Source organism: Vicugna pacos, chromosome 4, assembly GCF_048564905.1.
Source record: "Vicugna pacos chromosome 4, VicPac4, whole genome shotgun sequence".
NCBI lineage: Eukaryota > Metazoa > Chordata > Mammalia > Artiodactyla > Camelidae > Vicugna > Vicugna pacos.
The window spans coordinates 12344583-12488761 of record NC_132990.1 but is presented as its reverse complement, the minus strand read 5'-3'; positions in this window follow the sequence as shown (position 1 = coordinate 12488761).

The window sequence follows — 144179 nt, the reverse complement described above, 5'->3', positions numbered from 1 at the left end:
GGAGACTCAGCACACTGGGGGGTACGCGGTCAGCTGAGGCCGGAGTCAAAGACAGAGGCCAGAACTAATGTAACAAACACGTGAGCAGGCCCTGTTTGTTGGCCTTGCCGTCTTGCTACCTAGAACCTTTTACTTCTCACTACCTAGCAGAGTCGATATTCAATAAATGCTAGACGCTCCCAGGAAAGAAGGAAAAGAGAAAGGGAAGGAGACAGTGAGTTGTTCTTCCCTCCTGCACACCCTGCTTACACAGGACTATGCTCTCATTCAGTGGTTCCCAAAATCGGCTGCTTTTTAAAATAATCTTGGATTTAAAAAAAAATCCTCATCCCCAAGCTGGAGCCCATACCCAAATTGAACCGCACACCTGATGAATTAGAATCTCCTGGATGGGACCAGACATCCCAGGTATTCCAACGTGCAGCCAAGTTTGCACCAAGGGGTGGTGTTCCCATCAGCCCATGGTCCTGTGTGGCCAGGTGGGGGATGGTTGTGCCCTGACTAATTTTCTACACAGACCTTGCAGTTTTAAGGGTCAGGAAATTAATCTAGGTCCTAATGCAACACGACGTTGGTAAGAAATGGGGAATAACAGACCAGCACTAAGTATCACTAGTTATTACTGAGAATCTGACATCTAATTTAAAAATTATGTCCCCATGCCTCCGTATAAATGAATTATGTAAGCAGACTATGTAGGGGCTATTTACTGAAACATTCACACAGTGGAAAATATTGAATAAAAATGCCAGAAAAAAATGAGCAAATCTAGTTAAATGATTACTATATCATGGACTGTTTGATGAAAAAATATTTTTGATCACAGATCTCAGCACCAGCCCGGCACAAAAATGGAATTTGTGTTCCAACTGATGGCTGCAGATAAATTACAAATTAGTAATGCTGGTTCAATAACTCAGTAACAATTGTGGAAAATGCCCACACACGGTCATACTATTTTCAGTAGTTCACAAAAGATAGTTTTGATGCATATGCCGAGCAATCGTCATCTTTCTCACTCCTTACTGTTGCCTATTCTGAGGTGTCCTATGAAAAGCCATTCTGTCTAACTTCACTAACGTCATGAGGGATGTTTTCATGGAGGATCTGAAATCTAAGAATTTCTCAGCATTTGCCGATGTAGAAATGGATGCTCTGAAGACATGAAAGTGTCTGTCATCTAAAAATAAAATATAACATCACTTTATAGATAATATACCTGTAATATTAGCTCTCTCTTCTATTTTGAGGCCCTGTATTCTAACAAAGAGACCTTTTCATAGAAGGAATGTGGCTGCTGCTTAGAGCTCCAGCACCCCTGGCAAGACAGGCCCTTGACCTTGGCTCATAGACTACACCTTCATTTTCCCTTAATACTGGGAAGCCATGTTTCCTGCATGGTGCTTCATATAGAACCATTTGTCTTCAAATCTGTGTACATTTTAACCTTGAAGTTGTGTCCAATTCCTTGCTACTGACTAGATGTATGCCTATATTCCTCCTCTTGTGTGTCATGAGTTGAAAAGCAGACACTTCCACCACGTGGCCTGCAGTGCCAGCACCTTCCCTGATTACTGGACTCTCCCCAGCATCGTAGTGATGCCCCCTCTCTCCACGTGATCATCACTGTGACCTCCGAGCAGGGGCTATTCCCATGCCACAGCACTGGCTAGGTGCTGACCTGCACTGTTAATTACTTATGACACATCTGTGAGACTGACACTATTATTCTGATTCTAAAAGTGAGGAGATGGACACACAAGGATTCTCACTGACTTGACCAATTCCCTGAGCCAGAAAAGAGCGCAAATATGATGAACCAGAACTCCTAACCATAAGCCCAGGGTTGTTTAACTGCATTCCAGATGGAGGGGATCTGATTTTACTCAGTTAAGAAGACACTGTCTCTAACATTCATTCTAATGGGTTAAATATACGGTTTTGAAAGCCCCCACCACTTGGAACGATGTCATAAATCCCATTCTCATTTCTAGATAGTTTATGTCTTTATCTTAAAAAGAAGTGTGAAACTTCAAACCAAAAATGGACTGCCTTTTTTCCCCTGCTATTCCATTGCTGCTTTATGACAATATTTTTTCTGTAAATTTTCTGAATCGGCTTTTTGTTGGACATTACTAACTCCCTAAAATTATGGACTCAGAAGTCAGGCAGACCAAATTCAAGTTTTGCTGCATCCTGCCTGAGTGACCTCAGTCAAGCTCGTTCACCTCTTGGTGTCTCAATTTTCTCATTTGTAAAACAGTGCTTAAAATAAAGCCCGGAGGCCAGTTTATTGGATGGCAAAGAGAACTAGGTAAGATCATGCATATAAAGAACTTAGCACAGTGCTCCAGAAATGTTCATGCTGACAACAGTGACAGTAACACTTAGAGGGACTGACCTTTCATTGGATGGGCTTTGTCTGGGTCAATCTGTTGTCCGTAAATTGACCTAACACTTTATCTGACTAATTGTACCCCAAAGAGTGTCACACTACAATTACAGCCTCAGTTTCCCCCTCTCCCTCCTTCCCTCCTTCTCCCTCCTTCCCCCCTCTCAGGTACTAAGCCGTGTTATTACCCAGCAGTACAAAGGTTAGCCGACTCTGAAATGAATGAGCCTAAGTGGCATTTTCTTTGTCAGCTTCCACTTTGGTAGATGAATCTCAGAAGAGGATTCTTTACAGCCCCTAACCTTTGATCAGGGGCTAGAGCAAAATGAAAACACAGGGCTCTGTGCTCAAAAAACAGGGAAAAAGTAATGCTAAAGACACTAAATTATAAAATGTTTTCCTCTCCTCTGCAGTCAGTCCCCCTCTCCCTCCTGCTTTCCCTAGAGCAAGAACCACGCTCTTCCCCTCTTTGGATCTACCACTGCCAGGACGGTGCATAAAAGCAGCTGATTAAATGAGGCATGATGGATAAATAACGACATCCCTGAATCTGCGATCTCTCCGTTTCCAGGCCCCCACCTTCAGCTGACAGCATCCTTCCCTCTCACGTCATTAGTAGTTCCCAACCCGGTTGCCCTTTTTTCTAACTTGTTCTCACCTCAGCCCATACCGCCCCACTGCCTAACAGAACTTTCTGAAACATACGTTCTGCTTGTATTAACACTATTAAAAACTCTTTGTGGCATGCCATCAGTTCCCCTAAAAATTACACCCTCCCTATAAAAGCTGTTACTACACTGCTTTTGCAGCAATAATATGCATTTGGTTTGTCTGCTTCTTTGTGTTTATTTACTTATAGATTTGAACTTGTCACTCTTTTTGGAACATTATCTGGGTGCCAACTCCTCCCCTGTTTGATTCCGCTTACCCAACTGATACAATTATTTTATTTTACAGTATAGTTTTCATGAACTTTTCTACCTCTCATTTCAGTTGAGATGTCCCCTCCCGCGTGTACCCGGTACCACTGCTTGTGCTTTCATCTTACACATCACGCAAGCACACAAGGTGAAGGACTGTCTCCTCCACCAGCCTTGTAAGCTTCACAGGGGAAAGCCGAACCTAGTGCCTTTCATCGCCATCTCCCCAAAGTCCAGCAACATGCCCAGCACTTAACAGAAACCCCGTACATGAATTTATAAATGGATAAATGGACAAACAGATGATTAAATACTACTGAGGATGTTAAAGACAATTTGTATTTCACATTCTTAGCAGGCCTCTCAGAAAAATTCTAATCCTGCCCAAAGAGTCACTTCCTAGAAGAGATTTAGGAAAAGAAGGAGGGAGGGGAGTTGGAACCACAGGCTTTCCATACAGTCAAAAACCTCCCTCGCTTGCAACTCTTCGGGTCACTCAGCTGTGGGTTAGCTCCTGGCAATGCCCACCCCAGTACGTGGCAGGGCCGGAGATGTCTAAGGCCAATGCAATTCATGGGGAAGCTGTCTTCAGGGCCGAACGACTTATAACGTACAGTGTATGGCTGTCTTGATACATACTTTTGACACAGATTTGATTAGTGTTTCTTTTGCCCTTGTGATAAGTAAATTTGTGTCAGACATAAAGCTGCCTGATTTCTTCTTGTTCTAGGTAAGTATGTCCTTGGGGATTTCACATCTCAGGGTGTGGCTCAACACCACACATGGAAGTAAGAAAAATGAGAGGAAGAATGGGAGGCAACCAAATTCTTCCCAACGATAATAACAATAATGGTAGGAGAGGCAGCAGGGGCATTCGGAGGAGCAGCTTGCATTTTTCAAGTATATACTATATGCTATTCCCTTTGCGAAATGCTTTATGTAAATTATCTTATTTAGTTTTCAAACATCCTTACTTTTGTAAGGATATTCTATTTTGTAAGGTGTTCTATTATTTTCCCCACTTTGTAGGTAAGTAAAGAGGTTAGCGAGATTAAGACGCCACCAGCTAAGCAGATGACTCCATATGGCTAATAGAGACACAAACTGCGATCTCTCTGCTGGGACATAAGGCCGACAGCTCAGCGTTGATGGAGAGTAACGGCTCTCGATTTGGACTGATTTTTATCTAGGACATGCAGTTCCATTTTTAGCAAAGAATCACCTCATTTGCTTCATCTTCTTTGGAAGCCTGCAGACAAGGTAAGGAAATACCATTTCATACTGACTTTCTTTTCAAAAGTTGGCTCCATCAGGCTCTGTTCTTGGCACTCCAAATTGGACAGAAAACCATACCATTTTATGCAAGCAGAACACTGAATGTGTTTACAAATAACTGTCTAGTATCAACCAAGAAAACTGCATCTTGTCTCCGCAAAACCCACAGAGAACAGTTATATCCAGCTAGGTGTAAATGTTCATGTTAATGCAAAGGCAACAGTTCTTTAAAAGTATCCCTAAATATATCATATTTTAAATGACTGTCAATATTCCTAGTATCTTATAGCTTTAATGTTGCATTTAGGTCCTAATGCATTGAATAAAACTAGAGCTGAAATCATTGTAATTAATTTTTCTATTTTCTTTCAACAAAAATGAAACCAAAAAACTAACAGAAGAACCAAAACACTATCTTAGCTATAAGAGGTGCCCGATATTTTTAAGAACAAAGCACTTGCTTTTGGTTAATAGTGATTTCTGAAACCTTGAATGCTGATATATTTTCCCAAGATTTTAAATAAATGCTTCAGTGACTTCTATTGGTGCATCTCAAAGCGAGGAAGAACGATTCTGAGTGTTTCCAAAGAAAAGGCAGTCACCTTCATGCTAAACTGTGAGAATGGGCTGTTCTCTCTCTCATTTTCTTTGAAGGACATGAGGACCAGACATGGGTCTGAACCAGGATCCTTCCCAGGGCAAAAGGTTGACTGAGAGGTCCTGTCCATTTCAGTACTGGCATGGAGGGTTTCAGGAAGCCAGACTGTTTTCAGAGTTTCTCAGAAAGCACTGTCTTCAAATCAAAGGTTGCACTAAGGTGACATTTGTGCTATTTGCTAGTTTTCTTTCTTTCACATTTAAAATATTTAACACATACCAGGAAAGTGGTAACTGCTTTAAATAGCTTATTTAATTGTAACTGTTTCACAAGCACTACATGAGATGAAATAACTTGCTAAGAGAGAGTGGTGGGGCAAGGATTTAAACTCTATTCCTATGACCGCAGGTCCCCTGGTCTTGGCAGCTACGCTCTTGTGTCCCAGATGAAGATGCATGAGGTTCAAGAAGCAAGTATTACACTCTTAAGGACCGTAAGTCCATATTATAAAGCAACCATCGTAAGGGAACAAGTGACTTAAAATGGACCTGAAACCAGACTGTTCCCCAATGTTCATTCATTTGTTACAATAATAAACATCTGTTACCAGGCACCCACTGACCATGATTCCCTTGGGAAACAGGGCCTTCTTGTCATGAAACTCCATGTTTCCAAACAGAGCTAGGTGGAGCACCCAGCAGAATGCAAGGAAATTCCTTTGGCTATAAAGATGTGTCTGATGGAAGCAAAGCCAGATCCAAACTAGGTGGGTCCAAATTACAGAAGCAGATACCTTGCCCTACTTTCAGAATAATGATAGCCTCAGTGTGGTTCAGATATTTAAGAAAGAGTGGTAAGAAAGGAGGTGGGACACTGAACCAGAATGTGCAACAATGACAAGGGTAAAGCAAAGATACACTGGAGACAAGCACATTTCAAAAAAACTTACCTCTAGAGAAGTGAATGCTGAAAACCGTGCAGTATGTTTAGTGGAGAAAGAGCCACGTGGACCTCAGGTACAAAGCGACCAAGGAGATGGCAGATTCTCAGTGAATCTATGAACTTGACTCCTGGTGGACTCAACGCTACTGGCTCAAGCCACAGAGCCAAGCATGGTGCTCCCGCTAAGAAGCGAAAATCTGTGAAAGAGTAAAACCACAAGTTCAGTACAAAAGATCTCACTAGGGCTCCTAATCAGGAAATATTAGGTTCCCAAAGAGAAAAAATAAATGTGTACACAGATAAATGAAAACAAACTGCATATATATATATATATATATATATATATATATATATATATATATATACACACACACACACACGTATATTGAATAGAACAAAACTAAATCCAAATTTATATTTAAATCAGCCCTTTTAAATGGTCTGAAAAAGAAACCTGCGTCTTCAGGAGGGAATGAGAGAAAGGCTGTTTGACCACACGGCGTGTTCAATTCAGTCCTGCTTTCTAGAAACATTTACAGCAGAAGGAAGGTTGATTAGCTCCCCTGGTGGTAGTCAGGGCACACACACCAGAGAGGCAGAAGAATGAACTCTTCTTATTTCCATCCAATCTGTTTTTCTTTTCACTCTAATACAACATGCCAAGCGCTCCTATTATGGTAATTCACTGTAATATATATAAATAGATGACCCTGACATCAGGCAAAGCAAAGAATGTGACTTTTTCACAGATAATTGAAAAACAGACACCAACATTTTCTTTAGAAACGAACCATTAGATTGTCTACACAGCACAGTGACTAGTGGAATCCTTAAGGAACAATGCCACCTGTATTTATATATTTCTAGACAGGTACAGCTGACGGTATAAACTCATTTTATGGGATTGCCAAAACAGCTGCAGGAAAGAGATAAAGACATTTTATCATTTTAATTTGCTATCACCTAAACATAACGGCAGCATAACAAAATTGTCTGGGATTGTTGCAAATAATCTGTCATCAGAATTGATGGTGTTCACCAAAGCAGTTTCACTAGCAAGCTTCAGTCTGTTCTTGGGTTTGAAAATAAAAATCTGCTTCACACCATATGAAAATGCCCTTGGTTCATCCTGTACTGATAAATAACAATAGCATTAACTGCAGCAAAATTGATTTGGGATAAAGAAAGATATTCAGCTGAAAATCTAACAATTATCCTGGAAAGGTGTATCAAAAGAAAGTCTATCCAGATTGCCTGACTTAATAGAATTACTACTTAAAGCCACATGTATATCTAGGTTTTAAAACCATCTTAATTCTTATTCACTGAAACAAAACTGTTTACGTGATTCTTAGCATTTGTTAAAAGCAAACAACCTTGATAAACTCAATAAAGAAAGACATGTATTCCCAGAGCCTTGCGATCAGCTCCAAGCCAGATCATTTTTGCATTGAATTTCGTAATAAACAAATACCTTAAGTGGTCAGAGACAGAGTTATCAGTCATTATGGCAACATAAAAATTAGGATAACTCCATCAGGGGTTTACACTGGGTCCAGGGACTGGGGGGAGATTATTGGTTTGTGTTTCTCATTAAGGGGAGGAGAATTGTTGCTGACATAGATCTAAGGGCCTAAGACATACACAACATCTTTCGTACCCATTTGAGAAGCTGTAGCTCTCCTATGAGAATATTTCCCCACTCATCCATAGATGGGTTATTGTTTCTTCCTTGAAATGCCAATGGCCCTTACTGTTTGTACAACTCAGTTAAACACAGGTCATTATCTGTTTTCATAGTCACAGAGCTGAGAAAGATTTTTGGGAGAAGGGCAACTGGAAATAACATCGTTGGGGATTAAGTGCTAGACATTGCTCAGAGAGCTAACGTTGGGGGAAAGCTGGGAACTGAGAACATTTTCCTTTGACCCCAAAACCTCTCCATAATATTGCTGTTTGCATCAAACACCCAGATAGGTGCGTAAGTAATCTGAAGTCAGGGATGAGGTTTTACATACTTCTGTGCACCCAGCACTATCTGCTCAGCCATGCTTATACAGAACCATCCAGCAGAGATTTGTAAACCACAGTTTACAACTAAAAGAAATGTTGCTAAAAAGTTGTACTTGGGCAATTTGACTTTGCAGCAGACTTCAAGGGACATTCAAACTCATCCCATTCAATTCCTTTATTTTACTTTTAGTTAGTATTTATTATATAAAAGTAATATAAGCACATAGTTTTAAAAGTCAAATTATTAAAGTTTATAGAAAAATATGAAATATGCCCTTCATTCCAAACCAGTGGTTCTCAACCAGGGATAATTCTGCCACCCAGGAGGCATTAGGCCATGTCAAGAGACATTTTTGGCTGTCACTATTTGGGGAGAGGGGTTGCTGTTAGCATGTGGGGCGGGAGGTGGGGAATACTGTTAAGTGTACTAAAATACACAGGACACACACCCACAACCCATTTCAAAGAGCACCAAGGCTTGATCAGGCAAAGGGAGAAGCTGAATAAAGGATCCAGCCTAACCTTCCAGGAGCTCTGGAGCTGCCCCACCTTAAGGAAGGGACTGCTTCTTTAAAATCACACTTATGACTCATTAGTTGCAAATTATTTGCTGTGATCCACTTTCAGATAATGTTCATATAGGGTGTAAGGTATGGATCAAATTTTATTTTATTTTTTTGTCAATGGGATTTCAATTGTTTCTGCAGGATTTGATAAACAAACTATCTCCACTGAATTGCCTGTGCATGTTCTGTGTAAATCTATTTCAAGTATAAGTGGGGGTCTATTTTTGGCCTCTCTGTTCTATTGCAGATCCACTGATGTATTTGTCCATTTTTACACGATATCATATTGTCTTGATGACTGTAGGTTTACACTAACTCTTGAAATGAAGGAGCATTAGTTCCCGAACTTTGCTCCTTTTCAAAGCTATTTTGGCTACTCAGTTGTTTAGATTTTCTTAGAAATTTCTTACACATTTTAGAATAAGCTAAATATCTACTAGAATTATGACTAGAACTTAGTTACATCTATAAATCAATCTGGAAAAGATTGATATCTTAGTAATTTTGGGTTATCACACTCATAAATGAATACAATGCATCTTTATTTAGAGCTTCTTAATTTCTCTCGGTACCCTTTTGTAATTTTCAGTGTACAAGTTTCTGATATCTTTTTGCAGACTTACTCCTTCATATTTTATACACTTTGTCTCTACTTGTTTGTAGCTAGTATAGAAATGTAACTGATTTTGCACACTAATCACCCATCCTGAAGCACTGTTAAATATACTTACTAGTTTTCTTTTTTTTTAATCTGTGAAATTTCCTATATAGGTCATCATGTCTTCTGTGAATAAAACTATTTTACTTCTTCCTTTCCAATCTGGATACTTTTTACTTTTTTCTTGCCGTATTTCACTGGCTAGAACATCTAATCCAATGTGGACTGGAATTAGCAAAAGTAGACATCCTTTACTTGCTTCTGATCTTAAGATGAAAACATTCAATCTTTCACCATTAAATATGTTAGTTGCAGCGTTTGTTTTGAAGATGCTTTTTATCAGTTTAAAGATGATCTTTTTTTTTTGCCCAATTTTCTGAGTGGATAATTCAAAAACAAATTTTGGATTTTGTCAAATGTTTTTCTGAATTTAGTGTGATAGTCACATGGTTTTTCTTTTTCAGTTGCTCTTATGATATTAGATCAGATTAATTTTGCGATGTGAAAACAACTTTGTATTTCTGTCATAAATTTCACTTGGTCATAATGTATTATTCTTTGTATATGTTATAGTTATTATTACATTTGATTTATTAAAATATTTTTGAGTTTTTTGTATATACAATTATGAGGGTTACTGGTCTATAGATTTCTTGTAATCTCTTCCACTTGTTTTGATACCTGGGTAATGATGGTTTCATTGAGTAATTTGGGAAGTGTTCTCTCTTCTTCAGTTTTGCATAAGAGTTTGCATATAATTGGTATTCCTTCCTTAAATGTTTGGTAAAATTCACTAGTGAAGATATTGAGTCTGGAACTTCCTTTCTGTGGAGGTATTTACCTAAAAATTCCATTTATTTATAGATAAAGGGCTATTAGTTTATCTACTTCTTCTTGAATGAGCTTTGGCCATTGCTGTCTTCCAAAGAATTTCACCTGGGTTGATTCCACAGAATTTCATTTCAATCTCCCCTGGGTTCTCTCTCCTTGAACCATAGCCTAGAACCTTCTCAAGGCAGTAAACTTGGGGAAGTGTAAGACAATGTTCACTGCCTTTCATTACCTGACCTCAGTGTCATGAAAGCTGTTATTTTATATGTTTTGTCTGCTTTTCTTTTGGTGGTTTTGTTTCAGGTAGGTAGGTAAATCCCACCCTTGTTACTTCATCTTGCCTAGAATGGGAAAGTCACAATTAACTCTGAAATACATCAAAACTTAGAAGACTGATGGATTTATGGGTATGTGGTTAATCAAGTTAATAACAGAATACAGATGGCAGATATTGGAGTATTCACTTAAAATTATTTTAGTTTTTCTTTATGTTTGCTAACTTTCATAATAAAATATTAAAGTTACCAGGTGAATGTTATAAGAATTACATTAATCATGCAAATCAAATTGATAGGAATTAGTATTTATTCTTTCTACTAAGGTATACAGTATTTAGCCTAATCTTTATAAAGTCTGTTATTTAAATTTCATAAAACTTATGTTAGCAAAACTTTTTTCTTCTATTTGTCTTCATTTTATTTTGATCTTTGGAAAGTTTTGTGACAGTATCCACTTGTCTAGTTTTCATACTTCCAATGAGTTTCACTAGAGTTTCGATGAACTGTAGTGAATCTCACATACAAAATGTAATTTATAAGATGGCACTAAATATAATATTGTATGGAAGTTGGTTATCAAGCTGAGTCAAGTTAAAGTTTAGAAGGTTTAAATTAATGGAACCAACATCTGACCGATACTCCAAACTAGGAAATTAGAGTCATCCTTGCTTCTATCATTTAGTCACCAAATTCTGTAGGCTGCAATTCCCAAATAACACTAAAATCTGTCATTTCACATCTATGTCCATTAGAGATATCTTGACTTGGACCTTTATTGCTTCTCAACTGAGTGATTTCAATAGGATCTGATATGTGATGTGTCCTCTTCCAAATAAAATGCAAGGTTTTTCATGGCTTCAGAATTTTCATCTTGACTTGCTTTAATCAGTGCCTGAAACATCAATTCAATGTCACAGTATGGCAGTCTCCGGCCTGCCCCCAAGCGCAGGAAGAGTCGGCTATTCTGTCACCTGCATTTCCATACCATTGAATATTTCTTTCTTATAGCCCTTGCATTACTGTATTATGCACATTGTGCCTGTCTCTTCTGAAGAGCAACCATGAGGTTTATCACCTCTCTCAATTCAGAGGACTTGGTAAATGCCCGGCGCATAGCAGGTAGTCAGTGTTCGATTAACTGAATTGAGTTCCAGAGTGTTGGCGGTATCTTAAATGTCTCAGTTCACTCCACCCAACAGGAGTGACTGGAACTGACATGCTGGGCTGCTGTCACTCACTTCCACTTCCATCCCCAGCCAGGAGACGCAAGTGCAAAGCTGTGTGCAATTAAAAAAAATCATAGTCCAGAGACTTTAGTTGTATGAGCCATTTCATTATTTTTATCCCAACAACCTTATCAACATGCTTTTTAACAAGGAAACAATTCAGCCAAATTAAAAAGAATAGGGAGGAAAAAAGGTGTTAGTGAATTATTCCAGGGGTAGAAACTCAAAGATATGCTTTGTGGGTTTTCTTGGAAGATATTCTTCAAACTCTCATTGACTGAATATATTAAAATTTTGATTATTCTATCAAAATGTCTGCCATGGTTGCACATCTACTTAAGTTATTTTGTTTACAAACATCTCTGATGCTACAAGACCTTCTCCAATGTATAATGTACAGATTTTCTTTAGAAAAATTGCTTTTTTAAACCAAAGCTACACCCGAGATGAAGACTAAGTTGTTATGAATTTCTTGAAAACATCACAATATCATTAATATTATAAAACCTGAAAAGTTATTTTTAAAGACAGTCTTAAAAATTACCTTTTGCATTGCTCAAGTAGTTCATTCATATCTTAAATCCAACTTTGAAACAGTTTTTTCACATACTATTTCATATGGATTTTAATTTTTCCTTACTTTTCTTAACAATCCCATGAATGAGCAAACACAATTTGATTTAACATCTTTTGCTTTTAACATAAATTATTTGATTATGTAATGAAACTATTTCATTCATATAACAAAACTCCACTAATTTTTTTCCTTTTAAAATTACTTAGATTTTTTCCTTAGGATATATTCTTACAAATTATTATATTGAAGGACATGATCATTTATGTGGCTCAATGTATTTTTCCAAGTCTTTTGAAATGACTGATGCCAAATTATTCTGACTCTAAAGAATTTGGACAGATCATGCACTCTGGTCCCCTCTCCTAACACCCCACAAAAGAGCAGAGCATTTGACATATTCAAGGGAAAAAGAGCCTGAGAGGGACTCCATGCCCGCCATCTCTTTCCCCAGTTCTGAAGCTCAAACCACCACTTTTGCTGCAACAGGGTTGCTGTCCCATTACTGAAATTCTCCAAGGCTGCAGGCAAGTGAAATCTTAAGAGCTCTGTCCTACAATGTATCCCCTTCCTGGTGCTCTAAGGACCCTTTTCTGTTTGTGACTGTTTACAACTCCAGGAGATACAGGTGTCCCAGCAAAGAGGTATGGAAGACAAAACAAGTAAGCAAATAAAATTTAAAATAGGTCTTCCAAATGTGGTTATTCTTTAACTTTGATATCTCTACTCAGTCCAGCTCCTCTTATTTTTAGATATATCTCCAATAATTGCTTTAGGAATTGTGACTAAGGATTTAGCTGTTGTCAATGGGAGAGAGAGAATGGAGTGTACTTATTCCTTTGCAATTAAAAACTTACTGATAGGGTACCAGTGAGTAGGACTTGACTCTCCTCATCCCGTCGTCCCCACCTCTCCCTTTCCTTTGTTTCTCATCGACAGGACTTTGGGATAACAACAGAGTTAAAATCCAACTGGCAAGTGGAAAGAATTCTCTGTAGGAAACATATGTGTGAATTTCAGTTGGGTGCTTTTCTCACCCAAGTTTCCTTCAAATATACCAATTCCCTTGCTCTTCTCACCTTCTGACAGTAAAGGGACTTGCCATCAGCAGTCTTCTTCTTTATCTTTTAATTGAAATATAGTCGATTTACAACGTTGTGTTAGTCTCTGGTGTACAGCATAGTGATTCAGTTATATATTCACACATATATTCACTTTCAGATTCTCTTTCATTACAGGTTATTACAAGATACTGAATATAGTTCCCTGTGCTGTACAGCAGGACCTTGTTGTTTATCTACTTTATGTGTACTGGTTAGGATCTGCAAATCCTAAACTCCCAATTTATCCCTCCACCACACCTCTGGTAACTGTAAATTTGTTTTCTATGTCTGTGAGTCTGTTTCTGTTTTGCAAATAAGTTCATTTGTGTCATTTTTTAAGATTGCACATGTTAAGTGATATCATACGGCATTTGTCTTTTTCTGGTTTAATTCCTTTAGAATGACAATCTCCAGGTCCATCCATGTTGCTGCAAATGGCATTATTTCATTCTTTTTATGGCTGAGTAGTATTCCATTGTATCAATATACCACAACTTCTTTACCCAGTCATCTGTTGATGGACATTTAGGTTGCTTTCATGTCTTGGCTATTGTAAATTAGCACTGCTATGAACATTGGGGTGCATGTATCTTGTTGAATTAGAGTTTTCTCTAGATATATGACCAGGAGTGGGGTTGCTGGATCATATGTTGTCTATTTTTAGTTTTTTGGCAATCTTCTGATCTACACTCAACCCACCACTCGTATTTCTTTTCTCTAACCACATTTCAGATACCAGGTGACTTTCTGTTTAACAGACACCTCATGTACGTCTAATTCAGAACAATCGTAATATTATGAAAGAGTTCTGTGTCAGAGCTCCTGGGAAAAAGAAGCACCTGTCATGGTTCCCAACTAATTCTGCGATGTCCTCAGGCTAGTTACCTGACCTAACTGGGCCTCAGTAACTGCATTTGTCAAACTTAGTGAATGGACACTGATTTTCCAGGAATTATGTTGGAGGAGAGAAGAACACCAGCTTTGGGGTCAGGAAGGCTAAGAAAATGTCTCTGCTCTGGACTAGGTAAATACACTGAGATAAGCGCACACTGAAACTCCTGGTCACCCTTAAAGAGATGACGTAGATCTCTGTGCCTTAAATGGAAAGAACTTCAAGATGTTAAGTAATAAGGAGTAGAGCAATATGAATGACATTTTACTTATTAGATATACATTATCAATAAAAATATATATTATCCATGTTGTGGCTATTGTATACAGTGCTGCTAGGGAAGAAACCTAAATGCCCATTAATAGATGACTGGATAAAGAAGCTGTGGTATATTTATACAATGGAATAGTACTCAGCCATAAAAAAGAATAAAATAATGCCATTTGCAGCAGCATGGATGCTGCATTCTAAGTGAAGTAATCCAGAAAGCAAATACTGTATGACATCACTCATATGTGGAAACTAAAAAAAAAGGACACTATGAACTCATCTACAAAACAGAAATAGACACATAATAAACAATCTTATGGTTACCGGGGCAAGGGGGTGGGAAGGGATAATTTGGGGAGTTTGAGATTTACAAATGTTAGCCACTATAAAAAAAAAAGATTTTTTAAAATTTCTTCTGTATAGAACAGGGAACTATGTTCAATATCGTATAATAACCTTTAATGAAAAAGAATATGAAAACAAAAATATGTATGTATATGCATGACTGGGACATTATGCTGTACACCAGAAATCGACACACTGTAACCGACTGTATGTCAATTGGAAAAAAAAAAAAGGTTGACTCTGATCATATTTTTTTAACATTTTTTATTGATTTATAATCATTTTACAATGTTGTGTCAAATTCCAGTGTTCAGCACAATTTTTCAGTCATTCATGGACATATACACACTCATTGTCACATTTTTGACCATATTAAATTAAAGAAGTACATTTAAAAATGACAAGAAAGCAGACAAATGTAAAGAATAAATTTGGGAAACATTTTGCCCAATGTATGGCACATAAATTACAAAAAACAAAAAAAAAAACTCTTACCAAATTAATCAGAAAAAAATGGAAATAACTAGTGAAAATACTATAAAAATTCTGTAGTGGGGAAAATGTTTCGATACCAGAACTATATAGGAACCATAAGGGATTTAGAAATTTGACCATGTAACATAAATTTTTAAATTTGATGGGACAAGTTCAAGCACAAAACAAATGAATAAATAAAAATTCTACCATTAACAATGTCAGAAGATCATCTGCAATTAATTTCAGGTACACATATTCAACAAAATTTTCAACCCAGTAGAAAATTCGATAAAAGTATAAAGGTAACATAAATGCTTAATAAGACTATAAATATTGTCAACCTTGTTAATCATTAATGAATAAATTAGCTATTTCTTTCAACTTTTAAGTCTGGCAAAGATTTAAAGAATAATAAAAATCATCATTAGAGGGAGTGCAAATTGGTATATTTTTTCTACAGCAAACTTTTAATAGCTGCAAAAATTCCTGCTTGTCTTTCAACCACCAGTTCCAATTCAAGGAATTCTACAAAAAATATGCTTGTGTTTGCAGATATGTGTTTAAAAATATTTACTGCAGAATTTTTACAGTTCTGTTCCTAGGAAAAACTTATAATTCAAAATCTAAAATTATTTTCTGATTTTAAAAAGTTTATATGGTACATATATCATTCAGTACCATCACAAGCATTTGATGACCAAATAACATGAATATTTCTGTAGCAGAACCTGTGCATATTCACACTAATTAGAATAAATATAGACCATAAATAATGCCAAGTTCTGGTCATGTTTTGACATCAAATGAATTCAGTTAAGCTCAGATTTGATTTCCAAATTAGTGGGGAAACATTTTCAATTTCAAGTGATTTGGGGGTTTTAGAATTACAAATAAGGTATCATGGACCTGTATTAGAAAAAAAAACCTGAAAACTAAAATATGTTCATCAAATTATTATCTTAAATTATGGCTCTTTTTAACATGTATACTAAGCAAGATTTTTTAAAAGTGATAGAATCAACCTTTAAAATACAAATGCCAAGATATACGATAAAATGAAATAAACAGGTTTCAGAGTACTAGCATTATCCATTTCTTCTGTAAAGCAAGATTTCTGATGACATTTCCTCTTCTTTTAAACAGATAATTGGAATGCAAGACTTAAAGTCCAGTGAGAGGACACACAGATTCTATAGTTTTCCAGGCCATCTTTGTTTTGAGCCTCAATTTCTCTTAATGACTATCATCTATTCTTCCCAGAGGTAACAAATGTATTAGAATGGATCAAGATGAATCTGAATGACCAACGCTGGGTGACAGTGGGGACAAGGAGGGCTCAGGCTAGCATCCCCATGAAGACAGAATGAGTCAGATGTCAAGGATAAAGGTAAACTTAGCCACATCTGAAAACCCCACCTGCGCACAGGGCTACTGTCTGAACGAATCTAGAGATCATCTGTGATTTGAAAAGCACAGGGCATTGGAACTCACATCAACAGTACACGTTCAAATTCCCCGAGACATAAAGAACCCTGCAAATCAAGAAGAAAACACTAAACACTCTTTAGAAACAAGTCAAAAAACATGAAAATTCATGTACAAAAGATGTGACCAATTCTTAAACATTTTTCAATTGTCTTTTTTCTCCATGTTTCATTCTAAATAGTTTCTATGGCTACGTCTTGAAGTTCACATCAGAGCTCTAACCTCATTCATGATAAGGCATGTGTCACTTAAAACTACAGGAGAACTCTCACTTCCAACCAGGATGCAGTAACTAGAAGCAGATTTACCCTTCCACCTGAAACAACCAAAAAAGGCAAAGCATAGTGTGAAACAACAAGGCACTGGACATCGCACAACAAAGGACAGTGGCCAGTGATGAAGGTACAGCTTTTGGTAGCCCCATCTTACTGCTTTGGGAGAGTTTCTAAGCTGCTATGCTGGGAGGAGGAACCAGGCTGGAACCTAGCAGACAGCCTGCATAGAAGAGATGAACTACGTAACCAGAGGCCCAGGTGGCTAGAACTTTCAGAAGAGTCTGAGGGAGAAGGGAGCGGCACAAGGAGAGAACTGAAAACTGCGGAGACCTCCCCCCTGGTAGTTATTTCCTCGCATGTGCTTTAAAATATCTTCATTCCTCTGTGAGTCAGACAGCACTTTTACTCTGGCTGTTTCTGAGATTTTTCTTCTCTTTATCACTGGTTTTGAATAATTTGATTTTGATTTAACATGGTGTAGGGTGTTTTTTAATGTTTCTTATGCTTGAGCTTCTTTTTTTTTTTTTTTTGGCTCTGTTGGTTTATATTTTTTCATCAAATTTTGAAAAATTTTGACTATGACTTCTCCAAATATTTGTTTCGTCTCCCTGTCATTCCACTTTTAGGGCTCCTATTACTGATAATTTCAACTGCTTGAAGTTGTCCTGCAGCTCACTGACACTGTTTATTTGTTTATATTTTGGTGGATTTTCTTTCTCTGAGTTCCATTTTAGAGGGTTTTTACTTCCAGTCTTTAATTACTCTTTTTCTTTTCTGATCAATGTCTTACCTGCCATTAATCACATCTGGTGAAATTTTCCTATCACACACTGTATTTTTCATCTCTAGAATTCTCATTTAGTTATTTTATATATCTCCTAAACCTCTTAAATTCCAAACATATGAAAGTGTTAATAACTGTTTATTGTCCTTGTCTGTTAATTCCAACATCTGTGTCAGTTCTGAGTCAGTTTTAATTGATTGATTTTTCTTATCATATGGGTTATATTTTCTTGTTTATTTGTATTTCTGGTAATTTTGGATTGGATGCCTAATACAGTGAATTTTACTTTGTTGGGTGCTAGATATTTGTGCATTCTCATAAATATTCTTGAGCTTTGTTCTGAAATGTGGTTTGATCCTTTTGGGTCTTGCTTTTAAGATTCATTCGATGGGACCAGAGCAGTGCTCAGATGGGCTAATTATTTCCCATTGTAGGTCCTTCTGTGTTCTTTATCAAATGTGACTATAAGATTTTTATGACTGATGGAAACAGACAGTATTCCTGGTGCTCAGTGAGTATAGGAAAGTGTTTCCCCTAATCCTTCGGAAAGTTTTTCCCCCCTGGCCCTGGGTATTTCTCAAATGTACTTAAATGTTCTGAAAGGAAAGTAAGAATCGATAATCTAGAATTCTATAATAAGCAAAAATCTCTCTCAAAAACAAAGGTGAAATCCTTTTCCCAAAATGCAGAAGCTGAAAGAATTCAGCAGCAGCAGACTCTCATAATAGAAATGTTAAACAAAGTACTTCAGGCAGGAGGAGAGGGATTATTGACACAAATACAGATCCACACAAAGAACTGAAGAGCATAAGGGCAAATGCATGTATAAATATATAGAAATGTCCTCATTTTAAAAATCTAATTAAAATATAATTGACTGTTTCAAACAAAAACCATGACAATGTAGTGTGATATTTTTAGCCTATGTAAAAGCAAAATGAATCAACAATAGCAAAAAGATTGGGAGGAGATATATGAAAGCTCATTATTGCAAGGTTCTTTTACTGTACGTAAAGTGACATAATACCACATGAAAGCAGACAGATACATACAGTTCACATAACTGTAAGTGGAAAAGCAGCCACATATAAAATAAAGAGGTATGGCTATTGAGCCCATCAAGGAGATCAAATCATAAAAACATCTGATTAATCCTAAAGAAGGCATAAAATATAAAAGATGAAAATAAGAAGAATTGGGGCAAGTAAAAATTGCCTATAGGACAGATTTATAGCAAAGCATACTAAAGATCACATTAAATCTAAATGGCCTAAATACCACAATTAAAAAGCAGAGGTTGTCAGATTAATTACAAAGTAAGGTGCAAATATATGCTACCTACATTAAAAGAATTTTAAATATAAAGTACAAGCATGTTAAAAAGTTAAAGAATGAAAAAGATATATATATATATATATATATATATATATACACACACACACACACTATACTCACATTAATCCAAATAAATCTGGAGTGGACATATTAATATCAGAAAAATGATTTCAAAGCAATAAATACTATCAAGAAAGTTTTTAAAGGTAATTTTATAATGTAAATCAATTATTTTTTCAAGAGGACATAGTAATACTATTTAGGCATCCAATAACAGACCTTTAAAGTACAGGATAGAATTCCAAGGGCAAATTCACAATACTAATTGGAGACTTCAATACTCCCTCTACTGATAATCAACCAAAAAACAGATACAAGATCAGTAAAAGGTAGAAATTTAAATTATACAATTTGCCAACTTGATTCAGTTAGTTTTTATACAACATTCCTCCCAAGAGCAGAACACATATTAGTCTTAAATACACAAGAAACATTTAACAAGACAGACTATATTTTGGACCATAAAACAAGTCTCAACAGGTGTTCAAAGGATGCAAGCCATGCAGAGTATGCGTTCAAGCTACAAAAAGAAATTAGAAGTGAAAATAATTATATTTCAGGAAAACTCTTAGTATTTTCAAACTAACTAACACATTTATTAATAAATCATATATTAAGAATAAGTCAAAAGACTGGATAAAGATGTGGTATATCTATACAATGGAATACTACTCAGCCATAAAACCTGACAAAATAACACCATTTGCAGCAACAAGGATGCTCCTGGAGAATGTCATTCTAAATGAAGTAAGCCAGAAAGAGATAGAAAAATACCATATGAGATAGCTCATATATGGAATCTAAAAAACAAAGACAAAAAAACAAAGCATAAATACAAAACAGAAACAGACTCATAGACATAGAATTGCAAACTCATGGTTGCCAAGGGGGCGGAGGGTGTGAAGGGATAGACAGGATTTCAAAATTGTAGAATAGATAAGCAAGATTATACTGTACAGCACCGGGAAATATACACAAGATCTTATGGTAGCTCACAGAGAAAAAAATGTGACAATTAATATATATATGTTCATGTATAACTGAAAAATTGTTTTCTAGACTGGAATTTGACACAACATTGTAAAATGATTATAAATCAATAAAAAATGTTAAAAAAAGAATAAGTCAAAAGACATTTTAAAAATAATTTTCAATTAAAATAAAATTTTAAGATATCAAGTTTCACAGGATGCTTCAAAGCAGTACTCAAAAGGAAATTTACAGCACTGAACCCCCTTAATTAAAAAAGAAAAAAGTTCTCAAGTTCATGGTCTAAGCTTCTACATTAAGAAACTAGGAAAACAGGAGGTGCCAAGATGGCAGAGAGACTCACAGCTTGCTCTCTCCCAGAAATAAACCAAGAATTACATCTACAAACCCGCTGAATTGCACACAACACCTACTGAACTCTGGCAGAGTATCCCTCACTTTGAAATACAAGTGGATTCTCACAAAATCAATAAACAGTAAGATTATACTGTATAGCACAGGGAACTATATTCAATACCTTGTAGTAACTTATGGTGAAAAATAATATGAAAATATGAAAACGAATATATGTATGTATATGCATGACTGGGACATTGTGCTGTACACCAGAAATTGACACATTGTAATTGACTATACTTCAGTAAAAAATAATTAATTAAAAAATATGAAAACAAATATATGTATGTTCATATATGAATGAAGTGTTATGCTGTACATCAGAAACTGACACTACATTGTAAGTTGACTATACTTTAATAAATATATGTATAAAAAGAAACTAGGAAAACATGAGAATATTAAAACCAAAGTAATCAGCAGAAAAGAAATACTGTCAAGACAGAACTGAATGAAAGAGAAAATAGAAAACAATTTTAAAAAGCACTGAAATGAATAAAGAAATGAACTTTCATTAATAAATGCAGAAACATAAATGAATCTCAAAATAATAATGCTGAGTAAAAGAAGCTGGGCCCAAAAAAAAGACAAATTTTATGAGTCCATTTATATAGAATGGAACGTGAGCAAGTATATACAGTGACAGACAACAGATCAGTGGCTGCCTGGGTATGGGGGAAGGGAGAGAAAAAAGGATTATTAAGAGGCATGAGCAAACCTTTGGGGATGTGGTATGTTCATTGCTTTGATCATGGTGGTGGTTTCATGGTCACATACATATGTCACAGCTATCCAATTGTACACTTTAAATATGTGCACTTTATTATATGTCAGTTCTCAATAAAGCTGTTATCAGAAGCCAAAACTACACTGAAGATCATGTGACAGATGGCATGCGTAGAAGGTTATTCTGCACAAGGTATAAAAACAACCTAAATGTCTAGACAAAGGGACTGGTTAAATTATGCTCCTCTAACTCTGTAGACCGAAAACAAAAAATCTTTACACATGACTATAAAACAATCTCCATGATGTATTATTAAAAGCACACAAACACAGGCACATATACACACACCTCAAAAACATGAAAGATAGAAATGCAAAGCAGTATATTTTATGTTTCTATTTTTGGTGCTGAAAAAAAGGATAGACAGAGCATTTACCATCTCTGGAAAGTATACCTGAGAAACTAAAAGTATTAGCTACCATCAGCAAGATGACATTGGTGTCTGGAAGACGGGAATGAGAGCAGATTTTTTTTTTTTTAAACACAGTTGATCCTTGAGCAATGCAGGTTTCGGGTTTTTTCAGTAATAAATACTACATTAATACACAATCAACGGCTAGTTGAATTGGCAGATGAGGAACCATGAATATAGAGAAACTGCATATACACAGGGCCCTTTAAATTATATAGGATATTCAACTGCCCTGGGGGTGAGAGTCCTTAATCCACCCATTGTTCAGGGTCCTTCAATCTGTGATCATCTTGATCCTTCAATTTTTGCAACATGAAATCTCCTACCTATTTAAATGCATTTTTAAAGATCCCTGGCAATAATGTATCATACTAATCAAAAATTAGTCAAGCTGTGGAATCAGACAGCTTGTACTATGTGACTTTGAGCAACGTAAACTCTTAATTTTCTTAAAAATGTATCACAGATAATGACAGTGTCTTCTTCTAGGACCTTTATGAATAATAAATGAACACTTACAACAGTACCTTCCACTGTAGCAAACACGCAATTTTTTTTAATTGAAATACAGTTGATGTACAACATTATGTTAGTTTCAGATATATTACATGATGACTTGATATTTGCATATATTGTGAAATGATCACCAGGATAGTGTAGTAACCATCTGTCACCATACAAGTCACTACAATATTATTGCTTATATTCCTTATGCTGCAAATTATATCCCTGTGACTTACTGATTATATAACTGGAGATCTGTACCTCTTAATCCCCTTCACCTATTTTGTCCACTCTCCCACCCGCCTTTCTTCTGGCAACCACCCATTGGTTCTCTGTATCTATGAGTATGTTTTCATTTTGTTTTGTTTGTTTCATTTTTCAGATGGCATATATAAATGAGATTATGCAGACTTTGCCCTTTGCTGTCAGACTTACTTCATTAAGCATAATACCCTCAAGATCCATCCATTTTATCTCAAATGGCAAGGTTTTATTTTTGTTTTTTATGGCTGAATAATACTCCATTGTATATGTATACTTCATCTTCTTTATCTGTTTATCTATCAATGGACACAGGTTAATTCCATATGTTAGCTATTATGAATGATGCAGCAGTGACTATAGGGATGTACATATCTTTTTAAATTAGTGTTTCTTCAGGTAAATACTCGGAAGTAGAATTGCTGGATTACATAGTAATTCTATTTTTAATTTTTTGTGGAACCTCCATACTGTCCTTTCATATGGCTGTACCAATTAACAGTCACACCAGCAGTACAGCAAGGTCTCTCTTTTCTCCACATCCTCACCAACGTTTGTTATTTTTTGTTGTTTTGATGATAGCCATTCTGACAGGTGTGAGGTAGTATCTCAATGTATCTTTTTTTAATGAGAAAACATGTTTAATTGTGTAATAAAAGTTTCAGAGAAAACATTACAAACACTTGCTTTATAGTCACAATTTGTTAAAAATACATCTGCTTTAGAAAGGGAGGAAATCTCATCAGACTATTTTTTTTTACTACTTAACAGTACTAATTTTTTAAATTGCTAATTTTATTTTATTTTATTAAAGTATAATTGACTTAAAATATTATATTAACTTCAGGTATACAACAGAGTGATTCAATGTTTTTATACATTACAAATTGATCACTGTGATAAGTCTAGCTATCATCTGTCACAGTACAAAATTATTACTATATTACTGACTACAGTCATGCTGCACATTACATCCCTGTGACTTACTTATTCTATAACTGGAAGCTTGTTCTCTCCCTCATTCTTTCATTTTCATGTTTGTACTTTCACTCATCCCTGCACACCCTTCCCCTCTGGCAACCATCAGTTTGTACTCTGTGTCTGTGAGTCAGTTTTTGCATTGTTATGCTCCTTCATTTGCTTTTTAGATTCCACATATAAGTGAAATTGTATGGTATTTGTCTTGCTCTGGCTTATCTCACTTAGCATAACACCCTCTAGGTTCATCCATGTGATCGCAAATGGCAAGATTTTGTTCTTTTTTATGGCTGAGTAATATTCCATTGTGTGTGTTTCACATCTTCTTTATTGACTGACATTTAGACTGTTTCTATACATTGGCTATTATAAATATTTTTGCAGTGAACATTTGGGTGCATATATCTTTTCTAATTAGTGAAAGTTTTTTGTTATATTCAGAAAAATACCCAGAAGTGGAATTACTGGATCTTAAGGTAGTTCCATTTTTAATTTCTTGAGGTACCTCCATACTGTTTTCCATAGTGGCTGCACCAATTTACACTCCCACCAACAGTACACAACGGTTCCCTTTCTCTACATCCTCACCAACACTTATTATTTGTTGTCTTTTTGATGAGAGCCATTTGACAAGTGTGAGGTATTATCTCACTGTGATTTTGATTTGCATTTCCCTGGAGGTTAGTAATGTTGAGCATATGTCTGTTAGTCATCTTTTTATTTTCTTTGAAAAAAATGTTTACTCAGGTCCTCTGCCCATTTTTTAATTAGGTTTTTTGTTTTTAACGCTGAGTTGTGTGAGTTCCTCGTACATTTTGGATGCCAACCCCTTGTCAGTTATATCATTTGCATTACTTTCTCCCATTCAGTAGGCAGACTTTTCATTTTATTGACAGTTCCCTTCACTGGGCAAAAAGCTTGTTAGTTTGATGTATTCCCATTTGCTTATTTTTGCTTTTGTTTTCCTTGCCTGAGGAGACAGAGTCAAAAAAATTTATTGCAAAGACTGATGTCAAAGTATGTACTGTACTGCCTATATTTCCTTCTAAGTTCCATGGTTTAAGGTCTCACACTTAAGTCTTTAATCCATTTTGAGTTTATGTGTGGAAATGATATGAATTTGATTATTGGTATGCTCCTGACTTTGCACAATGTTTTTAAAGTAGGGATCCTTGGATCAATTTATACCTTCTCTAAAAAAAAAAAAAGAAAAAGAAAATAACTAAACTTTACCTGTATTGAGTCCTTTAAGTCTCAGAGACTGTGCTAACTGCTTTGCATGCACTGCTTCATTTAATCCTCAAAACAATGCTCTGAGGTAGGTATTATTTTCATCCCCGTTTGGTGGATGAAGCTATTCAGCACAGAGCAGTCAATTAACTTTCCCAAGGTCACAGAGCTAATATGTGGGGAAATCTATGACTTAAACCAAAGTATTCTGATTTTTCCAGTGCTCTGCTCTCTTTGTCTAAGAATCAGAAATTAGTATTCTTTTCCTAAACAGTAATTTCTATCTGATAGACACTAGGTTCTGTGAGATTTACCAGGATCTCATTTTCACCTATGGTTATGATGAAGCTTATTGCCTACAGTTTTAATTTTAGATTTCTGTGCTAGTTATTTATTTATTTGCCTCACTTCTTAGGTCTCCCTTTCCTTGTTTATTATCCACCTCTCACTAGTGTTACCTTGCTACATTTTATGTATTGCCTGTCAGCTGCCCAAAATCCCTTCTGTAAGAAATAAACACATATATAAATTCACACCAAAGCAGTCATCTCAGAAAGAGGATGATGGGTAGGGACATGAGTCATAAACCTGCAATTAACAAGTAATTACTTCATTATGTTTTCATCATTCCCTCTAATTAAAAATTCATTACCTATAAAGATGTCTGCAAAATTATCACCAATTTACCACAAATGAAGGATTTAAATCCCTGAATTTTGAATAAAGGCTTTAAATCAATATAAATAAATAAATCTGCCACTTAGCAAAGCCAATGAGGCAGCCAGAATCAACCTTGAAAAAGCGATTATCTCCAGAAAAATCCTTGACCAATTCATCATGTGCGCTACACCTTAAAGGTAAAAGTAAAGAAATGGCTTAGCAAGACCATATAATGAATGGAATTGTTAATTTGGCCCTTAGGTGGCAGATTCAAATAGCCTTCCACATCACATTTCCTGCCTCATGACAATCTCCAGCTCACACACAAGTCCTACAGAATTTCCTTTCCCTTCTCTTTTAAAAAGTAAGTTAACCATGGATCTGGAATTCAGGTTTTAAAAGAGCTTTGTAAATAATGTGGTGTTACTGCTGTATTTTACTTAAAAGGAAACTGAGTCACAGGGTGGTTAAACAATTGTCTAAGATCACATTGTTAGTTAGACTCAGTATTGAGACTACAATTCAGGCACCTGAACTTTAATTCTTTGATATTTCTAGTAAAACCATGCTGTATATTTCCCTGGAAAAGGGTTTTGATCCTTATGGCTACTGTGATATTTTAGCAAGTATGAATTAACTGTACAGAGTTTAGCAAGCTTGTTGACTTAAATCTATTAACAGTTCTACATTTTCAAAACTCTATTTTCTAAAAGAGAAAGAACAGGAATTTTCCAGAAGATCCCTTCTACACGTTTGAAATTCCATCTAACATGAAAGGACTGAGGATCAAACTGCACTACACAAAGTCAGAAAAGTCCTCAGCCCCTCAGCAGTTTGAATTGCCGGTCACATAATGACCATCCTGTTCTTCAAAGGTTTTCAGTTCAGTGAAAAAAGTCCACTGGGACAGGTGTTTTCTCCATATGAAAACGACTGTCTTATGCTATGGAATGAACGTTCCTGCCCAACTCCTCTGCAATGAAATACGTACGTTGAAGCCTTCACCCTCACTGTGGTGGTACATGGAGGTGGGGCCTCTGGGTGCTAATTAGGTGATAAAGGTGGAGCCCTCATGAAGGGTATTAGTGTCCTTATAAGAAAAGACATGAGCAAGATGATCTTTCTCTCTGCCATGTGAGGACACAGCCAGGAGGTGGCCATCTGCAAACCAAGAAGACACTGAGTGTGCTGGTACCTTGATCTTGGACTTCCCAGCCTCCAGAACTGTGAGATATAAATGCGAACTCTATTATTCTATGGAAACAAACTAGATGTCTGCTGATGGATGAATAAATAATGAAAATTTGATGCATGCATATAATGAAATATTATTCAGTCTTTAAAAAGGAAACATTGCCCTCTTTAACATGGATGGAACAATTAGGATTAACCTTGATGACACTATGCTAAGTAAAATGAGCCATTCACAAAAGGACAAATACTGTATGATGTAAATGGTTACTTGAAGTATCATGTAAATGGTTATATGACTTATAGAATATAGTCAGACTCACGGAGAGTAGCATGGTGGTTGCTAGGGGCTGAGGCAGAAGGAAATGGGGATTGCTGATCAACATGTATAAAGCTTCAGTTATACAAAATGAGTAAGTTCTGGACATTGATGTATAACTTTGTGCCTATAGTTAACAGTACTGTATTAAGCACTCGAAACTGTAAGAGGGTAGATCTCATGTTAAGTGTTCTTCCCACAGTAAAAAAGTTTCTCAGACACGTGGGAGCTGTATGAATTGTGAACTGCAGACCTACACCAAAAGGTAACAGCAGGAATTAATGAAATAAATAGAAACACAATGGAAAAAAATCAACGAAACTAATGCTGATAATTTTAAGAGGATCAATAAAATTGGAAAAAACAAACAAACCAAAAAACAAAATTCTAGCCAGACTGATAAGGAATAAAAAGAGAAAAGATACAGATTATCAATATCAACTATGGGACAGTGACATTATGGCAATATTTACACATATTAAAAGATCAATATATCAAAATAATGAATAAAACATGTCAATAAACTCTACATAAATTGTGGATAAAAGATAGCAAGAGTTAATTAGAAGGTGGAAAAATTCTAAATGATAAAATAGAAAAACTTCTCAAAAGAAACAAAGTTTGGTCTTTGTTATAAAGAAATAGTCTGAATACTCCTCTATCTTGAAGAAATATAATTTGTAATTAAAAATTCTTCCTACAAAGGAAACCTCAGGCTCAGATGGCTTCACTGGTGAATTCTAAGTAGCACTGAAGGAAGAAATATTACCAATTCTACACAAAATCTTCCAGAAAACTGAAGAGGATGGAGTACTTTCCAAGTCATTGTATGAGGCTGGAATTTCCCTGATACCAAAACCAGACTAAGACATAACAAGATCACAGAGGTAAAGACAATGCTCCTAGATGCAAATGTAAATCCCTAACAAGCTCTTAGTAGTTTGAGTACAACAGCTTATACAAAGGGTAACACATCTTGCCCTAGTGGGATTTATCTAAGCTATGCAAGGTTGGTTTGTCACTCAAAAACAATACATTTTAACCACCATTTTAACAGAGTGAAAAAAAATAATGTATTTGATTATCTCAGTAGATGAAGAAAAAAATTTGAGAAAAATCTAACATCTAATCCAAGCAAAAACCCTCAACAAGTTTGGAATAAAAATAAGTTTTCTCAGCCTAATAAAAGACATTTATGAAAATCACAATTAATACTAATTAAGTGGTTAAAGAAAAAAACCTGAATGTTCTTATCCCAAGATCAAGAGATGATCTCTTTAATGGGGGAAAATGTGAAAAAATTTAGGACAGGTTCACAAAACTTCGGTCTAGCCTCTAATAGACTGCAGGGGAACGATCCTAATGACTTCCATGTCCCAGACAGTTATATAGCTCTGTAGAGGGTGCTTGGTTATGAGAGCCTTTGAATTGGGTCATAGTTTTTTTTAAGCCTAAACTTAACTATTTTTGCAATAAAATGTGCAGTACAGTTTAACATTTTCTTTAAGAAATCCAGCCTTCCCCAGGGAAAGTAATAGTGTAACAGCTTAAGACTGGTAGTAAAGGGGAAAAGGGTTTTTTCAACTTTCTTGAACATAGAACACCCACGTTGGAAGAATCCTTGGCTTTAAAATGAGTCCTAATGTAGGAAAACCACAACATAAATATATATTCCTCCTGGAGTCTTCTGAGAACTATTCGTATACACCAGCTTCCTTAATCAGGCAGGGGACAGAGTGGTTACTGGGAGCCCCAGAGAGACTGGAGCTGTGCTCTTCTGTGCAGGAGTGATATGGAGCTGGGGGCAACCCAGTGAGGAGGAAACTGGGGTAACAATATCAGAGTCTCACTTTTCTCTCTTTATCCTTGACTCTCCTTGGGAAACCTAAATAGGAAATGAGACAAGAAGATGCAGGTCACAGAAATCACCATCTCTACTTTGCAGAGAAGGGCAGAGAAGGCTGGAAAGTGGATCTGAATGATCAAACAGAAGCTAACCAGTATCATCTACACCTTTTGTTCTATTAGCATCCTTTCTAGTCTTTTGCTCAGGTGAAGTATGTAACTGGACAGAGTCCCAAGAACTGTAATATCCATACAGTCATGCTCCCACCTCAAATCCCAAGTGTGAGCCACCACCAGTGCTCTTTAAACAAGGTGGGGTAGCGGCAATGATGGAAAACAAACAACACGAAATACTACTGCTCCTGTCTCTTCTTCTACATCTTGTTCCAAGGTGCAAACAAATAATCAGAGCGACCTTCCCCATCATACTTTCCACATTTATTTCCCTTAGGCTCTGCCATGCCCTTAGTTGAACAGGCTTCTGTATTTGGTAATGTGATCCAGAAGTGTATTCCTCTAGTATCTGGAGTCCATCAGCCAATATAGTTTCATAAGAAAGCACTAAGACATCGTCCTCCTTACCCCTGAAATTTAGTAACAACCCACTGTCCCTAGTGATCAGGTTCAATCATTCCAGCCAGTAACATAAGCCCCCTTTCTGCCTATTGACCAGATGAGATTAAAATGGGCAGGAGGCAGTGTTAGCTTCCAATTTAGTAGAACCAGGATGGTAATTCCAATATACTTCGATGGACACATTCTACTGTTGTGCACTTGGACTTTGAACTCAGTGAGAGCAAGAGAATGAAAAAATCAGTAAAATAAAAGTTGAGGCCACTCTAATCTACACATCTTAGTTCCAGAACATCTGCACTCTGGCTGTGAGAAAATGGTAGCACATGTCCATTAGTTTAAAATATATATGAATTTCTATAAAACAGCATACATAACTTAGTCTTAAACCAGACATTTCAAGTACATTAAGCAAGCTGCTTCTACATAATGAAACATGTTAGAAAATTAGTGATTTTTGTAGCTATGAACCATTGTCATATTTCCCTTTGCTGTAAAATGGGGCCCTTGAAAGCAATGCTGTCTGGGAGAGATGGCAATAAATAGTTATTCTGGTTATAGGAAAATCCTCATGAAGCCAAATTTGAAGCCAGAGCTATATGAGCAGCTACTGTGGGAATCTGAACCATGTGTTCTTTGATTTGTTTATATTTTCTGGACACACTAAAACCCAATTTCATTTCTGCAGCTGACATTTTAAATTTCAGTACTACTGTGTGTGTCCAATGTGATGGCTCATTTGATTAAATAATACCAAGCTTTTGATGGGGATTTGGGGTCACATAGTCACTTGGTGCCTTACAGTCAAGGATTCAGTCTCCACTGAGGCCTAATAGCTAAGTCAAGAGCCACTTTGCAAATGGAAGACAGTTGTTGCAAAATAAATCACATCCTTACTCTAAACTCTGGGGAGATCGGAGACTTGCCAAAGGCTCTAAACAGCATGTCTGTCTAAGCAAGACACTTCCACTAAAGAAGGGTCCACTGAGTCACGAAACTCAAGTAGGAGAAACAATTGCACCCCACCTGCACCTGCTGCAAAAGCTCTTTCTTGGCCCAGGCCCCCCTCCAAACTGTAAATGACTAAAGCAACCACTCAAACACTGCGTATATGTCCTCAAAATTTCACAGAAACTCACCAACGATTATTCCTCTTTCTTTGTACTATTCAGCTCCAGGTGTAGAAACTTGCTCCTCCCTTTAGCAAGGATGCCCTGACATAGCAGTAGACTCTAGAAAGTTCAAGATTTAAGCATCTTGTCTTTCTTGTCGGTTTATCTCCCATCCTCTGGCAGGAGCATGTCTTAATAAGAAATCTAGAATGCTTGCCTCACCAGGTCCCCTCAGTACAATGTCTTTAATGTAACAAATGAACTGGATGTCCTGTCCTGGGGGATATCAAGATGATAAAGGAACCGCTTTAATGTATTTTAACTAGTTTAACAGGGGAGGTGACCTATTCCAAAGTTAAGACAGTAAAAATATACTCTTATCCCTGAAGAATGTTCTTTTCCTAGTAGACTGAACAACACTAAAAAAAAATTCTCATTTACAATTGGAGCTGTATCAAGATGCTCTGATAAACATATCACACCTGGAACTGTCTGATTATACCTGTGAAAAGGTATCATTCTTCCTAACTCCTCAGGCTTCTGCACTGGCCAAACAGCTGAGTTAAGCAGAGATGTGGTAGGAATCACCATCCTTGCATCTTTCCAGACTGCACAGCAGTCTGCAGTTCCTCCAGGGATGCTTCACTGGTTGGTGGAAGTTCTGGATGGAGATGGTTCCAGAGGCCTCCTCTTGGCCTTGTCTACCATCTTTGCCCTTCATTAGTCAGGACCATTCGAACAAAGGAATGCTTGTTACTATACTTGCCACTTTACACCATGGGGGTGGAGAAATCACCAAAGGATGTGTCTGAAATTCCAGTGACCACTTCCCTCTCATCACAGTGGGATGCAGGTGCCTCAGAGGAAGTCTTCAGGAAAGCTTCACAGAATGTAACAGTGGTCGTAGTTCAGCGTTCTCTTTCAAAATGACCCAGGTTAAGGGATTCCAGCTCTGTATACCAACATATGTCCGGAAACTAGGCTACTTAGGTTTTTTCCCTTGTAGTTGTCAAGCACAGTATGCTACAAGCTGTCCCCTTCTTTCCCCTTCAGGAATCCATGATGAAGTCAACATGTTCACCTGCTCCTGAGAGTCAAGTCCTCCGCCCTCATGATGAATTGAACATATCATATCATTGATAGTTAAGCACTGATATGGCCTCTTCCACCCTGGAATCCATTATGCCCATAAGATCAAAAAACCCATTTCTATTCCAGCATCATCTTGAGCCTGCAGACCACAGGCCACTAGAGAGATTTTCAAGGACGTGGATGCACCCTCACCAACACTTATCCGCATGCTGGGTGAAGGGAGTTTCCTTTGGGCTCTTCTAGGTTGGGGCATAAGTTGGGAATGGCGGAGCCAAGTAGATGGCAGATTCGACGGCCCCACTTCCAAGAACGTTCAGACTCCTTCCTCTGTGGTCCACCAGGGAGGCTGCAGCATTTCAACCACAATGACTATAGGCTACTTCTAAGCCCTGGCTTCCGTGTTTGGGCAGTCAACATTTGTGGCTTCTCCTCTTTGTCTAAACAAATAGTACTAAATCTTCTAGTTTTGCTGTGTGAAGTAATCGGTTATGTACCATTTTTACTGGGCTGTTCACTAAATCTAGACTTTGTAATAAAATCCATGCTTTTCTGCTTTGTGACAGTTTGCACGGCAGCATCTGCACAACTCATGCCAAGGACTTTCAAGCACTCACTTCTCTCTGACTTTCTTTGTCTTACACGTTTTGCTTCTATTATGTGGGTTGAGGGATTATGCCTTTAAAAGTGTCATTTTCTCCTCGGGTGACTTTCATAGAAGACATTTTCACTTAATAAGGAAGGAGAAAGGAAGGCAAGGATGCAAATATGTTTAAACAAGATGTGGCTGTATAGGAAAAGGAGCCAAGCTGACGGCGGTGTGCTCTGCCATCTCTTACCAGGATTGAAACATGATTCAAATGTTTTGGCTAGCTTGTAGATTTGTTAGAGTAGATTTTTCTTTCAGATAGTGAAAAAACTGTACGTCCTCATACTGAAGATCCAAAGACTAAAAGACACTTGCAACTAGGAGGCTCTGGGACAGAAATCACTGAAATCTACCACTAGCATTATGACATCACTATTTACGGTCCTGTTTGATACACCAGGCTTGTTAACGTGGGAACTGACTCCTGTTTACCTCCTCTCCCCCCCTCCCCACCCCGTAACTAAGAAAAATTATTGTAGACATGTCCCAGAATATTAAATCAATTAAAGCTCATCTGAAGTATGAAAGTAAGTTTAACTTTGAAGAGCGAAAATAGTAAAAGAAATTTAAAACAGCGTATTTTTCCATATATATATTTAGCTTCTTGATTGCATATGAATGGAAGGCTGAGAAAATTTGGGAATTCCCATATCCAATCAAAGTCAACAAAGTTTTTGAGCAGAAGCAGGTCTTAAATATAATTCTGGCCAAGAAAGCAAAATCGAATTCATTGTATTAAAAACTGTGTGAATATAGACGGTTAACAAAGGGAAGACAATGTGTGAAGCTTAGAGCTAAGTGAACTAAGTAGGGAAAGCCAGAAGAAGAACTTCCCACATTTATTTAGCACTACCTAAATAAGAGTGGAATTGGAAACAAGAATATTCTGATCCTGAAACATCTGAGGTCTGCTCTGAGACGGAAAAAAAGTCCATCAAGTGTTGTTATGGGCCAGAGAAAGAGCCCCTTGAAAATTGTGCTGGTTTTTCGTTCACTACGCAAGGAATGCCTTGCAAATCTCCCAGACAAATGCCACCTCACTGGCTTCTTGTTAGGAGATATTACAGAAAATGCCCTTTTCATAGCCCCTGGCACTCATGCTGTAATTAGGAACACCATAATCCAGAGTTTGTTGGTTAACCTGGCAGCAAGACAACTGAATTCTATCCCAAATACTGTCAGAAGAAGGCACACTGGGCTCTGAAGTGGATTTACAATTCTGTCCTATGAAGCTGAAATTCACAAGGCTGGAAGATCTTTACTCCTTTTTGTCTAAAATTAGGTCTGCAGGTGGAAGCTCCAGAAAAAGCTGATACAATAGAACAATCTCTGTCTTTAATCCTTAGCCTTAAGAGATCTATGTCACTTTGGGAAGCAAGATTACATGAACCCCCAAGGGTGCCCATTGTTCAGAGCCTGTACAACACTCATCACCCCCCACCTTTCTCCTTGATTAAGGAAATCTGATTCACCCTGGAAAGCAGGTGTAGATCCTTCCGGCTCAGGGAAATTATGGCCCTTTGCTGGTCCTAGTAAATAACTCAAGATGAGTCAAAGCTGACCATGACAATAGTTGTCCCCTTTTCCATGTATTTTCCCAAGCTGTCTTAATAGTATGCTTAACCATGGAACTTAGGTTCCAGATAAAATGACACAAAAGGGAATTCTACCAGGGAAATTTGGGGAGAGATTCTGCAGATAAACAGCCATAAACTTCAGAAAGAAAAGGGCATTTTCCCCAGATCTTTCTTTTTAGCTTAAGATGTTGGGATGGAGAAGTGATGCCTGGAGCTGTGACAGCTATCTAGCAAGATACCTTGCAACTATTTTGAACTATCTTCCTTTATTATTTTTGCTTTTGGCTTTATTTATGCATGCTTTCCACAACATGCATATATTTATGTATAATATAATCATGACATTATATGGATGCTTGAAGCCTAATGCATTATGCCCTTGTCGAAATACAATAGACAAATATTTTACAGACGTAATACATGTCCTATATATTCAACGTAATGTGTTATATTAATAGACACACAGGGGTATTTCTGGGATTATTGCAACACGTTTGGCAAATAAATCCAATTAGATTCATACCTCTCACCACATATAAAAATAAATTTCAGCTAGATTTAAAACCTGGAGGTAGTACATACAATGGTAGAAGGAGAATGCAGCTGTATACACGGGCATCACCCATATGCAGCCAGCACAGTGTTGACCTGGCTCAGGTTTAGAGCAGTACCTCACCTGAAATTCTAGGAAATCCCCACTGGGACCTCTAACCCAATCACATGCAGCTCTGATTATGTCCTAATCTCATCATCACAATAAATGGATACTGGAGGCCTCATCCATCATGCCCTTGCTGGAAAAATCACGATTACAAGCACCACACTTTATGCCCATATTTTTGTGAACATGAGCTAGCTTTCGCATAGCAGAGGTCACATATTCCACTGAGAAACATAAATTTTGTAATAAAATCATTTCATTACATTTCTAGAGTTAAAAAATAATATAGTAATTGAAAAATTCTAATAAAAGGAAGGAGTTGGCTTCATGTCATATGACTAAGTTTTGTACAGTGCAATGTATTTCATTATTGGTACCAGCTTCCCAGAAAATGGTCAACAGACAGTGGATGTGGTGCTGGAGCATGGAAGCCAGAATAAGCTACAATGTTGGGACAGGTTTTTCTAATGACTTCATATCCTGTAAAAGGCATTAATTTTCAAGAGAGTGATTAAGGTTTGCTTTTTGATGTACCATTATGTCTAATTTGTTTTATGCTCCAGCAGTGAAAATTAGTTTCCTCCCTCCAATTTAGGTGGCAAACACAAATGAATATTCAAGTTAAAAAAAAAAACTCATTGGTTTAATTTGACCATTCTCTGCTTCACCATAGAAGTACATACTTTATTTTGAACTAACTGGGTAGAAATAATAACAGGTCTTGAAAGCACTGTAATTTATTCAGCTCCAAAAAAATAAATGACTCTTGGGAAAATGTTACCCATCTCATTCCAGAAAGACTAGGGTCAGCGTACCGAGGAGAAGTCACAGCGATTGTAGTATTTATAAACTATTGGCTTGATATGACCATGAACCTAATTAATTATTTCTCACGAGGAAGAGGCAGGAAGCTTGGATTGCTAAGAAAACTCAACCAATTACGTCTAATAAAATTAGGTCTGAAAAATTCTCGTTCAGTTGTGTGTATGTATACATTTTTGTGAATAATCAAGTTCAGACTCATTGTCAGAGAGCTGAAGGAATTTGTGGAGTCAAAGGTCTGAAGAATTTTTATTTATGCTGTGAGTTTCCTTTCGTATCTAATGAGTGGGTAAAACTTTGGTAAAACATAAGATTAAAATCCTCATTATTAATATCAATTATACATTTTCAGAGGCCAGCTTTCAAATCTTCACCAGTCTGGGGAACTTATTCTCTTCATTTGGGAACGAAACAAAAAGCTCTCGCTTCGGCAAGAGTATTCACACCCTGAAAACCAGGAGCAGTGACACCTCAGTCTAACACGGTACCAGGATTCATTCAGGAGGCATGAGATGTAATGTGATGTAAGGTGATTGACTCAACATGGTGAGATCTACTTTAATAAGTGGAAGTTTCCGGGAGAGAGAGGATAGGCCTGTGGATGAAAAATACAAAATCTGAAATTGAACCCACCTCTGGGCTGCACGGGAGAACTGACGCCTTACGGGCAAGATACCTAGTTCTGCCACTGACATTATTTTGTTTCTCAAATAAGCCAGTTCATTATCCTTGATTCAGATCTGTTTGTGTGTACTCTGCGATGGTGACTTTCAAATGTGATTCCCAGACAAGTGATGGATGGAGGCAAAACTTCCACCATTTCTTGGGAAGTAAGGAGAAGAAAAAATATGAACTTTCAAAAAGTTACACTTATTTTGGTTATACAACTCCTTTTAATCTGAGATAATATTTTTTCAGTTATAAATTGTGATGATATACATAATGGTAGTGTGTAAGCCCCCAGTAAACATCTGGGAAATACAAGTCTAAGTAAAGATTAGATTGGTAATTTTGAGAAGCTGAAGTAGGATTGATAGACGTTGCTGCCAAAAAAAGAGTTGCTATTTTTTGCTTCTTATGGTCGAGAAATAGTATTTTTGTCTGTTATACCAATTCAGGTGAGGAAAGTCTTTAAGGCAGAAAGAAAATGATAATAAATGAAATTCTAAATCTACACAAAAGAATTAAAAGCACTAGAAGTATTCATTACGTGGGCAAATAAAATTTTTTGCGCATCTGGGCAATGAAACAGATCTCAATAAATTCAAATTAAAAGATACGCTCAACAGAATGAATAGACAATAACTAGGATAAAATATTAGCACATTTCATATGTCAGAAAGGACTTGTCTCCAGAGTTTACAAAGAATTCTCAATACTCTAAAACAAGAAAACCACCAATTAAAAAAATGGGCACACATTTTGATTAGACACTTCACTAAAGAATAAACATGGAAAGCAAATAAGCACATGAAATGATGTTTAACATCGTTAGTCATCAGGGAAATGCAAATGCAAATTAAAAGAACAGCAACATGTCAGTACACATCTATTGGAATGCATAAATTAAAAACTCTGACCACGTTAAGCGTTAGCAATGAGTGGGAAAACTGGAGGTCTCACACCCTGCTTTTGGGAATGTGCATCCCCTCTGGAACACAGTTTGGCAATTTCTTAAAAAGTTACACAGACACCAACCATAGGACCCAGACTCTAGTCCTAGTTATCTGCCCAAGAGACATGAAAGCATATGGCTGTACAAAGACTTGGACGTGAATGTTCAAGGCAGCCGTGTCTGTAGTAACAGCCAAAACCTGGAAGCAACCCAAATGTGCACAGGCAGATAAAATACACAAACAAGTGTATAATTGCTCTTTTCAATTTCTAGAGGCCCCTCCACTCCTCAGCTCAGGCCCCTGTGTCACATCCCTCCGACCTGTGCTTCTATTACCACATCTCCTTTAACTCTGACTATTCTGTCTTCTTATACAGAACCTCGTGTGCATCCATATAATCCAGAATAAGCCTCCCATCAAACATCCTCACTTAATGACACCTGAAGAGCCCCTCTGGACACGTAAGACCGTATGTTCACAGGTTTTGGGGATTAGGATGGGAACACCTGCGGGGCCCATCGTTCTGTCTACAGTAGGCTCCAGCTAAACCAGCGCCCTCACTTTTCAGGTGAAAAAAGGACAGAGTCTTTGTGACTCATAAGGGTCACCAGAGCAGTTTAATGGCAGAGCCTGGAATGCAGACAGCTTGTACAGCTATCAGGGAAATTATCTTTCCATGACCAAGACTAATTCTAGAGAAATATAAGTCTTCTAATGTTTTCCCAGTACATTAGAGCTACCTTCTATGTAAGGTAATACTTAGTCAACAGTAACGTCTCTGTTAGAGTTTTCCCTTAACTGAGTTTTACATATTTCCGAATAAATTCACGTTTGCCCTACCAAAATATAACAGGATAAAACCTAGCAAATTTGTACTCTGTACTAGGTTCCGCACCATTTAGATAGTATTTTTAAATAGAAATACTAGATTGAATGCACAATATTCCATTATAATAACTAACTACTCTTTTCTTCTTTGGTTTCCATGAGCAAGTCCATGATGTGGACCATCTAGTATATGAGGCACTGAGTTAGATGCTCAAACAAGTCAACCTACTTGCTCCTGATCTAATTCTAACTTCAGTCCGATGATGTCCACTCACCAACAAGGAAACTTTCAGACATGCTAAGAAACCTGACATTGGTCCCTCAACTAGTATGTGACCTAGGTGTTTAAACTCAGGATTTCTGATGAATATAACATCTATTGGTGGGTGAGGCAAACTCAGTGAAGCAGTGAATATTAGATCATTTCCTTTCTTCCTCCCCTTGTTCTATAAAATCACTTCAATTTAAGGAAATAATTTAAATCACCTCATATGATATCACTTATATGTGGAATCTAAAATATCATGAATGAACTTATTTGTGAAACAGACTCACAGACATAGAAAACAAACTTAAAGTTACCAAAGGGGAAAGGGGGTGGGGAGGGATAAATTGGGAGTTTGGGATTAACAGATACACACTACTATACATAAAATAAACAACAAGATCTTGCTATATAGCACAGGGAACTATACTCAATATCCTGTAATAATCTATAATGGAAAACAATATGAAAAAGAATATACATAAAATTATATAATATATATAAGCATATAATACATATAAAATATATATACAATTTAATCACTTTGCTGGACACCAGAAACTAACACAAGATTGTAAATCAACTATACTACAATAATAAATAAACAAGGAAATATGTTAAAAACAATACGTGTAATACCTTATGATTCCTAAAGCATCTTACATATTAGATCCATGAGATGACGTACACAGAAACGCAGCTGGAAGCAGACAAGCACAAATGAGTATAAATAAATAGTGGGAATAAAAAGCTGACAGGCAGATAATCACATCTGTTTGTATCCACACAACTGCTCACGGCCTTGTGTTTAGTGCATGTCCATCCTGGAAAACCCAGAGGAGAGGTGCTCAGGAGCTGGTGAGCTCTTTGTCCTGAACCCCTGCGGCATCTGAGCACCCCCGCTTGCTAAAGAGGACGACAAATGAGAAGCCGAGATTTCCTGCCGCAGGACCGCAGCAACCCCGTGAATGTTCTGTCACGAAACACTCAGCGGGATGACACAGCTGAGGCTGCTCCCTCCCAGTCCCGGCGGAGCACAGGACGGACGTTTGCTCACACGTGGGACCCCGGGGGGAGCCCAGGGTCTGCTCTGCCTCCCGCCGCTCCCCGCTCCCGGGGTGCTGCAGGCCGGGGCTGCTGTCCTGACACCGCCTGCCCCTCCTCCCACGTCCTCCCTCCTCGTCAGATCACAGGGCCTGCTTCACTCTAAGGACAACAGTCCAGAAACACGTTCTCCACGCCGCACAGGAGAGCACCTAGTTTTCCTCTCCGTGAGACCCTCCCGAGGAGGTGGTCCTGTCTGCATTTCGGTCATTATCACTCCCACAGGTGGGCCCGGTTTTTCCCCCCTGTATGAAACTGTCAGCTTCCACTGTCACCCATGTCTTGGCCCGGGATTGCCTGCTGGTGAAACGACTTCTTCTCCAGCGCAGGAACCGTTCGGCAAGGATGGGAGAGAGAAGTCCACGAAACCACTTCCTCTCGCCCGGCATCTTCTAATGCAGCTCTAAGAAATCTCACTTTTTATGAACCACGCCTCTCCTTTCAAATGAGAGATCCAGCGAGGAAGTCGGCCTATGTGAATGTTTCATGTATTTGGAAAACAGAAACGCCAGCGCAGACCCGCGGTGCACCGGAATGAACGCAGTGAAGCCGGAGGGAGGGTTGTCTGGCTTTGGTACTGACGGGGTGCTGTTCAAACCAACGAAAAGAATGACTTACAAGCTGCCTCTGGGGGCCTGACGTGAGAAACCGGTCAAGGGTTCCAGACTGTCAGGTAAGGTCTAACATTTCAGGCCCCGCCTTGATCTCTCCGAGCCTCACGGGGCTCCGAAGCCGCCCCGCGCGCTGCCTGCCCGGCCGGGGGCGCCGCCCACCCCGTGCGGGAGGCCCCCGCGTCCGCTGGGCAGCTGCTCTCCGCCGGTCACCAGCCTCCTGGCCTTCGCTTCCCCGACAGCCCGCAGAATTATGCAGACAAGGCAGCCACGCCCTCCCGTATAAAGCAGGGAGCGCCTCTCCTCGTCGCTACGAGGCCTGCCTCCCACAGCCCGAGGGGGTCGCTCCGCTCTGGGGCGCAGCCCGGGCGTGTCCCCGCGCGGCACGCGGTGTCCTCCACCCCCGGAATGTGAGTCTACGTGACACAGCACCTGCTGGGAATCTCAGCTGCCCAGTGTTAGTGCCATGTGTCTGGCCACCTCATACTACCCAGGGCAGGTCTCCCGTCCTCACCAATGGGTGAAGAGGAGGCGATCGGAACACAAGCCCTTATCTGTGCGAAATCCACAGTTTTGAGAGCAAATCTTTGTAAAGATAACTTTTTAATTGAAAAATTAATCCCTTGCTGTCATCAGGAGAGTGTCTAGGTAAAATGTGTACATCAACATCCAGGAATAACACACCAGCGTTCGTGTAACCACAGCGCTCGGCAAGAACACATCAGGCAGAGGTGTTTAGTAGGTGTTAGGTAATGACAGGGGGCACAGAGACAAAAAGGAATAAACAAATAACTAACCAAAAAGAGAGGGGGGCCTTGCACAGACCATCTGCAGTAATGTGCCATGAAGTGAGGACAAACTCTCCCTGTTTCAGAATCCCTTGCCCCCAGAAAAGCAGTCATTCATGCGCACAGTGTGTGTGCATGTTTAAAAGGCTGTTTGTGTTCTATTTGGGGAACCTATTTATTTTTGTACATTAGTCTTGTGATCATTAACTCCACTGACCCATTTTATGTTTTCCTACAGTGCTCAGTGTCATTTGCTAGACTAGGGATTTCCAGGAATGCATCTGATCATTTGTAAACAATGCTAATCATCTTGTTACTTCCTTTCTCACATGTGTGTGTATTCATATTTCTTCCTCTTCTCTAATTGAAATGGCTGGTACATCTGGAGCAATGTTAAATAATCAATGATCATGCCTCCCTTTTTGCCTGACTTTTATGAGATTGCTTCTAGTGCTTACTGATTAAGAAGGATATTGAATGTTGTTTTATAAATATTCAGTATTATATTTAATCATGAAGCAGTAGAAACAATCCTACAGTCATGTCAAAGGAGTGTTTTATAAGATACGCTTTCTTTTTTGTAAACTAGGAATGGAGCTGTATTTTATCATATGTCATTTTTACATCTCCAGAATTAATTGTGTGGCTTTTCTGCTCCGACCTCTACTTAAAAGTGACAGATTCTTTCACTTATACTATTGTTCAGATGTGTAGCATATTTTATAATAGGAAATGCAAGCAATCTAATTCCGTAGCTGTTCTCAGATTAATGTGCTGTGAGCTATTAGCACGTGAACATGCAGCTTTAGTTAGAAAGAGATGACCAATGAACTGCCATGTCCTTCAGTGTGTGCTAGTCTCAATTCTTTCATTTTTGCCTCACTCCAGTGATCCCTTTGGGACACATGGCTCAGGTCTTGGTCACATCTCACTTTGATGACACATTTGTTTAACGCACAAGTTTTATTTCTCTGCAACCAGCAGCAAGCATTTCTCTTCCCCCAAGAGATGCTGTTTCGATGTCTTAATTTTGCCCTGACTATGAACTGCATGATCTATTCATCTGTGTTTATCTTATAAACTTTCTGCAATGCCACCATGATTTATTTAGAAGTTGATGTTTTAGAGCAATTACTCTGAGAGAAAACCTGTAAACTCTGTGAAGGCAGAGATGGCATTTGCTGCATCTTCAGGGCCTTCCTAGCATAGTGCTTGGTACACAGAAGAGGGCCAATAAATATTTGATTTTTCCTGTTTGTATTTGTCTCGAAACATGGATTTTCATTAGAGGTTATATGGTTATATCATAAGAAAACACTCATTTTATAGGAAACTCTGTCCCCTAAATGCTATAAAAAATACTGTAAGAATAATGCTGCCCTCCATTTATTTTTCCCAGCTTTACCAAGATGTAACTGACATCCAAGATTGTGTACATTTAAGATGTCCAATATGTTGACTTGATACACATACATATCGTGCAAAGACTACCACCCTAGCATTGGCTAAACCCCCTATCATCTCACATAATAAATGTTCTCCCCACAAAAAAGACATTTTTGAACATCCAGTCTTTTAGCCACGTTCAAGTATGCAGCACAGCGCCGTTAAATACAAGCACCATGCTGTACACCGGGTTTGCCCAGACTTACTCATTTTCTAACTGAAAGTTTGTAAGGGCTTTACAAGTGCTTCCATGGCTTAATTAAGATTTCATTACTCTTTAAAGTAAACAAAGAATTTTCATACTTTACATCCACTGATTTTTACTCAGACCCTTAGAGGTGAGTACCCTTAGCATTGGATTTTAAACATGAAACAAATGAACATCACAAAGATCAGGTGATTTACACCAAAGCACTGGCTCTGTAATCCCTTCAAAAATGCAGTTTTAAGTCCGAGATCTCTGGAACTTTCACTAAAGACTTATTTTTACAAAATGTCCCTTTTATATCCATCTCTAAACATCATATTTATAAGCAAATAACATTTAAAATAAATTCTAAAGTCAATCAGAAAGCCAAGAGGATGGATAAGATCACAAAACAACAGCGTTTGGCCTGAGGGCAACCACATGGAGGAGAGAAAGTGTGTTTTTGGTAGAAAAAAGTGTCTTTTTAAGATGCTTTCATATTTAAAAAAAAGTATTGAACAATTACAGTGAAGAAAATCATCAGAAAAAATCAGGTAATAGATTTATATAAAAGGTAGAGAATACATTTTCATCTTTGCTTTCCTTCTATGTAGAGTAATTAGTATTTGGCATTTACAACATGTTCAAAAATGTTCTATTAATGAAATAATAAATAATCATAATAATTTACTTCCAGGTTTATATAAAACATTTTGAAAGGCAAAGTAATTTTTCACAATGCGTTAAGTTCAGGTATTTTTTATAATAAAAAAAAATCATTGCTCACTTAGTTGTAGTTAAATGTTCCTAAAATACATCACTTAAAAGTCAACTTTGACTTGTTTATTTTTGTTCTGAGGAAGGATAAATGCACAATACTTGCCAAGCAGAGTCTGAATTTTAACTCCTGAGTTTCTGTGACTTCCTTCTGCACTCCCAGTTCCTGGGGCTTATCTGAGGAATTAGATCATCTCCCTATGTCTGTATCTCTTGATGTGACCTTTCTCTTACACCATGTACATCTCAGAAAGTAATATGTCAGTGGAAACCCAGACTCTGGAGCTCAACAAACCTCACTCCAGGTGTGGAAATTAAATACAAATTGGGTACAACAAATAAAAGAGAGATTGGTGTCATTCTCTTTAGAATGCTATGAGCCCAGAGTTGGAAGGAAGTGTACACTCAGTCTATTCACACTGTAACATCCCACTGCGTCATCTGGCTTGTAATGATTGTTATTTATTTATTCATTTTGCTTCATTTGATATTTTAAATTGCAGAAGAAATTCTTGCTTATTTTGGCAAGTCAAATAATTCAAAGTTAATAATCTACATTAAGTCCACACCTTCTTACAACATCAGTCCCTTGGAGTAACTAGTTATGTACCATTTCACATCCTTTTTTATGCTAGAACAAACCTCTACAGGCATACTCAGAATTATTTTCAAGTGTAAGTCATTCTGATGTTAAATGATTCTGACTTTCAGAAACTTCCTAAAAATTCTGATACTTTAGAAACAGATCCATTTAATTAATGCAGTAATTATTTTTAATAAGCTTCCTTTTTAAAGAATTGTGCCCTTTGACTTTATGCATAATCATGCTCAAAATAAAAGAAATGTAATTTAATTTATACAAAATACTAATTAACACAACTTCTTAAGGCACAGTTTTTAAGATATATTAAGTAGAAGATATAATGCAAGTGTTTTCCTTAGAACTGTATAGTTTTATACTATACAATTAAATTTAGGATCAAGACAAAGATGTCCCTCTCACTGCTCCAATTCAAGATTTTTTATATCAAGACAAGAGCTATAAAACAAGACTGCAATGGAAAAAAAAACTGGCAACTTTATTTGCTAAGTTACGATTATATAAAAGTCCAACTGAGTCTACACCTACATATTTAGAAACAATAAAAGTTCAGCAATGTTATTATGAAAGAAAAACATTCAAAAATCATTTTTCTGCACACCAGCAACAACTGATTAGAACTTGTAATTAAAACAGATTGAAGTAGATAGTATTGTTAAGAGCAAAAAGGTATGAGACAACATTAAAGCAAATGTATGCAAAACCTACATGGAGAAAACTTTACTAAAAGATTAAGTAATTCCTGAACAAATGAAAACTGTCTATATTCTTGAGTAGAAAAAATAAAATCTTATAAATGTTAATTATCCAGTAATTAATTTATAAAAATCAAAATCCAAACATTTTAACAGCAAAAATAAACAAATGGGACCTAATTAAACTTACAAGCTTTTGCACAGCAAAGGAAACCATAAGCAAAACAGAAAGACAATCTATAGAATGGGAGAAAATATTTGCAAACTATGAGACTGACAAGGGCTCCATTTCCAGAATATATAAACAGCTCATACAGTTCAATAACAAAAAAAACAAACAATCCAAACATGGGCAGAAGACCTAAAAAAGTGATTCTCCAATGAAGACATACAAATGGCCATTAGGCACATGAAAAAATGCTCAGTATCATTAATTATCAGAGAAATGCAAATCAAAACCACAATGAGGTATCACCTCACACCAGTCAGATTGGCCATCATTCAAAAGTCCACAAATGATAAACATTGGAGAGGGTGTGGAGAAAAGGGAACCCCTCCAACACTGTTCGTAGGAATGTAGCTTGGTGCAGCCATTATGGAAAACAGTATGGAGATTCCTCAAAAAAAACTAAAATAGACCTACCACATGATCTAGCAATCCCACTCCTGAGGGAGTGGAGCATTATCCAGAGGGAACTCTAATTCAAAAAGATACATGCACCCCACTGTTCATAGCAGGACTATTTACAATAGCCAGGAAATGGAAGCAACCTGAATGTCCATCAACAGATGACTGGATAAAGAAGAAGTGGTATATCTATACAATGGACTAATACTCAGCCATAAAAAAGAATAAGATAATGCCATTTGCAGCAACATGGATGGACCTGGAGAATGTCATTCTAAATGAAGTAAGCCAGAAAGAGAAATAAAAATACCATATGCTATCACTCATATGTGGAATCAAAAAAAAAAAAGACACAAATGAACTTATTTACAAAATAGAAACACTCACAGATGTAGCAAACTTCTGGTTACCAGTCAAAAAAGAGGGGTGGGAAGGTATAAACTGGTAGTTTGAGATTAGCAGACACTAACTACTATATATAAAATAGATAAACAACAAGTTTCTACTGCATAGCACAGGGAATTATATTCAATATCTTGTACTAGTCTATAATGAAAAAGAATGTGTTTATTCCAGCAGAAATTTCTTAAATGAGCCAACCACAAAAGAAACTGTTGATAAATTTGACTATAACAATAACTTCCCTGAATCAAAAGTTTATCTAGAGACACACAGAAGATTGTTAACCTAGACCTAGGAAACATACTCACTTGAACAAAAAAACCTGTATAAGACTGTGCATTGTAGAATTGCTTGCAATGCTGAAAGACTGAAAATAAAAACTCAGTGTCCATGTATATAAATTGCAGTGTATTTATATAATGTGATACTCAAAGCAAATAAATAAATTTTAGCTAAATGTTCAATTCAGGAAGTAACAAAAAATACTGGATGAAAAATCAAATTGCAGAAGGATATGTGCAGTATGGTACTATTTACATACAGTAATATCACAGAAAACAAAGACAATCATGTTTCTACACAGACAACTTAACAAATAACTTTACACTATAACCTAAAAGTTTAAAAATATTCTTGGGCACAATAAACACTAAATTTAAGACAGAGATTTCTTTGGAGGTAGGAAAAAGTGGGATGAGAAAATGTTAACATTGGAAAGAGCCACAGCTGTTGAATGGTTCATCTGTATGTTTGAAGTTTTTCCTTAGGAAATCCAATACAGCAAAATTGTCCTCCATCCTTAAGGAGCTAATACCTATTGCCTAAACTGCACAGCAAATACTCAGCTTGTATTTAAGGATCCTACTGTGCAATATCACTAAATACTTAAAACTAAAATCACATTCAGCATATTTAGATTCCCAGAATATAAGAGAAACTCTAAAATCAAGACTCCTCTGTGAGGCTGGTGGATTTAGGTCTCTTACCATAAACTCAGCCCAGGGTATCTCTCCCACTCTCCTCCCAAACAAATTTGGCAAATACCTTGAATTACAAACCCTGGGCTCATGTCTGTGGGCTTCAACTTACTCACCATACCCCCAAATCTAATCCTTCGCGTATTCAGGCTTAGATACCCAAGCAAAGGGTATCTGAATGCCTTCTGCCATAATTTCCTTCCTCTCCTATTTATATACCTCGGACACAACATTATGAAAACCCCACATTGTTGTGCGGTGGTTCTCAACCATCTGTGTGTCTGACATTAATGGATACTGGACTTCGGGTGGCAAAGGCAAGGGAATTAAACACAGTTCACATTTAATATATTTTTCACTTGATGGCCCTTTACCACTGTTCAAATAGGCTTCTTGAGAGCCCCGCCTGCACTAGCGTACACTCCCCAAAGCCCTCAGATGTTTTCATTAAACCTACAGTTTCCCTGAACTGCTGGCCTGACACTGCATCATTCCATTTGTCCATTCTGCTTTTCAGGTTTCGTCATGTGTGTGTGCGTACACATGTGTATGTATGTGTATATGTATACATCTATGTACATGGCATACGCAGAGGGGTATGTGTGTTATACTGAAGCAAAAATAAAATGATTAGAATATAAGGTGCCTGTTATAACAGCATGTGACAGGAGAGAGAAAAATTATAAGAAACATTTACCTAACCCAAAGATATCTATCTAACTGGACAGATAGTCACAAATCTACATCAAAATCTATTTTAACTCAGCACTCAGTAAATAATTATTAATTTATAGGGGCTTTAAATCATACTATTTTGCAAAAGACACATCCTTCTTTAATTTATCAGGTCTTTAAATATTTTAAGACATTTCTTCATGCTAAACCTAGTCCAACGCAGTTCCCACTTCCACCAAAACAAAACGAAATGTCAAAGACACTTTTGAATTTTCTATCCTTTCTGTTCCAAGAGTTTCTGTTTATCCAACTCCAACCAGAGTCTTTCCCTTCTAAGCTATTTTTTAGTGTCTACATTAATTTCCTAATATTATATTTACTTCTAATGGTGAAGATTTTATATTTTGGAGTCAGAATACCTGGATTTGAGTGGAGTTTCTGCAAATTCCTGTCTATGAAGTCAAACCTCATTAAATCTCAATTTCCTCAACTATAATATGGTGATAAAATGATACCTACTTCAGAGGATTGCCATGTGAGTAAAGTAATACCCTTAAATTTTTAGACCATGTTTACCATTTAGTCAATACTCAATAAAAACTAGATACTATTTTTAGCACGGGCACAGTGTCCCCAACTATCACTGGAAAAAGCAGGTTACTCTTATAATCTGCAAACAGAGCTATATTCCTTGTCCAGTCACTTTGGTTGTCAACATAAAAACACAGTTCATGCATCCAGTATCTAGCAAAATCTTCTCCCTCTACGTTTAACAGTACTCAACTTTTGTCCATATGGCCAGATTACCTATTAGCATTCCATTGCTGGTCAAGTTCTCAGAATATTCTTTCTATTGAAGTCTACAAAAGTAGACTTTGTCTGGTTTTGCTCACCAGAATGTAAAGCCACAGAAGCCAGAACCATGCCTGTTATATTTACCAGAATCTGGAAAATTCACCACTATCACAGGTAGGGCTTCGGTGTGTGAATTCAATGAGGTTAGGGAGCTTGTATGAATTACTCACTGCAGAATCTCTAGTATCCAGAACAAATCTGCATTTGAATATATAGAATTTGGAAACTGTGAAATAATATGGTTAAGAGACTCAGCCTATCTGGTTCTGATAGGCTTGGTTGTCTTATATGCAAAGTAGAAGTTATAATGCTGCCTGTCTCGCAGGGTACTGTAGTAAATGAGATTAACACACAGATAGCACTTTGAACTAGCCTTGACACGAGTACTCAGTAAAGACCACCATCACCATTGTGATTTTATTATGAAATACTGAAGGAGCATTTTTCTATATAAATGGAATGCCTTCAAAAATAGGATTAGAAAAATCTTAGTTTATCACTAAGAAACTATGGAGCTCAATTTTTTGAAGCAGGGAGAAAAAATACAAATGGTCCATTAAAATATAAGATTTGTTAAATCTTCAAAAGACATTTCAAGACTTCAGCTTGCTGCCATGATGTAGCAACAGGGACTGGATTTATCTCCCACCTTAAACAACGAAAGGACTGGAAAAAATATATAAAGTTATGCTTTTCAGACATTAGACATCAAGACAGTAATTCCTGAAAGAAACTGAAAAAGAGAAAGAAAAATTGTCCTAACTTACTCGTGTCCCCAGCCTTCAATGCAGGAAGAACCACTGGTGGTCCCTTGGGGTCAGAATACAGAATTCAGAGACTAAGGAGGCCCAGGGTTCAAGGATGCATTCACACTTAAATGGTGCAGATACGACCAGAATACTCTATCATTAGCTCCCTAATGTCTAAATGATAAATAATATAGGAATGATAATAGCCAGATATCATGTCTTTGTCTCATTTAAAAATGCATATTAGGGGCTTTAACTTTATATAGAATTATACATCTCAGGAGACAAATGAATAAAGCTAACATTTCTTCTGTGTAATACTAAATTTGATTTCTGAACAAGTATATGACTATTGCTGATGATAACCTACTCTGAAGTGGTTAGAAAAATAGAAAGTCAGTCTAAATCACAGTAATTCAGCTAATGAATTGCTCTTTCAAATCACTCTTGCCCAGACAGAATCTATAGTCTATTCTAAGTAGTCAAGATTCATTTGTCCTTGATAAACAACACTCACAGAAGACGGACCATCAACCTAAATATTACCGGTGTCCTCCAAACAGGAGGCTGCAGTGAAGCAGACACCATGTGTGAAAGCGTTACCTGATTATATGTGGAAAGGGAAATACTAATGGTTACAAGAACAATTTGCTCGAATGCAATGAATTCAAACCTATCTTCATCTATAGGATAAAATTACGGTCAAACATTTCCAATACTTGCTAATCTGTACATCAAGAGAAATTAATGATCTTTAATTAAGTTTTTTCACTTTCTACTTGTATGAGTTAATCTTCATTAAACCTGTCTTAAGGGACTATTAGGAATGAACTTACAATCAAAAAGAATTAGAATCCAATAATTTCTCAAGTTCTTCTCCCCATTAAATGCAAAAAGAAACACATTGTTGAAAGTAACTGTATTTTACTTTTTTATAACGTTTTCTCTAGGAAAAGAATGTACATTCATAAAAAGGAAGATTCTTACTTAGCTTACACTATATGGAACAGTGGGTTGTTTTCCCTGGTATAATCCATTTTTTGAAGTTTGCAGCTCAACACATTTTTTTCATTATTTTGGATTCTCCGTAGTGCAAGGCCAAATGTGTCCTTCTTTCAACATTTGCAGAAAATCTTATCGTGGGCATATTGTATGTGACTATCACCTTCATTTTTATTTTCTACTTACATGCTTTTATCTCCACTGCAAAGCCTCTCATTATCACTACTATTTTAAATTTTTGATTATCCCTGAAGAATTAAAAATCATTTTTGGAATACAGCTAGTACAATAGTGTGACAGATTGCACTATTGACCCCAATTCTCTCCTTCCTTCATCTACAACTTTTGTCATGTGACTTTGGAGTTCTTCTTAACTCTGGGTTCAGCCAAGTGCCTTGCTTTGGCCAACTGAGGCAGATATGAAGTGTGCCAGGTCAGAACCCAGGCCTTAATAGGTCTTATCCTTTTTGACAGGCATTCATGTGCTTTCATCACTGCTACCGGAAGAATATTCCTGGATAATCTGCTGTCCCAAGGTGAATAGGAGACACACACCACAAACTCAAAGAGCTGGAGCGTTAAACAGACTTCTCTGGCTATTGTAGGCTGGATTAGCTAACCCAGAGACATGGAAGAGAGCCCAGCTGAGATCAGCAGAGACACACCAGCCCCGATCTAAATAAGACCCCCCTTTTATCCCTCATGTAAGTGAACTAAGTAGACTGTTGATGTCACTGAGATTTTCTGTGACTGTTACACAGCATTATTGCAGCAGTAGCTAACTGGTACACATTGCATGTGTATGTGTGTGTGTGTGTGTTTTCTTCAGCTAGCTTGCTATTTTAAATTCTGTTGCCTGATTGTTACTCATTGCCTAAAATAGGGCTAAAGTATTAATAAATATTAATCCACAAATAAATGGATTTTATTTGTTAAGATGAGAACTCCAATGACCCCAGTTCAAGCCTTAGCTCCAGAATCTATCATCCATACGATGTTGTGAATGATCTTTTATCACTCTGTACTTGGTTTTCATCATCTATCGACAGTGGATGTTTGAGCATTTGGCCTCAAGCCCAGCCTCACAATCCTTAATCCAATGACTCTCTTTGGGTACGATCAATTAATGATATCTATCATTACCACAAGGCTGGAAAAAAGAAGTTAATTACCTGCCAGGTGTTTGCCTTCCCTCCTCTAAACCTAACATGAACTATCACCTATTTACCTACTCATTTTCATGGCAAACAACTCATAACTCCCACACCCCATATTACTTAAATTAAAAGTTATAAAGATCAAATATAATATTATGAAAAAGCAAGTCAATAGCATTTACAAAAACACCAGATTTAGAATCCTAGTCTCACACTATGGTCCACAAAGATCATTTCACCCCGTGCTCTTCTTTCACACGTGACAATACTGAGAATTCAAAATATTAAACAGTAACCCCATGGCGACACATTTATTTAGTAGCAAAACCCAACCTAGGAAGCTCCTCCTTATCAATAGTCTGACACTGTAACCAGGAGGCCTCTCTAAATCTCCTGTGGCCTTTAAGCCGTTTCCATGATTTTACTAACTACTGCTTTATGGAGCTTCCGTCCTAATTTATAGCCTTTTTTTCAACAGAGTAATGGTAATGAAAATGAAAGGATTTTCCACATGTGGGAAATAAACTCACAGTTAACCAGTAAACCCACATTTTCTACATTACTGAATATAAAAATCAAAGACTTAAAAGAGTGCAGTATCTTCCAGTGTTTCATTAAAAGTTAAAGTGTCCCAACATCTTTTTTTTTTCTTGCTTGCTTTAATTAACCAACTCACTAAAGTATATGTAAATCTTACTTCAAATGTAACTCTTCATTTGAGTTCCCAGGAACAAAAGACTATATAAGAATTCCATATAAACTTAAATTTGTAATTCTCCCATGAGAAAAAAAAAAGAGATTCTGATATGTGTCTTTAAAAGTGTGGAATAGGACAGCCTCTTAGAATTACTCTCAGAAGTCAGTAAAAAGAAAAATTACTTGTTACAGGTTTTGGAATAAAGAGGCACCAAAAAAGATCAATTAAGAGCTTCACTGTTTACTTCACCCAGTATATGGCTCCTGAATTTGATCACCTGAGGAATAGGGTTCATGTCTCCACTCGATGTAACACTGATTTAAAGGGAGAAATAAATTTATTGTTAATGAGATGTGGAGATAACCCCTGGGGAGGTTAAGTGATGTTACAGTCAACCTGTCAGGATGCCTCATTGACTTCAAGATACAGAAAGACCTTTCAAACATAGAGGATGCTGAATCAGGTGTGGTACCGGAGTCAGCGAGGCAATGGTGCGTCAAACAAGGAGTCGAAGCAACACCACAAGTCAGCTCACACGTGTAAGAAAACTTATTTTCTGGTATAAGGTTCCCAAAGTGTTTCAGCTTGCCAGCTAAAGTTTTCCGATTATATTTATATCAGACTACTGTTTTCCAATTAATTCTAACTGATTTAGTTTCCCTTCCTGCAAAAATCTGTGCTTGGGCACGAGTGAATGCGTGTGTTCACGCTGAGGCATGTGCAGCACAAATAGGTTGCAATCGTGCACTATCCTCCCTGCTTCTGTAATGTACCATTCCTATGGATTTGACGCTAACTGCACAGAGCTGATGCTCAAGAGGTGCATCCTTTTGCTCCATGGCCACCATCTGGAGCTACCATCAAAGCCAGCTAGCCCATGGACTTACTGTTGATAGCCTTGCAAACCAGACTAGAAAGAGAAGAGGGTCTAGTAAATCGGGGCCAATACTGGAAACGCTGTGCAACTAAAATGCAGTGGACCTTTTGAAAGTACCCAGTATTCGCCAAAAGCTGTGTTGGGTATTGGAGACAGGTGAATAAGGCACAACGTCGAAGCTCCGAGTCTGCAGGCTAGTGAAGAACTGTCACAGGCTGCCCTGATGGCACGTCAGCAGGGTTGGCCTGATACATGAAGAGTGGGAAGCCGGTAAGAGTTCGGAAGGCTCCCAGGGCAGAATGAAGCGGGACTTTCATCCTCCTCAGCAGGGACTGATGGTGGGAGGACGACGCGTAGTGGGTCTTCAGTGACCATCTGCCTCTCACAGCTGCTCCTGTAGACGGTTTGAGACTGTTCGGCATGTAATCAGCCCAGAAATCACACTCATATTTCTCCTGCCTCCTCAGTCACGAAGAAAGCAAATTATCTTTGCTTAACTTGTTCTGAAGATAACCTCTTACATGGATTTTCTGTGATTATTCTCTTCTTAAATATATTTTAAACTGTATTTAAGTTTTTAAATTATAAAATATTGTGTATATGTTATGTGAAGTTTGGACTCTCAAGTATAAAGCAGAAAATTTTAAATGATTCATAATTCTAATAGTCAAAGAAAAGCACTATTGATATATCCTTACTCATCTGGTCATTCATTTGTACTTTAACAGACATCACGAAGGGCTTACTGTGTGTTCCAAGTGCTGGCTCCTGGAGTTCTGCCTTGCATAAATATACATAAAAATGTATCTCACAAAACTGGGATCATGCTGTGCGGCTCTATTAGCTTCTATTTTCACTTGTCAATATGTGGTGAGTACTTTAATGTATTGTTAAGCATTCTTGTCACATTTATGAAGAAATTCAGGGTCTCGTTTTAGCACTCCCCGTCATGGTGGACTGTCCAGAATCTCATGTCCACTGGGAAGGGCTGTCTCTATGTATCATTTTCAACCTCAAAAATCTATAATGGTCAGAGCTAAAAATACCTTCGTGGAAATGAGGAGGAAGCTCCTTGAAAACAAGGATTATGCATCATTCTTCTTTTGACTCCTACAGTATACTACACAAACTCATGTAAAAATTGAGAAACAAAATTCTGATGACTACCAATTTTTCATTTTATTTAATCTTCTACTTTGTAGTACTCATATTATCTTGTATCTACCATGCTTTTTTTTATCATAGAAAACACTGCTTCAATACACTCTTTAACAATTAATCTGTCTAGTTTCCATCCTCTTTTTGCCTATTCCAGGCAAGACAGCATGCTCCAAATTTCAGCTGGTCTTGTTATTTGAAAAGTAAGGTACCCTCTTCTTCTAATATTCACTTCTGTTTAGCTGTCTGCACCATCCAGCCCTGACTAAACTATAAACTCTATGAGGGAAGGGACAAGGGCCATGTAGATTATCACCACATCACCTGTGTCTGGCATATAGCAAGTGTATAATAATTAGCTGAGAGAGGAAGGAATACATTGTCCAGGAGGAAAGTGAATGTTCTGGACCACGGTAGTAGTAGTAGTAGTTGGGCTAGAAAGATATGCCAGAGGTTTACAAGATACCTGGATATATGATGACCCTGCCCACAGGGATCTATCTACATCAAGACATGCCCCCCAGCCCCCAGTAACCTTCTTCTTCCTCACCTCTGTCTCCAGTCTCCGGCACTCCAGCCAACCACATTTGGAGAACTGGTTCTTTCCCTGAAAGGAGACCTGTGCTTAAGATAATTTTAAAAACCTTTATGGGGTTTCTTTATCTAGATTCCTGACTCACACAGCAATCTCTCACTCCTGACCTGTTGTGCACTTTGAAGGAAGAGGGGGACGTTGACACTGAGTGTCACGGCTCCAAACGGTGGTTTCTGGCTCTGTCCTCATTTTTCGTAGCTGGGAGCTCCCCGACTCTGGACTGGTGTCCTACTCAGCTTGGAAAACAGGACTGATATGAGGGAGGGAGCACGGGCTGCAGTGTCATTAAGCCCCACATGTGAAACTTGACTTTACCGTTACTCAACTAAAACACTCGTCTACCAATTTTTCTGACCCTCGAATCAACATCAAACAGAAGGTGACGGGGATTTGCCATAGGTTGTTGTGAAAATGAAAATAATGTGCATCTGATGCATAGCAGCAAAACAAGAAATATTAATCCACTTTCTATGTCACGATGACCATCAATATCTGCCGATTTCCAGGCCTGCCAGACTTGCCCTCAGTTATTATTCAGAGCGCTAGTCTTGTCTCGCTCTCGGAATCTGTGACTCACCACTGCCCACACTTCCGCCTCAACAGTAACTGTGCAGAACTGACTCACTACAGCCACGTGACATGTTTCAGAAATTACCCTAAAATGTGAGCAAACCAAACTCAAAAGGCTAAGACGTCGGAGAAATCAATCTGGTATATTTTCAGGAGTGATTATTCAGATCTTGTATTTACCTTCAAAATCAAATAAGTCAACAGTTCAAACATGTTCCAGTTAATGTTGTTTGACGTGTCTGCTCTATTTTGTGATGGTCAAGAGAAGACCATGATTAATGCTGTCATGTCTGAAAAATTGCAGTTATATTGTCTCTGTCAATTTTATATTACTGGTATATAATATGTTTTACCATCTTAACCATTTGTAAGTGTTAAGTGTATTCAAACTGATATTCAAAGTCAGATTTATTTATGGTCTCAGAGGGTAACACATGTAACACATTGATTTTGGTTGTCTTTGTGGTTTCTCTAAGAATATGGAAAACATACAGAGAGTAAATTTGTTTCTAATAACTTAATTTGACTTTAAAAAATAATGATGAAAATTAAAAGAAGGCTCAAGGATTTAAACTGTCATTACAATTTGAATTCCCTTATTAAATAGATCTTTGAATTTGGAAAATACATAGTTTGCAGGAGGAAATTTAAAAAAAGAATGACCTCAAATCAAAAGCACAGTTAAAGAACTTTTGAGAGTTTAGCCAAGAGAATCTTTGTGTCTTCTCTAAAATTCTTAAATATCATTTAATTGGCATGTTTAAAATTAACATGAGGATTGGACTTCAAGAACTGAAAAAGCACTTCATCTTTCAATTTTCCAAAAGGGTGCACCCTGTAGGTGATACAGATAATTATAGAGTAACCCGTATGTGGATACTAATATGTGTACATCATTTCTACTTGTACAAAATGGTCATCACAAGCCAAGGGAGACTGGGCCAGTCTACCAGGAAACATTTTAATCATAGAAAGGTTAATTTGAGTGAAGTCAAACTCTTTCTTGATCTCATTTTTAGTGTCATTTAGAAATCCTTTCTTAAAAAGCAAAACAAAAAACACACATTTATTTGGGCAGGGAGGGAAATAGCTCAGTGGCAGAGCACATGCTTAGCATGCACGACACCCTGGGTTCAATCCTCAGTACCTCCTTTAAATTAAAAATTAATTAATTGAAAAAAAAGAAATCCTTTCCAAATCCTCCCTGCCCCCAACATCAGCCCTCCAAGCTTACCGCAGGACAGAGCTAACTGAGATGGTCTACCCTTAATTATTGGAGAACTTATTTTCATGTTTGTTTGTTTTCCTCCGATGCTGTTATCATAAAGTCAGTCCAGGTGATAAGACCTATGTTTGCAATACGCACGATGAAACTTTGGCTGAGCTCTTTCATCTGACCGTTTTCTTCCATATATAGACTCAGCTACTGTCACTCTAGTGGTGAAAATTAGGCAAATAGCCCATTGTTTTGTTTTCTTTTCGATTTTTGTTTCTATTGTTTTTTCATCTCCTAGGGTCTGTCCCAAGTGCATAGTTTCCCAGATTCATTACTTTAATTTATCATCCTAGCTAATTTCACACCTTTTTCTCTTTCTACATAATAGATTCCTCTAATCGGTCTCCCTCAACAGCTCAATCAGGTCTGACAGCTCTACACTCAAACTCTACACTCAAATAGTTACTTAAACTTATTCCTCCAACAACAGTTTATGATGGTGAGTGTTTTCCTAAACTCTGCTAGAACTAGGTATTTGCAAACTTTATACAGTTTTGACAATCTGATAATATTTTTAAAAATAGTATTTCAGTGCTTGAAATAATCTTCTTTTAATTACCAGAAAGGTTCATGTTCTCATATCTTTTTATTTTTGGCCATTTTTTCCTTTTCTCAAAATTATTTTCCATTCTTTGCTCATTTTTCTAATAATTACTTTATATTTCTTTTCCAACTGGTTTTTACGAGCTTATCACAAATAAATATAGGACACTAGAACTTTGTAATTTTGAGAAAAATAATATATTTGCAACAAGTTTTGAGTGTTGGGTTTTTTTCCTGGAGTGTAGGATGCCTTTTATAAATGTAAACCAAGTTCTTCATTAAAATTGTTTTTTTCTAATATATATTTAAATACCTTTTGTCCTACTATTTTTATAGTGTTTTCTTTTTAATTTCAAGGACATTAAAAATGTATAATAATTTGTTTTTATCCCCATAATGTTGTCTCATCTCTGTATCTAATGTCAGCATCTTTATCTTTTCCTGTCTCTGAATTCAGTGCAATTAACTCCAAACTCTCCTTTGTTATTAAGTTAGTGTTCAACTGTTTCTATTCTGATCCTTGATTTCTTAAGTTTTTAGTTAGTCCTGAATATATTTTTTGAATCATTGTTTCCTTAGCTCTTTCATTTCCATTTTTATCTTATTCTGTGGGCACACACACAGGTATGCACACTCTGAAGGTTTCTGTTTTATTTGATTCATGTTCCTATTAACTTTAATAACATAAAGTCAGCCCAAGAGAGTTCCTTTTTGTTTGTGTCTTTATTTTGACCTGGTTTTGTTTCAGGGGTGTGTCCAATACCATCCAGAGTTGACCATTCTTTTGTCTTGGCTTGCCTGGTGTCTTTTCAAAATCGTATTTTGCTATGGTATGTTCATGTAGTTTTCATGGTTTCTCTGTTGTTTTTCCTTTGCCAGTTCGAATGACAACTTTATCAGCAGTGTACAAAAATCTAATCTTGAAAGATTAAACATGTCAGTATAATAAGAGAAAAATTTATTGATGTTTATGCTCACTACCAAAAATAAGATGCCAAAGAAAAATGTCATTCCTGACTTTAAGATTAAAAACTAATATGCATTTTTACTTCAAGTTTTAATATGCAGGATCTGTGAAACAGTCCACTTTTAACCCAGAGAACATTATGGGGAACATTTGTATTAATGCTTCTATTTATAAATGGTGTCGCTTCCAGTCTGTAAAACTAAAATTATTCCTGATGCATACCGGGAGAAAATGGACAACCAGATTTGGTCATAAATGAAGGACTTTTTTTCCTCACTTTGTTATCATTACCCTAAGCTGCCAACATCATGTATTTCTCAGTATACACTTTACATTCATGGGCCGGTAGGGGATTAGGAGACGAGGAAAGTGAACTTTAACTGAACTGATGCTTAGAGAATATCGCTGGTCTCCTTTGGAAACTGATTTATGGTGCCTCATAGAGCAAAGCAGTAAGTATTTTGTCTTTCTGGTTAAAGGGTGGTGTTTATTTTACTGAGTAGTCCTTTTGTTATGATTAGATATTTCAGCAAATTTCAAAACACTTTCAAAATGCTTAAGTTTTTTTTTTCACTTCATGTGACTAAGTAGTGGTATATTTGTAAATAACCACCATGTCTGCTGTTTTTCTTTTTTTATCAATAATCACTAATATTTTGGCAGTTTAACCAGCTTGATGTAGCCAGTGCTATACCTGCATCTGAAGCATAAAAGAGACTGATGGGTAGTCTAATTTTACTGTCATTACTAAAAGTCCTTTACAGTTCTTAGCCTAACTACGATGGTAGGGATTACTGCTAACAAAATTAAAATAATTCTCATCTGAAAACTGAGACCTTAAGCAAATGTGGATGTAGCAGAGGTACCCACAGTGGTGCTATGAGAGGATCCTTAGTCGGAACGACTGAACCAGTCACTGTTACCATCACATGGGACCAAATTTGGTTCTAGGACTAGAGCCAAACCTCTTTCTGGTCTTCTTCTGCTGTCTGATTTCAACTACAGTAACAAGGCTGTCTTGAAAGGAAATTTAGTCTGAAACTCAACCCATCAGATTCTCAATCTAGAAAATGGTTAGAGCAATTTGGGACTAATTTGTTCTAATTTGGAGTAGATTTTTTTTCCTGTCAAGTGTGCATGTGCGCACACACAAACTACAAATTTAATTATGCTGCACATAATTGATCCAAAAAAACACATATTGTTAAATTTACAATTTTTTTTACACAGCTTAGCTACAACATCTGCTCTTCATTTTGCCTGTTATTTTTTCTGGATTTGATTATCTTTCTTAAGCTTAAATTTTGTTTAATCCTTTGAGTAATTCTCTTTCCATCTAGGTTATTAGCTCCTCAAGGATAGATACTGCTGCATATACATTTTTTTTTAATTTATGTAAAACATGACATAAAATTAATCATTTTAAGTGTACAGTTAAGTGTCATTTAGCATATTCATGGTGCTGTGTAACCATCACCTCTGTACTGGGCTAGTATCAGCTCTGGCCAGAAATCTGACTTTGACTCAAGGGCAATTCTAATGCCAGCTCCATCCTGGAACCACCACTGCTGACCCATTTCTCGGCCTCTGCCTTGGCTTTAGTCTCAATATGGCAGTTCGGGCATGGACTCAGCCTCTGCCTCTGCCTCACCCACAGCCTCAGGCTCTGCCCAAGATTCTGTTTTGCTTTTAAATACAGCATCCACCTCGGTCAGTTCTCTTGTCAGATGGACAACCCCACTTTGGGTCATTCTTTCCTCAGCTGCTGCCTAAATTTCAATGGGCGAGCCTCAGCGTAAGTTTGGGACACTACCTTTTTTGGCAACCATCCTTGTTTCAGCCAATGACTCAGTCTGGCATCAGTCTTCCCGTGCCTCCATCTGACTCACTGCCTATTTTGCCCTCAGCTGCAGCCATTGAGTTCAGCCTTCTCCTTACTTCAGCCTGTAACCCAGTGACATCTATCACTAGCCACCCTCAGCCTGCAAGTGGCCCACTGCAATGGATAGTCAGCCCACTGATGCAGCTCATTCAACATCCACGGCCAATCGCAAGGACAGAAAGGGCATCTCAGGGTGGGATGAAGGATGGCAGGCAAGGCACTCATCAGTGGAAGTGGTGATTTTCACTTCAGGTACTCAGACTGGCCACTGCTCTTTGAAAAGCACTGTAACAGGTTAGGTCTCTTTCTTAGTTCAATTTTTCCTGCCCAATGTTTGCTGTGTGTGTTTATTCTACTTTCATTTAAATAAAAGAGCTTCCACAATTATTTGTAGCAGTTTAGTTTACTACCAACTTAATGTCAATAATGTATAAAATCTTTGCTCCTATATAGCTCCATCTGCCCTCCTTTATGCTGTTCTGGCACAATTTCAAATTTATACATTCTCTGACTACCAACGAAGATATATCATAATTACTTTATGAAGTTGTTTTTTAAATCAGATAGGAAATACAAACACAAATACCTTTATGCTTTTATATATTTTCCTATGTAGTTACCTTTACCAGTGCTCTTTATTTTTTCATGTGGGTTTGAGTTACTGTCTAGTGCGTTTTCCTGTCAGCCTGAACACTTTCCTTTAGTGTTTCCACACGGTAGACTGCTAACAGCACTTGTCTCAGTTTTGGTTTTATTTTTATCCCAGGAGTATCTTGATTTCCTCATTTTTAAGGATAGACCTGCTGCGTATCAAACTTTTGGTGAGAGAGTGGTTTGTTTCCGTCAGTTCTGTGAATACGGCATCTCGTTGCCTTCTGACCTCCATATTCCCTGATGAGAAGTCAGCTGTTTATTTATTGAGGATCCCTTATACACAGTGAACTGCTTCTCCCTTGCTGTTTTCAAGACTCTCTGCCTTTGGCTTTCAACAGTTTGATCATGACGGGTCTAGTTACAGAGTTCTGAGCTTATGCTTTTTAGATTTTACTGTATTTCTTGAATGTGTGGATTAAGTATTTTCATCAAATGTGTGAAACGTTCAGCTATTATTTCCTCAGATGTTCTTTTTACCCTCTTCGTTTTCCTCCTTCTGGGATTCCCATTTGGTACACGTTTGTCTTCTTCATGGTTTCCACAGATTTCTGAGTCTGTTCACTTTCCTTCATTGGTTTTCTTTCTGTTCTTCACACTGGACATGCTCAGTTGACTTATCTTCAAGTTCACTGATTCTTTCTTCCAATAGCCCAAATCAGATGTTTGTCTCTTTTGTAAATTTTTCATTTCAGTTTTCATACTTTTCAACTCCAGAATTTAAATTTGCATACTTTTTATACTTTCTATCACTTTACTGATATTCCCTATTTGGTAAGATATTTATTATATTTTTCTTTAGTTCATTAGAAGTATTCTTTAGCTCTTTAAACAGATTTTAAGTGTTTTCAAGTCATTGCCTAGTAACACCAATGTTTGGGATTTCTTAGGGGCAATTTCTATTAGTTGCCTTTTTTCCTGTGTATGGACCATACCTTCTTGTTTCTTTGTATATCTCACAATTTTTTGAAAAGTGTACATTTTAAATAATATAATGTGACACTGAAATCTCCACGGAGTTAACTTACTGGTCAGATAATTGGACAGGTTTCTTTAAACACCTGAAGCCCATAAATCTCCTGGTATTTGCACCCATGCACTCTGTGTTTTTTGGTAAAAATTTTTAACACTCTGTCACACAGTTTACAACTTTGTCTTGCACAGAGCCCCAAGATCAGCTGGAGATGACGTTTTATAGACCTCTCAAGTCTTTACAGCCCTAGGTCTTCTAGGGTCCCAAGAATACACTGGAGGTTTTCAAAGTCCTTTGGACATCTCCTTTCAAGATTTTGGTTAGTTTACTGTTTTTTTCAAGTGTTATCCATTGTTCTAAACTGAACAAACAATTCTCAAAAAGGAAGACTTTCTACCTGACTTCAAGGTCCACTTCCTCTACATAAAATTTAAAAGAAGCAAAGCCTCTGAAGTTAGATCTACTTCCCAAATCAGAGAACCAAAACTAAATTACAGAAATTCCAGGAAAAACTATTCATCATCTAGTAGCTGATGAAACTTCCCTACTTTTTAAATACCATGTATATTGGGGTTGTTTATATTAAATAATGTGAATTTTATTTCTACCCACACTGTTTATACTCCCGCTTAAGCATTTATGAACAACTGATAGCAAAAAGGACCTTCACTCAGCTCATTTGACCTCAATAAACACATCTTTATAGACATGTGGACACACAGGCTTAAGGTTTCACTTTGAACACCCAACCATACTTGACACAGAATAGCATTTACATTGACAGCAATGACAATTACAGTGACCCCCTGGCAGGATGCCTTCCTGTGTCTGTGCCGCCACCAGCCTGGTCTGGCTACCATCGTGTCTTACTTGGGCAACTGAAGTAGCCTGTAAACTGATTTCACAGAACCACTCCTACCATTCTCAGCTCACTTTCTAAGGAATAACCAGGGAAATCCTTTAAAATACATAACTGATCATTCCACATTTCTTCTTGAAGGTGTTCAGAAGATCCTCATTGCTCTCAAGTATGATGATCTGGCAAGGACCTGAATCAGTCACCCCAATCTACTTCACTAGCTTGATTTTATGCCACCTTCACTGCATTTTCTAACAGCAAACCTCACACTGATGTTTCTGTTCTCCTAACACAAGCTAATTTTTCCTATCTCAGAACATTTGAACATGGTCTTTCCTCTGCTTGGAGCTGGTTCCCTCTGTGTCCAATTAATTCTAACTCAACCTTCAGAGTTCATCTGAAGTGTCACCTTCTCAAAGTAACTTTCATTTCCTGCCTAATCCAGATCAGAACTTCGTCCTTCTTAGCAACACCACAACTGTAAACAATCGATGGCATGCTTTGTTGTCTGTATCTGTTTTCCTCCAAAATAATCAAGCTCCTCAGATGCTGGGACTCACCTTGGCCATTACCGTGCTCCTACTTCCAGCACAGAGAAGTTATCAGTAACTGTTGAGTGGAATTTACCAGTGAAATGAAAGCCGAAGGGTTCACAAAACGTTTTCACATAGCTATTTTATTTAAGTATCTACCAAAAACATCCGTATGGTTAATAGCAATATTCCCATTTGAAAATGAGAAAATTCAGTCCTACTATGAAGGTAAACAAATGTCTTTTTCAGTAAGACAAATAATTCACTCTGCTCAGTTTCTCCCTGACAGTAGCATTAAAGAATGTTTTGTGAATAAATATGATTATCTACCACCAAACGTATACAACACTTGGATAAACATATATTCCTTAGTAACATGATATAGAATCATCATCATTTTATTGGTCTAGACCTGTCTTAAATTAACTACATGTTTATTTTAGCTTGTATCATTTCTTGGGACCTAGATTTAGTCCTATTGATTTAAAACAGAACTTCCTTTTACGTATCCTAAAACATCATCTTGTTTCATAATTGAAAATAAATGGATTTTCATAATTGAAAATTCCCCTTTTAATTTGCATTATTTCTATCTTCAGTGGAACACCTTCATTAATTTAGTAACATCTAAATTTTCTTTATTAGATAATGGAAATTATGTGTCCGTAATATAAGTATCAGTATATAGGACAAAGTACTCGAGATGAGAAATCAGGGTGGATTTGTTATGGAACTATGTGTTTCAGTGTATGACTTTGTGTGTGTGTGTACAACTTCAATTTTTTTTTCAATCTAAATGTCATCTGTTAGCACTCACTCTATTTCCTCTTAGTCCCGAGAGAGCTTAAGGCAATTTCTCCTTTGGTACTTTTATTAATATGCCTTAAATAACAGTGTCAGTGTGTTCAATCATGGAACACCTCTTCTAGTTTGCTTTAAAAATCTGTAAAATAGGCAAGTATGAAGCTTCAAATGCTTATGACCTCAAAGTAAGATCTGACATTTAGAATATATGTCAAGTGTTCTACTGCTGGTTTGACACACATCAACATAGAATTTCTAAACAATTTTAGCCACTAGGCACCAAAAAATTAACCTTTAAATCTGCTTTTCATACTCATTGCATGTTTTTCTACTTAAGGGTATAGAGCTTTACATAATATCGAGCATGATACGAATTTTAAAAGCCCAAACCATAGCCTCATTTCACTTTTAACAAAGTCTTTTGTCAGTTTTGTTGCTATTTCAGCAAGAAGAGAATAGAGATCAGAATTTAAGTCCTATTTCCACATCATAATTAATGGTTTGGGGCATTTTAGTAATCTTTTTTGTGAGTTAATTTCTACATTAAAAAGAAGTTAATAATTACACAAAAATGTCCACGAACCCAAATTACAATGATCATCACAGTGTGTGAGCCATTTCAAAATTTCAAAACCAAGCACTGAACTCACTGAACTATAAAATGGTATTGATGGGCAAAGGTCACCTGCATATGATTTTCTTATAAACTAAAGCGAAACTGATTGTGTATCACCTCTCCTAAAGCTTAGAAACATACAACCCCTCTCCTACTATTTCTAGCCCATCTCTTTCCATGTTGCAGCTTTTTCCTTCTTTGACTCACATTTTCTCAATCAAGCCAGTGCTACTCCCTGCGGTAATAAGTAAAGCAATTACTTTAACCAAGATCTGTAACACTACTATAACTCTTCGCATAGACAGCATCCGTTATGTCTTTTTAGACAGCTTTCTAAGACTGTCTGTCTCTTCCATTTTGTATTATAATCCCTGAATCAAAGAATTCTTCTATTGTTGTTTTGCCTTTCTAAACTAATTGCCTACTTTATGTAATAATGAAAACTTTTCATGCAATTTTATTTAAAATATATGAAATGAGAAAATGCCCAGATCTCTTAAAATTTGAGATCAAGGTTATTTAGAAGTTAGTTGAGAAAAAAATTGAAAAATAAATCCTTTCCTGAAAAGATGTAGCAAAAAATAAATGAACATAATCATGTCATTTGAAAATAGCGACAGCTTTGTGTCTTCTTTTGTTAATTTATTCTGGGCGCATGTATATGTATGTGTGTAGCTATTTTTTCTCCCTGCAGTATTGAACTGGCTGGTAGCTCCAGTAAAATATTGAATAGAAGCATTTGGAGTGGGTACCTTTGCCTTACTCCAAAATGATTTGTACATAGAAAATCCAAAGCAATCTTCAGATAATCTATTGCAGTAAAAAGGAATTTAACAAGGTCATAAGATACAAAGTAAAAAAAAAAAAAAGTTGTATTTGTATACCCAAGCAGTGAAAACTTAGAAAAGGAAATTTAAAACAGTATTATTTACAATAGCCTAAGAATAAAACAACTGAGAATAAACCTAATAAAAGATTTGCAAGACCTCTACACTAAAAATCATGAAACATGGCTGAAAGAAATTCAAGAAAATCTAAGTTAAGGAATACCATGTTCATTGACTTAAACACTCAATATTGTTAAGATGTCCAGTCTCCTCAAATTAATATATAGATTAAGTACAATTCTCTACCAAAATTTGAACAGCCTTATCATAAAAAAAAAAGAAAGTCTGCAAATAACAAACGTTTGAGAAGATGTAGAGAAAAAGAACCTTCATACACTGTGGTGGGAACATAAATTTGCACAACCACTATGGAAAAGAGTATGGATGTTCTTTGAAAAAACTAAAAATATAACTACCATATTATCTAGCAATTCCACTCCTGGGTATGTATCTAAAAAAAAGCTCCACTAATTCGAAAAGATACATGCACTCCAATGTTCACAGCAGCACTGTTTACAACAGCCAAGACATGGAAACAACCCAAGTGCCCATCAATAGGTGATCAGCTTACAAAGATGTTATGTGTATGCATGTGTGTTTATTTATACAGAGACAGGGCTAGAGATAAAGACATAAAATGGAGTACTACCCAGCCATATAAAGTACTGTCATTTACAGCAATGTGGATGGACCTAGAGAATATTACGCTTAATGAAAAAGTCATATAGAGGAAGACACTACTATGTATCATTTATATTTGGAATAAAAAATACAAAGGAATGTATATACAAAACAGACAAGACTCATTGACATAGAAAACAAACTTGTGGTTACCAAAGGGGAGAGGGAAGAGAAGAAGGACAAATTAGGGGTATGAGATTAAAAGATACAAACCACTATGCATAAAATAGATAAGCAAAAAGGATTTACTGTATTTCACAGGGAATTATACCCAAAATCTTATAATAACCTACAATGGAATATAATCTGCAAAAATACTGAATCACTATGCTCTATACCTAAAACTAACACAATAGTGCAAATCAGCTATACATCAATCAACAAAATTTGAGCAGCCTATTTAGAATAGACAAAATAAATCTAAAATTTATATGCAAATGCCCAAAGACATAGAATAGTCAAATATACTTTTAAATGAAGAAAAATACTGGAAGATTTATTATCCAAGGGAAGTGAAGACACATGCCTACAAAATATTTGTACAGCAATAGACATCCTTTTTCATAATAGCCAAGAAATGAAAATAACACAAATATCCATCAAAAGAGGACTGAATAAAACATAATATTTCCACACATTCATACAATGAAATACTAATCAGCAATAAAAAGAATCACTTTTGACTCATCCAGCAATGCAAAGAAATCCCCAAAATAATAAGGAAAAGCAGTCACTCAAAACCAGTTCAAACCATAAGATTCCAATTATATTCAATCAAAATACAGGCACCCTCATCTATTTTGACGGTGTTTGGTAGGGAAGGGAGTATGAAGGGTTGGGAAGAGTTATAAATTGGATATATATATATATATATTTGTGGGTATAAAAATTGCCTGTGTCTTGCTTTATGCAATTGTTATAAAGGTTCATACAATTGTCAAAAACTTAAAAACAGTAAGATCTGTGCATTTTTCTAAATAATGATTTTATGTCAATAAAACAAATTTAAATAATTAAACATATAAAGCATGCAGCATGGGTCTTGGCACACAGTTAAAAAAAAAAAAAACAACCCTTAATCTTTTCTGCTGAATAAGCGGCATATTGCCTAGGACCAGGAGTCAAAGTCTGAACACTGCTGCCCACTGCATCTTTGTATCCGTGTCACCAAGGAAAGCACAACACAGTCAAGCACTGGATGGACAATGATTTACTCACATAGCAAAGAGGCAAAGAAACAGCTGCTCCCACAGTGGGCACTGGGTCCCCATAGCCAACTGGTCCCTCCACTGCTGTGGGACCACTGGCCTACACACATCACTTTTATGCCAAAGAACAGGAGACCTGTCTCCTCCCCTCAGGGGACAGATTTAACAGTGGGGTTGGCCAGGTTCCATATGACGCACAAGCTTAAACAGAACAAAGAGTACACATCGCGTCTCAAACAGGAGCAAACACCTTCACACGCACTGATAAAACCAGCACAGAGAATTCTTTTAGTAAAGAAGTGTTCCAGGCCCGAGGTTCCTTCTTATTCAGCCCCTTGGGGATCAGAAGAGTGAATATGAGGCTACCTTTCACCACACTGTCCTTTTTTCTAAAACCCGTATGATAGGTTAAAACTGTACTTTACCATAGGCAGAACAGAGTGTGTTCCTTGACCAAATGAAATTTATGAGTTGAACTTTGCAAAGATTTTGCTGCTTGATATCGTAATCCAGAAGAACATTCAGAACTGGGGGCACCACAGTTTGTTTTTTTAAGGAACTGACCAGTGTTGAAATGATAGGTTTCCATAACCCCAAGGAATATTCTCACAGGCTAACTCTAATTTTAATGTCCATCAAATGAGCAATTTCTATTCGTGAGCACAAATGCCTTGAATCAGGAATCTGGGTTCTCAGGAGCATCTACAGCCACACCCGGCACGGGAGGATGGCTACGAGATACCATGACCTGCAGCTGTCACCATCACTGTGTCTCTCTGAAAGGTCTCATACAAATAATAAACTTCATCATGGTAACATTTTTTCTAAAAGACTGCTTTATGCAAATAATCAGCAAGCTAATCTTATGGGCCAGGGTCAGTCATTATTATAGTATCTGCACTGACTCTGCACAGAGTTCTCTACATGTAGGCTTACTGCTATTCTAAGCCCCTGGGAAAGTGAATGTGAGAAGTGAAAGATCCAAATACAGGGAACTCTGGGGAATCGCCAAGGGGGAAGTCCAACTGAACCGTCAGGAAAGCTGTAGTGAGCAGTGGTGGAGCTTGCCCCCAGGTACCCTCAAATTCGTCTTCTCGCTTATGTGGACACTCCAGCCCCTGCCCAGCTTCATGCACTTTCAAAGGCCAGCACCTGAGGCTCTTTAACAAGGTCCTTTCTCAGCTCCACAGGTCACAATGATTTGAGTACCTTTGTCCCGTGAAGAGAGCTAAGTCTAGCGGCATGCAGCCTAGCTCCCTTGCCTCAGGTTCCTCTCTGGGATCAGACTGAAGCTGCCTTCCATAGGATTTACCTGGGAGCTTCCCTCGCTCCCCTGTTTCCGTCTCTCCTTTACCAGCTTCCCCCTGAAATCATTTCCTTACTAGCTCGCACAGAGTCCTCATCCCAGAGTCTGGTCTCGGGAAACTCAAACCAAGACAGGGTCCAAAGGCCCTCTGGACATAAGGATGTGAATGGACTGTGGAAAGATCAAGATACAACTCCTGCTGTTGGAGAGCTGGACATTTTCCAGCTGAATCTTGCCTCTTAAGGCAAAGAAGCAGAATTGCACTCCTACACCAAAAACTTCAAGAAAATAGCAGCAATTCCTTGAACCCTGAAAAGGTTTTCTCTCCCAATTCCACCCAATGGAGGCGGTTTAGGAAAAACAGTCAATCTAAAAGATCTTGAAAACTTGAACTCATATCTGTGAATTGCTAAAAATACAGACTAAGACAGCAGCTACCATTGGTGTAAGTCAAAATCCCAAGATACAGGAAGGGCTCCTGGGGCTTGTTCTTTGCCAGGGTGCGGGGATGAACTGGAGAGTGAGCCTAGCCCATGGGTACCGACTGGTTCAGCCAAGTAACTCCTAAGGCAAGACATTTAAAGGGACCCTAAAGGCACATCAGAGTCAGGCTGACGAACAAGGGCTGCGTGCAGCCCCAGCGGAGCTATGCCCCTCACGAAACTGATGTCCTAGGCTACCCAAAAATAAAAAGCAGTCTCTATGACTCAAACTATACGTCGGTCCTCGGATAAAGTACAGGGACAGTCAAGGGAAACTGCCCTGCAGCCACATCATAGCAATTAGAAAGTCTGGGTATTATATATGAACCCATTGGAAAAGAAATGCCACGGAAACTATGCAAACATGCAAGACAGAGGGGCAAGCAATGGACAATAGAAAACAAAGCCTGGAATAAAACAGAATTCAAGTGACTTCTATATCTCTTGCTATTTGCCTGGTACAAACAAGCCCACGAGGCAGGTACCATTATTACGGATTCAAGAAAGATGTAGGAAGCAACAAGCCCAAGGCCACAAAGTTAGTGGAGGATCTGGTACAAACACACGCATCGAAAACAGACACAGGTTAATAAAATGGCAGGCGGTGAAAGCTGCAAAATAAATAAATAAATAAACACTGAATAATGATGAGAATTCTGTTTACAAAACACAGGGCACATTGTCATTTGCCTCAACAAATAAACAAGCAAACAAAAAACGTAACAAACAAAATTCAGGAGAAGGAAAACCTCCAGAGGGCTGAGTTCTCATCCTTGACAGCAGCGAGGGAGTCACACTCTCTAGAACTGAACTGTAGCTGAAATTTCAAAGTCCCAACCAACTTCTTAACCCAGGATAACTGTCATCAAATAGGGTTCTAATACCTTCTACTATGAAAAATACTTATTGAAAATTAGCAATTCCTTTAGCTTCACCTCATGTTTTTCCTGATGTTACATTCAGTTAGAATGACATTTAATCCATTTTCGTGTGAGATTACGTTTGTGTATCATCATAGCTATCTATTTATTGTTTTATGCATCGAGAGTTGACTACAATAACGCTACCAAGTGCTAACACTGTTACTAATTTCCAGTAGTGGGAAATTGCATAGCTTGTTGTCATTCTTTTCAATAATTTTTGATATTACTTATACAAAGAATATGAAGTCATTTTCTTTCAACATATAAACAATTGTCTTACCTTTGAATTATCAACTGAATTTTCTAATACTCAATTGAACAGGGTCACAATAACATCATTTCCTAAAAGGTCCACTTGTGTATACAATTTCACCTCAATTTAAAATCCTTTCATTCAAGTGCCCTGAACTCATTCCATTTTTACCCCCACTGGTGTATCAAAAATAGAATTGAACAAATAAATAAAATTCAGACAAAGCAATCAGTGGTGCTGGTGAGGATGTCACTAAATAATTCACCATGAGATACAGACTCACTGAGGAGAGAAGGGCAGTGAAACCAGAAAGGGGATGACTTCCCCCAACATCCTCTATACTGACATTCCTGTATCTTAGCAAAGAGTATGTTAAGTAGGAGTGAAGGGAGCAAGCACATAAGGGAGGCAGGATATGAAATGTGCTCTGAGAATTTTAGACAACACCATTTCTAATTTTAAAATGTAGTTACATGAGTGGACTGCTAAAGGGAAGATGGAAATCACTACATCAGACAGAATCCTAGAGCTGTGTGGCTCTGCTGGGATCATCAACTCATTAACTATGAACTAAACCAGGACCTCAGGTGCCGGAGAACTCGATTTCACATGGACTAAATACATGTGCTTAAATGTACAGAGCACTGCAGAATGAAGTTGTACGGTATCAGACTGGCAAGGAACCAGAGAAATGCTGACTATACATGATGCTTCAAAGCAATTAATTAGGAATGTGGGGTGTGTGTGTGTGAGTGTGTGTGTGTGTGTATGTATAAATGAGGGTCTCTAATTAAATGGTTGTTCAGACTAGCGTGATCTAAGGAAAGATAATTAAGGTCCAGAGGTAAATCCAAGAGTCAAAGAAAAGTTTGAGGGTAAAAAAATCCTTTGTTAGCAGTCCACTGGGATTTCCAGAAGGCACTTTGGAAAAAGGCACTCAGCAGGGACTTTCAAGGGACTATCACAACAGAAGGGAAGGAAAAAACAGAATGGGGACAAGAATTTGGGGTTGTGTGCTGACTGTCCAAGTTGAAACCCATTTGACTGGAAGATCTGTGACAGAGGGTGGAGGACATTAGAAAGACTGATTCAGGCACAGTGTAGGTACTTAGTAAACACAATTAAGAGTAAATAAGTAAATAAATTAATTATGAGCCTCAGGTTTGCACAGAAGAATTTTGTAGGAAGTTTTCATTTACTTTCCAGGAGCAAGCATGTGGCTGAAAGAGCTGAAAAATTACAGTCAATTTTACATTTCTTGTGAATGAGGAATGCCAAGAAATTGGAGGTTGCCAAAGAGAAAGATATCCAAAATGCCAACTAAGAGAAAAATGAGCTCACTGTCCTTTTAGAAGGCTTGCATAAGATGTGTGAGCAAAACCAGGGGTGAGCCAAGAAGACAAAAGAGAAACGGGTTATTTTCACCTTTCTTACTGGGCATGACAGTGTGGAGCAGAGACGCTCACAGGTTGCAAAAGCTTGGTCCTTGCTTATTTGATGACTCCTGGTAGAGGATCAAGTATTAATTTCACATAAAATTCAAAGCTTACGATACCTTGAATAACCAAAGTTCAGGCTATTAAAATGGAAACCAGTAAAGCTATCTTGGAATGAAAACCCAGTCAAGATCCTTTTTGGTTAATTGCCAGATGATGCTGGAGTAGTTCTAGAAGATATTTGAAAATTCTCCTTCATTTTTCATCTCTCATGAGGACACACAATGTAAAAGAAAGTTTACATTATAACATCCTTAACTCATCATTTAAACTTATTTTGGATTTAGTTGCATTGGGCATGATCTTTCTTAATTTAAAATGCAGTCATTATAAAAAATAATGAAAAACAAAGGACATACCAATGACCTTTCACTACCACCAAATGAAGCAGCTTTATTTCCATGGTTCCCTCCTTTCTTCTCTCTCTCTCTCATTATAATTTCCTGTAGTGCTTTGACATTCTATTGAATATTTATACTGTAATTGATTAAAATATTCCCCCACTAGTATTTCTCTGTCCTTTACCCTTTTTATTTAGTTACTGTTAAAAATAAATATGGTTATGAATATATCCATTTCCCTCACTTTAAGTAATTCCAAAGATTAGGTTATAATGGCATTATTTAAATTATATAAATGTTTTTCTGACTCTTGAAATCCACTGTCAAAGTGTATAAGGAGGATCAACCTGCTGGAAAACAGTCACAGGTGATACTGATGAGTGAATGTCTGGTTCTTTTTGTTTTTGTTTTTTCCAACCTCAGGAACTCCAAGTGTTATGAATAGTGCTCTCATATTCGCCAATTAAGGGTAAAAAAGTTATTTGCATTTCTTTGGTAACCAATAAAATTAAATTCTCTCCCTCTCTCTCTTTCCAAGTATGTATTACTTATATTCCGATATAGAACATAGCATGGCAATGAAATTAATGTGAATATTGATGTCAAAAGACCTGGTCCTGAAATCTACATTGCCTTCTTTCATGACTGGTGGCTAGACTCCTCCATTAAACTGTATGTACATCCAGAGAAAGAAAATTGTCTTACCTGTTTTTGAAATGTATGGCACTTGTTTAGTCTCTGTCACGAGCAGGAGGCCAGTAAATGTTTGTTGACTTGAGCTATACCCTCATGTGATCTGCCTAATCTCTCTGAGGTTCACTTTTCTGTAAAGTGAAGTTAGCAATGGCAGAGTCTACGAGGTAACGCGGGTAGGACCTCAAGCTTCTGTTTATTCCCTTTTTCACATGGATTATTTCTTTATAACAGTGAGAGATTTTCCCCACGTTTCCCCTATGGACTACTCTCCAGTTCCCTTTGTATGAGATCCTTGTATAAGGTAGTTATCAAAGGTTTTTGTCACTGACAAATAATGCATTTTTTATATGTTTGCTCAGTAATATCTCTAGGTGACCTTACAAATGCTAACGAAAACATTTGTTTGAACAGTACACCATTCAAACTGTCAATTAACTTGGACAGAATGTCCATTTTCACAACATTTGGTGCAAGTAGAAACTTGATCCATCTCTCCAGTTATCTTAAAAAAAAAACAAAAAAAAACCTCAGGGACAAGGAGGTGAATCAAACATCCCCCTCCGTTCATGATGTGCCACTGTCACTGTTCCGGTCAAGGCTCCGGTCTTCATTTCTATGCCATTCATAACATATCTCTGTTCCTCCCTCCTCCATGGACACTTGCTCCAACGTATAAAATACACTCTGGAGCATGTCCTCATTTTGTAGTTTTACTTATACAGTTCACCCCGATTGGTATTGCCTATCCCCCCAAAATTTATATTTTGGTTATACTGTGAGTAGTATTCATCAATTATATAATTTTGGTAGGGACTGCTGTGATGCAAGTATCCTTATGCTTAATTATGTCCTATTACCTAGACCCTTAAGTGAATTTGTTCCTTAAGTCTAATATTTCTGAATTATTCATGTATCCAGTGATGAAATCTATGAATAATTACTCTATTTGAAAATGTTTCATTATTTCATTAATAAAAACCTCTACAATCACAAAAAAAGTGTTTATAATTATATTAGCCATTACTATCTCATTTTCTATTTTTAAAGTATATTGAATATAGTCTATAATATATTTTGATAATAACAAATAGTTTAGAATAAAAAGCTTTTCCCAGTTTCGTCTCTTTTAAAATATGTTTCATAGGGATATGTACTAAATTTTAGCCAAGATCCTTTCTGTTTCTTATATAATTATCATAATTTTCATTTGATTAATTATGTATCAATTATAAATCACATTTCAGTTTTTACCTTTATAGTGTTTTCTATTAGGGCAGATGGGCTTATGACACAGTGATTACTGAAGACTGACCTGTATCTGTAACTTCCCTCAGATTTTCAACTGCAACATGAAACAAGAGAAAAACAGCAACTTAGTTTACCTTTCAAAAATATTACCATCCACTGAAGCCACAATGATTCCACAGCAGCTTTCTGTCCAGCACGCACTTAAGATGTTAACCAAATCAGGTACGCAATTGTCAGGAAGATGGAAGGAACTTCAGTGAGACTGCAAGCATCTTCATTGGCCAGTGACAACTCTAGGAAGCCTGGATGTTGCTGTTCTGGTGTACCAGTTGCAAATGGGCAAGTATTGAGGGGAGGCATAGCTTAGTGGTAGAGCGCATGCTTTGCGTGTAGAGGTCCTAGGTTCAATATCCAGTGCCTCCATAAAAAAAAATTCTTTTTTAAAGATAAAAACCTAATCACCGCCCACCCCCCACAAAAAAAACTGAAACAATAATAGGCAAGTACGTCAGGTGGCAATTGGACCATCTCTTACATGTTTAAGAACAAATTTTAAAACATTTAGTCTTACTTCATCACTAACTATAATAAGTCATCAAAAGTGTACTAGAAGTTCTGATAAAGGGGAAGTTTGATCCTCCATTCCACGTATTTTAAGGACAAGTCTACGAGATGGGAGCTCACCAGTCAGCCATTAAGATACTGGGAAGAAAACTGCTTTTAAACCTTGATGTGTTGCTTGACACTGCTCACCACCATTAGTGGCAGCAGCTAATATCCGTAATGGGCCTAGCAGCCATCGAATCTTTTCAATCTGTGACATGCATCCCCTCAAAACAAAACAAGACAGAATTATTACATACCTTACTTAACCTCGCATACCACAAATTTAAAATGAGGTTATTAAAACTGTTAGTATTTTTCTTAGATAAGTTTTTCCAATTTGGCCTGAGAAGAATAGTTTTTCTTTCTCTTCATACTCACATACTACTGCAAAATGGCACTTATTCTCACAATTGAAGATCTACAAATTAATGAAACTTATTTGTCTTTTAATCTGTTAAAAGTCTTTTAATCCATTTTGACACTAAAAATTTAGTGTCAAACTTTGCATAAAACTGAGTTTGCATAATTAAACACAATGTTGAGTTGTTTTTCAAATCTCCCATCAGATAATGTGGGCTCCAAATGGTTGTTTCAAAATATGCAAATTGAGAATTCAACTGGAATTTTATGACTTACCAGTAAAGCTCTAACGGGAGTTCAACTTCAAGAAAAGTGATTATTTTACATTTGGGGGGTGGGCCAGGACTCAAGTATATTCAGCCCTACACTAAGAATTTTTAAGTAAGTTCACTGATGTTACTTGCAAAAAAATTAACTTCTATCATATATGATTGGACAGGTTCCCCCATATGCTAGACTATTCTTTTTCAATATTCCTATATGTGAGAGACACAGGAGTCCAAACTAGGATTTAGGAACTCTTTCTTGCTTTTAATTAATGCTTTTACATTCTCTTGGGAGAAGTGATAGGTTAGTGAGCAATAGGCCTCACCACTATGCACCAGGACAGGGCTGCAGCCATTGTCATCCAGCTTAGTTTTGGTGGGGACCCCATCCGACCAAACTCTGATCCAAGGGAATCCATTGCCTTCATATCTGCCTATGGCCATGATCAGTTTGAATGATTCCTGTCCTGTGAGTGTTCCTTCTTGGGACCTAGTGTTGAGAAGACAGGATATGGGCATTCTACATCCACCGAACCCCCCCCACCCCAGTAAAGGACTCAGAGGTGTCATGTGCTGCTTCTACTGCTGCAATGGTCAGGCCTTGTCCTAAGCCTGGTACCTAATCAGGCCAGAAGTAGCTGTGTTTAAATGCCCCAAAGGAACCCGTCACTGCTTCTTGCAACCAACAGAAAGCAAGTGACCGCTGTGTAACTTTTGCATTAGCGCATACGGCCCTCTGGGCGAAACACAGCTGAGGAACGTGATGCACAGGAAGACATCAGGGCTGTCCCCTGTGGCCGGGGAGGAACCTCACAGCAGGTGGCCAGCATCATCTCCACCCTTAAGTGAACTGTGTGTCCTCTAACCACAGGGTTCTTCTCGCAGCTCATTGTTGGAACATTTAGCTTAATACACAGCTCTAGGAGTTTATCCTTAACTGTGTCACTCAGCGACTGTCTGATGGAATTAACCTCTTTATCTGTATGGGAGGTTATTTATTTTAATTTCCCCATTATCAGAATCATACTGACCCATGCAATTACTGATGCAGAGATTTTTGTCTCCAATTAATTTACTTTAGTGATGATAAAGTAGTATCACCCATATGGATACTATCAGATAATGGAAGGTGAGTCCGTACAGAATAATCAAAGAGAGCACCCAGAGCCTATTTATTCTCATACATGAAACAGAGCAAGTCAGAGTATCTGTTTCCAAAGGTTGCTATAAATTGCCACAAACTGAGAGGCTTAAAACAATGCAATTTTTTTTATGTTACAATTCTGGAGGTCAGAGGTATAAAATGGGTCGGCAAGGCTGCATCCTATCTGGCAGCTCTAAAGGAGACCAGCTGCCTTGCCTTTTCCAGCATGCAGAGGCCTCCCATGTGCTGTGGCTCATGGTCCTTTACATATCAATCTGACCTCTGCCTCCATCATCGCATCTCTCTCTCTGACTCTGATCTTTCTGTCTCCCTCCTGCAAGGGCCCTTGTGATGACGTCGGGCCCACCTGAACAATCCAGGATCATCTCCCCACCCCGAAAGCCTTAACCCTATCACAGCTGAAAAGCCGCTTTTGCCACGGAAGGTAATATATTCACAGGGTCCTGGAATCAGGTTGTAGACATCTTTGGAGGACATCATCCTGCCCATCACAGTAAGCAGTACCAAATCTAGTACCTTTTGTGTGCATCATTAAAAAGAACCGTATCAGCACACCTCATTTCAATTGTGGATGGGTCACTGGACACCTTTACTACCTACAGTGCAGATGATAAAGCAGGAACGTTTTCTATGCAGAATAGTGCGAAGCTCACCAGCTTTGGAGTCAACACTCCTGTTTCCATATCCTGGCTTTTCCACTCAACTGACTGACCACAGTCAAGTTATTTAACTTCTCTGATCCTCAGCCTTGTTGTCTGTAAGGTAACGGCCACAATGTTTACCTTGAAAATGGCAAATAATTGACCTTATTAATTTTGAAAATTAAATAAATAAGTGTATTTAAAATTCCTGACACTTTGGGGCATGGTCCTCAACACATGGCTGGTGCTTTCAATTAAAGAATGATTGTGGTCAAATACGAAGCACCGGCACCCCAGCTTCTCCCCATTGTCTTTATTTCTTCAAATGGGGGTCCCTTCTCTCATCATAGTTCCCAAAATACTGCCAAGAATGCTAGTTTGCTTTTCCCGGGTGAGCAATTTGAAGTCTAACCACATCGTATGTGTCGGATTGCACACCTGGGTTCTTGCCTCTTATCACAGCATAAAGGCAGATGCTCACCGCCAGCCAGGCTCCCGTGGCCATCCATCCCCCACTTCACATAAACCTTCCTGCTCCCCAATTTCTAGGTATAGAGAGTATTTTTATTTTTAACTCATAAAAATAATGCTGTAAAGTAACTATGTGGAAATTTCTCTCAGTTAACAATGTGATGTATTACATACATACATATTTGTTAATGCATTTATTTCCATTAATTCTATAGATGTAGATACTCAGTGATGTGTTCAGGACAGAATCTATCTAAATTTCAAACAGAAATTACTTATCCTCCCAAATGATTAGCCCATTGATTTACTGGGAAATCTATTAAAAATCTACCCTAGTTTCTTTCTTCAAAAACTGTGGTCTAAACTATTCTCTGTGATGAGCAGATGGGATTTAGACAAAAATATTTTATAAATAACCATCATGAAAAGATATGATTTTAGTCATAAACCAAATGATTAGCAAACCATATTTAAATTGCCACCCTTTAGCTGGTATTCTCATTGAAATCATATCAAAATTTCATTGTAATTATAAGGCCAAAATAAAAGTTTCTCATGGTATATACTGACATCATTGCATTTGGTTAAAACAGACTTCTTTCATTTACCCATCCCCTTCCCGTCAACTTGTTTCTCACTTTTTAATGAGCTGGGTGTACACCACGTGTTAGTTGATGACTCTGTCAAGTCTGTGTTCAACCCAGAAAATTTCAGAACCACACCGGGGACCTCAATTCAGCACACTAACTAGTCACAGAATTTCCAGGCAAGGTGAAAACATGGGAAGACGAGGGAGCCAGAGATGAATCATCTGCATGAAGCTGCCGTTTCCCCTAAAACTAGATGTACAAAGGAAAGAAGAGATGGTATCAGAGTCCAGAAGCCACGGTCATCAGTGTGGAGCTGAAACCCCACTGAAAGGGCTTCCCGAGAGACCACCAGATGAGCCCAACAGAAGAGGCCACCAGCTGGAAGCCGGAACGCTGGAGGAGGGACCACCGGCAGGAGATGGAACCATGATGAGGGCTTCCAAGTGGGACTGAGACCATAAAGGCAAGAACTCGTAGCAGGACAGGGCTGCCTCGAAAGAACTAGAATCACGGAGCCACAGCCACCGCTGAAGATTCCACCTGAAGCAGAGCGATGGAGAACCGGACTTACTGCCTGTGCCCCACGTCAGTCTTCAGCCACTTGGGTTGAAACAACATAAACTGAAGTCGATGGACATCGGAACCTGAAAAGTAGTTTTCAGTGCTCACTCTCTGCTACAGACAGAACAGGGGAGGGTGAGAGTGGGGACAGAAAGTACACCCAGAAATCAACAGGCAGAGGCAACATGACTGGAACATGATTCAGAGGACATCAAAGTAGGTATTCACCTTCTTAAAAAATGCCATCCTAAATTTTTGACATTTGCTCTGTTGGTTATTTCCCACTGTCTTGTGGAAACAACTGCTGATATGCTCTTATGTGCATTGGCATCATGATTATTAATTTATCTCAGTGTTGGATATAAATCTTTAACTAATTTGAGAAGCATTTAAGCCCCACTAGTAAAAATTCACTGAGGTCACGTTCACACACTGGAAAGATGACCATTCCAGCCTGGTCTATTGGATAAACTCCTCATTTTGATATGTGGACCTCAACATTACCCTCTTTTCAGTTCTGTCAGAAAATATGCATATGACCACCATCACTAAAATTAATACCTACATTCACACATCTCTAATAGGGCTCCTAACAACTGTGAGGAATCAGGAGGCTAGTTTTGTACCTCTTTTCAAGGAAGGAGAAATAAAAATAAGAGGTTTTGACTAATTTCATCCAAGTCAAACAACAAAAAGCAAGTAGCAGAGCTGGAAACAAAATTCAGTACACGTGAAACACTTTGCCCTGTGTGTCTGTATCACTATGTTGGAATACATCATCCACTCAAGTTGTATCCTAGTAATTGCAAGATCCAGAAATAGCTTTACAAAATTAATTAAACAAGTGACAGTGAAATAAAAGAAAAAATAAACAAATGGGACCTAATTAAACATAAGTTTTTGCATAGCAAACAAAACTGTAAGCAAAACAAAATGAAAACCTATGGAATAGGAGAAAATATTTGCAAAATACTAACAATGAGATCAACAAGGGCTTAATTTCCAGAATATATAAACAACCCATAAACTTAATACCAAAAAAAAACAACCCAATCCAAAAATGGGCAAAGATCTAAACAAGCAATTCTTCAATGAAGACATACAAATGGCCAATAGGCACATGAAAAAACACTCAATATCACTTATTATCAGAGAAATGCATATCAAAACTACAATGAGGTATCATCTCATACCAGTCAAAGTGGCCGTCACTCAAAAAGCCACAAATGATAAATGCTGGAGAGGGTGTGGAGAAAAGGGAACTGTCCTACACTGCTGGTGGGAATGTAGCTTGGTGCGGCCACTGTGGAAAACAGTATGGAGATTCCCCAAAAGACTAAAAATAGACTTACCATATGATCCAGGAATCCTGCTCCTAGGCATATATCTAGAGGAAACCTTAATTCAAAAAGACACCTGCACCCCAATGTTCATAGCATCCCTATTTACAATAGCCAAGACATGGAAACAACATAAATGTCCATCAACAGATGACTGGATAAAGCAGCTGTGGTATATTTATACAATGGAATACTACTCGGCCCTAAAAATGATAGAATAATGCCATTTGCAGCAACATACACAGACCTGGAGATTGTCATTCTAAGAGAAGTAAGCCAGAAAGACAAATACAATATGATATCACTTAAATGTGGAACCTAAAAAAAAAAAAAAAAGACAGACAAACCTATTCACAAAACAGGAACAGACTCACAGACATAGAAAACAAACTTATGGTTACCAAGGGGTTACCAGGGGGGAAGAGGGTGGGAAGGGATAAATCAGGAGTTCTAGATTTGCAGATACTAACTAATATACATAAAATAGATTAGAAGTTTCTACTATCCATCACATGGAACTATATCAATATCTTGCAGTAACTTATCATGCAAAAGAACATGAAAAGGAATATACATGTGTTTATTTGTGAATTATTATGCTGTACACCAGAAATTGTTACATTATAAACTGACTGTATGTCAATAAAATACATATTTTATATATATATATATAAACATAAAAGAAGTGACAATGGTTGGGGGGACTTCAGTGACTCTACGAAGGGGCATCTACTATCATAAACAATTGTGGCTTAGAGAAAACACTAGATGGTTTCTTTACAGACAGAAGTTAGAAAAACTAATTTTAACAAATACGCTGATGTTATACCAATTATGTGAATTCAATATGAGAAACAACTGACTACTACGGGGGAAAAAATAACCTCCTTATAAAAAAAGAAATGTGTTTGCTTTCTATTTAAGCAGTGTAAAATAAATGGCATAGCATTTATTAGTCTTTATTAGTTCTTTCTTTCCTTAGATGATCACGCCAGTATCTTCAGTTTTGTAAGGCACAGAATTTGCTAAATGCCATTTGTCTTCTTCAGCTATCTTTACTATATTTTTCTAAGTAACCACTGAAGACAGAAAAGTCATATAGCTTTTGCTTCTCCAAAGTTAATTTGAGCTTCTGTTTCATCTTACAGAAGAATACATTCTTTCATTCATGTGATAATTTGGTGTACCCTAGCATACTATGTAACAATTCAAAAAGGCAATATTGTGTTTAAATATAACTATTGTTTCCTGAGCATTTTCTCCCTTTGGTGTTAGAATAAGGGTATCATTACTTGAATCGTGGAGCCTCATTTTTGAAGTGTCAAGTAAAACGTACATTTTAAGGCAAGACAAGAAAAGACTAAACAGAAGTTTTTTCTCTGTCCGTTTGGGCCTCTCCCCACCTCTATGGTGCACTGTGCACCTGCATTACACATTATTCAGACCTCCTCAGCAGCACAAATGCCTGTTCAGTCTAAAGATCAAGTTTTCTTCTTCTGGAGTCAGCCATGTAACTCTTTAGAAGAGAACATTACTTACTTATAACCTTATTAATGCTACTATTAATATTACTTGTATTCTGCCTATTTTATGAGATTACTGTTCCTTACATTACCATGTGTGACTGAGCCTTGGATAAAAATGAAGGCTAGGCAACTTGACACAAATGACCAAATATACAGTTCTGTAAGATCAATGATTGTAATAGTGTAACTCAACACATGGGAAGAAGCAACAAGAGGAAGCCATTTTCTGGACTGTAACAGACCAGTAAGACAGGCGGTCCAGAGGCTTTCAGCCACTGCTAACAGGGCCAGCTCCAGCAACAGCATGCAAAGTGGATTCTTAAAAGAAATCCTCACCCGACCTGGCAATGAGCATTCCTAGCACCATGGAAAAATCAGTCACAAAGTGCCTCCAAAAGCTTGGTCCAAATTAAGACTGAAAGAGAGGGGATCATAAGATGAAGAATGTCGCCTACCGTCCAGTTCTATAAGCATCAAGTCCCTCGCCACTGCAGATGCTGAGCTGTGACACACCCTGAAAGGAATTCCGGCCAGGGGTCAGGATGAGGCACCTTGTGCTCTGGGAAAACTGGCAGAACTGACCCTCAGATAGCTAGATATTTTCAGGGGAAAATTTCATAAACCCAGTTTCTTGCATCCTCCCATACTTAGAAAAGCACCAAAACCATGAACTAAGATACCTATTCCTTCCAAATAGTAGTAACCTTCTACCAAAATGTGAGCTTGATTGCACGTACCCCCTCACCAAAATCACATACCTACTGGCCTCCCCCCTTACCTCTTTGCAACAGTCCTCAGAGCTTTCTGAAAGAACGTCTCCTGGGTTAGATTCCACAAGTGGGCTCAAATAAAATTTCCTATTTCTTTCTTTGATTGACTATAGATTAATTTTTTGTCAAGAGTAGCTATCATAAAGCTAAAATAATTGGATACAGTAAAACACACACACACTGACGTACACACGTTTTGTGTGTGTATATACATACAAGCGCATACATAGTTGAGTGTGTGTGTGTATTTAGCGGGATGTACACAATTAGGCTCACCACTACATGTAGAAGAGTGCTAACAGGAGAGACTAGAAATGCTGGGAAAGGAGATACATCATAGATACACCAACAGAAATAATGGGAGGACAGAAGGGTATTTATTTGTAAATGTTTATGCACTCCTGTGTGCATATATACAACCAGAAGGTCTGTATGCTTTTGACCTGTGATCTCGCAGATTCACCTTTTATTGACTCTGAGATTGGAGGAATGGGGTGTGTGTGTGTGTGACAGAGAGAGAGAGGGAGAGAGAGAGAACTTTAGCTCTGTTACAGCCGCAGTTTGAAATTGGGAATTTATTAAAGAGAATGAGAAGTTTTTATCTGAGACATTTTGACCCAGAGCATCAGGGGAAAAAATATGAAAAATTCAAGCACAACTGCACTGAGGACAAAATTATCAAAGTTTGGGGCAGAAGTCCAGAGACCTGGCTCACCGGAGCTCTGTAATTGCTCACTCAGACAGACACCACCATATACCGGCCCAGAAAAAGAGTGACTACATCTTTCGTCTCTTAACCTCTCGGCCCCAGTTTCATTCTTCTTCCCTTTCGGTCTCCTTTTGATGAGTGAAGAGCGCTTGTTTGTTTTCAGCGTGGTCTCACAAGAAGTGGTGGATGCAGAGAAGCAGCTAGACAGCAAAACACTGAAACCTGCGGGTGAAGAGGGCGCCTGTCTCCCCCCGGGGCGGGGGGGAGGAAACTGAAATATTGCACAGCGTCCAGGTTCCTAACACAGAAGTACAGGCCTTCCCGATAAACTTAAGGACCAACAGAAGTAATTCCACAATCCTATGTTCTTAGCTTTTTTTCTCTTCATGTTGCAACGTTTGTTTTAATCTTTTTTCTTACTTTCCTTCATTTTTAAATTATTCTACTATTTTAATGTAAACTAAGTCATTTTATTTCCAAGGCAGTTCAGGCAATGGTTACAAATGTGCTAATACGATTTAATACTGTTACTGCCCACAACCCCTGCCATACTTGTTTTTGAACCAAAGATCCCTCATAGGTAAATTTTTTTCTACCATTGGTCAATTACGGTTGTTTTTTTTACCCTTTCTACTTTCATTAATACCTACAGTTAGAAGACTCAAAGTAAGCAGTTATTTCTTCTTCACCAAATGTGAGTCATATATGGGCATTCGTATAGAGTTTTCTAAGCCTCATGGCGACTCTGAGAGGCAGTTACTACTTCTGCTTAGTTTTATAACAAAACAATGAGGTTGGGATCTGTCAATAGTACACGTGAGGAAGCTGAGGCTACAATGAACTCTACAAAGGACACATTCGTCCAAATTCCCTGAAAGAAAGTACAAATCTGACCCAGGAATTCCCCTGCTGGTATAGATGTGGGCGATTTTTCTAAGAAATGTGCAACCTTGCTTATAGCAGCCTCCCTGGTGTTGGAAAAAAATCAGGAATTAGCCTGATTTTTAACCGTTTTCCATGACTGCCCCAGTGCACACCAACCCCCCACACCGAGTGCCCATGCTAGCCCCTGTGGCTCCAGTGCCATGCCACACTAGGTCAGATGCTACACAGTTGAGAATGGTGGGCAGTTGGATGGACGGAGCCAGCTTGGACCCAGCACAGCGTTCGAACACGGTGAGGGCAGTAATTACTGGCATTGAGGGAGGTGATAGACTGAGAGCAGTCTGGAGCTCAAACTGGTGCGCGAAGACCACGCATGGTAGCACATCAGCCCTCGCTAGGTGCTCGTTCTGGCCCCTCTAGCTCCAGCTCTGCTCCCCTCTGGGGTGAAGGTACCATTGCTGGGAGAGGGGAGAGTGCACACTTAGAGAGACCAGAACCTACTCAGACCCAGTCCTCAGGGTTTCTGCTCGAGAACATTGGAACCTGAGCCCACCCCCAGTAGGCAGTGCTAGCCACTGAGCACAGGCGAAGCCAAGGACCACACCTGGCACTGACTCTCGCCCCTGTCTCCAGCCCCACCTCCCACCAAGGTGATGGCTGCCAGCACGACCTGGGGGAAGAGATGAACCCTGCTCTCATTAGATCTACCTCTCCCACCAATGCCACAGGGCACACACAGACAGCATAGGGACGCTCCCACACAGGACACCCCTTCAGGACTGGGACAGGTAACTGTTTCACTGAATTTCATATAGAGAGAATGTTAAGCAAAATGAGAAGATAGAGGAATTTGTTCCAAATTAAAGTACAAGAAAAAAAATGAAAGAGAAGAAGAATTTACCAGATAAAGAGTTAAAAGCATTAATAAGAATGCTAACTGAACTAGGGAAAAGAATAGATGAACACAGTGAAAATTTTAACAAGGAACTGGAAAATATATTTTAAGAACACAAATGAAGAATATAGTAACAGAGATGAAAAAACACACTAGAAGGATTTCACAGCAGATTAGGTGATACAAAAGAACAGGTAAGTGATCTGGAAGATAGAAAAATGAAATCACTCATTCTGAACAGCAAAAAAAAAAAACAAAAGAACACTTTAAGAGACAACTGGGATGACCACAAGGGCACACTGCAGGAGTCCCAGGAGGAGAGAGAGAGAGAGAAAGGAGTGGGAAATGTATTTGATGAAACCATCCCAAACCTCAAGGAAACAGATATCCCAGTAGAGAAAGCACAGAGTCCATCAGCAGATGGATGGATATGGAAGATATAGCAGTGGTTTTGAATGGAAAGAAGGTTGGAATAGAGGGAAGTTTACAACTTTTGGTGTGATTTCAATTTTTTTTCAAATTCATACAGTATTTTTATACTAAAGAAGTTAAGTTTTTCATGGGTGTGGGATTATGAAGTATTATTCAATGAGAGATATTTCTCTGCATTAAATGTGCATAAAATAAATATTCTATTCTGAACTGCCCTTCCTCTACGTAACACCTAAATACTGCTTAAAATAGATCTCACATACTTTGAAAAGCATTACAGGGCTCACAAAACAGTAAGGCATGTCCTCCATGAACCTTAACACCAAAAACAAAACAAAACAAAACAAAACACTCACAAAACACAAAGCAGCACAAAAACCCCTGAGCTACATCTGGAGTGGAAAATCCACATAGAAACCAGGGCTTCCCTGGAGGTGTGCTCCATCCAGAAACCCTACACCTTCTGGCTGCCAGCCCCTCTGTGGAACAGGATTTGGTTCTGACAAGTCCAAGAGCTGAACTTGAGAGTTCCACAGTAAGACAGGTACCCCAAATAACTCTATCTTGACTAACGGGTGCACAGAGAAAAACCTGCATGCTGGACAAATGAGACAAAAAAAAAAAGGCAGGCTGTTTCTGCTGGTGCGGTGGTGTCGGCAGTGGGGGAAATATTGTCTTCCCTGCTCATCTGTATCCATAGCCCTTCTCTCACGCAGTCCTGGGATTTGGATTCCACCACACGCTCATGCTGTGAACTCTACATCCAAGAGACAAAATTTACAAATTTTGTTTCCCGATTAGCAGAGCTCCCTAGTACTGGCAGAAACAAAGGTGAATCATCTCAATGAACGCACTGAGGATTCTCAAAATTCAAGTTCCAACAAACCAGCTCACAATTAAATGTACAAAAAAGATGAGGAAACACAGTAATTTTATTAAAAGTCAACAGAAACTACAGACTGCAGAATGAGACACACATGGAGTGCCGATGCTGAAAATCTAAGAAACGATGTACAAATAAGTACAGTCACAGTGTTTAAAGAAATAATGCAAAACACTAAAAATATTATAAAGAAATGAGACAATCAAAAGTGATCAGGAATATTTTTAAAGGAATACAAAATATCATCACGAAAATTTAAAATTCATCTGATGTGTTTAAATGATAGATAAAGCACAGCCAAAGAAACGTCAGCAAACTCTAAAAGCAACATGAAGAGACTGATTATTCATAATACAACTCAGAAATGAAGAAAGGGAAACTATGAAAGAGAGGTCAGGTGACACCAATGACTAAAGAGAAGTCCTAACAGCCTTTAATCGGAAATCCACACAGAATAGAGAAGGGGACAGAATCAATATGCCAATGCTGCCAATTTTTTAGAATTAGTTAAAAAACAGTTTTCAGATATAAGAAGCACAATGAATCTTAAATTGTCTACTTTTTAGTCACAGCATGGTAAACTGCAGAACATGAAAGCAAATGGGAAGACCTTAAACCACCCAGAACTTTTCACCATCAACTATGGAAGCCAGTGACACTGGCGACCTCCTCACTCTATGGTTTATTTGTTAGGAAGATGAAACCACAGCCCCTACCCAACCCACTAGTCTGTCAGATCCCTCCAACATCCCCTCTCCAGCCTCTAAATCTCTCCTTCCTTCCCTGTGTCTATTTTCCAACTCCATCCTTTCATCATATCATAGACAGGATCTCGAGTCATCTTCTGTTTATTTCACAGCTTATGCAGATTGCCTCTGGTTGCCCCTCTACTGTTTAGATTTTGGGTTTGGATCCAGTGATTTCCACAGTCTTTGAAAGCCTAAATTCCTTTCAGGAATGTTTGCTAATCCCTAAGTATTTATTTACTTTCATAGCTCTTATCTCTAGCTTCTGGTATATTATTTTTATGCCATTTATCACCTTATAGACTGCCTGCCCCCATTCAATTTCCCCCCAAATAATCACTTAAAAAACAACTAATGGGAATTAGCCTTGGTACGACAATATTTTATGGAGAAAAAGAATTGGAGAACTGTTCGTTAGTGCCTGGTCAGAAGTCACCTTCCGACAGAAGAAGCCACGTAGCCTGAATTGTCACTGAATGGTTTGGGGTGACCCTCTGTAGCAAAGGCTGAAGCAAAAGCAGGGGCATGAGTATATTACCTAATAAAACAATGGTAAGCAACAGAGTAGCATCAGACCTGGAAACGCTGTCCCCTGGTCCGTGTGCCCTAGCCCCTTCCAGAAAGCAAAGAGAAATAAACACAGGAATTACATGGACATAAATGGCACAAATAAAGACATTCCTAAAGTTCCTAGAGGCCATATTCATTGGTCCCAAGTATGAAACTTCCTGCTTCCCAGCAGGCCAAGTGGTGGAGGCATAATGAATGACAAATTTAATGTATAAACTCTGTAGGTTACTTGTCATATGAGATCCTCAGCATATTCTTCAACTTCTCTGAACTTGGTCTTCTCATCTGTAAAACTGTGTACGGGGAGATTGTCCTGAAGAGAAATGACTGAAGATACAGAAAAGTATCCGACATGTTCTGTCCCTGGCAAGCTGATTATCAACCTTCACTCAGTCACCACTGTTTCTCTGCCATCATTTTGAGTTTGACACGCCGATCTGCTACCTCATCAGTTCCTTCTGCTTAGTTTTATTCCCTGGATCCTGATATTCTTTAGGGATTTGTTCAAGGGTTTTCTTACCTGCATACTTTGAATGCAAGTAGTAAATGTTTGAAGTGATGGTGTCTCTTATGTGACATCAGACAGCAGATTTTGAAACGATTTGGCTTAGTGAAAATTGCATTCAATGGGCCAAAAATTCTGTTGAAATCAGTAAAAGGTGGAGTCTATATTGTATAGAACAAAATAGAATGAAATAATAAATCTGAAAGTTATCTACAGCCTTAAAGAGTTAAGAGATGAGGGGGGACACTCACTACATCTCTGTATCCAAACAATGTCTCCTTGTGCTTCACCGCGATAACTAGGTGTTGTCAGAGAAGACAAGTACAAGACTGATGATCACACATATAGCTGAGGACCTTCCCTCTTGATTAAATAGGATAATAAATATCCAAGACAGGACTCACTGGGTTGTATCTACAATTAACAAAGAAGCATGATCACAAAGGTACAGTTCTTGTCAGCCAGAGAGACCAGTTATGCAGAAGTAACTCCCAAATCTGAAATGGGCAACATCCAGTTCTTGCTCATGCTACAAGGGTAGTGAAGACTATTTGGGTGAGCAGAGGACTCTGCCTTTTTCCTCCCCCAGGGTCTCTGGCTGACAAAGTTTCCATCCGCAATTAGGTGATTTGCACACGCCTCTCTAGCTTGTGCAAATGGAAAGATGCTCAGTGCATTCATCCTCACATATTACTCACTTGATGGCTTATAATAAAACTTAAGTGTTTTTTTTTAAGCAACATACCATCTAGGACTTTCACTCACTTTTTGTTGACCACATCAAATCACATACTCATGCCTCAATTAAAAAGAGGCAGAGAATAACAATGCCATAAGTGCCTAAAAAAGTGGTGAAACAGAGCATTTATGAGAGCCCTCCTGGCTGCCATATAATCCCATAAAATTATAAATATAAAATAAGTAAGTGTACAAGCTACTAAGGAAAAAATCATGCTACTTGTAAATAAAATACAGAGTTACATGAGAAATTCTCCGAGAGGAGGGCATATTTCAAGAATTGCCTGTGCAACCATTGTAACCTTCAAACATGGAAGAAAAAGAATTATCAGATATGTTTTTGGATAGTTATGAAATATGCCCTTTCACCAACATTTTCTTAAGAAAATACCTCCAGGTACTGATTTTTGATCAGGAATGTTGTTGATGAAATTTCAGAAAGAATTTTTGACCAGGGATGCTTTTGATGAAAATAGGTGCTGACAGATTCATTTACTGACGTCAGGAAATGGGAACACGGAGAGCAGTGACTGCGGCTGGTTACAACCACCTCAGTGCTGAGATACACACGCTCCACAAAATACACAAGCTAAAAACTCTTGGCCATGTTTTCAGAGTTCTAACTAGCTGAACAGGAGGGTGGAGGACTGAAAAGATAAAACCGTAAAACACAACACTTCTCTTTCCCGTATAGTCAGATCCACAGTTATTGAGGGCTATCTGAGTTACACAAAGCATTAACACCAGCGAGAGAAGTTTTAAGATAAGAAATACTATTCACATATGTGTGTGTGTGTGTATACATGCTACAATTGATTTAATTTTCAAATTTAAAACAACCATGATTAATCCAATAAAAGGTAAAAGCGTGAATAAAACCTGGTGTCAGTACCTTTTATACAGATAAAAGAAAAAGCTACAAAAGTTGAAAGGCGGGCTGCACAATCAAGTGTATGATTCCCCAAAATAAAATATTATATCTAAGTGTTTGCACATACAAAAGACATGCTTTAAGTAAAATTCAAAGGTTAGAATAAAGCAGTGGACAAAACTGTCTGCTTGAAATTAACATTGCCACCATTCTTTTTCTCCTCATATTTAAGGGGGTAAAATTCATGGGAAATATTTTAAAGTGAAATAAGAAAGTAGACTTAAATAATGATGACAGGCAGAGATCCAACTGTACTGAACCAATTTACATCCAAGAAATAGCAAGGCACTTCAACAGATAAAGCAGAAGTTCTGCTACAAATACTAGGAGGAGTGAAAAAACAAATTGCAGTGAAGTTTTAATTCACGGTTAGTACTATGTCAGTTAAAATAAATAAGAGTAAAAACAGAGGAAATCAGAAATATACAAATTGCAAGATTTGGCTCAATTTATGTTTTTTCTACTTTTATTATTTTTCTTTGCATCAGCTAATAAGCTTACATTACCGGAGTGTTTTGTGCCAAAGCAGAGCTTTCTTGTGCACAATGACTTAAGACTTAGCTTGATAATAGTACCAGCATCTTGTTGTGCATGGTGGAAATCTCTGAAGCCAGAAGTCTTTTAAAAATTATCTCAGAATCTGAAATGTATGTTCTTGCATACACCCACTGAAGTAATTTCAACATCAACATTCTACGCCTCTCCCTGTTCACGTGTCAATTAACCACGTGTCTTGTATTCATTATACTTTCTGGTGTCTACAGTTTGTTTACTACATTATTTGGCTATGATCTTGGACAGAACTCATATTTTCTAAAAGCATGAAGATGTAGCATTCTCTACTGCCAAGAAGTTTCCAAGTTCATTTTCAGGAAGACTAGAGAACGAAAAGGCATTAATGTACTTGAAGTCCCACTGTCTTAAACAGCACTGTTGTTTGGGGATTAAAAAGCCAAATACTGCATTTGATCTCAATAAATTCGTACCAGTCTAAATATGTTAGATTCAAACTTCTCAAGTGTGAAAAGAGGCAACTAATTTACTGTAAATGAATGAATGTAAACTAAGTTGTTGGAATTCATGATGAGAGACGAAATTAAGGACTGATTCTGCCTCTTAGCAGTGAAATGACCTCTAGTCCATTGGATTATTCTTCAGTAGAAGTTTTACAAAAGTCTAAATTAGAAAACACGAACTAAGCCAAATTAGGAATTATGTGCAAAATCCAAGTGCAACTTTATTTTGAGAAAGTAAACTAATGTTTGATTGATTGGAATGTGAGCGTGAAAGACAATGATTTTTAATTCCTTAAGTGTCACAGATTGAATGGTAATACATGTTTTGATTTCAGTGAAAATTTGTTTCTATGATGACTAGAAAATTTTATGACCAACCATATCTTAGCAATTATAAGATCCAATTCCCCCCTTTCCTCGTGGACAGTAACAGCCTGGAGAAGTAGCCCCTCCGAGGCCACGCGGCCGGCACAGGGACTGGAACCTGGGCTTCAGTCATTTCCCTTCCAGAGATCTAAGGATCGCTGTCATCTCTTATTAGCTGACTCACCAAACCTATCTGGGGCTTGTATATTTAAAAACTATCTTAGGAAATACCAGAACTGTATTTTATCAGAAAATGCTATGGGACTATTCATAAGAAAATGGAGACAGGGTGTTCGGATTGGAAATTTTTCCAAAGAAAAGGGTGGTCAGGAAGGAGAGATCTGACCTGCAGAAGCAGAAGATGACTGAGTGATCCCAAGCTGGGAGCACTCCCGCGAGGAACTAGGGAGGAAGAACCTATGTAACGTCCAGACTGGGACACGACAGGTATCCAAGTCAGGAATTCATGAAGGAAAAGGCAGAGAGGAGCGAGACAGGGCAGGAGGGGTGCTGCCGGCCAAACCGCGAAGTGAGTGCTGCACAGAAGTGCTCTGCGGAGGAAGGAGCTGCAGGTGTCCTTGGTGGACGAGGCGTGGCTCTGCTCGGTGGCCACGCCCTGGAAAGCTGTGCGAGCACAAGCGCCAATAAGGACTTAGAAGTGACCTGACTGTGTGATATTTGCGTGCAAGTAGAAGTATTTTACGATTAGGACCACTGAAATGAGTACCAAGTCTGCCCTCAGTGTTGGGAGTTTTCTGCCTGGCGTTATGTGAGTTTGAGACGAGGGCTGAACAGGTGTGAATGATGCTGTGAGTTCATCGTCATCCACGCAAAGACACAGGTTCTCCCAGCGCCCGGTGATTTCACCGCGCTGAAGCGTGGTGAGTTGCGGGGGGAGGAGGGGGAGGACTCCTACTGGCTGACCGAGCCTCCTTAAGGAGTATCGGTCACTCAAGTCCCAGGAATTTGGATGTGGCTTTTACATTCTTTTTTTTTTTTTAATAGGTACAGACTAAGTTTGGGTCTGCTCTCACTTACGTTGTCAGGAAAAAAAAAAAGATACAAAAGAAAGAGATACCTATAAAGAGAGACTCACAGAAAGACATACAAGTAGCACTGAGAAAAGGCTACACAGATATATAAGGGGATCCAAAGAGGGAACACACTGAGATACAAGAGACACAACCATACAAACACACAGATATGCTACACATACAGAGAGACGGAGAGATGGAGAAGGGATACAGAGGTATGCAGAGGGACAATGAGACAGAAACAGGAAGATTCAGAGAAACAGACACACAGGCATGAAGAGCCATGTGCAGAGAGGCAAAAGCATGCCCAGAGGGACAGAATGACGCAGGCAACTCAGAGAGGCACACATGGAAAGAGACAACAGGGAGAAACAGATGCAGGCAGTCACACTGAGTTCCAACCTGTGTCGTCCTGAGAACAGTCCATAAAACTGTGTGTGCCAGGGACTCAGTCACACCTGCCTTATCAGAATTACTGAGGTTGAACCCAGGAATGTGTTGTCTTAAAGACTTGCACAGAAATTTCTGTTACCTATCCTTTGACGAAAATCCTGTATGTTAAATCTTCATCACTCCTAAAGTAATGTGCCTATCAGTTGCTCCCTTCAATCTGAAAGAGCTTTCCCATACACTAAAACACTTTTTATGCTTTGTCAATAGTTTGTGAATTCTGCCCAATTTTAGGAATCTTTGCTAAATTTGTAACTTTTAATTATTTTCTAGGTAGACTTTTTTATTCTCGTTTATCTTAGCTTTGTAATATTTTCAGTTCTCTGGTTTCACCCTTGCCTACTTTTTTTTCTTTTCTTTTTAAAGACTGTCACATTACATTTATCTTAATTCTTAGGCAAGCTCTTTATTCTCAGCTGTGATTAAATGGACACATTTTTGATAACAAGTGATGGAAAACTCAAGTCAAGCTGGTTTGAACAATTAGACCATTTATAGACTCTCATACCTGGAAATCCATAAGTCAGGCAGGTTTTCAAATTTAGTTCACTCGACGGCTCTGTCTCCACTGCCCTGTGATTCCTGGAGCAGGAGGAGGGGTGAGGAACGTTTCCGTGTAACCAGCTTCATCTTCACGCTGGGAATCAGATGACGCCCGTATTCCTAGGCCAGCAAGAGAGAGCGCCCCTCAGGTTTTCCTCTAAGAATAAGGAAAAGTTTCCCAGAAGCCCCTTCTCAAAACTGCCCTTACATTTCATTGGCCCATATCTAGTCTTGTGCCCTTTCCTGAACCTATCTCTGCGAACAGAGAACTCCCCACTCTGTTTACTACAGGTTTGGGTTCTTAAACCAATCACTGGCAGGGGGATGGGATTTTGTTAACTGACTTAGATTAATTACAGCTCACACCTGAGCTGGGGTCAACCTCCAAAACCACATGGTTGCTACAGTTCAGAAGAGGCTTAAGCAGCAAAAGGAAAATTAAGGTGTTAGCCAGGAAAGGGGAAGGGGACCCAGCCAGCTGCTGGGTTGGTAACCGGTAACATCCATCAACAACACTGTCGTCATCATCACCCTTATTTTCCTACAGTTCTGAACAGAAATAAAAATCCCAGGTGTTTCACATTTATTCCGATTTTTTCTTAATTAAAGTGATAGTTCTGATCATCCTCTGTTTGGCTCTGTTTTAACTAGGAAATTGAGCGACCTGGTCAACTGTTGCCTCCTCTGTGAAATCTGCCCTGATTCTTAAACCCCAGGCAGAATTAAGGACACTCTTCTCTGTTTTGCCTTTCTGTCAGAGTATGTATTGATTTACATTACATTTGTACAGCATGCTAGATCCTGACTCCATGGGGGTGGGGCAAGACATTCACTGTTGAAGGCCCATAGCCCATTAGCATCCTAGAATATCTTAGGGACACAATTAACATTTACTGAGTTGATTTAAATATCAGGCAATTGGAATATTTATAGAGCATATTCACTGACATAAAAGATATTGTAATGGATGATGCCAGTTTATGATGATTTTGAAGAAAACCCCACAAGGTCCACATCTCTCTGCTTTAAGCTACTTTGGGGAAACTGTCCAGATTTTAACTTCTCATAATAATTTCTAAGATTGCCCCCAAAATTTCTAAGATTGAGAAATAGCTTTAAGTTACAAGAATGATATGTTGGGGAGGGAATGTGTTGTTATAGTGTATTACACATCCTTAAGGCAATAAATTATGATTTTGGATAGACACAGATCTCTCAGATACATTTTTTAAAAAACTTTTCATTAAAACACCTAAGAAAAAATTCAGAATATCAATTGGAAAATGGAAGATGGCTCTGATAATAGATAGGCCTATCAACTTACAAGCAAATGTTAATCAGTCATTTTAAGATATATATAATTTATATTTATAATTACATATTTATATATGCACATATAATATTAAATTCTGTTTCATATATATGTATAAAATATAAAATGTAATGGTTAGAAAGCAATAACTTATGTATAAACAAGTCTGAGAACTTCCACTTACCTCTCGCAACTATAGAATTAGAGTTTAAAACTGATTTCATAAAACAGGAAAATTATAATTTAAGTAAGATTCAAATAATTCAAACAGGACTACAACTAGAACATAGCCACCTTACAATAGATACTGTGGACTGGCCGGCTTCCCTTCTACCCCGCCTTCCCTCTACGGGACCTCCCTACACAGAGCCTACAGGGCATGTCCAGACTCCGTCACAGGTAAGGTTTGGGGTGAAAAGTAGCTCTCACCAATCAAGTGAGAGCACAGAAACTTTGGAAAGTGGAAGAGAATTAGAAGCTCTCCCGGGCCTCTTTTTCTATGTAAGCTATTGGCAAGCAGTGTTGTGGAGAGGTAAGGTTTTCCTGCATCAGCACACCAGCACCCAGCCTCCAGTTTCCCAGGTGATGTGGAGGGGGTGGAGGTGGCAGTGGGAAAGGCACTGGTAGTTTCCTGATTCCTGCTTCCTACATGGTGGATATCAGCTCAAGTATCATATTCTCAAACTCAGTGCTTCCAAGATGATTTCAGGGACAGTAGGTCCTTTGATGGGTCCGTTCACCAGTGTTCAGAAAATCATTCTTGGATTCCCAGGCTAGCATTTGCTTCTCTGGAAATGTTAGCAATTTTATATCAAAATCCACCTTATTTTCTACATTTTACATGAAATGTTGACAGACTGTACCTATCAGAAACAAGAAAAGTTTCAAGCAAAGAAAATGTGGGAAACATGATAAGACAAGAATGTATAGAATCAGAAAATATTATGTGAAATAACAGAAATAAGATCAAATATAGGAGTGATAGTAATAGATTAAATACTTAAGTCAGTCCCTCCTTTAAAAATGAAACATACTCCTATAATGTGTCAAATTAATCTATAAATGTTGATGATTGTAAGAAATCTACCTCTAGCTGTGGAACAAAAATGTCAAATGATAAGCAAAAATATCCTTGCTAAATTAAAAAAAGATAAAGCTTCTTTGTTGTCATTCATGTAGCAGTGTTAATGTCAGAGAAAACAGAATTCAATTTAAAAAGCATTAAATAGAAAAATATTACACACTCAATGAAAAGATGAGTCATGAACATTTATGTTCCAAATAACATTGATTTTTTTTAAAAAAAATGAAGATTAGTCATGTTTTCTGAAAATTCATTTCCTTAAAACTCAACAGTAATACCATGCCAAATAATTCAAAGTTGTCATAAGATGAAGAGTTTCGATAAAAACTAAGGATGTAAAAAGTCAGTCTCCTCTCTAACATCCTGCACGGAATCAAGCATCTCTAAATCACTGACTCACTTTGTCAATTCAAAATATTTAAATATAATGTAGAATGAAATTCTCAAACCTTTAAAAATGTAGTATTTCATGAAGTGAACAAAAGTAAAGTTGATGGGGGGCAGAGGGTGGGAAGGGATAGACGGGATTTCAAAATTGTAGAATAGGTAAACAAGATTATACTGTATGGCACAGGGAAATATACACAAGATCTTACGGTAGCTCACAGAGAAAAAACGTGACAATGAATATATGTATGTTCACGTATAACTGAAAAATTGTGCTCTACACTGGAATTTGACACAACATTGTAAAATGATAAATCAATAAAAAATGTTAAAAAAAGTAAAGTTGATGATGTTTATTTCAGACTATATTATATTTGTTATAAATGCTCTATGAGGAATTCCGATTGCTTTTATAATCAGTCTACCATAGTTAAAAAGAAAAATATTAGGAAATAATATAATTTTTACTGCTTATTTCTGAATTTTAATTATTATTTAAGTCCTTACATTTTTATATCTTTCCCACAGTTTACAGTTTCATTCTTTTATATCAAGAATTTGTTTTAAAGACCACACAGGTTTACTATCTCACACATTATCGATTTGTGTCATAGAGACCCTAGTCACGATTTCTTTAGCATTCTTCGAATGATTTAAATAACACAGATTGTGCTTTTCTGTTACATTCTTATTGTCTTCACCGCTCAATTTATTCCAACTGATCTCACATGCCTTCAGGACATCATATCCATGCCTTTATCCTCAGAGAAAGAAGGTTGAAGTAGGTCAGTGGTCTATATAAATATAATTCAAATGATATAATTCTGTTCTTCCACTTTCTCCACCCTTTCAGATCCCATTCGGCCAGGTGGAAAGATGAAAAAACCACATTTAATAAAACTAAATTCCCCATCGACCATCCAAACAATGCAGACTGAATGTTTAGAATCTATCCCCGCTCTACACTCTAACCAGACGTTGATTTTTCTGTAATGCTGAGTTTATATTCTCTCAGCGAGATCCGTGTAGCTCTACCGCAATGTCCTGGGAGTCATTAAAGCCTCTTGAAAAATTCAAGACTCTCCTTCTGGCATTTTGTAACTATCGTCCACAGACCGTGCCTGCACAGTCCCCCTCTGTCAGAAGCTCCCACTCTAACCCCTCTGCCGGGAACAAACAGCGCCCAGTAATAATTACTTAGATTCAAGTTTCTCTCACGCTATCCTGGCATTTTAAATTTTTCATTATCGATGGGAGAAAATGGGCTGTATTTAAGGGTAATTAATATTTGCGTGTGGCCCGGGGAGAACAGGAATAGGCAAATCCTTGGAGAACTTTCACAGTGAGGAAGCCTGGCTGTCTCAGGGCTGCAAATGTGCTGAGCCAGAAAGTTCCCAGGTGTGTACTTTCCATCTTAAATTTTTTTTTAACAATTCACACCTGTGTTAAGATTCCTTATAAATCAAAGCAAGAATTACCAAGTAAAATAGTTCAAGAAGTCTCTTTCCTGTTAAAGATCAGGTAGTAAATAGGATTTAACTAATTGCCAAATCAAAATACTTGGATGCTATTCAAAGCATAACCAGAATTCACATGGACTTAATCAAATGAGGTAGCGATAGAAGTTACCATATAGGCAGACCCAACCTCCCCCCTCAGCTGGGACCTCAGCTATCCGGCATGAGTCAAGAGAGACAGATACTGTTAAACAGTCCCTGCATGATGGGGAGCAGACACTTGGGGAGCAGGACTGAAATCTCAAAGGAGGACGACTATGAAGTCTTATTGGTATAACTGATGTTTCACTATCGGTTAACATTTCTCTGGGAATTTGGGACATCGCCTAAAACAAGTTCTCCAAACAACTTTCCACCAGAGTTCCGATAGACGCCTTCAGCCCAGCTAACCCCAGGCACTGCTCTCTTCCACAACCCACACTGGACACTCTGCCAAGTGCAAGCCCCTCTGAATCATTCTCTTTATTCTGCTTGGTACATCGTCTTTCTTCATGCTCTGCCCACCTCTGAACCTCCTTGATGTCCCTCACTTTGCCTGTATTCTCCAGAACTACAACTGACCGTAAAGTAAACTCCACTCCCATCGTAGATCATCCCCTGCTTTCTTCTACTTTCATGGGAACAGTACACTTCCCCACTCCATTGATGTCGGGCTTGGCCACGTGACCTGCCCTGACCAGCGGGACCTGTTACTGCCGGAAGAAGAACATGCCTGGGCTAGCCCAATGGCCCCGGGGGAGGGTGATTGCCATACAACACAAAGGTGCCCTAGGTGAGTTGACCAAAACAGGTCCAGCCTAGGTCAGCCAACCCCATCTACCACAGACATGTATGTTAAATAAGTGCTTATCCACTCTGAGAGTTTGGAGTTCTCTGTTACACAGCAATAGCTAATTCATACACCTTCCCTGAACTCTCTCTACGACCTGGCCTTACATGACACCTGCTTCTCCCCTCAAGGGACTGATCATTTTCCTTTGACTTACGTGCTGCAGGGCAAAAGGGTGCATCTGGAGTTCTTCCTGAAGTCCTGTGCCAATTCCAGATCATTGATTTTTTTTCTATCCTCTTGCAAAAGCTCTTCTTCCGTCCATGATGTGTATTATGTGCCTTGCCTTACACACAATTTCCTGCTGCTATTTACAGAGCCAGCTCACTCTCCACTACATATTGCAGCATTTGGGATGTGTTTCAGTCTTTGTTTCTACCCTAACTCCCTACCATTGTCCTCGGTGGCTCTACCTGAGCAGTGTGGAGTCATATAAAAGGATATCAGAGACTTTAGGGATCAATTTAAAAATGCATTATGGGAGAAAAATAGACAAAAGACATTTTATATATATAAGATACAAATGGCCTCTAAGCGTGAAAAAATATCTTCAACAAGCAAAGAAAGGAAAACAGAAACATCATTGATGTACTTGTCTATTTAACTGGAAAGAATTTAAAATTATAGAATCATTCAGTGTGGGTGACACGGCAGTGCAATGGACAGCCTCAAACTTTGCTACAAGGGGTGTAAGTTGGCAAAATACTTCATCTTCCTCGTGGCTTACATTTCCTCCGTAATTTTGACTCTTCTCTACCTGCTTTGCTGTAGTTCTAATTCAGACTCAGTTCTCCCACGAATTGCTGCCATAACCTCTTCTCTGCCCTCCCTCTTTCCAGCTCTCTCTGGAGCACTCTTTCTAAAATCCCAATCTGATCAGTCCGAACCCCCTCAGAAACCCCCCTTCAGAGGGTCCCCACTGTCTCCAAGCAAAATCTCCATTTCTTACTCTGACTTTTTTGATCTGGTCCCTGTCTGACCTTTCCAACCTAATTTCCCACCAGCCCGTCTGGGTTCAAATCTTGGCTCCAGTCCCCACCAGTCATATGCTCCTTGGCAAGATGCTGAGAGTCTCTGTACCTCAGTGTCCTCTCCTGTAACACAGCAACCAGACCAGTGCCCACGCCCAGGCTCGTGAAGGCGGCACGTGGTGATGGGCCCAAAATGCTCACAGCGACGCCTTGCATATCACCGGCCCTACAGTAATATTGTCCTTATTATTTACTTCCTTATTATCATATTGGTACTCTTCCATCAAGGAGCCCGTGACAAAACCACTTGGGATGTTGTTTTTCATCCCTGCCTTTGCCCACGCTGTCCTTAACAGACTGGTCAACGGTACTCATTCTTTGTACTTTTTCCTGTAAATGTCTGGGAAGGCCCAATTTCATTTTTTTCCTGCCCCATGGGATTTATATTCAAGTGAGAAAAGCCAAATAAACAAGAGATAAATATATGCCTTATGTCTGGGAGAAGTGCGTGCTATGGAGAAAAAGAAGGGCGTTCTTGGAAGAACCCACAACTGTGTTAAGGGCTTCTGGGCTCCAATCATTTTTTCCCATTATTTTTTAACTAGTCTCATTATTAGACTAGGAGTTCCCAAGTTTACTTACTTCTGTAACCTCAGGGTGTGGCATTTTGCTGACATACGAAAGGTATGGAAGGACTTAATGAAGACTTGTTAAATGTGTACGTGAATGCATGCATGAAATAAGTATCTCAGTGAACATGTGTAATCTTTACCTCTTTCATTTATATTTTATTTCAGAACACAAAACCTCATGATTACATTATCATGAGGTTTGTCCTTATTGCACAGACAGTAGAAATTTAACTGCTCCTACTTGACGTATATGCCTCACGTGGAAATGCCTGACTTACAACCATCCTTTACAGAACTGTAACCAAGAACTCAACTGCATGCCAGGGCCGAAAGAACTCCCCTTTCTCCTCACAGCGGGGAGGCCCCGGAGGCTCTCTGTCACCACCAAGTTGCTCTTGTCTGTTCTCACACATCGTGAACTTTAACAACCCTGTTCCATGCGCTACGTACGGCTGCCACATGAGAATCCACCCAAGTCTGATCTACGCCTGGTGTCCTGAGATGCTGTCCCACACGAGCCTTTAGGAAAAACATGCTACGTCTGTGATCACACTATCATTTTCATGTCTATTTTGTCCCACTGGATAGGAAGTGGGCTTTCCCCAGCCCTCCCGGGCACATCACCACATTCACAACGAGGTTTCTGGGGACTAATCTCTTCTAACTGTCAAATAGCCAATTTACAGAAGGGCACTTGGAATTCTGCCCATTCATAAATTGGGGTTTGTCTTGACTTCGGGGCCAGACATACTTCAAAACCTTCCTGCTCCATTCAGTCCTCTCTCCAATTCAATATCCAATTTATCTTCAGAGACCATAATAATGCCCAGATCAGAGCAGGGGCTTATTAAATGTTCAATGACAAGAGAGAATAAATCCTCCAGCACATTGAAAATTGAAATGAAATGTCTGATGACAAGTTCTGACTTTTTAATCGTGTTAATAGTCAGGATGCCTGTGGTCACAAATTACAGCAAGTCTCTTCAAACTAGTTTAGGCAAAGGGATACATTTATTATAAGGCTCAAGTAACGATGGAAAGGGATGCAGTCATTTCTTAGGGACTCCAGCACCACCAGGACTCTCTCTCTCCCTCGCCTTCTTTCCTCCCTCTGATCTCAGACCACCTTGCTCCACGTTGCAGGGCACACGGCTGTCAGCCACGCAGGACTGGAACTCCCCTCTTTCTTCTGTTCCTCAGGAAGGAATCTGATTCACTCACCTTTGGTCCTGTGCTTATCCCAAGGTCAGCCATGCTAATTGTTCCTAAATGTGTCCGCCTAATTTTTCTCTCCTACTTCCCAAACCTTCCACTGCCTGCTTAGCAAAAAAATGAATGAAGATGGACAGATGCATTCAAATTCAAACTCACTTCTCTTCCTACATCGTTTCCTTCTCTGAGCTTATTATCCATTAATAACACCATAATTTAAATAGTCTCCTGGGCACCTGGACTTGAAATCTATCCCCTGGTCCCAAATTTAATTATGTGCCAAGTCATTCACTTTTATTTCCATCAGGCCTTTCTGCATCTCTTTCCTCGTGTTTCTTATTCCTGCCTCCCTGTCTCAGGGATACTTTACCCCCTCCCTAGACTAATGGAATAACAGCCTTCTCACTGGGCATCAAACTCCCATTCTTTATTCTAATCTAGACTTCACAGGGCTGAATATTATTTCACAATAAAATTCAGCATCAAGTATGTTCCTCCTTCAGGGGCTCTCAGAGGGCCCCCACTGGCTACTGAATGAAATGGAGCCTCACCATCTCGACATGTAACACCCACGGCTGGCACGTGAACCCCCCCCCTAGAGAAGACGCTCTCCTCCGTGCGTAACCTTTGCTCACGCACAATTTCTTCAGTTCAAAATGCTGCCTCTTCTCCCCGAATCAGCCTTTCATTCTACTTGTAAAAACCAAGCCCATCCCTCTGTATCGATATCAAATGCCACATTATTTGTGAAACTTGGCCCATTTCCATCAGATGATGCATTTTCCTTCCCAATGATTCCTGTAATATTCATTCATGTTCTCGTTGGTTTAACCGAGTGGCACCTGGCTTTCAGTCACGTCCGGGACTTAGTCATGTTGAAATTTCTTTTACCTCTTTAACTGGTTAAATGGGCTGCTTGAAAGCAGAGTATGGGTTCTTTTTCATTTTTTTTTATTGACGTATAGTCAGTTTACAATGTTGTGTTAATTTCTGGTGTACAGCACAGTGATTCAGTTAAACCTATACATATATATTCCTTTTCATTTTCTTTTTCATTATAGGCTATTACAAGGTGTTGAATATAGTTCCCTGTGCTATACGGTAGGGCCTTACTGTTTATCTATGTTATACATAGTAGTTAGTATCTGCAAATCTCGAACTCCCAATTTAGCCCTCCACCCCCAACTTTACTCCCCTGGTGTCCACAATTTTGTTTTCTATGTCTGTGAGTTTGTTTCTGTTTTATAAATAAGTTCATTTGTCCCATTTATTTTAGATTCTACACATAAGTGATATCATATGGTATTTTTCTTTCTCTTTCTGGCTTACTTCACTTAGTATGATGATCTCTAGGTCCATCCACTGCAGATGGCATTATTTTGTTCTTTTTTATGGCTGAGTAGTATTCCATTGTGTGTGTGTATATGTATATACTACAACTTCTGTATCCAACCATCTCTTGATGGACATTTAGGTTGTTTCCATGTCCTGGCTATTGTAAATAGTGCTGCTATGAACACTGGGGCACATGTATCTTTTTGAATTAAGAGCTTCCCAGAGTATGGGTCTTATTTGTCTTCGTAAATCCTTCTGTAAGAAGATTGTACCTTTCATAAAGTGTTTGTGCCGGTAATATTTCTGAAGCAAACTAAGAGAGAATTCTTTCCAGGTTTTCATGGCAGGAGGCTGTACATGTTTGGTATGTCTAGTCCCAGCTTTCATGAAGATGTATAAAACCACTAATAATGGCAGTAGCTTTATATATTAAATATAGGGAAGACTCACTCAAATCCGGGCAGAATTTCTACACACTGCATTACTAATGAGGAAATAATGAATAACACTTCTTAAACTAGTTCTTGACCAGATCAAGTCCAAACTCAACAAGGAAGGTGTGGGAAGCAGACTCACTCCCACTTTCCACACCTAATTTCCAGACTCACAGGTCTACATGGGTTATAAAAGGGGGTCAGTCCCCAGCAGCACGAGACTATGCTGTGAACCAAGCCCAATCTGATCATTGTCCTTTTTCAGTCCCCTGACCTCTTGGCCCTCTGACATGTTCTCTCTCCTCACAGTTCCTCAGAGATGCCCGGCATAAAAGGGCAGAAAGCACAGGAGCAGCTTACAGCATGCAGCATTTTGAGGTGCTAACCATTGTTCTGTTAACCCCACCTAAGAAATTATCAAATAATTTCAAGCTAGCGTTCTGTATGGATGTGGGCACCTCAAAGTGGGCATCCTAATGTACTGCAAGTGGAAACACAAATTGAGATAAGCTTTCTAGAAAGTGATTTGCAACAAGAATCAAGAGATTTTAAAATAGACACACTCTTGGACCTCACTTGACTTGGGTGAATCATTACTAAAAAAAAACAGTCAGATATAGGGATGAAAATTTAAGGGTCCCCTCTTTCCAAGACAATGAAGATAGAGAAGTGTGTAGGATGTGCAGCTCCAGGATGCACAGGAGGAAAGAGGGGTCAAGGAGAGGATGGGACAGAGGACCTCAGATAACACAGTGCATCGGAAGCCAACAGAGGAGAAAGTTTGAAGAAATCATGGTGGTCAGATGTTCACTTCTAGTGTAGGGCAAAAAAAGGACGAAGACTTAGTTCAGACCATTAAATTTAGTAATTAAGTAAGATAATAATGAATACTTTTCACTGTAAAGAGACTGAGTTTTGAGGGCAGTTTCCTTGAGGGCAAGTTCACGGGAGGCTGTGAAGTCAGTGAGTGGTGAAGAGTAATGGGCGTCAGGTATGAGCTGCGCCCCCACGTACCTGACAGTGAGGACTCTGGCCAACCAGCAGGTAGAAGCCACCCTGGGGGCGGTGAGGAGAAGGCAGCAGTGAAGAAACAAAGGGAAGTGAAATTCAGCTCTTGCCCTGGAGGAGTTTACACTCTGCTAACTCTCTTCAGAACTCGCCTCAGTGCAGACTGATCATCGCTCAGGGGCCTCCTTGGTGTCAGTTTTCAAGGCCCTCCATTGTCCTTGCAATATGGAATACACTCACGAATCCCTCTTCAAAACATGCTTTGGTAGGCGTCTAACTCACTGCCGTCTGCCTTGGAAGAATTTGCATCCTAGCTAGCTGACTAATTGCTATTGCGCGTGTAAAGCCAAAGGAGAAGTCCAGTGTTCTGGACGTCCGGGGCTGCTGTGACACCTTAAATTAACAAGCAAAGACTACGAATCTATGGTTTTTCTTTCTTTTAAAAATCAATAAAGTCATCTCCCCAATCTGAATTATTTATGCTGTGGTGACAGTGAATTTACTGACCTTGCCCATTCAGGTGAGCTGATGGAGCCCGGCATGAGGTTTACTTGCTTTTCCAAGAGGCAGCAACGATTTCACAAGAAGCCAGTCACACTCCCGCCCCAGGAGCCCTCTGACCAGCGGTGGGCATTTTAGAGATAACAGGGCAGTCGCCAGACCAGGTCAGTAAATCAAAGGGATGCCCCTGGCCTATAGGACACGCACACCCAGGAAGCTGTTAGCTCGTTCAGGAGCCCCTGCAGATGGTCACAGCATTAAACCCAGATATCCGTTCAGCTCACACGTGGGAGAAGTGGGAGCAGACATGAGAGCTCCTCTGATTTAAGCAGCTTTTGATGAAAGGAGGGCGTTTATCTGAGGGAAATAAAAGTCATGCAAGGTTAAAACCACGCTCCCTGGTTTCCAGGGCTCGCATTCTGAGGAGGAAAGGCCAGAGGGACTGATTGCGACCAGCTGACAGAGAAGGTGGGAAAGAATGATTCCGTACAGTTCAGAGTCTTTGAACCACATTGTCTGTGCTTCACTCCTGCTTTTCAGAGCTGTTGGGAGTGAGTTCTTTGGTCATCGGAGCCACCTGCCTGCTTTTTTCCCTGAGACGAGCCTTTGCCATCATTCTGTTCCTCCTACATTTTATTGTGAGGAAATAGTAATAGGTTTTGTACAAAGACTAGTGGATATTCCTAATTGCTGATTAAGCTATTCCCCTTAATATTCATCTACAGAGCTTGGCAAGGGGATACCATTAGCAGGGCTGTTCCTTTGCCATTCAAGGTCTACTGTTATCATTAGAAAAGTAACACTTTAAAAGCAGAGGCCTGGGTCCCTCCAATTACTGTGGTCACCACGAGTTTCAACAAATAACTTTTGGACCCATCTGTCCCCTTGATTTCTTTCTCTTTTGTTCTTTCCTGCCTTCCTCCCTTCTTTCCTCCCTTCCCTCATTCTATAATGTTTATCAAGCACCAGGCAGGGTGCTACATGCTGAAGATACAGGTACAGGAAATCAAAAAAAGCTTGGTTACTTAGCCAAGCGGACCGGAAGTCTGCCGGGGAAGAAGCCACTGCACTAGCGTCCCCGTTCAACGCTGGGTGTTTCCACAGAATGAGCACCATGAGTGTGAAACAGAAGATGCTTCACAGGTCTGTGGACAAATGAAAGCTTCACTAAAGAAATGACGTTTATACTGAGACTTGAAAATAAATACGCCACATTGATATGTGACTTGAGCCAGGTCTAATGCTGTTCCCATAACTACTTGATTAAATTTCTGGGCACCTGTTTTCTCCCTTATGAAGAGAAAGCCTCTATTCTTTACCATCTTGGGAGCTTATAAAAATGCTCTGGGATCAAGGGAGGATTCAGGGGTTTGGGAAGGATACCACTAACAATGGTTTTTTAAAAAAGCAACATCCACAAATGCAGATGTATTTAGTCTAAACTGAGTGTCCAGAGATTGCTTCTAACAAGACTCCACTGGTTCGTAAACTCTGAGGAGTTTCTGTGAGAATGGCATCAGAAGACTCACAACGGACCTGAACACAGAAATCACTGACCAGAAAGTGTATAAATTCAGGTCAACATGAAGTAATTTACCTCTTAGAAAAAAATAATGCTAAATACTATCCTGTACAATTTCCTTAAAGAAGTAAATAGGTTTTGAATTTTTAGAGAGACAATTTTAGACCACCACTGGTGGCACATGAATGTGGGGCCTTTGCTCAAAGCCTGGGATGTCTGTGGGCAAAGGGTGAGGACCAAGCTCTAGATGACCTGCAGTATCTCTGTTGGGCAGCCCCAGGGCTGGGTGGGGCTCATGACTCATCAGCACAAAATGATGGATTAAGATCAGCGCATCCTCTGAAGAAATAATTCTTGGTCCATTCTCAAATTATGGCTCCAATCACTCAATTCCTTTTTTCACAATTAATTTCCCGATAAAAGTGACATTTTAATAAAGGTTTGAAAAATGAAAAAGCTGTGTGAGGCTAGTAATAGCAATTGGAAGATGCATTATTTTATTAATGAAAAAACCCTGTTTCTCTGTATCACTTTCTTTTTTCAGGAGAATTTTTAAGCAAAGCATAGAGCACATACATTTAATGAGGACTGAGATGTGCTTTGAGGAAAGGAGGAAACCTGAATTTTAGAGCAATTGGTTAAATTGTAAGGCCACATCAGTAAAGTTCAAATTTATTTCACTTCTAACCTGTAGCCCAAGGTTCTCAAACTTTCTCAGTTTATGGCTTCCTTAGTACCAGTATTTTTTTAATAGCAAACCCTAGGCCACACAGATCCATTTATTAAACAGTTTCAAACTACTTAATAGGTAGTTATATACTGACAAATTTGTAGCTTTTTGAAAAACTGATATACAGAGACTCAAAGAAAAATATCTGTATTTTATTCTAAGATAATCATAACAGCTTCTGGGTGGGATGTGTGTACTTGTTAATCACCACAAACTCTTCACACTGAACTCCACCCCCTACCTTCTCATTTCCTGCTCCACACTGATTTTGGTGTGTCCTTGTTTCCTTTGCCCGGCTCCAGCACAGACTGAGGAGTGCCCAGCACACACCAAGTGTTCGAAAAATATTTATTAAATGAATCAACAGAAGCATTGGCGACAGAGAGACCTGGGTGGAAATCTGGGTTTGCTATAAACTACCCCTATTACTTTGGACTAAACCACTGGGAATCTCAGTTTTCATTTTTGTCAAATAGAGATAATAAAAATGAATGACTCCCTGGATCATTTTCATGATTAAATGAGCAATTAAATCAGCAGTGTCTGATGACATTGGTAACTGCTTAATAAGTGACACTTTTTAATATTATTATTATAATTGCAGCTTTTTTTTCTTACAGTTAGAAAGTCTTTTAGAAGGCAAATTTTAAAATGTGACAACAATAAATAACTACAGTCAAAATACCACAGGGAAATAGAGAATTAGAATTCAATTGAAGGGATTCCGAAGGAGGTCAGCTCTAGACAAGAACTCAAAGGGTGTGAAAGTGACACAGGAAACTGATTCAAAGCAGACTTCTATACCAAAACCAGGCAAAGACACTACCAAAAAAAGAGAATTATAGGCCAATATCACTGATGAACATAGACGCCAAAATCCTCACCAAAATTTTAGCTAATAGAATCCAACAACACATAAAAAAGATTATACATCATGACCAAGTGGGGTTCATCCCAGGGACACAAGGCTGGTTCAACATACGCAAATCAATCAGTGTAATACATCACATCAACAAGAGAAAGGACAAAAACCACATGATCATCTCAATCGATGCAGAAAAAGCATTTGATAAAATTCAACACCCATTTATGATAAAAACTCTCACCGAAGTGTGTATTGAGGGGACATATCTCAACATCATAAAAGCTATATATGACAACCCTACAGCCAGCATAATACTCAACAGTGAAAAACTCAAAAGCTTCCCACTAAAATCTGGGACAAGACAAGGATGCCCACTATCACCACTCCTATTCAACATAGTTTTGGAAGCCCTAGCCACAGCAATCAGGCAAGAGAGAGAAATAAACGGGATCCAAATTGGAAAAGAAGGGGTAAAAGTGTCACTATATGCTGATGACATGTTACTATATATAGAAAACCCTAAAAGGTCCACACAAAAGCTACTAGAACTGATCGAAGAATTCAGCAAGGTAGCAGGTTACAAGATTAAAGTTCAAAAATCAGTTGCATTTCTTTATACTAACGATGAATCAACAGAAAAAGAAAGTAAAGAAACAATCCCCTTTAAAATAGCACCCAAAGTAATAAAATACCTAGGAATAAATCTAACCTAGGAGGTGAAAGAATTACACACAGAAAATTATAAACCATTGATGAAGGAAATTAAAGAAGACTTTAAAAAGTGGAAAGATATTCCATGCTCTTGGATTGGAAGAATCAATATTGTTAAAATGGTCACACTGCCCAAGCAATCTAGATTTAATGCAATCCCTATCAAATTACCCAGGACATATTTCACAGAACTAGAACAAATCACAATAAAATTTATATGGAACCATTAAAGACCTACAATTGTCAAAGCACTACTGAAGAGAAAGGAAGAGGCTGGAGGAATAACTCTCCCAGACTTCAGACAATACTATAGAGCTACAGTCATCAATATAGCATGGTATTGGTACAAAAACAGACATATAGACCAATGGAACAGAAGAGAGAGCCTAGAAATGAACCCACAAACTTTTGGTCAACTAATCTTCAACAAAGGAGGCAAGAATATACAATGGAATAAAGACAGTCTCTTCAGCAAATGGTGTTGGGAAAACTGGACAGCAGCATGTAAAGTAATGAAGCTAGAACACTCCCTTACACCATACACAAAAAATCAATTCAAAATGGATCAAATACTTAAACATAAGATAAGATACAATAAACCTCCTAGAGGAAAATATAGGCAAAACATTATCTGACATACATCTCAAAAATGTTCTCCTAGAACAGTCTACCCAAGCAATAGAAATAAAAGCAAGAATAAACAAATGGGACCTAATGAAACTTCCAAGCTTCTGCACAGCAAAGGAAACCATAAGTAAAACAAAACGACAACCTACGGAATGGGAGAAAATTTTTGCAAATGAAACCGAAAAAGGCTTGATCTCAAGAATATATAAGCAGCTCATACGACTTAATAAGAAACAGCCAAACAACCCAATCCAAAAATGGACAAAAGACCTATACAAGCAATTCTCCAACAAAGACATATAAATGATCAATAAGCACATGAAAAAATGCTCAGTATCTCTAATTATCAGAGAAATGCAAATCAAAACTACAATGAGGTATCACCTCACACCAGTCAGACTGGCCATCATTCAAAAATCCACAAATGGCAAATGCTGGAGAGGCTATGGAGAAAGGAGAACCCTCCTACACTGCTGGTGGGAATGCAGTTTGGTGCAGCCACTATGGAAAACAGTATGGAGATTCCTCAAAAGACTAGGAATAGACTTACCATATGACCCAGGAATTCTGCTCCTGGGCATATATCCAGAAGGAACCCTACTTCAGGATGACACCTGCACCCCAATGTTCATGGAAGCACTATTTACAATAGCCAAGACATGGAAACAGCCTAAATGTCCATCAATGGATGACTGGATAAACAAGAAGAGGTATACAATGAAATACTACTCAGCCATAAAAACCGACAACATAACGCCATTTGCAGCAATATGGATGTCCCTGGAGAATGTCATTCTAAGTGAAGTAAGCCAGAAAGAGAGAGAAAAATACCACATGAGATTGCTCATATGTGGAATCTAAAAAACAAAAACAAAAGGAAAAACAAAACAAAAAAAAAAACAGAAATAGACTCACAGACATAGAATACAAACTTATGGTTGCCAAGGGGGTGGAGCGTGGGAAGGGATAGACGGAATTTCAAAATTGTAGAACAGATAAACAAGATTACACTGTATAGCACAGGGAAATATACACAAAATGTTATGATAAATCACAGAGAAAAAAATGTGACGAGTGTGTATATGTCCATGAACGACTGAAAAATTGTGCTGAACACTGGAATTTGACACAATACTGTAAAATGATTATAAATCAATAAAAAATGTTAAAAAAGAGCAGACTTCTGCCTCTCAGTAGCTTTTCTACTACTGAAACTCCCTGACCCCCGTTTCCTTTCCTATTAAGGGGGGGAAAACGGTAACACTTCTGAGAGGGCTGCTGTTAGGAAAAGCAGAAGAAACAGTTTCCTTTGTCTCCACGTAGGGAAGAGGCCGAGCACGCTTGCCTGGTGGCCGCCTGAGTCGCTAGGCTGGAGACGGGGGAGGTCTCTCACCATCATGAGCTACAGCACGGGGGACATCTGCTCCAGTCAGGGTCCAGTGCAGTTTCCTTTTCAGTCATGTCACAGGCTATCTAGAAGCTGGCTACTTTATCAACTATACTTTGGTTTGGAAAACAGCAGCCACTTAAGGACTTTATACAGAAAATAACTTAATACTAAGTATCAGAGACTCACACAATAATTGGAGGGGCTGGTGGAAGCAGAATAAAGGTCACGATAGCCTTTGCCAGGTTTCAGCTAGCTGAACGGACAAGAATCACAGGGAGCCAGCCTTGCAGACTCACAGATGGACGCCCCCAAACTACTGTCAACCCCACGGCTGCTGCCAGTGGAAGTCCAGGCACCTGTTCCCACAGCTGGGGAAGTGCTGGTTCTTTCTTGTCCACTTTCCAAACATCAGGTGAGACCCTCTCATTGATGAGACTATAAACCAGAACCCCACCGGCAGGGAAGCAGAGAAAAGTCATTTTTAGGCTTCGAGCCTCTGTGACACTGTAGAAAATGTAGAAGAGCAGGCATGCTAATGAGAAGCCAATAATAAAGACTAACAGGGTGAGGAAGGAAGGATGCACCCAGATATGAAGACAAGAGGGTCAAACAAAGGGCCTCCACAGCAGAGCGGTGGTGAACGACAGAGCTAAAACTACGTCTCCAGGAATTTGGGGGCTTACCAGCTGCCCCTTCCTCCCTTTAGAGAAAAAAAAGAAGACAGCCAAAGTGGCATCATGGTGTTCAGTACAGTTAGGTGACGGGCTTTCCAGATGACAGGTCCAGTCCTTGATCACTTTCCCAGGATTCCTCACCTCCAAGGTAGCTCTGTGTGAACCTGGATCTCACTGAGACCTTAATTCTGAGTTCAGCACATCCTTGTGGAAGGTAGGGTAGGTAGGACTAGAGCAAAAATGTATTCTACTCCCTCACACCATACACAAAAATAAACTCAAAAAGGCTTAAAGACTTAAATAAAGGGCAAGACATTATGAACCTCTTAGAAGAAAACAGGCAAAACACTCTCTGACATAAATCTCAGCAATGTTCTCCTAGGGAAGTCTACCCAGGCACTAGAAGTCAAAGCAAAAATAAACAAATGGTACCTAACTAAACTTATAAGCTTTTGCACAGCAAAGGAAACCATAAGCAAAACAAAATGACAACCTATAGAGTGGGAGGAAATATTTGCAAAAGATAAGATTGACAAGGGCTTAATTTCCAGAATATATAAACAGCTCATACAAATTAATAACAAAAACAAACAACTCAATCCAAACATGGGCAGAAGACTTAAACAAGCAATTCTCCAATGCAGACATACAAATGGTCAAAAGGCACATGAAAAGATGCTCAGTATCACTAATTATCAGAGAAATGCAAGTCAAAACTACCAGGAGGTATCACTTCACACCAGTCAGAATGGCCATCACTAAGAAGTCTACAAATGTAAACTGCTGGAGAGGGTGTGGAGAAAAGGGAACCCTCCTGCACTGCTGGTGGAACTGTAGTTTGGTGCAGCCATTATGGAAAACAGTATGGGGATTCCTCAAAAGACTGAAAACAGACTTACCATATGACCCAGGAATCCCACTCCTGGGCATATATCCAGAGGGAACCCTAATTCAAAAAGACACCTGCACCCCAATGTTCATAGCAGCACTATTTACAATAGCCAAGACATGGAAATAACATAAATGTCCATAAACAGATGACTGGATAAAGAAGAGGTGGTATATTTATACAATGGAATACTACTCAGCCGTAATAAAGAACAAAATAATGCCATTTGCAGCAATATGGATGGACCTGGAGATTGTCATTCTAAGTGAAGTAAGCCAGAAAGAGAAAGAAAAATACCATATGATATCACTTATATATGAAATCTTAAAAAAGACAAATGAACTCATTTACAAAACATAAACAGATTCACAGTCATAGGGAAAAAACTCATGGTTACCAGGCGGGGAAAGAGGGGAAAAGGGATAAATTGGGAGTTCAAGATTTGCACATACAAACTACTATATATAAAATAAACAACAAGTTTCTTCTGTATAGCACAGAGAACTATATTCAATAGTAGTAACCTATGTAACTATATTCAATATGTAGTAACCTATGATGAAAGAGAATATGAAAACGAATACACGTATGCATATGTGTAACTGAAACATTATGTTGTACACCAGAAATTGATACAGCGTTGTAAACTTACTATACTTCAATTTGAAAAACAAAAAAAGGTACTCTACTTTGAGTATTTATCAAATGGGGCTATCTCCCCTGGTCCCTGGTGTATCAGTATGATGTAAAAGGATCTTGGAAAATAATTTACATGGCTTTTAGCTTATGCAAATCCAAAAGGATTCTAGTATGGCAACGTTTCACTAAAATCTTAGCAGAGTTTCATTTTATAGGCTTGAAAGTCCTCTGAAATTTCACCATATATTTAAAGTCCTTTTCCTTTTTTCAAGGAAACAATCAATTGCGACAGCTTTTGTTCTCAAAACACACACACACACACACACACACACACACACCAAGATTTGTACACACCTGTTCTCAGAAAGATAAATTTTCCATTGTTGCAGCAAATGAAATATACATTTTCAAAGTTCCTCTGAGAATCTTAGTTCAAAAACCCTGACAAGTTACTTTTTCATGTTAGCCTCAAAAGAATGGAGCGGCTTAGTGAACTCAACTTGCTTCTGTCCTCGGGAATAGTAAAAGAACCCAGGAAACAGTTCACTGAGAATTACCCTTATGGTAGACAAGTTCACCTGCGGGCGCCCCCGCAAGCACGGGAGGAAAACCTGCCATCACTTTTGGAAGAATTCACCACACACGCAGTGGGCTAAAGCTAAACGTGATGATATCTGAGTGCCGTGTGAAATTATTTTGAATAGAGAATAAAAAGGCAGCAGAATAACCCTTTGAATGGCTTCTAGACATCTTGATGTCCCGAAATTTCTGTTCCATTGCTTGTCTCAAATAACCAAAGGTAGGTCTAGTCAAGACAAGAGACTTACCCATGACTTTAGCAAACTCCTAATGAGTCTGCTAGGGGCATGTGTCCCCTATCCCCAAGTCTGGTGATGGGGAAGAAAAATCGCTGAGATTAATTACACCAGGAGATGGTAAAACACAGGTGTTGAAAGATGAGGGTTACCTAATGGGGTGCAGATGCTCCAGCTCTTCCCCTTGTAATCATCTGTGGGTGCAGATGCTACGAGTATCCTTTATTGGGAACAGCTAACCTTTATTTCCAGGCACGGTTATAAATCTCCCATCCTTTAAGCAAGCCTATGCTGTTAGTATTACTGTTGTCATCTCACAGTGGAGAACACTGAGGCACAGGCCACTTAAGTGCCTTGCCCTCTAAGGATTAATACCCAGCCAGTCTGACTCCAGAGGCCATGCTTCGAACCCTCAGGGTACTTGTCACAAACTGTTAAGGCAGCATGTGCCCACCCACATGCCAGCAGCAAGTGTTCTATAAATCACGTGCCGACAGCAAACCTCCCAACTCCTAACCTAGGGACTTGGAAAGAGCTGGCGGGAGGCTGTGAGATGAGGACTTGCTTCCCCAGATGAACTATGGAAAACTCCTGATAAAATCCATTAATTCTGAAAGACTCGAGGCCTGGGCCCCCCTCTACTCATTACTCAGACCACTCTTATTTATCGATGCACTCATAAATTGTTCTCACCTCTTTCAGCACCAGTAGGACCGGAACATATTACAGCAGGGGAGCCAGTGATTCTGCCAGATCCTGTATGGAAAGGCATAGATCATTCTCTATGCATGCTTTTTGGAGCAATCAAACCTATCCTTTGCTGAAGTCAGTAGACCCAAGAAGTACTCAAAAATCAAACTACCCCCCAGGACAAGGTACAATGCTAGGGAGATCATACGTCTCAATTTTTCTGGGACATGCTGTCCCACCACAATTATGAATAGCCCTCACTTTTGAAAGTCTCCCAGTATGTCATTGTAACTGACTGTACTTCAATTAAAAAAATATTAATAAAATTTTTAAAAATAAAACCTGATTTTAATCTAAAAAAAAAAGTCTCCCAGTGTGGACTGTACATAATTAGGTGGCTACTCCAGACATCAGCCACCTCCCCAAAGCCAGGCAGGAGCCCCACGTCTGTGGTTTCTTTTGGGGGGTGAGATGCTAGCTGCATCCTCTAGAAATCAGGAATTCAGCAGACTTATGGACATTCACATCTAAGCAGAAAGGCTAATGACTTCAAGGAGATCTGGGATCATGTGACTATTTCCGTTCTAAACATTTTTCATAGAGTTTCAAGCTACATATAAACCTGTGAGGAAACTTCTTCTCTGCGTCAATTTCTCCCCTCACAAATGCAAAGCTATTAATTTACAAACGTGTTCCCAAAGCTATCATTTTTCCAAACTAACACATCACCGTTGGTTCCTCTCTTCTTCAAGAATTCTCTATGAGCATAACGGGAAAAGCAGACAGCCAGGCCCTATAGTCACAATAAGAGTAGGTCACTTGAGGAAATTAAGAGAACAGCTTGATTGACAGGGATAAATAATAATACCTACGCCGTGATTCCAGCTCATCCGCCACAAGTTCTGGCAGCCACCAAGAGTAGGAGGTGAGCAAAGAGAACCACTGGGGACAGTGCCTTCCACAGGGCAGCCACTGTTGCTGGGACATTCACTTTCAACATTTACGTGTTTCCTTCTAGGAATCTTTTGAAAATCTGCAAGTGTGCCTTACTGGCGTCTCTGAAAAGGCTTGCAGCTTAAGCCATTATCTAATACTGTCCTCGCTTTCAGTTCCATAGCAGCAAAATGAGAGAATGGGTCAGGAGCAGACAAGTAATAAAGGATTGGTCAGTTCAAGAAAGGCCTGACTGTCAGGGAGAGGTGGGAGAGGCCAAGTAGCAGCACTCCTGCTTCAAAACATGGATTAAGCTGACCGTGTCCCAGGCGCGGTGCCAGCCTACAATGTGTCGTACTCCTCCTGCACACTAGCAACGCGATTTAACCCCTCCACTGTCATCCTCCCCACCATCCAGCCCACATCATAAGCAACTGAACACGGAAGTGACCTCCACACCCTCGAAGGATCTGCCCCTATTCTAGTGACAATTTCGAGGAGGTGTTGAGCAGCCTTCCATGAAGATGTTCAACTTAAATAATACATCTGTTTTCCCAGACATTCAAAAGGCACCAAATGTCACTGACAAGCTTACACCCAAAAGCTCTGTCATTCTAACTAAAGTAAGCCAGAAAGAGAAAGAAAAAAATACCATATATCACTTATATGTGGAATCTTAAAAAAAAAAAAAGACACAAATGAACTTATTTACAAAACAGAAATAGACTCAGACATAGAAAACAAACTTATGGTTACCAGTGGGGAAAGGTCGGGGGAGGGATAAATTGGGAGTTTAAGATTTGCAGATACTAACTACTATATATAAAATAGATAAACAACAAGTTTCTTCTGTAAAGCACATGGCTATATTCAATATCTTATAGTAACCTATAATGAAAAGGAATATAAAAAGGAATAATGCATATATTTATAACTGAATCACTATGCTGTACACCAGAAATTAACACAACATTGTAAACAGAGTATAGACTTCAATTAAAAATAAACCTGTCAGTTTGTGGCTTTGGTAGGTGAGTGGAGGTGTCAAACTCTGAAGGAGGCATTGAAATTGCATTTGCTTCAATTTCTACAGCCCTCATATCTGAGACTAGGGTGGCCTAGAACAAGAGGCAACACTGAATCCCAACAGTATACAACAAGGAAGTAAGGCACCTGAGGGTCTGCGGTGTACGCACCCTGGCTACCCGCCCACTGCAGTGGCCAGCAATCCTTCAGGCTTCACTCACCCCTGCTTTGCTCACCTCTCTTCCACCCTACATTCTGTTAAACTCCCTGTGAAGCTTCTCCAAAGAAGCCCGAGTCCTAGCTCGTTGTGCTATGAGATGACCTGTGGAGAGGATGCACCACAGCTGGTACCCAGGACTTGCATTAGTCAGCCAGGAGTCCATGGGGAATTGTCTTTCCTTCCATCCTAGGTGTCAGTTTTCACTCTGACTTAGTATAAGGATTTCTCTTCCCATCAGATATTCCCCCCCTTCTTGACTCACACCAGAAGTCTTTCTCCAGACCCTCCCTGGAGCGGTTGATGGACTTTGTTCAGGTTCGACACTGAGTGATAATTGTGAGATCCACACATTCCCCAACCCATGTTGTCTCAACTATTTTGTTTCTCTAGCAACTGAACACAAACAGTTTCTGCGAGGGCCGACCTACTCTCAGCTCAAAGAATTAAGGTCAAAAGGCACAGGTTTCACTTGTCTAAAACTCCCCCATTGCATTTCTTCTAGTTTTCCTGTGGGACATGCCACTGAACTCTAGCCATGCTTGCTTGGCGTCCTCACTGCCTCTAACTTCCCAAGATGTGCGAAAGAATTAAATACATCCATAGCTTGATGCACGGAGTTTTTTGTTTCCCATTTAAATCAGGTTCCTCCAGCTTCAGATTGGCTTTGCCAGGCTAAAATCCTCAAGACAAATCTGTATCTTAACTCCTGATAGGACTCAAGCCCTGGGACTCCTCACCTGTTCCCCTGCTGTGCAGGCAACCACCATCCTTTTTAAACATCCCAAAGTGTAAATATTTTACTACCGTAGTCAACAAGGAAACAGTTATGCATCATAAAGGGTTTTTCACGTGAACATGCAATTCGTGATTCAAGTAAGCTTTCATGAACATAATATTTTATTGAAAGAGAGCCTTGAGGAAGAGGCAGTGTCACACGGTGCTGCTGCAAGGAATAATTTTGCCTCGCATTTGTTAAATTAATAAAAAGAAGGAAAAAGTACCATACAACTTCCTTTAGTTTTTGTGAATATATTAAAATATATCACTTCTGAATACACTGAAGATATTGGTTCTGAATACAGAGTGCATCTTTCCAAAGTGTTTTAGCCATGAGCTACAGCTATGACTGTCTTGCTTCTATTCAGACTTTGAAGATCAAGTTTCTATCATAAATATTGATTCAATAAAATTATATAATTTATTAAATCCAAATGCTTAATATTCTATCAGTAAAATTTTGTCTATCCCAGACCTGCGGTCTATTAGCAATGAGATGGATGAGCTGGGAACCAAGAAAAGGGAACCTTGATCATCCTAATTTCCTACTAGATAAGGAGCATGATCCTAGACTTTCTGAACAGAAAACGATCTTCCTGATCCTTCTGGTCCAAATATAACAGCTAGATATCATTTCATGTTTCAACTCCTGTGGGAGGAAGATTCAGAGGCAAAAACATTCAGGTAAGAAGTCATTTACTCAGAAAGATGGTTTAATAAGGGAGCCAGATTTCAGAGAAACTGGCTCATTAAATTGAAAAATATTTTTTAATCTGCAAATTTACCAGGTCATCAAATTTATAGTTCATCTGCCCCTGGTAGAAAAAAGAACAGTGCTCTCACACAATTATTATAGCCAAGAAGATCTGAGCATCACAAAAGTCAGGGACCGAGATGCTTTTGTTAGGAAGTCGGTAACTTATGAGAACACTTGATGATTTCATTTATTTTGTGACTAGAATTAAGCAAAGTGACTGTTCATTTGATTTGTCTCAGGGTAGGAAGTTTGGTTGCTTTGTTTCTGTTTGTTCATTAACAACCTATTGACAGAGGTTGTGGAAGCTTGGAGGATTCTGAGAACATTCATCTGGGCTCAGCACGAGATGTCATATTTGAACAATCATGTCTGCCAAGAGCATGGACAGAGTGGGACCATTTCTTTCAGACACTTCTTTTTATACTTCTGTGCAATCTGAACACCCTTCTTTTAGATCAACTAACAGGAGAGAAGCAACCTGGTGAAGGTCACACAAGAAACACCTAGTATAACTGACTTGACACCAGGGGTTCTATCCAGTAGCCCAGCCAGCACGGTGGGGGGCAGGTGGGCATGAATAGTTCTTGTGAACAAATTCTCTTTCCATTTCACCAAACTGTACACTTCAAGAATTAAATCACCCTACTGCACTCTGAAGCTTATCCATTCAGGGTAATTATACCTTTTCTACAGTAACGGTTTCTTTTGCAACGCGGAGAGAATTTTTTTTTTCACCATCAAGTTGAAAAATCCTTGTATGCAATGTAATCGTGGAGTGTTTTTTATACGGAGGCATTCAGTTGGCTTGCCAGAAATCCCAGGGTGACCCTCCGGCTAAGCGGTAACCAGGCCGGTGCATTCATTACGTGAGCTGAGCGCCGTGTGTTAATTACACGGATCCACAGAACGAAGGCTGCCCTTGCTGCCCAGCTTCCTTTGTAAAGGGTCAAGTCTTTACTTCCGAATTTTTAATTTTTTTAGTCTCCATTTGGTTCCTTAATCATTCTCTTCCACATAATGAATACTTAGCTCAGCCAAAACGTTTTTCTAGTTTTGCTTTAGAGAATAGTGCTTTTCACAAACATTCACTGAAATAATGTGCTCCCTGCATCTTTTCCTCGGGGATCAAGTGCCTTTTTCAGATTGCGCCTGGCCAAGCTCCGGCTTCTGACGCGGCTCCAGTCCCATCACTTAGCAGTGGAAGGGGGGCCAGAGTCGGTTGTTTGTCAATTCTTGCCAAACAGGCTGCTGCTGTCATTCACTCCTTTTTTAGGCAGATGGCTGCACAGAGGGTGGATCAACGGCACGGAGGGCCTGGAGATGGGAGGGCCCACAATACTTGGCAGTTTGCTGTGTCCTCAAAACCAGTGTGGGCCCCAAACATCCTCTGCACAAGGAACTCCATTTTCAAACATTAGACTGTGAGATTTAAGGGCTGTCAAGTCTAACCCTTCTGCACAGTAATATTTAGACGTTAAATAATAATTAGACTCCAAAAACACAAATATCTGGTCCTGAAAGAGGTTTTGCAGTGAACATTCAAAGAAGGAACTATAAAACGAGCTTAAAGTTTACTATTTTCCTCTGTTACAATTACATGAGAAATTATGATAGCTTTTTACTGTGTCACTAATACCCACAGTAATAAAAAATGCAGTTATTAACACTGGGAGAAAATTTTGTCTCAGTCTTAGATAATACAGCCCTTGTCCCTCCATATGAAAACAGTTGTTTGTCTTATTAATTCTATTTACATAAACAAATATTAAACATTTATATTTGCATGTTTCACCAAAAAGTAGCATTTTAGTTGGCTTTGTAAGATCTTGATACAATATATCAGAAAAAAATCCCTCTGCATCTATATCCTAATTATAAAGCCACTGAAAAATATATTATTCATTGAGCTTTTCTTTTATTATTAAAATATATATGTTAGTTTATGGGAAAGATGGCATAATGAGAGCAAGACTGTAACTCAATCCCTCCCCTACAAATGACTGAAATGAACAAAGAGATATTAAGATGAAAGTTATCTACTTGTTCACAACTGTGAAAGCATCTCTGTGATTGTTATGTCAAAAAGTTGAGGGGTAAATTCTGCTACACAAAATGGAATTCATTCATTTAAAATAGGTCAAAAAAGAAAATTATGTTATCTTAGTCAATGCCAAAATCATCCTATAAAATTTAATTCACATTGTGTATAAAATATAAATAGTAGAATATTTCCTTAACACAACAAAAGTAACCTGTCATCATACTTAATGCAGAAATCCTTAAAGCATTTTTAACCAATTTTAGGAGAACAAAACAAAAAACATAACCAAATTATCAATAACTATTATTGATAACATTAGCTTAAACAAGAAAATGAAAAAAATAAAAAGGTATAAATTGGGGGCGGGCACAGCTCAGTGGTAGGGTGCCTGCCTCGCATCTGTGAGGTCCTGGGTTCCATCCCCAGCACCTCCATTAAAATAAATAAAACAAACAAACAAACCTAATTTTTTAAAAAGGTATAAATTTGGGAAAAAATGAGATATTATATTTATTTGCAGATAATATGATCACTTAGAAAATCTAAGAGAGATGACTGAAAAAAAGAAAAAACTACTAGAACTAAAGAGAATGTTTCATAAATACCTGATCCAAAAGAAATACACAAAGCACACAGCTCTCATGTATGTGTGATACCTACTTGCTTCATTCCAGCTTTATCAGACAGTCCTGCACTGGGAATTACAGACAACTCCTGGGTAACAGTGAGCAGAAGAATTTCAAAACCCACTGCGCTGGGGAAAAGGACTAGAGAATGAGAATTTAAGGGTGAGAAGGATATTTACACTTCACATACGCTTTTCTATTACAGCTGACCCTTGAAAAGCATGGATTTGAACCGCGCGGTTCCACTTACACGTAGATTTTTTTCAATAGTAAATACCACAGTATCACATAATCCTAGGCTGGTTGAAGCTACGGATAAGGAAAGAACTATAAATTATACAAGGATTTTCCACTGCCCAGAGAGTCAGTGCTACTAACCCCCACGTTTTTCAAGGGTCAGCTGTATTTCAATACTTATTATGTGTAAAAACTGAGAATTTTCATTCAAGTTTTGTTTTGGGTTCACAAATAGAAATATATTTAACATAAAAATATTTGTAACTAGCTAGATGTATTACTTAATTCTCACAGTGGTCTACCCGCAGCCCCTGCACTTCCACTGTATTTCTGAACATAACTGATGCTTCAAGAAGGTATTCCACAATACTGCTGCTTAATGTACCCCTTGGTCTATTATCATGATTCCCCAAGGAATAAAAATCATAATTTGAGAAACACGGTTGTAATGTAATTTCAACATGACAGTTCCCTAATTCAAGGGCATTTATTGAAATATATAATTGAATTTTTATAGAATTCCAAGTTTAATTGAAATGGACATGGTTCCAGCTGTTTGTATGCTAGTCTTCATTTGAGAGAGAAAACAGTTGTTTTGGTTCATTGTAGAAGCCAGTTTAGGAATTTTGAACCAGCCTGTTGAACAAAAGAGATAAAAGAGTCTTTTAAAAAAATCCAGACAATTATTTCTTTAATTAATATCTGTCAGTATTAGACAGAGCACCTTCGAAATGCATAATTTAATTTCATGGACTGATGCCTTTCTTGGAAGTTCAGCCTTGTGTAGTTTGTAATTTGTAATAGTCAACTTCTCTACAGGGCCAAAGATTAAATTTTTTTTAAGTTTAATGATTTTCTTGTTGTTCTATTACAGGGTAAAACATTGTAAAATTACAACATTTTGGTATGCAACAGCATTTGGAAGCCTAGGGTTTAGAATTCTCCTAACCAGAAAGAAATGTTCCTTTGGCTATGAAACGGCTATATGTTATAATGGTAAAGACAATATAAATTAAAAAACCAAAATCTGTACACCTTTCTACAATAGTAGTCAGAAGATTTAATATATCTTTCTAACTCTCTGAGGGATAAAGCATTAACGCTATGAGGATGTGGATGATAAATACAAATCTGGCCAATAAACTCTATGAAACATTACAAACCACAAGGAGATTTGGAAAGTAGGTTATTTTCTAATGCCCACAGAGCATTTATAGAAAGCAATCACATATTAGGCAAGAGAGAACAGCTCAGTGAGTCCTCCAAAGCAGGTATTAAACACTGAGGTTAAGGCAATGACATTAACATGCATTTATTTATTTATTTATTTATTTATTAAATTTAAAAATACTCAAGCATTGGTATAAGAATTATTCTGCTATAAAAACTCTTTTCTCTAAAAGATATCAAAAGGGCAATCACAGAATTCTTTTCTTTTTTTAAATTGAAGTATAGTCATTTACAATGTGTCAACTTCGGGTGTACAGCACAATGTCCCAGTCATAAATATATATACATCTATTCATTTTCATATCCTTTTTTGTTAAGGGTTATTACAAGATATTGAATATAGTTCCTATGCTATACAGAAGAAGTTTGTTTTTTTTTTAAATTATTTATATATAGTGGCTAACATTTGCAAATCTCTTAGAAATAGGATCAGGATAATGCTACGTATCAAAACCTATGGTTCCAGTAATGGCAAAAATCAGTGGGGAGAAAACAGATCATTAAATGCGTTATTGGCATGGAAGAAACTTTATCTAGATGTGCAATTAAAGAAATTTGAAGTAGAAAAAAATCTAAAAGATAAAGCAAGGCTGATGGATTTGAAAAAAGAAAATTAGTTGATTTGTGCCCATTCACATACCAAACAAGTAGCTGGGCCAAAATGATTTCAAAGACCACACTTTTAAATGCTTCATTATACCTGCTCTAGCACAATCGGCAAAAGAGATAGGCCACATGGATACAAAAACACTCATGAAAATGCTGAACAAGGGGAAATATTTAAATATTAAAAAAGGAATATATGGCCCATCACAACACAAAGAGAAATAAATTCCAGACAGATACAGATGTAGATATGGATACAGGAATAGATACAGACGCAGCAGCAAGTAAACTTTGCGTGCTTTAGAGCGAGTGAAACTTTCTTAAGAAAGGAAGAAAATCCAAAGTCTTAAAAGAAAAAACAGAAGTATCTTATTAGATAAAACAAAACAATCTTCCATCGCAAACGATATCAAACATGACATCAAAAAAAAAAAACCCCAGCTGATATGGTAGGGAAATTTTTGTAACATGCATGCAGACTAAGAGTTAATATTCCTGTTCACCAAACTGCAAATTCATAGTAAAATGGTAAACAAATCCAAGAAAAAAATGGGTAAAACAAATTCACGTGAGGGGAAACGTAAACGGTGGAAATGGATAGACAATAAGTTTATATGAAAAAAGAGTTTTAGGCTTGCTGATAGTCAGGAAAACACTAATTATAAAACGATAATTAGATTTTTACCCATCAAACTGGCAAAACTGAAATGCACAACAATATTAAGATTCAATGAGGATGTAGGGAAATGGATACTCTCATACATTACCAGTCACTGTGTGAATTGAAAAGTCTAGCAAAATGTACAGAAATGAAGACACAAGTAAGTGAAGATACATGTACAAAGAGGTTTCTCACAACAGCATGTGTAGTAGCAGAAACTGGGAATTCCTGTCAATAGAGGGAATGCTAGATATGTAAGTAGCAGCCCTGAGGAATGGCCAAAAGACAGCAACCACGCACCCAGACAGAAAGTCTAAAATAGATGAGTGTCGCTGAACAACTTCCTGGTTATAATGGAAACATCACCCCTGAAAATAGCTTTCTTGGAAAATGCAAAAAATAATCATTTCAAGAAGTAGACACCTAAGTAGATCAATACCTATGAGCAAAAAGAAAAGGTGACATTATCAAATAATTGCTTTTAAAAGAGAATTGAAGTCCAGAGACGTGCATGAATGAATTTATCACTTCTTCAGGGAAGAGATACTTCCCATGGAATTTAAGCTCTTCCAGGAATTAGTAAGCAATGAAAATTTTCCCTATTTGTTCTTTTCCTTTTCTTTTTTGGTGAAATATACACAGAATAGTACATGAAGGCTAAATGATGAGTATTTATTAAGTAGCCCCTGTGAGACCACCACATAGTCACAGATGGAACATTTCCTGCACACCTGGTACCCTCTGCATCCAACTCCCTACCAAGTCCCTTCACTCTCCCAGTGAGGTAACCAGTGTCATAACTCTCGTTAATAACTTTCTTGCTCTTCTTTTTGGTTTTAACCCACAGAAGCATCCCCAAATAATATGATTTAGTTTTTCACATTTTAAACTATAGATAAATGTATGTATTCTCCAGTGGCTGGAGTCTATTATTTTTAACTGAAGTACAGTCAGTTACATGTGTCAATTTCTGGTGTACAGTATAATGTCCCAGTCATGCACATACATGCATATATTCATTTTCTTTTCCATTAAAGGTTATTACAAAATATTGAATACAATTCTCTGTGCTAGAAGAAATTTGTTTTTTATCCATTTTTATATATTGTGGCTAACATTTGCAAATCTAAGACTCCCAAATTTATCCCTCCCCTCCCTCTTTCCCCCGGTAACCATAAGATTGTTTACTACTTCTGCGAGTCTGTTTCTGTTTCACAGATGAGTTCATTGGTGGCTTTTTTTTCTTTTTCTAGTTTCCACAAATAAGTGATATCATATGGTATTTTTCTTTCTCTTTCTGCTTACTTCACTTAGAATGACGATCTCTAGGTCCATCCACGTTGCTGCAAATGGCATTACTTTATTCTTTTTTTTTCTTTTAACTATATTCTTTTTTATGGCTGAGTAGTATTTCATGGTGTAAATATACTACATCTTCTTTATCCAGTTATCTGTCAGTGGACATTTAGGTTGCTTCCATGTTTTAGATATTGTATATATAGTACTGATATGAACATTGGGGCATGTGTATCTTTTTGAATTAGAGTTTAGTGGCTGGGGTCTTTTATTCCATATTTTCTTTGTAAAATTTATTTGTCTTGTTGCATGTTGCTCTACTCCATTCACTTTTATTAATTACTCCATTGTATAAGTGCCATTGTATGGAAAGTCTGCAAGTTAGTTATCCAGTTTACTATTGATGGATTTGAGCTGTTTCAAGTTTTTATCTAGTGCAAAAATGCTGCTGGGAACATCTCTATATATGTCTCCTGATTCATGGGTATGTATTTCTCTAGGATGCACTCCCAGGAATGAAACTGCTATGTTACAAGGTACATGCATGTTATTAAATTTACTAGGAGATGCTAAACTGTTCCCAAAGTTGTTATGTCAGTTTGCATATTGTGTACAGCTTATGAAATTTTCCATTGCTCTACATCCTAATTTTTAATGTTTGACAATCTGGTGGTTGTGATTTTAAATTTGATTTACTATTGAAGCTGAGTATTTTAACCTATTTTTATTGATCATTTAGATTTTCTCTTTTGTGAAGTATGCATTCAAACATTTGGTCCTTATTTCTATTGGTTTCTCTTTTTTTAAAAAATCAACATTTGAAAATGTTCCACATGCAAATCCTGTATTAGTCATGTGTATTATAAAATATTTTCTCCGATTCTTTGGCGTTTAACCCTTTATGGTATTTTCTCATGATCAGAAACATTGACTTTTACTGTAGTTGGATTTATCACTTTCCTTACCATACAGATTTTTTTGTCTTGTTTAAAATATCTTTTAACATCTCCAAGTCAATAAAGGTATTCTTCTGTGTTACCCTGCAAAAGCCTGTAGCTCCCATTTACATCTGCATGCACCTACTGACTTTGTGCAGTCCAATAGCATTTTTTCCATATAGGTATCTAATTGCTGGAGCATCATTTATTAAAGACTTATATTCATTAGGTATGCATATATGCATGGATCTATTTCTTGTTGCTTTACCTTGGTTTATCTAGCTCTGCACTAATAATACACTGTCTTAATCATTGTAACACTGCAATACATTTTGAAAATTGATAGGGAAAGCCCTTCTGCCTTATCTAGGCTTTCTTGAACTTTTATTACATTTCTATATAAACTGGGATTTTGATTAGAATTGCAATAAACATAAATCAACTTGTGAAATGAGACACTTACAAATGGCTTGCATCTAAGGTGTCTACCTCTTCTCTGAGGAATTATTTTGTGGGTAAAAAAACTGCTCTCTATTTAATCTTATACTTCAAAGACTCTCCATCAAAAAGGTATGTCAAATTTCCTTCTTGATATATTGCAAGTCCATGTTTCTTAAACTCATGTGGGATTTTACACAGCTATTCTAATATTGGTACTTTAACAATATTTATTGTATTTAAAATGAATTATTTTTATGTATTAAGGCTTTTAATGAAGTTTTCTTGATTGTTGATTTTGTGAAAAGAAACTCTTTATGTGTCAAGTTCTGCAGGATAAATTTAGCACCCTGCTTTACACACACACACACACACACACATTATTTCAATATTGCATGAAATTGAAAATTGATGGGAATTGTTACTTTGAAGGTTCAGAAAGCATATCTGAGTTATGTTAATACAGAAATCTATAAGCTTAATTAATATTTTTAACTTTTTCTTATAGCTATAACATGCTAGTAATACATCATTTGGAAAGCATAGAGAAAAAAGAAAAACAAATTAAAAAAGTCACACAAAATGATTTCAACAAAATTAGCAACTTAACATTATTATGAACTGAATTTCTTCCTTGATTGTATCTACATCCATATATCTCTGTCTCCTACATGTCTATACACCTTTATATATCATATAAAAATAGCTATTTCAATAACTGGCACTAGAGATCCTTTGGTAGCTTCAAGGGCAATTTATTTCATATTTTCAAAGAACAGACAATTTCAATTCTGTTTAATTTTCTTTAGTGCACAGGAAAAGATGAAAGGCTATTCGATTCATTTTCTGAAACTAGAAAAACCTTGAAGCTAAAATGTGTCAATCAGCAGATGTAAATAAACAGAGACAAAACTCATTTAGGAATGTAGAAGGAAAATTTGTAAATAAAATACCAGAAAATGATTTAAACAGGACATTAAAAGACCAATCTACCACAATCAAGTAGAGTTCATCTCAGGGATGTGAGGATGGCTTAAAATTTGAAAATTTATAAATGTGTTTTGCAACACCATCAAGTCCAATGGGAAAACAGGGGGACTGAGAAGGGAGGTCAGATCTGCTACACTTGAATTCTAAACTGGGGCTTTGGAGTGATGAACAGAAAGCCAGCCCCTTGTCCCAGAGACATCAAGGGACAGCCAGGCACTCGCCAAGACAAATGAGCCTGCCACGCTGAGCTGCCTATGGCCCAGTCTCCTCTCCACTTCCTATACAGACTGCAGAGCAGATAAGATCATGCTGATAAAGCAGTTTGAACAAAGAGAGAATCCAAAGAGAATTTTTTAGGTGAATACCACATATAAGTTCTCTGTTCCTATTTAAGGATGAGTAAACACAAAATGCAAAATGTTATTCTCTGTGAGAGGAGGGAAATGCAACAATCAAGTGTTACAGGAAGAACATAGTTTTATAATTTCAGAAATAGAAACCATGAAATAAGGGATCAAAGTGATGTTATAAGGTAGAAGCATGAAATAAAAACTAAGGCTGGCTTATAGGAGAATATCAGTTTTAAAAAAGATTAGATAAGTATTAACTTGAAAAACTCAGCTGTAAAAGTAATTTTGAGCACTATGAAGGAGAAAAGGAAAAACTGAAAAATCAATTTAAATTTTAATTGTGAGATATAACCAAATTTTTGGTGTATGGTATTACAATATTTTGTCTATGTGGGTGTGAAGAAGGTATGACTGCCTATGTACTGAGTATAATAAATAAAGTGTATTATATTTTCTTAATGCTCGTATCTGTATTCTAATATGCCATTTTATGTAACACCACTTAATGATTCACAGCTTTTGGGGAAAAAAGAAATTTTACATTTTAACACAGAGGAAAAATTTTGCAGAGAAAAACATTGAATACATTAATACATATTTATAACATTTTCTTCTTTCATACCACAAAGTTTGAATCTAAACCTCCTTCAAACTCAGAAACTAAAAACTGCGTGAATCACTTGGGTCGCAGCCCGTGGTGTGAGCATCATGGAGACACGCTGCTATTCTTAATTCCGGATCAGGTGCTTCACCATTTTGAGGGCCTTTATGACCACTAGTGCAATTTCAAGGACAATCAAAGAATACTTGAGTTTTGATTCCATTTCCATTCAGTAAAGGCCAGTTTTGTTTCATTTTGTTTCATTTTAATAGACTGACCGTGCAGAATTTTTTAAAGTTTTCCTTGCAAGCCTGATGGAAAATTTCAACAGATGATATTTGGCACCTGAATGACATCTTTGAAAATTCCAGGATCCTTTTTTTCCCTTAGCTTTCCTGAGGTATAATTAGCACATGAAACTATATATATATATATATATCTGTATATATATATATATATATATATATATATATATATATATATATCTGTAAGGTGACCATTTGATAGACATATACATTGTGAAATGATTACCACAATTAGAATCAGGTTAATTAGCACATCCATCATTTCACAGTTACCTTTTAGTGTGTGTGTGTGTGTGTGTGTATGCATATGTGTTGAGAATATATACTCTGTTAGCAAATTTCAAGGATCCTAATTGTATGACTTGGTGTGTGACAGGCTGTCTGCTGTATGAACAACCACGAATTTCAATGTTTCATCCCACTGTAATATTTGGAAAATATTTTCAGCAACAAAAGAAACCATATTTAACTTATAAATACTTGAGACGTTACCAATGAACACAACTAAAGTGATAATCAATCAGCAAGTTCCCTTCAGACACCACGAGGTTCCCAAGTGGGCAGACAACAACCACGTCTCGACACACTCCCTGGCTTGGCAGCTGCCAAAACTGTTTTGACATCGATTGTAAGACACAGCATGATTTCACCAATTCAGACAAAGCATGCATCTTTGAACGCAGAACATTCAGAAATAGAGTGCAAATGTACTTTGTATTTTTTCACAGGAGTGACATTATAATAGGGCACATTTTTTCACTTTTAGGCTATTTATTATTTTTCCATGCTATTACCTATTCTTTTCAAGCATTTTTAATAGTAGAATAATATTTGTTTCATGGTTATGTCATATTAAAACCATTATTTCAACCATATTCCTTATTTATAATTCTATGCTACTCTAAGTAAGAGTGGAATGTAGCTAAATCTTTGTGAATATCCAGGACCATTTCCTTAATATAAATTCCTAAAGGCAGAGTTTCTGGATCCAAGGATATGCATATCCTTAGAAAGGATCTGAATGCATCTGGCCTAAGTGCCCTACAGGAAAAACATACCCTACCTTCCCTCTCCCTCCCTTTCCCCTTCCCCAACCCTCCACCTCTTCCTCCTCTGCCTTCATAAGAAGCCTTCCTTACGTTCCTCTAATGGTTAAGGGACCCTACTTCTTCTCTATCTTAAGTTTTTCACTACTGTGTTTATGTATGTGCTTAGAATCTCCCTCATCGTGAACAAGGTTTGAGGCTACAGGGTATGTTAATTACAGGTGTGCAGTCTGTGTGTCTTTATTTGCACTCGGCTCCTGCCGAACAAGCTCCTTGGATTATCCATCTTTGTATCGCCAGCACCTAATACAGCAAATTTTCAGTAACTCTTGTTGAATGAGTCCAGGAGAGAACACATGTCTGCTTTTGTTTGTTTTTTCAGCTATTATGTAGTGTTTTTTTTCTTTTTTCTAAGTTTCCTGGGACTTTAACTGATCTGAGCAAATTAATTTCAAAAGAGAAAGGAAAATAATATTATATATAGCTTTGTAAACTCAGACACCCTCAGTTGAATACTGTAGTATGCTCTGATACTAATTTAGCAACGACTAATCATCCAACTCCATCAGGAAGGAGAAACACAGAGGTTATAAACACTTGAGAAACTTCAATATTTATTCCCAAGGAAGACAACATTTTCTCCAAAGAAGCCATTCGTAAGAAATGTCCACAGGATTGAAGCTCACGTCCTTAGCCCTTCTGACTTAGTAGGGAGAATTGGTTACCATACTTAACGTGTTAAAAATAAGAATACAGTAGCTCTGCATTAGAGACACTTTTCTTCCTCATGTGATCGAGAGACTGCCAGATTGCTGGTCCATTATTTTGGCAGGTGTCTCTTGGAATGAACTGTGGAGAGGCCTGGCATGATCTGACAGCACTTTGACAAGACAGTGTCTCCGATGTGCAGTTCCCGACCAAATCAGCTTCAGAGTCTCCCTCCATGAATTCCAGGTCAGAGCGATCGGAGACAGCCACGTCAGTTTGCATTAGTCTCCTCCAGTCTCCAAAGACAACACAGGTTCTCTGTCAGCTCTCTTTGGACAGGCTGCATAATTAGCCTCAAGTTTGAAAAAAGTGAAGGAAGTGAATTTACTAGATTTCCAAAAGAAAAAGACTCTCCATGGGCATTCCTCATGGGGGCTTCAGGAGAGCCAGCCTTTCCCAGGTACTAGCTACTCAACTTCAAAATGCACTTGATTTCTTTAAGTCCACGTTTCTTCATCTGAAAAATGGGTGTGATCATAATACCCGCCCCTCAGACCTGTTGTGTGGCTGAAATGTTGTAACCCACATAACGTTCTCAGGATGTTGCCTGGTTCTAACTCTGGCTCAGTAACGTCAACTCTCACAATTCCAAAGACAATTTCTTCACCTTGTGGCAATCGGCGATCATGATCTGTATGGGCATTTGAAGAACTCATTCACACACAAATCCATCAACCACTTAGGCATAACACGCAATGTGTAATGTGTCTACATCTCAGCAGAGCCTCAGGCAATCCTGAGAAAATAAACACAAACGCGCGTTGAAATTCTGTCCCCCTTACCATTCTCTGTTTTATTGTATTTTACATTTATAACATTTATAAAGGTATCTCTTTTTATTACCCAAGTAAAATATGTTCATTATGAAAATTTGGAAGACACAAAAACCTTGCGCATGCACACAACCAACAGTAATTCCATGATCCAGATGTAAATACAGATCACATGAAGGTATTTATCTTTCCAGTCTTTTATGGATGCATATAATATATGCAAATAAATTATAATTAAGACTATCTTGTCCTTATTTTTACTTTTCATTTAATATTATCTTGTGAAGATTTTCAGCATCTTTAAATATCCTAAGCTCTGACTACACAAGTTTAAATAATCTCTTGTTTGACATTTAAATTCTTCCTAAATTGAATCTGTTATGAATTATCTTCCACTGAATGTGCTTTCATGCACATCTTTATAAAATAAATGGAATTAGTGGTTCCTAAAGATTATAAGATTGTCATAAATACATGAAAATGTATAGTATTTTTAATAGATTGTATTCTGAGGATGTAATAGATTGCTTCATCTGCAGATGTCAATTTTTTCTCTCTTTTGCTAGTATTGGATATTAACATAAAAATATGTTTTGTCTTCACACATTAAAAAAAAAACAAAACTATACCTGCTGCTTTATTTGTATTTTTAGATCTATTGCCAGTGTACATTTCATTTATGCATTTTTCACTTAAAGTATTTATTGAGTGCCTATTTTGTGCCAAATTTATTGCTGATAAAATATTTCATTTGTTCATCCATTTATTTAAAAGCATTTGTTGAGGTTTTGCTATTTAACTGCCATTTGCATTTTTCCTGTTGCGATTTCCAATTTCTTGTTGCAAAATTTTCTTTATTCAAAAAGGTGTTTGCTTTTTCCTGGAATACCTTGTCAAAATTCATAATATAGAATACCAGCCCTTAGTCCATCATATAGCCTGCCATTATTTTTCCAGTTTTGTGTGGCTTTTAATAATATTTACTTATAAATTAGTATTTTTGTTTACAAAGGAAATACATATTTTTATAAAGTTAACATAATAAACTGGCTGGAGATAGCCTGGCATTTCTTCTTTGTAATAAAACTGTTTGGGAAATAGTGCTCTACACTGGAATTTGACACAACATGACTATAACCCAATAAAAAAATGTTAAAAAAAATACTGTTTGGGGAGGTATGGGGAGCACAGGGGGGTGAATGCTCCTGCATATTCATAAGTTTGGGATTTTTTAAATAAAATAATAATTATTTTTCCAGCATACATGTAGGTATTGGCCATGTTTCTTTAATTTTGCTCAGCTCATTGTAAGTCATTTTGATTTTACAAATTTTATTCACACCAGAAGAGACTTCCCAGAGTTCTGTTCAGCATCTCATTGTCAAGATTTGCCACATAAAAATGGGCAGATTTTGTAAAGGTGAATATCAGGTTCAACTTGATGCATGCCTTAAGTGCTTTCAAACACATGCATTTTAAACTGGTCAGCATTTTCAGTTGTCCTCAGTGGCAGCGTGTGATTATTGAAAAGTCACAATCTCTCCCCTCTTAAAGATTTTTTATTAATATGGGTTTAATTAATTAAATATTAGCCTACTGTCTTTTTATATAGGGCACTACACAGTGGAAATCCATGACTCATTTTGTTTGTTTAAACTGCAGATTTGAAATCTGCTACATTCACATCCCTACAGCTCTCGGCACTGTGAGAGATAAAGATAAACACTGAGTGAATGGCAGCTGCCTTGTTTTGCATTTATTCTGGCCTTTGAGCTCAAATGTATAGCATTGCACTGCTATTTCCTGTGCTTGCATGAGGTGAGGACTCCTCCTTCAAAGCCCTCAAAATCATTAAGAATAATTTATGTTATCAGAAAACAGAAAAATTCAAATGAATATGTGCTTTTCCACTAAATAATACATATTTGACTAAGTCTGTATTTTTCCACACTGGTTTCCCCAGCACCTACTACAGAGCTGATATAGACAGACTATCAGTAAACAGAATTTGAGTGAATAGATAATAACTGTGATAACCTGTTGCTACTGTATGTTAAGGTACTCTGCCCGTAAAATATTCATTCATCAGTGTTTATAATGATAGCTAATCCTACAGTAGGAAAATGCGGTGTCACTTTCACAGCTTTCCAGTTTGATACACTATCAAAATAGGAATGCCTTTAAAACTCAGTTTGGTACACCTGAGCAGGGCCTTTATGTGAAACTTTGTTCCGTATTAAACTGCGGGTCAGTTCTTCTCGTAGTGTTAATTCCTGTATTCAGTTCCACAGGGACTAGCCCCCTCCTTCTGGAATTCTACTTCATCAAGTAGCAAGCAATGGAGAGCTCAGTGGACAGGAAGTCAGGGAGCTGGGCTGGACTCTTGGCTCTGTCGCTCACACGCTGTGTATCACAGGAGAACCCTGACTTCTCTCTGTTCTGTTATTTCCACACTGGGCTTCATACAAGAACAGGATTGTGAGAAGTCACTAGGATTAGAACGTGACCATTCTTTTTTCAGAGCATGTCTTATCATCGGCACTTGCTAAACATTAGTTCCCTTTCTCAGTTCAAGTAAAAGAATTTGCCTTATTTTACTTCTCTTCACATGGCTTGAGCAAATTAATCTGTTAGGCTAGGTAGAGAGTAAAGCCCAAAAAAAGTGAACAGGGATGGACTACTTTTATTATTAAAAAAGCACGTATCATCCAGTTCTTTAAGCGTCAAAAAATGGACGTTCTCCATTTACAAAATATCTTGATGAGATCCCAGCCTGTTTACAGTCTCCTGTGACACAGACGATACTGCTGTTTGTTCTGTAAATTCCATGATGTTGCCAGCATCAACAGACATGCCCTTTCACACTATAAGAAGAGTATACTGTCCCCCTGCCCCAAGGAGAAAAAAATCCACAGAAACAAGTCATTCGCAGCTAGGGGATTACTGGCAGGTCTAGAGGCGAGCAGAACAGACCTCAGGTAGAGGTCGATATTCCCAGCCCCCTGCCAGCGCTCACCTCAACCCAGCACCGTGCACTTGGACCGTCACTTCCACCCCCCTCCCAACCCCCACCGGCCACCTTGCTCTCCCAAAGGCCATTGCTCTGCATCAGAAACATGAAGCACAAGAGGATCTGTGCTCTGTTACCAATGACTTTATGAAATTCCACTACATCCTGCAAAGCTTGCTCTTTCTGCCAGACATCCTTTCTCTCCATTCTTTACAAATCCTTAATATTTAATATTCAATCATTAATATCCATTCATCTATGTATGACCTTCACAAAGGATGTTGCTAGAATGAACCTGACCTGGATAGTGTTGGGGGATGGCCTCAAGCTCCAAATGAACATTGATTTAGGGCAAGTTCTCTGGATATCAGCATCCTCGGGGACCGGAACCCAAACCAGGCACTACGGGAAACTACTGGATCTACTTCTTCCCTGTTCATTCATTGGTCATTCACCACTGGAGCTAAGGAGATATCTGAGATTACAAGGAATTGGTTTTAACAAGGTCTCCTTTGATAATTGAGCATACCTACAAATCCTTTAACAAGGAAACTTTACCCACTCAAAACTTCACATTCTATATCAAGTAATTTAGTATCTAATCTAAGGTATTAAGAGGGGCATGACTCCCAGGACAAGGACTGTGGCAGACTTTGACTTGCCACCTCATAACTTTCTTCTTTTAAATTAGCTCACAAGAGCCAGAGTGAGACCCTAGGAGGCAGCGTGGTCTAGGGGACCAAACATCAGCTTAGGAATCAAGTAAACAAGGATTCAGTTTCTAGAAGAGTGACTTATGAACAGAGTGACTTATCTCAAATCATTTTTTTTTGTGTTTGTTACAAATATGGAACCTAGGCTCTGAGAGTTTAAGTAACTTTGCTTAAGCTGGGAAAAAGTAAATTATGAATCCATATCTGACAGGCTTCGAATCTGTACTCTTTCCCACGTGTCATACTAGCCAGCAAAACAGGAAAGCTAAAAATGACATTTTGTTCTTGTCGGCTATAACCCATAAACCTGCCGTACCCAACTTTATGATGGAGATGGAGAAGACTGAGGCCTGGGCAAGTACTTAGGACACTAAGTCAAGGAGGCCCTGGATGCTGGAGTGAGAAGTCCCACAGGGAGAGTCAGAACAAATAATTCTTTTCCAAGCAGAGGGTAGAAGACTAGGCTGACGTTCAGTAGGGCTTCACTAGAGCATTCTGGTGTTACTTCTTTAAACGTGTCTCTATCAGTGCAAATCACTGTGTCTTATATACTCTGTTAATGTTCATACTTTTCTGATTTGGCGAGACAGCCTGCTTATTTAAAAAAAAAATTATCTTAACTGACTATACTTCAAAAAAACGCAAAAATTATTATCTTAAAATTATCTAATGAAAATAGAAAAGCAGGCAGCTGTATTTCTTATACATAAAGTGTTACTTTAATTATGACAGGCTTCTGTATTTCTGAAGACCAGTAACTAGATTTATCACAACTGAGCTTGGGTCCCCACTCTCTCAGTTATCAGGTGGATGACGTGGGATGTGTAACTGAACGGTGCGTCAACTCCCTCAACTATAAAATAGAGATAATAAGGTTTCCCTCACATAATAGTTATTTGGCAAGTAGGTGAAATAATTTAAAATGTAGGTGATGGATGAATTGGAGCATGAGGTTTCTATGCAGAGGCGTACCAATTTGCCTTTGGAGCCCAGAAGCCTCCTGGAAGGGAAGAAATTGAGATCCTGAGATTCAAAATTAAGAAAATGTATTGGAGGAGGCCAAGACGATGCTAACCAATAGGCAGGGGCAAGTAAGGGAAGTGGAGGCCCTAAACTAAAATGACACTAGCATCAAAAAGAAAGGCTGCAGACCAGCTCCGGCACTAAATCTGAGACAGGGCTGGGGTACTGAAAGGACAGAGAAAAAGGGAGGCTACCCAATCCAGCTCCTCTGGGACAGGCTTGCACTCAGAGGACGTGACTGTGTGAGCCATTTAAGCTTTAACTCCAGAGACCCAGCCAGCGTGACGGGGAACTTGCTCTCCTGATGAATGGTCTGCCATCTCCCTAAGAGCTGCTGTGTCAGGACAGGAATGTGGACTGGTCCTTGTGGAGGGGAAGGCCTGAGACCTCAGTGCCTAACAGAGTCGGCCCCCCAAATCCCCTGGTGCTGCATCTGGATTCAGCCAACTGTTCAGTAGCCGTGAGTTTTGCTATTCACGATGGGCCCTGCAACCAATCCCCCGCGGATACCAAGGGATAACTGTGGATGGCTTTAGCATGACCCTAACCCTTGGGGACAATGCTTCCTCCTGGTAGGTGAAATTCTGCCACAGAGATGATTATGCAGGTAACACTTTTTCAATGTAGAGAAAAATTCCCCTCAGAGACCGCAGCAGATGACTTACAGATGTGTTGCCTTCGAGAGAACCCAGGTAGCTTCAATTCCAGCTGCAGCCAATTGCACAGGAAAACTTACTGAGCACAGCACTCACCGCTGCACGTGTATTATCTTCTGTAGCCTTTACAACATTATGAGTCTGGCGCCATCATTCCCATTTCACACATGAGGACACAGAAACACAGCAAGGTTAGACAACGTGCCCAGCTGATAAGTGATGGATCCCACACTGGAAATTGGGCCTGTCTGGTTCGGAGCCTCACACTTAACCCTTCTGCTCTGTTGCCTCAAAAATCACTTCTTGACACAGACCTGACCAGTCAATGTGTAGTCGCAGCTATTCTTGTGCAAGATTTTTGCTGTAGAAAATTTGTTGTGACTGGCCAGCAGCTGAACTCCCAACCCTAAGGGTCTGAGCTTCAAATTACATTCCAGGTTCTCAAAGTCTATCAGGTTTAAAAACAGCCTAGGTTGGGGAAGAGTACAGCTCAAATGGCTTACTATGCATGAGGTCCTGGGTTCATTCCCCAATACCTCCCCTAGAAATAAAGAAGTAAACCAAATTACCTACCCCTCAAAAAAAAAACTGTAAAAAACAGCTATTAAAAAAGACAAAGCCTGGGCTTTTTCTCCCATCGGTGCATAGGAAAGCATACATTAACAAAGACTCCAACACTTTTGCAAATGCAGGCACCCAGGCGGCATATCATTGGAACAGCACACCGAGGCAGCTATGCAAATGAAAAATAACTTTTCTTTTAAATGACCAATAGAGCAGTAATGACATATCAAATAAGCACTGTTACATTCATGGGCTTTTCAAAAAATATCCCAGCACTCCAAGTTTGTAAAATTAAACTCAAAGTCTCCAGGCGTAATACAAATATAGCATGGTAATTATAATTGGTGTAGATTTATTTTGGCTGCCTTAGTATCCAATTTATAAATTTTCCCTCATGCTAAAGAGCAAAATATGATGAGTATTATAACATCATTTGAATTCAACTTGTTAATCCTTCAACCCAGCTGCCCTGTTTTCAAAAGATGCACATGCTAAGAAGCACAAACTATCTAAGTCTTTATAACACCTGGAAGCTACTTCATTTTTAGCAAATATGAATTTTGCAACAAGAAGTGAAGAGATTCTGTCTCAATGGATTATGCTGTGAAAAGCTGAAGATATATATCATTTTATTCTAAATATTAAAAATGAATTTTACTTGGGCCTCATTTAAACTCCTAGAGGGAGAGACCTTTTGAATTCTTTAGTTAAGAAGTCTATTACAGAATTTTACAGAGCCTGACAAAGAAAGGTGTTTGCTACTTAAGATACGAGAGTGTAAATAATGCAACGTCATCTAAAACTTGGTATCTGCAGAAAGGAAACATCAGAATAGGAAGCAAGAATGAGTACTACATATAGCAACCATCTGTATCCAATTGTATTCAGGAACGTAACATTGGAAAAAGGTGCAGGAAGGCAGCCCTAGTGGCCTTAATGCTACATAGCAGGCCATCTTCTATTTCTATGAGGACTGTTCACCATAGGTATGTTTGAATGCAGTAACTTCAAACACAGCAGTCATTCTGACCCCCACAGGATTCACAGGAGCAAACCAGAGAGCAGCATCTTGGTGAGTCAGAAAGAAAGAAAGGAAGGAAGGAAGGAAGGAAAGAAGGAAAGAAAGTCCTTGGAGATGAAAACTTTTTTAAGAATAAGCTTTTATGAGTAAACTGGAAACAAAAACAAGTCTGCAAAAAAGGATAACTCCTACACTGTTGGTGGGAATGTAATCTGGTGCAGCCACTATGGAGGACAGTATGGGGGTTCCTTAAAAAGCTAAAAATAGAGCTACCACGTGATCCAACAATCCCACTCCTGGGCATACATCAGGAGCAAAGTATAACTCAAAAAGACACCTGCACCTCAATGTTCACAGCAGCACTATTTACAATAGCCAAGACATGGAAACAACCTAAAGGTCCATCAACATATAAATGAATAAAGATGTGATATATATGGAATGTGGAATATATATAATGGAATATTACTCAGCCATAAAAAAGAATAAAATAATGCTGTTTGTAGCAACATGGAAGGACCTGGAGATCATCATTCTAAGTGAAGTAAGCCAGAAAGGGAAAGAAAAGTAGCAAATGATACCACTTATATATGGAATCTAAAAAAAAACACAAATGAACTTACAAAACAGGAACAGACTCACAGACACAGAGAACAAACTTCTGGTTACCAGGGGGGAAAGATGGTAGGAAGAGATAAACTGGGAGTTCAAGATTTGCAGATACTAACTACTATATATAAAACAGATAAACAACAAATTTCTACTATACAGCACAGGGAACTATATTCAATATCTTGTAACCTATAATGAAGAACATGAAAACAAATATATATATATATATTATATATATATATATGTATGTATGTATGTATGACTGAAACAATATGCTGAAAAGCAGGAAAAAATTAATTTTTTAAAAGTCTGAAAGACTGGTGAATAAAATGAGAGCAAGGCATCAAAGATTTCAGAAAGATCTTCACTGCAATGGTCCATAAGAACTGAGTATTCTTACTTTATTGGGATATAAATCACTATACTTCATGTTGAAAGAGAAAAGTATTTTAATTAATGCTCTTTATTACTGATGAGAGCGTCTGTAATTCTGGTATCTGTGAGAAGCTGAAGGGTCCTTGTAAATGATTATCATATCTAAACACGTTTTCTAGTGTAAATTAAAGAGACAGAAGGTTTTCACAAGAAATCTAGCCAGCATTTTCCTGTGTAAGTCAACGTAGTCTTTCAACCTGGGACAGAATTTCTTGAGGAAGAATCACTGACCAATAAACATGCAAATGAAATCCACAGAGGAGTGTGATGGACCTTTCATGAGCACCTCCACCTTCTCTCTCTTTTCCTGGGCAGGCGAGGCTTTTACACATGAGTAAATTTGCCTAGGCACCAAAGAAAAAAGAGAGATTGGGATCATTTCCCTTGTGAGACTTAATATTACCCTTTCTGATGGTTGGTGCATCACTAAGTGAACAAGAGTGAGGTTGGAGGAACTGCTGGGAGCCTCTTAACAGTCATTCAAGCAAGAGTGGATGGTGCTTTGGACTGTGATTTCAGTAGTGGCTATGGGAGACATGGTCAGGTTTGGGATAGATTAGTTCCAAGAACTAAGAGGATTGGTTGATCAAATGAATAAGGGGAATGGGTGGAAGAAAGGAAGGCAGTGAGAAGGCAGCGAGGGAATTTTCCAGGGAAAGTCAATGGTTCTGTTTGGACCAGGTTAAGTGTGAGCTATTATTCACCTTTGTGGACATCTGTCATATAATCTGGCTGCTCAGTGTTTTGGAAACTCTTCTTGTGCTTTTGTGTTCTTGGATTCTTAGGATCTCATCTGCAAGAGTTGAAACCAGAAAATTCAATTTCCCAGGCATTTGACCTAAAATCTGGCCACCAGGTGCACCTACCAAGATTTTGATGTGGAATTCAGCTACGTGAGGAGGCAAATGACGTGTGGAATCATTCTGTCTACCTTTATCTTTCTTTGTGAAAGAACACCACCAGGCAGTCCGGAGCCCAGTGTCCAGCCTGGATGGAATGTGAGCAGGATAAGCTAACATTCCTACATTCCATAGCAGTGCATTCTGTGGAGTAGCACCATGGCAGAGTGATTCTGGTATTGTTTCAGGCCAAATATTTCCAAGTCTGACTTCCTACCATTCCCAGGAAGTCTGTGAACTACCTCACAATGCTGACTAAATCGCTTTTTGCTTTAATCAGCCAGAATGGGCTCTGTTGTTTGCAGCAAGAACACACACACACACACACACAGACACACACACACACACTGGGAACAGCCACTGGAGATGTCAAGTAGGACTGTGTCAAGGAGACGCCAAATCTGGAGAAATATATTTGAAGGCCATCAGTATACAGACAATATTTAGAGCCTTGAAAGAGTAATTCACCGAGGGAGAGAGGATACTTAGAGAAAGCAAAAGGTAGATGAAGTCAAGATTACTTAGAGGACTTACGGAAGAGGAAGAGAAAGGAAACAAAACTTCGAAGAGAGAGCCATTGAGGCAAAAAAAAAAAAAAACCTGGATATAGATGAAACTCAAAGAAGAAAATGTTTTAAGAAGGATTGATGGTATGATTCTGAGCTCATGAGGTAGGAAGGAAGAACTCCTGTTGAATAAAGGGAGAGTGATGGCCAAAAATTTATATTCTGCACAATAGCCAGGTATTTGCATGGCCAAGAATGAAGGGCCTAGGGAATGAGTTGCTAAGCCTGTGTCACGCTGTAGGGCCAATGACTGATCATGTGTATATGAACCCAAAGAGCTAGAAGTGTGGAGCTCACATCTTGGTTCCAGTGGGGTGCTGGCACAGATCGGAACGTCATTGCCTCAGTGGACACACAGGGTCTGTCCTGTCCTTCAGTGGTTTTTAACGTTAACACCGGCAGGTGTGATAAAAATCCTGGTGTGAGTGTCTAACCAGTCTTCCCAGTTCTCCATCTATTGTCACTGCAAGCAGGGCCAAAACCTTTAAAATGGGGCGGCTACAAACTTAGATGATCTGTGGTGCAGCTAAGGATGGAGGTTCCTATAGTCTTCAGAAGGAGATGCTAGTCTGATAATTAGGGCAGAGAGAAATTATTTGGCAAATGATTGTAAAATCGAAATTATCATTATTTAACAAATAATAGTAAAAATAGCAATTAGCTTAAAGATAATTGTAGATTATAAGAGGTACCTTCATATTTATATCCCAAGTTGGTGAATTGGATAAAACTAGTTTTATCCAGTTTTAAGCTTGACTAAGAAAAATTTTGAAAAGCATAATGCTTACTAAAACCAAAACGGAAATGCGTTGATATTTTATCTGCCTCTCTCATGTCTTGAATACAGTTTTTGTTCAAAGACAGTGCACTTGTTTTACTACTATAATCTAAGAATATAAATAATACTAAAGAACTATATATATATATTTATATATATACATATATATTTACACCAATCCAATACCTGATGGTGTTTGAAAGTGACCTAATTTCTTGCCATTCTTTGAAGTTGAGTTTCCTCATGTTTTCAGTCTCACGTGAAATCTGAATATATCTCTAACACAGGGTAGTGATCAAGCCATTCACTCCACAGAGGGGGAAAATAGTTCAGTGTACCCCATCTCACTGGGAAGGCAACTTTCTGCTACTTCTCAGAACTGAAAACATATTTAAAATTCTCTGCTACTGTATGTGTATGTAATCCCTCTACTTGTTATTAGTAGATGGAACCACATGAAATTCCCATATCATAGTGTCAAAAAAAAAGGTTGAATATCAGCAATTCATATGGTTTCATGAAATGTTCTTTCCGTATATGGTATTGATTGCTCACTTCATTCATCCCTAACACAGCTCCTGGGACACTTGAAAACCCTGTGTTCCTACTTGAAATAGAAATAGAATTTACTAGAAACATCAGCACCTACACACGGGGAGATACAGGGGCTCTCAGCTGACAATGCATCCTCCTTCTGGCTGAGGTAACAGTCATTCCATAATTTCTGCTATCATATCTTCACTAGTATGGGAGTCCAAATATTTAATGCAATAATTATCTTAGTAGATATACTGAGGTCCAGATTCCAAAAGAAATTAAATCTGGGTCTGTAAGTTTGCAACTTCAACTGCTTGAAAGAAAGGTAGTGAGTGCAACTCACTGGGGCCAATCTATAAATCAGAACAGTAACAGGATATCTTATGTTCAGCTTGCTACAGTGTTATAGAGCAAGCTGGTTATTAAGGTGTGTAACTGAATATTAAAATGAGCTCAGTCCCTCTCAGTGTTAGCAGAAATCATATAGGCTAAGACCAAAACAACAGGCATCACGTCCCTCCAAATAAGGTGCTGGACCACACCTGAAGGACTTGAAAAGGGATAAACTAGCATTTATTTGTCCTTAGCCTAGCAAGTGACCTAGACATAAGCAGTAAGGGTAAGATTTTAAGAGGCTGAAGAACTTCTTTATAAAATCTGTTTGCATGACACATTTCTTTTCCTTGCCTGTGAAGGCTCTCCATGGTTTGCTTCCTCTCTGAAGATATTTCTTACCACTCCAAGCATTGCTGCTCACACCCTAACTCCGCTCTATCTAGATTTACCTTGTTTTATCATAATTCATAAGTGCTTTGTCATAGCACTTATCTCAATTAATTATCATCTCATGTATTATGTATTTGCTTCCTCTATCAGGACAAGCTCCATGAAGTCAGAAACTTCCTGATCCACCACTGATTGCTCGGTACCTAACACAACATGCAAGGCGTAAACAGGCAGCAAGTAGGAAAGAATGGTTCCAAGTGAGAAAATCTATCAAGTCAAAGGGGGAAAAAAGTCCACACAGTCATCTTGATCCATAAAATTGGCAGTTCACATGTAAGAAATACAAAAGGACTATAAATAAATGAAGAGAGTCAAACTCATTAGCAGGTGACATAAATTTAATTATCACTCATCAAACAGAACAAATGTTTGGGGTTTTGGGAAAGTGTTGGCTAGAGTGTGGAGAAATTTCTTACTTGTCTTTTTAAAATTTGTCCTTGACCCTAATTTTCCCACAATGGTCATAAATAACCCCTTTAATATAAATGAAGTTGTTTTGAAAGGGTGACCAAACAATACTGGTAGTGAGCTTTTGCAAAGTTACAAATATGTGGATCTGTCCATTAAGTTTTCATTTAAGAGTTTACAGGCATGTGGTAGCTCACAGTGAAAAAGAATGTGACAATGAATACATGTATGTTCATGTATAACTGAAAGACTGTGCTCTACACTGGAAATTGACTCAACACTGTAAACTGACTATAACTCAATAAAAAATGTTAAAAGTAATAATAATAAATTAAAACAGGGGAAAAAAGTGTTTACAGGCATGGACAAACTGTATCCATGAAGTATTAGACAGGGTCTTAGGAGTCGAAAACATGCAAGTGTACTTCTTTCCCTTTCTGCTGCTTCTCCCCCAACTCTCAACCCCATCATTTTCTCTAACTTTACTATTTTCTTTTACCTTTTCATTTTTCATCTCTTTAGAGTTCTTGGATAATCATATGGCTAAAACCTGGATAAAGAATCCATAAACTTTATGGATGATTGACCTTTCCAAAAAGAAATAAAAAAAATGAGGGAGGTAATTTAAAACTTTGTCTTTTTTCTTTTTCTGATTGTGATATCGTAGACATATGAACGTGCTCCTCTCTGGGAACGGCATGAGAAGAGATCTGGAGTGTGAGCCTGGTCAGGAAAAGCGGTTTTAGCTCTTTGCTTCACCTGCTTTCAGCAGATTTATCACCTTCCTCAGCACAGGGAGCATGTGACATAGGGGAGGAGAGAAAAGCCCCCACTTCTGCAGGGCCTCGAGCTGCCCCACCCTCCTCTCTGTAAGTGATTGTTATCACAGCCACAAACTCCCACCATCATGTTAGCACATGGCTTTTCTCTGAGTCACCAGAAATAGGAGAGCCCCAGCCTTCTAGGAATAGAACTTTCTCTGAGTGGGACTCAAGCTTTAGGATATTTCAGACTTTCAGTAAGTCTTACACTAAACTCAAACCTGTTTAACTCCTCTTCCAGCTAAAATAGCCTTTAATTTTGAAGCCTCCTTTCAGAAGACTCAGAGATCACATCCAAAAGAGAAAACACAGGCTCCCCTTTCCAGGTAACTTTAACTGCTTCCTTGTACAGCAAGTACAGGTAACAGTACAGCAAGAATGTCATCACCGAGTGAAATTACAAGTGACGCTTAGCACTTGTCAGAGTGTCTGCTCCATAAACATTGTTTTAAAAATCAATAAGTAGATGCAAAAGACCATTAACTTCATCTACCACGTACAACAAGATACAACCATACCTGAACAACACCCTCAGTGAAATTTCTATGGGAAATAGCAGGTTTAGAACCTTGGCTCAGGAGTGATGTCAACATGAGACTGGGGCTGAGCTCTGCTACTGGCCAACAAAATGACCTTAGTCAGCTGCCTATTTTCTCTAAGACTCAATTCTCACAAAACATCCATTTATGATTAAAAAAAAACTCTCCAGGAAGCACACATACAGGGAACTTACCTCAATGTAATAAAGGACATGTATGACAAACCAACAGCTAACTCAACAGCAAAAAGCTGAAAGCATTCCCCCTAAGATCAAGAATAAGACAAACGTGCCCACTCTTGCCACTTTTATTCAACATAGTTTTAGAAGTCCTAGACACAGCAATCAGAGGAGAAAAAGAAATGAAAGGGATATAAATTGGAAAGGAAGACGTAAAACTGTCACTAGTTGCAGATGACATATACTATATTGTGTTCATAGCAGCACTATTTACAATAGTCAAGACATGGAAGCAACCTAAATGTCCATCAAGAGAGGAATGGATAAAGGAAATGTGGCACATATATTCAATGGAATATTACTCAGCCATAAAAAAAATGAAATAATGTTATTTGTAGCAACATGGATGGACCTAGAGATTATTACACTAAGTGAAGTAAGTCAGATAGAGAAAGACAAATATCCTATGATATCACTTATACATAGAATCAAAAAAAAAGATACAAAGAAACTTATTAACAAAACAGAAATAGACTCACAGGCATGAAAAACAAACTTATGGTTACCAAAGGGGAAAGAGGTTGGGGAGGGATAGAGTAGGAGTTTTTGATTAACAGATAAACACTACTATATATAAAATAGATAAACAAGGTCCTATTGTATAGAACAGGGAACTATATTTAATATTTTATAATATTAAATGGAAACAAATCTAAAAAAGAATATATATACATATATATGTATAACTGAATCACTCTGCTGTAGACCTGAAAACTAAATCAACTATACTTCAATAAAAAGGTGGAGATAAATAAAAATAAACAAAATAGAGACTCAGAGTGTTTTTGTAGATTTAAATGGAACAATGTGCTAAGTTCAGCATAGTAGCAGGTTTATAGCACACATTCAATAAGTTATAATAACTGTCTTCACTTAAATAATTACATATCATAAAAACTTTCTCATCGTGTATTGATGGTCTATGAGTGATATACCTATG